We start from the raw sequence: 123,848 nt of genomic DNA on the forward strand, positions 1-123,848 counted from the left end.
ATTTCTTTATCTGGTTAATAAGGACTTCAAAGCAGTTTTATAATGCAAAATTATGGAATTTTAAACCTGCAATTAGAAAGTGTGATTAGTCGTGATTAAATGTTGAAATTCAGCAATTAATAGCGATTTTAAAAAATCAATCATTTGACAGCCCTAGTTTCAACTATATGAACTGGTACTGAAGTCATTTACGCAATTGTTTTAACATCAGGACGCATTGATTTGATTGATTGTTTTAAGTGTGAAATGTAAAACACTCACAAGGCTCTGCTGCACTGCCTCTAGTACAACGAGGTATTGATTTGAATCCTTTCAAACAGATTGTACTTGTTTTACGGTTTCAACATATCTGCTACATAATAACGTATAAAAGTAATGTTTCCCTGATTTTCAGAAACATACAGTGCAAAAAAATTTCTACTGACTGGATTGAATGTACACTTCATTCGTTCACTTTAGGGCTGCAACTAACATTTATTTTCCATCATGATTAATCTGCTGATTATTTTCAGTTAATTGTTTGGCCTACAAAAGTCAGAAAAACAACAGAGAAACAATTACAATTTACCAAAGCCCAAAGTGACATCTTCATATCTTGCTCAAGTACAGAAACATAACATTCAGTTAAGTGTCGCATCAGTCAAACAAAAGCTACAAATCTTCACAATTGAGAAGCTGGAACAAGGGAATAATTGGCCTTTTTTTCTTAAAAGACTACTTAAATGATTAATCAGTTAGCAAAATTGCTGCTGATTATTTTCCTGTTGATTGACAAATCAATTAACCAACTAATTCTTTCAGCTCCACTTCACTGCCCCGTCTCACTCTCGAATTTCAATCTTATCCAGATACTCTACAAAAACAATGTCTTCAAGGCTGAAGATCTCTAACACATGGTTTATTACAGTGCTTTCATAAAATACTTTTATTCAAATTCTTGCTGGTAATATTAATAATTTAGATGCCACCTCTATGATTTAATTTCCAGTCTCTTTGTAACAACACTCAGAGAGCATCTCAATGATACTGGAGAACTGGGATTTCATGATTTTCAGGTGAAAATATGGGGACTTGGCAGCATGAGCCGAGCCTGCTGAAAGTAAAGTAGGCTGCACTGTATTTCAAGCCACATTATGCCACTGCCTAGCTGTCAGGCGGGGGGGGGGGGGGGATGTCTTTGGTTACTTCGGTGCTGTCCCTGTCCCTGTCAGGGGCTTCATCTCATACTGTATATCATCCTCACATCTCATTTCATGGCACCTGAAAAACTGAAGTCAACTCAGAGGAGCAGGAGCTCAACCCTCAAGTGTGCAGAGAAATTCTCCAATGTAGATTCAGTCATATGACGTTGTCACATCAAATTTAGCAGTGGAAACGCACAACACAGCTAACAGTAGTCAGATTAGCTTCTGTAGGAAGGCCACAGTCTATCAAAATTAGTTCTACCTTATACAGTGTAAGGCGTCTGAGGAATTTGACACTAAAATCTAAATTTAGAGCAAAACAATGCTAAGCTAAGATGTGAGGATGGAGTCTTTTTTTTAATAATCAAATAAAACACCTTCATTGGTAAGGGTTAAATAGTGAAATGTTGTGTTAGATCTAATTCATAGATATTACATTTTGAATATTCTCTTATTGAATTGCAGACATTTTGCTATCCTGCACATGATGCTGTTCAAACAGAGCAGCACATTCAGTGACAGACTCATGCCCCCAGGATGCACCACAGAGCACCACAGGAAGTCATTCCTGCCTGTAGCCGTCAACCTGTACAGCTCCTCCCTCAGACTGCAGCCGCTCTGCAGCAGTAGACTGGCATTTGGACTGTGTTCACCTTGTGCATTTATAATTCATAATTACCTATTGGGTGCAACACTTCAACTGCCGCAATATTACATGTAATATTTTTCAGGAAGCAACTTTATTCTCACCTCTTGAATGTATATATTTATTCAACATACAATGCACATAGCTGTACATATTTCTTATATTTACTCTTATTCTATTCTTGTTTTATTCTTTTGATGTATACTGTACTTTTCATACTTTTCATTTTATTGCTATATACACTCACCAGCCAGTTTATAAGGTACACTTGTTCATCTGCTCGTTAACACAAATAGCTGATCAGTTAATCACGTGGCAGCAAATCAATGCATTTAGGCATGTAGACATGGTCAAGGACGGCCTGCTGAAGTTCAAACTGAGCATCAGAATGAGGAAGAAAGGTGATTAAAGTAACTTTGAATGTGGCATGGTTGTTAGTGCCAGATGAGCTGGGAGTATTTACTGGGATTTCACACACAACCATCTCTAGGGTTTACAGAGGATGGTCCCAAAAAGAGAAAATATCCAGTGAGCCAAAACGCCTTGTTGATGTCAGAGGAGAATGGCCAGAGTGGTTCAAGATGATAAAAAGGCAACAGTAACTCAAATAACCACTGGTTCCAACCAAGGTCTGCAGAAGACCATCTCTGAAGCAACAACACGTCCAACCTTGAAGCAGATGGGCTACAGCAGCAGAAGACCACACCAGGTGCCACTCCTGTCAGCTAACAACAGGAAACTGAGGCTACAATTCACACAGCTTCACCAAAACTGGACAATAGAAGATTGGAAAAAGGTTGCTTGTAGGGATGGACAAACGATCAAAATTCATTATTCGATCATCAAAAAAATTAATGATCAATTATCGATTAATTGATAAGCGAGTATTTCAAAAGAGAGCAAACAAAAGAGTGCAGTGCAGACTGTCGCCGCAAGAGAGCGCAGCTGCCCCAGTTTTGCGCATGTGCAGTTCACCCCTGGGTGTTTACAACAGGCTTCGGTTTTCAGCAAAACCTCCATCTTTCAATGGCGTAGTGTTTTCAGAGGCCTCAAGGGAAGCCGCCGAGACTTTGGAGAGCGATGAGAGCCTCCGTCTGTTTCTGATTTTTTGCCTGGCATAGGTCCGGCGGCGGTCTCGTAGGCCCGTTGAGCTGCCGTGCTCGCCAGGCGGAAGGGTCTCGTTGGCCCGGGGACTCGCCGGGCGGGGGGTCTCATTGGCACAGCCGCTCGCCGGACGGAAGGGTCTCGTTGGCATGGCGGTCTCGTTGGCACGGCGGCTCGCCGGACCTGTGCCAGGCATTGTAAGGGGAAACACTGCGACTATCGATCAAAATTATTTGTGATCGATCAAAAGCCTTAACAATCAATCATCAATAATTGAAAATTGATGCCCATCCCTAGTTGCTTGGTCTGATGAGTCTGGATTTCTGCTGCAACATTCAGATGGTAGCATCAGAATTTGGTGTAAACGGGGCATCGGTGGCTTAGTGGTAGAGCAGGCACCCCATGTACAAGGCTGTTGCCGCAGCGGCCCAGGTTTGAATCCAGTTCGTGGCCCTTTGCTGCATGTCACTCCCCCTCTCTCTCCCCCTTTCATACTTATCTGTCCTGTGCATTAAAGGCAAAAACGCCCAGAAAAATATCTTAACAAAAAAAAAAAAAAAAAAGAATTTGGTGTATGAAAGCATAGATCCATCCTGCCTTGTGCCAATGGTTCAGGCTGGTGGTGGTGTATGTAGTGCTGCACTATTAATCTAATCGCAATCTCGATGTTTGGCTGTGCGATTACATAACGGCATAAAAGGCTGCGATTTGCGATTAATGTAAATAAATGTTAACGTGTGTGCTTGTGAACGTGACTGCCTCTCCTGTAGTGTGTGGAGTTTGTTGACATCACGCCCACAAGCTATCCTGGTGCGTGCAGCCGGCGTGCAGCAGTGACCAACACAGACGCTGAAGAAGAGCATGAGCTCGACCATGAACAGGCTGAGTTGGTGTCGAAAAAAAATGCAACGTCTATTACATGGCGATACTTTGGATTCAGGTACGGCGACGTTGAACAGAAAGACGTGCTGTGTAAAAGTTTAAAAGTTAAAGTCACCATGTCCCGCGGCAACACGACCAATCTATATCAACACTTGAGACAGCACAGCACAGGGAAAAGCAGGAAGAGTGCATGTGAGAGAAAGCCGAGCCGTGTAACGTTAAAGACAAAGAGACAACTGAAAGCTGCCAGAGCTTCATAAAACAACATCCAAGCACAGTTCAGGAAACAATTGTAAGTGTCACAGGGAAATCGTGGACTCCATAACAAATGAAAAATTGAGCAATTTTGCTTGGTTTCGGCCCACTTGACATGCTGCTGTGTTGTGCTATGGCGTGCTGGAATTTGTCATTTATGTGACAACGCCTGAACGCAACATAGGCTCGCTCCGCTGTGTGTACAGTTCTGTGCTGCGCTGCTGTGCGAGCAGCGTGTTTGACTGTGCTCAGTCTGTTGCTGGTCATTGACACACTGTCTGTCCATAACGATAACTATGTCAGGTCAGTGCCCCCCTAATATAATGTAGGGGAAACACTGAATCAAGGAAAAAGACTCATGATACCATTTATTTATTATATTGTATGTTGTAAGTATATTGTAATCCCAATCGCAAATCGCGATATTGTCCACCATAATCGCAATCGCACATTTTTATCAAATCATGCAGCACTAGTGTAATGGTGTGGGCGAGATTTTCTTAGTACCAACTGAGCATGGTTTAAACACCACAGCCTACCTGAGTATTGTTGCTGACCGTGTCCATCCCTTTATGACCACAGTGTACCCATCTTCTGATGGCTACTTCCTGCAGGATAACGCACCATGTCACAAAGCTCACATCATCTCAAACATGACAATGAGTTCACTGTACTCCAGTGGCCTCCATAGTCACCAGATCTCAATCCAACAGAGCACCTTTGGGATGTGGTGGAATGGGAGATTCTCATCATGTATGTGCAGCTGACAAATCGGCAGCAACTGTTTGGTGTCATCATGTCAATATGGACCAAAATCTGATGACAGAATGTGCTTAAACTGTAAAGAATTCAGAAAAATCAAAACATGGAATCTGGGAAAAAATAAAATGGATTTAGTGAATGCACTGCCATGGTCAATTTTTACAAAAGGCAGGAGATTTTTTTTTTTCTTCCCAAAAACATGATTCCTTTTAGTTTATTCATACTCATATCCATGCCTGTCAGTTATGAAATCTTGCTTATCAAATTCAGTTAGGGAACCAAAAACACTGCTGGCTGGTTTTTCTTTGTGGTTAAACCAAACAAGTAACTTCACAATCATGAGTCCCTTCACTCTTTTGAAAATACATTTAGGCTATTGGATGTGTGTGTCACTAAAGTATTCTTCTAACAGAATATTTGATATGGAGATTAGGCAAGACACGGACATCAAAAATAGTTCTAGCCTCAAGTAAACACACTGTCTCCTTCAAAAATGATGCAAAAACAGCATTTTCTATTATGCAGAACAATCTCAATATCTGGACTGCTAGTATTATGTCAGAGAAAGAGACAGAGCTGCTCAAGTGAGAGGACGTAATGTGTTAACACCCCATAGCAAAGTGAGCTCAATCAGTCAATCAATCGATAAAGCATGCACAATTCACCCATGTCTGTTTGCATGCAGTCTTGATTGCTGTAATAACGGCAGTGATTAACTGCCAATTTGTTTTACTGAAACCTCTCAGACACAGACAGCAGGCAAGTCAACAAAGCATGCTATATGTTTAGATACACAGCTGCTGGCCACTGCACAAAGCAGACACTCAGCCAGACGCTCAGCCCACTCAAACCAGCAGAAACAACTAACTTCTGATTCAGCTGAACTTATAAACCCTAATAAAAACACAGTACACTAGTTTTAAGGTATACAGTGATATAAAAAATGATGGTTATCGTATCGTGTACATTTGCTTATTGACAGGGAAATTAGTCGCCAGGAACATCCCTAATTAGATATAGATCTAAATGAGGATTCATTAATATGTTTTAGCACAAGGTGGCTCCTCTGCAGTCGGCTATTTTTGATTATTTGGTACTTTATCTTTGTAGCATTGCCGATGAAAGCAAACAAATGTGTCCATGGTACGCACTATCAAATTCTCTATTTTGCCCTGAGACTTTTCCCGTTTTGGATTTGGATTCCACAGCTAGCCTAGAAGACTCAAGACTACTGTAGCCATCACTAGTAGGGATGCCCTGATCCGATCCCTAAACTGTAACAAAAGATCGGAGGAATCAAAATAACAAAAATGGCCAGGTTTTTCATCTATGCTGTTCATTGTTGCCTCCGCTTTCCAATGTATTGTAACCGAGCGTCCTGGGTTCGCCTAACTGAGTGCAGCTAATGAGCAATAAACCGTCAGGAGTCGAGACAACAGGTTCAATGTTAAAACATTTTTTCAAATCGGTATATAAGCTATGCATTTTTACAGGTGAAAAACGTAAGAATCACTTCAGGCCTACAACGATAAATGGAAATTAAAATGTTAAAAATAAAAGAACGGTTTTTCATTTCCATATAATATTCTGTCAAAGCCAGTTTTCGTTATCTTCACTGCCATCTTATCTGTAAGGGAGTGAGGAGGGGCGATACCATCGGGCGCAGCTGCACAACGTTAAGGCTGCCATGGCTGCATCCTGGCTTTGTTCCATTCTTCTCCGCATCAGACCATTTCAGAGGCGTAGTGTTTTGCAAGCCCTGTTTTGTAGATTTGCACATTTTGTTGATTTGGTCATTTTTGTTTGATATTTATGTTTCTACCCTAAGTAGGTTAGTTCGTAGGCTACGTAGTAGTTAAATGGTTTCTTTTTTTGTCTGTTTTAACTGTGTTCGTTACTGTTACTTCCTACTTTGTGGTGCTGTAGTCTACAGGCAAAGTTAATACAATTTAAGTCCAGTTATGAATGACACAGATCAAAGATTTGTGGCTGTGTTGCAGTTATTAAAAATACATTTATCTTCATAATTACATCTATGTTTCACATACAGTGCCTATTAGCAGGAGAAGCAAATCTGCTTTGTGCAAAGAGCTGCAGCTCTGTCAAAATTAGATGGGGCACATATTTATCTGGGACATTTCTGAAATGCACCGCAGGGCATCTGCTGGAATTGTCTAGAGTGGGCACGATCAGCTTGGGCAACCACCTGGTGAAGAGCGGCACTCTACTGAGTGCACTTTTATTCAGAATTTTTCTCAGGAGGTGCTCATTTCAAGACAGTATCAAGACTGTTTTTGCCAATTAGCCTAGGTTTACACATACAAGGAATATGTTTTTATTATGTAATAATGATCCAACACATCTGACCAATTCCAGACTTAGAGCAATTCGGGTTTTTTTTTTTTTTTTTTTTTTTTCACAAGAAACTAAAAAATTGCAGCCCTAATTATTCCATATACTTAATGACCCCATCTGTGAGGCCAGTAGAGTTTGTCTTGCTGACTCATAACACTTTATTTTAAAAAATATTATGAACATTTTATGCTGGTTAATACATTACTATCCCTTTAAACTCATCATCATAACGTGAAGACATTTTTTTCTGAGCATCTAACTGCAGTAATTAAAAGTGTGAGTGAAAATCATTTCTAGAAGTTTGAACACTGCTCAACATTCACAGCCTCCACTAACCACCAACTTTTCTGGGGGGAAACTCTGAGTGGCCGTAACTTCAGCATTAGTTTAGTCAGCCAACTCACAGAACGGATTTGTTGTGTGAATGCAAAATAAGTAGAGCTGATGTTTGGCATCTGGTGTGACGCTGTCACTACCCACAAGCAAACAACAACTCGGCAGCACAGCAGAGACTGGGAAAGGACAATAATAAACAAACCACGTCCAGCCATAGCTGGGAAAATATACTATCTAGTGAAGTGAGACAGATAAATCTACGGCCTGAAATCCACCTGATATGCAGCAGCAGGCTGAAACACACCAGATCTGCTGCAGATAATTATTCACTTAAGCATATCAAAATCACAACAAGTCGTGGATTAGAGCAGACAGCCTCTTCGTATGAAGCGTTATGGAGTGTTGATAAGCAGCAGATGACCATCAGTACATGGATATAAGCTGCAGGTTGACAAAGGGTGCAGCTGAGCGAAGAGCAGGAGCTCAGCAGTGTAGATGTAATTATGATACCAAGAACAGTAAAGCAAGCTGTCACATAAACATATTGCTTCTAGTTGATAGATTGCTCTAAAATGAAGCTGAATAAGAAGTTTGTGGATGAAATGTGAATTACGGTGCTATCTGGGGTGTTTGTGACTAAAGACAACATTACACCAAAATATTCGGGCTATGGAAGTACTCAGATCTGTACTTAAATTATTATTCTGAATATGTAAATCAGTGTCAGAAATTAGCAAGGGCCACGGGCCATTTGGCCCACAATTTATCCAAGAATGCCCCCAAAAAGCCATGTTCCGGGGGCCAAAATTGCCCCCAAGTTTTCGAAACAACTATATGTATTTATATTTTTAACAATATTACAATCTGACATTAAAGTATAATTTTATTTTCATTAAATTAATTTACCATCACGTCTACAACTCATTTTCCAGACATAATCAACGAGACTGCACTGATTACGTGAGAGTAATCTGACAGAGAAGGGGAGGGGGCTTTGCTGTACCATAAGTATAAATTAACCATTTCTTGGGTGATCTGTGTCTACACAATGAAAAATTAAGGTAGAATGAATGTTAAATTTTAAATTAACTTACTTCCAGGATGGCATCTAAGGAATTTATAGTAATTTGGCCTTTTTAACAGTAAAAGTAACTGTAACGTGGTGAAACATTAGTACTGCTATCAGTAGATTAATGGTTGAATCATCACATTTAAACTGGTTGAATTATAGGAAATCTGAGTGATATTTTGCAACCATAACTTTATGTAACCCATACTATCTTAGTTGGTTTTGCTTTTCATGTGCTTATTGTTAGAACATAATTACAAATTTTTGATGGCCCCCAAACATTTTGAAAATGCCCCCATTTTTTAGACCATAGGGGCCAAAATTGCCCCCCAAAATATTTTGTTAATTTCATACCCTGACGTAAATAATCATTTAATTAAATAATATCAAAATACTATGGGTGGGAATCACCTGTGGCTCCACAATATGACATTATCATGATACTTACGTCACGATACAAGAGAATTGCAATCTTAAATATGCTGCGATACGCTGAGTATTGCCATAAGATACACTGCAATACATTACCTTTCTTTAACTGTAAATTATGTCTTAAAAGGAAAACATCTGTTTTGTTTAATAAGATAAAGTTCTCAGTTTGCTCATGTCACCTCAGCCATTTTGTTAGAGCAGCAAAATGCATCTAGTGGACTGTAAAGCATTTTTATATTATTCTAGTTGGCTACCTAAAGTTTAAGTTGTGATATTAATAATTCATATAATTAAAAAAAAAAAAAATCAATTACTAAAACTCGAAATAGCAATACAACGCCACCTAGTGTACATACATAGTAAGTACAATTAGTATCTGCTAAGAGGAATGACACAACGCCCCTGGATACAGAAAAGTACCCCAACGGTCGCTTACAGTACTTGAGTAAATGTTTAATACTTAACGTTAGTTACATTAAACCACTGGAGGAAAACAATCATTTTTATATCCCTAAGACCAATATTTTCCCACAGCATGAATAAAAACAATGAAAGCATCAAATGCCACACCACAAAACAGCATGAATTCCCATTGCTGAGCTAGCTTAACAGCAGCAATTAGCAGCTAGCATTAGCATCGTGAGCCAGCATTAAAACAGCAGGTAGCCTCAGTGGCATTATAACCACACAAAGCCAAGACATCCACTTACAATACACGTTAGCATCAAGCACCAAACAGCCGTCTTACCTTGGTCCAGTGAAGCAGGCACCCCAGCGTCTCCGGAATAACGGTCAGCAAGTCAGCGCCGACCAAACCGCCAACGGCTGGAACACCTCACTTGTAGATGGACATTTTATTTTTAAGGCCGAAAATGAAACAGAAGTCCGGCGATAGAAGCTGTAAAAAGCCGTCTCCTCCACATTTTTTCTGAAACTTCATGGCTTGTTTGGGAAACTCTTCATCAACAGCAGGTGTTGTGTTGGCTAACTCCACCTGTGCTGACCTTTGTGGGAGCAGCCAATCACTGCTGACCGCCGGGTCAACCCCGCGTTCACGTGTTCTCGGAATAATCGGAAAAATGAGTTTCAAATTAGGACGATTTACGTGAACGCCGCCTGAACTGAAACGCGGTGAAGATTTTGCATAAAATCTATACAGTGAATTCTATTATTTTTATTTTTATTTTGTATTATTTCCAGATCTGTGGATTTGTTCTTTTTGTGGACATCCTGATGAAACATTGATTTATTTATTTTTTCAGTGTAGAATATTAATGAAATTTTGGTATGATTTAAGTTCTCAGGCTTTCAGTACTACGAATATCACCAATTGGTTTACCCTGGTGAAAGATATAATCTGTTACTATGATGATATGATATGGTATTAACTTCTGTATTTTATTAAGGAAATTCTTTATTCATAAACAGAAGTCCTTCGGGTTACAACCCTCCTTCCATCTTTTGTTTTGATTGAATTTAACTCAGTATTGGACAGTTTTGCTCATATGAGCAACAAAAAAAGTAACAGATTTTTATAATATTACAAAAAAAATATTTGATGAAACCCCTGAAGTGAAATGAACTGGTTGTTTTTTGTCTGTTTGTTTTTTATTGTTGTTATTTTCTAATCTCCATTCTTACGAAACATATATGTATTGATAATATGATTATTTACTTTCAGTTTTTTGTACATCTTTCATTGCATTATATTTTCAGCTCTCAGCATTGATGTGTTCTTTTATACCTGGTGTTTTTTGTACATTGTATTGTTGAATAAAGTTTTAAAAAAGTAAATGTTTGGTTGATGTAACTCATGTTGCATATTAACTTGTGCTCACATGTCATTGGTAGTGTGGTATTGGCTGTAACCGTTGATATCCATGTGACTTAGATTAGTAAAAACAGTTATTTATTAGCATTAGCCCTGATAACAACGGTAGAGCAATATTTCAGTGGTTTTAGGGGATGTAGCCTACTGGTGCAACAACAAGTCAAGGACAGAATTACTTTGCAATATAAAACTTTAAACTGAATCAAACATGAATCTTCACTGGGCCGTTGAATGCTCTGAGAAATAAAATACAGCACATCTTTTTAGTAGCATCCATGCAGTGTCTAAGTTACGATTTAAAAGTACATTAACACTTTCAAACTCAAGATAAAGGATCGTCCGAGGAGCACCTGAATGCACCAGAAGAACTAATGACTGTAATGTGGTTTCTGAAAAAGTCTGATGAATATAAACAAAATTAACTGTTTATTAGGTTTCCAAAACTGCTGCCATACAACAGCCCTGCAATTAATCGTAACTTCATTGAGGTTATAGTTAAGTTTAATTTAACTCAATTTCATGATAATTATTTTAGTGTGCAGGTTGTAGTACGAATTGATTTTATGATTTCAGTAATGAGGAAGTACTCTAACTCTGTTAAGACAAAACTGCAAATGGAACAGTAATATTTTTCCATCCTATCTTTATGAATGGGGGTAGATATCCCTCTTAATAGGCTATAACACAATACAATTTAAAAGCACTGTAAATTAAGCCTCTAAAATTACCATAAATGTAAGGGTATGCTCTGTAGGATTTTCCTGAAATAGCAATGTAAAGACTCATCCAAAAGTAATCCCTCTCAATAGTCACCCCCTATAAGTGTGTACATGTATTTCTCTGCAGAGACTCTACCCTCTGTCTGTATTTTATTTCTCCTTATTCTTCTGTATTCGGGATGTTCCTGGTCACAGCGCACAGGTAAGGTCGGGACCTTACCAAAAGGCAGCAACCAGGTGCCAGAGGAAGCTACGCAAAACTGCAGACACAGCACAGAAAAAATACAAGTATAGTGAACGACTCTGAGTCTGGGGTTGGTTTTCACTTTCGCTGGTAACTAACAGTAACTGGCAGTTCCTGCATAGTATACCTTGAACTGAAACCACTCTAAACAGTTAAATAAAATAGATAAATTATTTTTTTTATCTAAGTGTACCTTGGTGTATTCTCATGAGGAAGAATTCAGACAGAGACTATATATATCCCGCTGGTATAATAAGCTGGCCAAAGAAGGAGACAGTGGCCACTGATATAAAGACAAGAAAGCTCGTCACAATGCATAGAGGGTTTCACCCCAAGTCCAGCACCCTGAGACTGTACACAAAGCAGAACGAGGGGGGCCAAGGACTGGTGAGCATCAGAGCCACTGTCCAGGAGGAAACAACCAGCATCCAGGAAATACATCAGGAAGATGGCCCCTAAAGATGAGCTGCTAAGTGAATATGTCAGGCAGCTGAAACACAAGAATGCAGAAGAGGAGGATGAACCATCATGGAAGGACAAGCCCCTGCACGGCATGTACCACAGACAGATTGAAAAAGTGTCCGACATCAAGAAATCCTACCAGTGGCTGGAAAAGGCTAGACAGCACAGAAGGACTAATCATGGCAGCACAGGAACAAGCACTTAGTACAAGATCAATAGAAGCAGGGGTCAACCACAGCAGACAGGACCCCAGGTGCAGGCTGTGCAGAAATGCTCCTGAGACAGTTCAGCACACAATAGCAGGGTGTAAGATGCAGGCAGGAGGAGCATACATGGAACGCCATAACCAAGTGGCTGGCATAGTGTACAGGAACATCTGCACTGAGTATGGGCCAGGTCACAATGAAAGACACCTCCTAAGGTGGTTGAGAATGACTAAGCTAAGATCCTGGGACTTCCAGATCCAGACTGACAAACTGGTACTCAGGTAGGCTGTGGTGTTTAACCATGCTCAGTTGGTACTAAGGGGCCCAAAGTGTGCCAAGCAAATCTCCCCCACACCATTACACCACCACCACCAGCCTGAAGCGTTGATACAAAGCAGGATGGATCCATGCTTTCATGTTGTTGACGCCAAATTCTGACCCTACCATCTGAATGTGGCAGCAGAAATCCAGACTCATCAGACCAGGCAACTTTTTTCCAATCTTCTATTGTCCAGTTTTGGTGAGCCTGTGTGAACTGTAGCCTCAGTTTCCTGCTGTTAGCTGACAGGAGTGGCACCTGGTGTGGTCTTCTGCTGCTGTAGCCCATCTGCTTCAGGGTTGGATGTGATGTTGCTTCTGAGTTGGTCTTCTGCACACCTTGGTTGTAAGGCATTTTCACCCAGACAACTGCCGCTCACTGGATATTTTCCCTTTTTGGGACCATCCTCTGTAAAATCTAGAGATGGTTGTGTATGAAAATCCCAGCAGATCAGCAGTTTCTGAAAGAATCAGACCAGCCCATCAACCATGCCACATTCAAAGTCACTTAAATCACCTTTCTTCCTCATTCTGATGATGGTCAACTTCAGCGGGTCTCGACCATGTCTACATGCCTAAATGCATTGAAGTACTTCCGTGTGATTGACTGATTAGCTATTAATGAGCAGTTGAATAGGTGTACCTAATAAAGTGGCCAGTGAGTGTGTATGTATATATATTTATACTTCCATAGTACAAATACAAAGTAATTTTCCAAGTTGTTAAACTCATCCAACTTAATTTTTATTGCTTCATACTTGTCCTTTCTTTAGTCTTTTCAAACCCATTAAGTGTTTAAATGATGAGAAGCCTCAAATCTTAATGTATTCAAAGGCAATATATTTGTCTGACTCCACCGTTCATGATGCATGACAGTCACTCTAAAACAAAATTTGTCTCCTATATTGTAAGTAGAAGAATAATGTCGATCTCCTAATAGCTTCTAGATGACAGACGAGAAAATGTGAAAGAACAGGAACACAGCTTTGGTGGTAAAAAGCATAGCCGAACCATTTCGCTTGATTATATCGCTATTTCTTGTTGTTCTTTTGATTTATTTTTGTACTGATTTATGGACAAAATGAGTACACATTAACATCACAGGAAGTCTCCTCTTGGTAAGACTTGTTTTATCACATAATACAGTCACAGAGAGGACAGAACGAATGGAAATTATAAGCCTTTCCCCACACAAATATTAGCACAAATTTTAATTTACATTGACTGACCTTTTCCACTCTGAGGCAAGTCACTTCCACAAGAAACAGTGAATAGTTTTTTAAATAGCCAGTGACAGCTGACAAAAGAATGACTGCCTTTAATCCTCACCAAAATCCTGTGTAGTGGGTTTTGTAAATGTTAACTCGTGACCCTTTATTATGTGGACATAATCGCATATTTTTTAAGGGCACTGCAAAGTCTGCAAATTGGGAACATGTTATGTAGTCAGTGGGGCAGAGTAGTTTCAAATACAGATTCACCAAAGAGCATTTGGGGCTGTGCAAGAGCCAGTTAAGCATTTAATTGCAGAGGTGGGACCAAGTCATTGTTTTGCAATTCACAAGTCTTTACACTCAAGTCCCAAGTCAACAAATGTAATGCCAACATACAATTTACAAAAATCCTCAAATTTGTTTTTATTTGTTAAAACAAGTTTGTTAAAAACTTCCTCAGCTCTTAAGCTAACATTAGCTAAGCATTAGCATGCTAACTATAACTCATCTTACACACAGATTGTGCTGTAAGGCTGCTATGAAGTATATTCTTTATGCCGCCCTTGCATTTCTCCACAGAACAGAACAACAGCAGCATCATGTCGCTCCAGTGTGTGACTTTATATGGCATGCTGGCATGCTGGGAACAGATGAGGCGTAATGGGCGTGACGCATAACACAACAGTGTCGGCTTCAAGTGTGACATATCACACACCTTGGGCGTACAACGTGGCAGTCAATCAATCATTTATTTGTAACATGGAATTACACAGGTATACCTCCTGTGGTATGTGATCCCATCAGCTCTTTTAACTTGTGCACTGTTTAGTCCTTTTTACTCTTCTTACATTGTAGCTGCTTTGTATTTTTCTACATTTCTGGGTGGTACTGATAATCCATGGCTTCTGGCTGTGAAATAATTTAACTTTCCCGACCTCAGCAATCAGTTACTGTTGCTGTTTTATAGCAGTGTATCTCATCCTCTGCTCAGAGGGTGAGGAGCTCCTCATTGTTTTCCCAATTTTCTGATATTTTCAGCTGCTGTTCTTCCTCTTTGAGTTAGCTGCTAACTCTTTCTGTCTGCTTTTAAAATCTCCCACAGTGCGTCACACGCATAACATGTTGTCAAAATGTCACACCTGGGGGGCCCATTAGCTCACCTGCTAGAGCAGGCTGCCCATGTACAAAGGCTTTTTCCTTGCCACAGCAGCCATGGTTTTAATTCCATCCTATGACCCTTTGCTGCACGTCATCCCCCTCCTCTCTCTCCCTTTCATGCTAAAACAACTGTCCTATCAATTAAAGGCAAAAGAACCCTGAAAATATCTTTTAAAAAAACAAAACGTCATACAGAGGTCATTTTGGCGCTGTTACTACTACCTCCAATGCTGGTCCCCCCATTCCATGTTTATACAGGTCATACAGAGAAGGTATTAAGTGTATCCAAGTTAAAAGGCTTGAGGCCACATTAAGCCTCATGTCATTGGTGGTAAAATTGTTGTTTGTAACGTCAAGCCTAAAGTCATGAAATTTTTGACTCACGTCTGACTCAACTCCAAGTCATGTGACTTGAATCCACACCTCTGCATCATTGACCAAATCACCATGACGTTGCGCTAACACCAGCAATCACTCCCGGAAAGACAACTGGCAACTGTTTGAATTGCAGAGATATGTCAAATCAGCAAACTAAAATAAATAAAATAAAATAATAACAAGATATATAGTTAAACACAGTGGTCCGACCTCAGCTCTCTGAAGTTTCTGTAGTCCTTATTTTGTGGTGTGTTGCCTTGCTGACATATTTGATAAACCAAATCTACCGACATGGAAAGTAAGTAATGGACTGCTGTGGGCAGCTACCACAGCATAACATATTTTGGAGACCTAAAAAAAAAGACCCACCTAATAAATTAGTATCAGTGTAAGTGTATGCTGTATTTGTTAGGATTGCACCTGGTTTTTCCTTTCCCTCTTCCCTCCCCCCCTCCTTTCTGTGTGAGTGTGAGCAGGTGAGGCAGGCTGCAGCAATCATCTCCACACCGGGAACTGCCCATTGGTCCGACATCAGATTATTCCGACCATATTAAACCCATTGTTCCGAAGTCCATTCCAAAATCATCATGATGCCCTGTGGTTAAGGTCTGGTTAGGTTTAGGCACAAAAACCACTTGGTTAGGGTCAGGAAAAGATCATGGTGTGGGTTAAAATCAAAAAGAAAGTGGCAAACACATAAGCTGTGAGCCTGCTTCGCCTCAAGCCTTTCCCAGCTGACCTGCAATCTGCACACCTGCAATCATTCAGCAATCAACCTGGAGTATTTGAGACCGGCTCTTCTCTGCAGTCGTCGCCAGTTCGTTGTGAACCTTTGTATGGTACAGTTCTTGGCTCCTGTCTTGCACCAGGTTTGGTGCATATATGTTTTTGTGGCCGTTTACCTTGCTCCTGACTCTGATCTCCTCTGTTTCCAGTTTACATCTCTGGAACTTCAGCTGCTGACCTGCCTCGCCTGCTGCTGCCTTTGCCCGCTGCAGTCCAGCCTCAAGCTCAGTCCTCCTCAGCCTGCTCCACCCCTCTGACACCCAGTCCTGGATTTCCCCAACCCTGCCTCAGTCCAGTTTCATCCTCTCCCTGGTCCTCCTTATCTGTGGTACCTGCCAGTGAATACTTCCTGTCCACGTGGTCTAACAGCAGTGTACTCACCTTGCATGCAGAAGACCCCGGTTCTAATCCCACACTGGACTTCTAGTGTTATTCTTTTGGTGGAGCAAATAAACCTTTTTGAACTGAGCTCTGTGGTTGTCTGCATTTTTGAGTCCACCTGTCATTCTTATATCTAACAGTATTTGTAATATTTAAATGATTGAGGAAGTGGTAGACCAGCAACTTGGTTTTATCTGGCTGCTTTGAGACAACGGCTTCAGTTCCCTATCAAAAAGGCTGTCTGACAGAATTTGATACCCTAGTTAATGCTACTTACTTACCACCTTCATACCATCGGTTTTGTCTTACTTTGGGCAGGTACACACAGCATAGGGCTATCTCTGACATCCTTTAGACATGTTTTAAAGGATAACGGACTGTTTTTGTTGTAAATACTTGATACAGTAGGTGTCATCCATTTTATATAAACTCAGCTTCAGGGTTGTGGAGCACTTCATAAATGTCTTCTTTGCCTTATCCCCCCTGCAAGAGGGCATGAGGCAACGTATACATTATGTAATATGACATTCACCCCCTGTGTATGCATCTATATCGGCAAGTTCCCCAGTTCTGGAGCCTCAGATAACTGCGCTGACTCTAAGCCTCAGCTGAACCTCCTCAGCCATATTTCCCCTTTGCTTATCCTCACTTGCCATGTGCTTGGCTTCAATAAGTAAAAGGTACACAAGACTACTTTCAAAATATAAATATAGACCTCTCACTTCTCTGACACCCATTAAAACCGAGTCAAATTAGCCTGTAACATCCCTCCCCACATCCTTAGCAGCTCTTTATTTGATTCTATCACATCGTCAAAATTCTTCTTGGGCAGTGGTGCCCCCTTTGGTGCCTTTGGACCTCATGACTGACTTTTGTTTCAGGTTGTCGGTCACATTTGCGGGCAAAACCACAAACTGGTATGAGGAATGAATGATGCAGGCATTGAGCGTTTTGGATTTCCAGAGGCTTGAAAATATTCAAGACAGTACAGCAGCACCTCGGATTATCGGAGATTTCGTCAAGGTTTGGCTTGTGATCCACTTATAGACTTGATCCAATTAGTTTAGCAGTTTGGAATAAAAGGATCTCGATGAAAATACAATGAGTCATTTCAGTCAGTCCCTTGTTTTGTTACTGTCATAACAGCTCCTTCTAGTTATTCTGCACATTTTTGCTCGTTCCCCTGTTCTTTTCAGTCATTAATACCTCCTGTCATTTCAGATATCTGCCATTTCCACCTGCAGAGTTGCAGGTGGGAAATTCCCTCATTATCTCCCCTGCTTATATACCAGCCCTCTCTCCTCATACTGTCTAATGTACTACTAGTGTTCAATTTCCAGCCTTCATTCTTGTTTCCTGCCTGACCACAGCCTCTTTCCAGTTTTGCCTACCTGCCTCTTGCCTGCTAAGTTCGCCCTCGCTGACTGATTACCTGTTGCCTCTCTGCTTTGAACTCACACCAAGTAAACGATTGATTGCTTTCAACTGCTCTACCTCTGCGTCCTGCTTTAGAGTCCACATCTCTCTGTTCACTGTGTTACAGTTACTGCAATTTCTCCCTGTAGCTATCTCATACAAACAATCGGCGCTCTGGCCCTCTCCCTGTCGTCTCCCTTTAAAGAGTTCCCGGTTCATTTTTGTGTTCTATTTTACACTATTCATTATACATCACTCCCCCATTTCTTTGTTGTCATCCTGCTCCTCTTCTCGCTGGCTCTCACTTTCCTTCCCGCAGTTGCTCATCTCCCATCCCAGACAGGACAATGCTGTGTGATGTCAGAATAGGAAGGGACTACTTCTGCTCCATAGCACAAGACAAGACAAAAACCCACACAATGCACATCTCAGAGTGCTGGGCATGTTGACGGGGCTTACACAGAGCTGAAGCCCAGAGTCTTACAAATTTCTCTGCCAAGCAATTGAGGCATTGTTTCCCTCATTTTCTGTCCTGCAAACGGCCCAGTGAAATGAAATCTACATCACACTGAGAGTGGACATGATGCCTGAGAACACGTTTTTAAGAAAGATATCTTAACTCTCATGGCATGTCATGCATCTCTCACATCCAGAGAATATTGATTTGATATCCTTGTTGACCTCAGTCTTCTGAGCAAGCAAATTCAAGTGGAAACTCAGTGCATCATTGCCGGGAAATTGCATATAATTGCAAGCCAAAAGTGTGCTATCTTATTCCCTCTAACCACTGACAAGTGCTGGAAACTCAGGTGATGTTTCCACAAACCGAGCTCATTGTGGGATTGCTCCGCTTGTTGAACTCAGCAGACAACACTCCACTCAATTGACTGAGTAAGTTGCTGTATCTTTGGGATTGTCTGGGCCAACTCCCATGTTTCAGTCACTGTTGCTTTTTCTTCTGCTTGTCTGGCCAGGCAAATGTGAATTAAGGCCGAATGAAAATTTGATATTATTACATAATTGCTAAGCTGATGCAACTGCTTCTCAACTCATCTTCATTCAAGAGCAATTCAACACCAGCTAAAAATCTTGTCTTGACTGACTTGCAGTACTTCTCACTAAGCTGCAGTGATTTAGAAGTGCACTTCAGGGTGTGTCAGTACACATTTTTGGGTGTGGTCACAGTGGCAACACACACTTGAACATTTCAAATTGTTTGGCTGGAGATATATGTGTTTTTTAAACATGGGTACATGTAGACAACCAGCTGCATTGTGAGCGAAACTGTTCACATACTTAGACCATACCATTTCAGGGTGTCTTTTGGTTGGTAGGAAATGACACTGTTGTTCCACTACTTCCAGTCCAGCCTCTAATGCACAAAAAGAGCATATTAAATGCTGAACTTTATGTTCGCCTGAACTGAAATACAAACTGTAGGAAAAGGCAAAATTAGTTTTAGGACCTTGCTGCTCAGTGGTAGGTTGTTCACTCCAACAAGGTGCAAACTTGATGTCAGAAATAAAACTCTACCTCATCCCCGAAGGAACGAACCAGCGCAAAGCAGTGATTGCAATGTTCAAACGCACAAACTTAACATTTCTGGGAAACTCCAAGGCCTGTAGTGCTCATTTGATTACTGGTAAATTTTGCAACTTTTGGAGATTGAAAATGACAGAACAGACACAGCGTACAAAAATATAACGCTCCTCTCTCCCTCTATGGACTGTTTGAACTAGCTAACTTATGAACAAGCTAACTTAACAGTCATGAATCGAGCTCCACAGATATCTGGTGGTGTCCAATTCTTCATTTTACCGCTGCAATCCTGGTTTGTTTCTTTAAGGGAAGTGGCAGACTTTAATTTCTGACATCAACTTTGAACCTGGTCGAAGAAAACAACTTATCATTGATCAGCAAGGTCAATCAATCAATTTTATTTATAAAGCCCAATATCACAAATAACAATTTGCCTCAGAGGGCTTTAGAGCATATGATATCCCTCTGTCCTTAGGATCCTCACAGCGGTTAAGGAAAAACCTCAGGAAGAGCAACTGAGGAGGGATCCCTCTTCCAGGACGGACAGACGTGCAATAGATGTCGTACAGAACAGATCAACATGATAAATTAACAGTAATCCGTATGACAAAATGATACAGAAAGAGAGACAGCCTATGTTGCCATTACCCACAGTGTGTATTTCAGTTCAGACGGACCACAGTTCAGTGTTTCATATGCTGTTTATGTGCAGTAGTGGCTGGACCAGAAGTCTGTGTGGAACAACAATGTTGTTTCCTTATGTCCAAAAGACACCTCGGTCTATAGAACTTAAGGATTTGCATGATGTGAACAATCAACCCTTGAAAGTGTTACTGTATCAAAGACTTTAAATTGTTTGACTTTACCATTAAAGGGAAATTTCGGTTCATTTCAACCTGTCTCCTATCGTCCTAAATTTGTTTCAAGTGACTAGTGACATAAAAATAATAGTTAGCATGTTAGCCGTTAGCCTAGATACAGCCGGGGCGCATAGTAGCGTCAGACCTGTTAAAACGTAAGTGAACGGTCACACTTCAAGTGCAAAGTTAGTCCACTAAACAAGCTTTTTTCCACAAAGACCGCCTCATATCGTTAGGATAAATGTCAGAGAACATATAGAAAACGACATGTAAACGTGTTGTCTTACCTTACCGGTGTGCTGCCATGTTTGTTGTTTACCATTTAGCTCTGCTTTCCAAAGTGCGGCCGAAATATATCTCGCCAGCTCTAGATAAAGCCCAGCTGGATACTAACGTTACTCCAGGTGGAGGTGTCTCGTCCTCGGTCACATCCAGACCTTGAAAATAAGGCTGCAACCGGTCCCATTCCTTGCAACAGAGGCATTCCTCTTCTGTGGGCACTGGGGCACAGCATTCACAGGTACACCACCAATCTCCAGAGCTACGCAGCCTTGTGGCAGCCATTCCTCCTCTCTCGCCCTCTACCTGTTGTGCCTCTCTCTCTCCTCCTCCTCCGTTCTTCAATTTCACGAAGCTCTTCGTCAGTGTATTCTGGCTCAAATAAATAAGGGCGGCCATCAAACTCTGCAAAATCAAAGTCGAAGTCTGGCAAAAAGTCAGCCATTATTCTATAAATCTTTCATAAAATAAATGAATGAACTTTTCAGGCTACTGTCCGGTTCTGCCTTCCAGCTGTTGCTGCTTGTTCTCGCGAGATTTCAGGCACGGTATGAGGTCGCTGCTTGTTCTCGCGATATTCCGCGTTTTGGAAAGCAGAGCTAAATGGTAAACAAACATGGCAGCACACCGGTAGGGTAAGACAACACGTTTACATGTCGTTTTCTATATGTTCTCTGACATTTATCCTAACGATATGAGGCGGTCTTTGTGGAAAAAAAGCTTGTTTAGTGGACTAACTTTGCACTTGAAGGTTGCCCGTTCACTTATGTTTTAACAGGTCTGATGCTACTATGCACCCCGGCTGTATCTAGGCTAACGGCTAACATGCTAACCATTATTTTTATGTCATTAGTCATTTGAAACAAATTTAGGGCGATAGGAGACAGGTTAAAATAAACCAAAATTTCCCTTTAATTCTGAGATCATGGTGAAAAAGGGACCGTGGAGCCACATTACAGATGGTGTGTAAAAAGCTCTGCTGTTTATGTACGCATTGTATCTTGTGTAGATGAACCGTTTATCCCTGAATGCATACACAACCAAGGCTCTTGGAGAAAGTAAGATTAGTGAAGCAGCCATCATGCATATGCAAACAGTTAAAAACAAGTCTATCTCTGGCCTTACTGTCCCACATAGACTAACCGCAATAACTACAATTTTGGTCAAAACTGAGTTATGACTGACATTGAATAATATCTGTTCTATCCTGGGACAAAATGTCCTGGTTCGTCTTGTCTTGTTCTAGAGAAAAATGGGTGCAGAAGTTGCAGTAACCACAAAATCTACCTAAAACCCAAGCCAAACCACAGGAAATGTAGTTACTGCATTCTGCCTTGAGTTCCCAGAGATGTGGGATTCTATCAGGCCAAGGAAAGCCACGGTAAGCGCATTAAAACAAACATTAAACATAAAAACCCGACAATGTCCATTAGAAGCTCACTGATAAAGATAATGATGATGTCAAGTACACTTCATTTATTATTTATCATTGATCATGGTTTTTTTAGGCCTAGACATTACTTTATGAATACCTAATTGATAAGTGTGTTACCACTTTTCTACCTGCAACACATTTGTTTTCAGCCTGATATTTAGTCACTCTGTCAGCTGCTTTTTAGTGCCTCTGCTCCAGGGATGCAGTGTTGAGCGATTGCTCTGTCCATGTCTTGGTCCTTCAGTTCAGGATCCTCATCCAGAATGATACCTTCACGACTATTAACATGAAATCTGGTACAGGCAGTTGTGGTCAGCAGAGGATGCACATTTATGATCTTGCGAAGCACAAAAAGCACAACTTCTGCATCCCTTGAAACGTGTTCTTCACTCAGGCCAAAAGACTAAACTATGTTGAGAGTTTGAATCCAATGTGGTTCTCTGCAGAGCAGCAAGTTGAAAATGTCACCATCTCTAGTAGAGGGTGACATCTTTTCTATCCCCCAAACTTTAATGATGCTGCAGTAGCACAGCCCATGTTCTGTGTGCATATCGCAGCGTTCTGTTTCAGCTTCACATTTCACCCCTTCCAAGCCTCCGTGCTGCACTTGTTCATGTTGAAGCTTTGGCCAACACACTGAAAGGCTGATTCAGACGCAGATCCTTCAGTCATCCTGGAAAACTGGCAATAATTAGGTTAGCTGTGTCTTTTAAAGGCACAGACTAATGCTTTATGTCATTTTGATCCGATTAATCTTGACTGCTCCACAGTAAGTAGGTAATGCGACACTGGTAATATTACTGATAATAACTGCTTGTTAGCTTTAGATTTGATTTTAATATCTGACTGATCACTTCTAATGCTTGAGCCGATGTGGCTCCTCTATATCTTCCATACAGCTTTCCTTTTGTCTTGATAAAGAGCCTGTGCACTGCCTGAACTCCCCAGACAGTTGTCTTTAATTGGCTCAGTCGCATAGCACAGTGTTGATCAGGCATTGTGATATTGCATAAGTGCTTGCTTTGTTTGTTATCTTGATTAACACAATAGGCACAAATACAGCACAGTGGCTCTAGATGGTAGGATAGTCAGATGGACAGGCTCCTATGGCTGACAAGAATGAAACCAAGCAGTAAATGGGGCCTTTTTCCTCCTGTAGATTGGATAACTACAGTATACATAATGCACCATTATGTAAACAGATACAGCTAAGAGCAAACCCTTTGTGCCCCATGTTTCCTTATACAACATTTCTATGGTATTCAGATTGCATAAAACTGTATTTTAGAACACAAGGCTAAATATAGAACTTGTTAGGAAAAAAAGGCCACGACAGTATTTTCTCTGCTGCAGCTGTGTGCTATCATCATTACCACAGGGTGCCAGTTTTACAATACAGTCGATCAATGATGACAGAAGACAAATTCTCACGCTCTATGGCTAGTTGGCTTATCAGAGTTTCAAGTTCCCCTCCAGACACGTTTTAAAGTTTGCAGAAATACTCTGCTGTGATTAATAATTTGTTCAACTTGGTTTTACCACACAAAAAAAAAGTAAAATGAAAACTCTGAAAAGGGGACTGGAGGCACGTCTACTCTTTCTGCCTCATTAAGAAATTCTGGATCTGGCCTCCTGCCCCACCCACCACCGCTGCTCTCACTAGGTTGAGCTGTGAAAGAGAAGTGCGCATCAAGATGGCTAGCAGCAACATTAGAGGAAACATCAGAGAGATTTAGCTGTACCTTTTTAAGCCATTTCTCATAGTCAGCTCATTTATATCATATTCAATATACAATTTATACACTGGGCGCTCAGTGCTATGTTGCGTCCTGTGTGAACAGCCCAATCAATCAACAAAGGTACCGAAAGTGAGCAAGTAGCACTCCATGGAATATCAGCGTGCTTCACAGCACTTCCACGCCCAGGGTGAACCTGGCATTAGAGACAGATGTAGAGTCTGTTGTGCACCCAAACTTGCCAACACTTTCTCACTCCAACCTCGTCAGATATCGACATTTGGTCATGGACCTTCCATGTTCGGATACGCCCTGCAAGGTGCGTTGGTTGTTGATGTTCTGGGCCTTTGTGTCATGTTCTTCCTGTTACATGCATTGTCTTCTTTCAAACTATACTTCTGTTTTCACAGGAAATATACCGTTTACATACAGTCTCTTTCAAAATAAATGCACCGTGACTTGACATTTTTTTCCTTCAACAACTAACGCACATGGTTGGGTTTAGGCAACAAAAACACATGATTAGTTTTAGTGAAAAAGAACAGGGTTTGGCTTTATAATCTTAATGGGGAGAACAACGCTCTCCTGGGTGAAGGTCAGTGTTTATTGGACTCATCCCCCACCGTACTTGGACTTTAACATGTCAGATTGATAAGAGTAGTTAGCACATTTTGTTTATGTTGTTTTGCTAGCTTGTTAGTTTGTAGAATAACTGGCACAGGCTGACACAGCGTTAGTGCCTGTGAAACAAAACATGGGCCACAATGTTACAATGTGTTCCCATGTCTCATTGATAATATTATTTATATGGGCCTATGTATGGGTGTAATCAGAGTTTGCAGAAAAACATATTCTATCTTGCTGAGATTTTTCTATTACATGTACAGTAATAATTCTGCTCTCCACTGGAGGTTTCAGATTTCTTTGCCAGTACTTCCGTATTAGACAGTGACTGGATTTCAAATGAGAAGTCAATTGTGAGGTAATGCAACTTAACCTCATGAAATAGTTCATATGATATATTGCAAATTAGCGCCCCACAATGTTCATTCATTCACTTTCTGTCACCACTCATCCTGTTGGGGGTCGCGGGGGGGCTGGGTTGACCCTGGACAGGTTGTCAGACTATCACAGGACTGACACATGACAGACAGCCATTAATGCTCACATTCACAAGTACGGCCAATTTTGAGTCATCAGTTAACCTAACTTTCACACAAGATTCCACACAAAAGGGCTCCCCCACCCAAGGTTCAAACCAGGAACCCTCTTGCTGTGAGGTGACAGTGCTAACTACTGCAACCTCTGATTAGAGGTATGCCAAACAATGCTACAGATGATTCAGGATCTATTGTTTTCTTGCAAATAAATGAGTATACCTCAAATATAGAGGTCCGGAAGTTACATAATGAGTCACATGACCAGAACATGTGGCTCATTGTCACAGGAGATTGTTTGCATTTAGGGCAACTGTCATCAGAGATGGAGGACATTTTTGATAGTTTAGCTTAGACAGTGAAAGAGCTTGAACAAATCCACTCCACACTGAAACATGTACAAGAGGTACTTCCACGGGTGCAAGCTTGTTGTCATGGAGACTTTCTGTTGCATTTAGAGAAGCAATATTATTACTTCCAATAAAGAATTACTTTTTATTATGTTCATTAATCATTATTATTGTTATGTTCATGCTCATGTTAGATGTTCTGGAGATAAAGTCAGAGAGGCCAGACTGAGATGGTTCGGGCATGTTCAGAGGAGGGATAGTGAATATGTCTGTAGAAGGATGCTGAGGTTGGAACTGCCAGGCAAGAGGCTTAGAGGAAGACCAAGGAGGAGATTTATGGATGTAGTGAAAGAGGACATGAAGTTGGTGTGAGGGAAGAGGATACAGAGGATAGGGTCAGATGGAGGCAGATGATTTGCTGTGGCAACCCCCAAAGGAAACAGCTGAAAGAAGAAGTATGTTCATTAAACTCTGAAATTATAACTATATTTTTCTCAGTCAAGACCAAAACCAACGATGTATATTAAGACTCTTGCACTCAACTCTAAGCTCCTTTGTTCCTACTTGAGATGTGCATCCTAAAAAACGGGTAACCAATAGTTTCACATGTTGAAAAGGCTGAATAATTTCCTAAAAGCTGGGTACTGAAGTGTTTTCTAGATGCTAATTAGACAGGAGTAAATAGTGCATTTGTTGGGGACTATTTTCAGCTGTGGATTAATTCACATTTGACGCTCTAGTGGGTATTTACAGCAGCAGGATGGTGAATGTGAGACTGAGTCAAAATAAACTAAAGCACTCATGTTTATCATAATCAAGGAACATGGCACCCAGTGCAATGGTGTGGCTCATTTATGTGTTTTTCATAGTTTTTATGGAGACGGAGAATTAAGCTAGAACAGGCTCTTGTTATACAGCCAGTGCTTTAGTTAAACTGATTTATTGTTAGTTTGTTTTTTCTCACAGATAATTAGAAAAACACAGAATATGTGCAGCATTATCCTTTGAGCTGACCCAAATTGTGACTGCCTGGCAACCATAGGTGTCAAGTTCAATTGTACCTGCAGTCCTACACAACATCAAATCGGCTTTAATGATATGCTCCCTCAGCCTCTATCTCTCTGTGGATGGTATCATAAATGCAGGCTGCCCTCGCTGCTTCTCTCCAGGCCACACAGCAACGGGCGTCATGGGGAGCACAAGCACCCCGAGGACACAACAGCAGCAATTACACTTAACTCCTGGCATTTGAGTGACAAGGAAACTGATTCAGAAATAACCTGTAGCACAGAGCAGTGTTAAGTGCTAAAATCTTTGCCTGAGGGGGCTTTCGGGGAGCTGGGCAAACACAACAAGCAAGTTGAGTTACTATTTTGAACAGAAACTGCTCCCCTTTGTGCATTTCACTGAAGAAGAAATGCGGTAATCTGCTTCCCGAGACACAGCATGCTAACTAGATGAGACAATATATCAGCGTGGACTATGGGTTTACCACTACCAAGTCTCCAGCTGTGGGATAGATACAGGCTGTTCTTCAGGTTGGATTTCAAGGGCAGAATGTTTAAATCATCCTTTTTGGATTTCTCCAGCTAAATCAGACGCATAGATGGGCTCTGGGTAGCATTGTGGTTGCATGGATGGTTGTGTTCATTGACACGTTAACTGCTTATACATTTTCAGTCCCTTAAAGGTACAGTTAAGGGAAACAAAGGTATCATTAGTTTCTCAAATGGCTATTTGGGAACTGAAAATATGCGTATAATGGGCTAGAAGGCCAGTAAATCAGTATTTATTGTTCCTGTGCTGCAAATTCCTGCCCTTAAAAATATTCAATTGTTTTTTAAGTCAGAGAAAAGTACAGTATATGTGCTGTGCATCCTATTCTACAAATGCTTAGCACTTTGCAGCCGTATGTGGTTTGAATTAATGACCAAACAAGATGCAAACAAACTACTGAGAGTAAGTAGTAACTTTTAAAAGCCTTTTTCCTCCACAGGGACAGTCTGGGAGTCTTTAGAGACTAAAATCTACTTTGTGGCTGAAATGGCTGTACACTTAAAATTTACATATGCAAAACATGCAAAAGTGCTGCACAAGAAAGTGATGCAATAAAAAACATACTGCCTGAAGCCATAAACAAGTGCTGCATTTGCCTTATTCAGAGTTTTACATGTTTAAAACAGCTTTAAATTGGAAATCACTTGAAGGTCCAGTACATAGGAGTTAGGGGGATGTATTGTCTTTAATGTATAATCACCTGTAAATATGAACTGTCCTTTTTTTCCTTACCTTAGAATGAGCCGTTTCTATCTACAGAGGGAGCAGGTCTTCATTTTTGGAGATTGCCATGTTGCACTGCCATGTTTTTACGGCAGCTCAGACTGGATAAACCAAACACTGGCTCTAGATATGGCCATCTGTTTTTCCAACACATTCTCACTCCAGACCTGTTACAGTACATATCAGCTCTTGGTCAGTGGAGTTTCACGTCTACATGACGCACTAGGTATCCTGTGTGCTTCTGTTGTTTATGCTCTGAGATGCCTTGTCAGTATATGCCTGTTACATGCATTGTGTCTCTTCAAAACACACTTATGTCAGTAAAACACCACATATTTATATTTATTTTATTGTGCAACAAATGTGTGGTTAGATATAAGAAATAAAAACATCATTTGGCTCTACAGTCATACTGGAGGCAAACATTGGCCTCGTGGGTGAAAGTCCAGTGTTGTTTGACCCTTCCACCACCCCTCTTGCCCACCCTAAAGGGGCTTTCCAGGTCTTCAAATTACATTTTTGTGTGGTGGTGTTTCAAACTGACACTGTCCGGTTGCATTATTAACTGCCACCCGACAGCGTAACATACCACCGTGAAAGGAGGCCTATTTTTCATCAGTGTCTGACACGGAAAATCAAAGACCAAGCAGCAGTATTTGAGAACATCCGAATGAGAACGGGTTGCGTTTTCATGTCTTGGCGTTGAACTCCGTAGTCAGCAGCCCATGTGTATTGTAAAAAAACGTTGATTTTGTAACACGAAACTGCTTTATTCTGTGTCTTTGCCACTTTAATTTACAATGTCAATTTGTTTTTGGACAGGAAGAGACCTCTTAAGTTATCAGAGAAGAAATAGAGAGCCTATTTGCATGTGGTGGGCAAACCACCCCTCTCTGACATGCCAAACAGCATCGTAGAAACACTAATGTGTAACTGGTTTTTATCACCAGGTCCATTTGTTTTGGAGAGAGAGAGACCTCTGCGGATAATTTGGCTCCCTGTGAAAACCTCCTGAGCAATCAACACTGAAGGAATTCTAGCTGGGAGAAGTTTCAGCTGGCTGCAGTCTGCAATCATCCCCGCTAGATACCACTAAATCCCCCTGAAGCTTACACACTGAACCTTTAAAGAAATTCAATCTGTAATTTCAAAGTCTTACAGTAACGTAAAAGGCCTCTGTATGAATCAAAGCGTTGGCATAAAGAAAACAAGTGTCAAATCGGCCCACAATTCATGTAGACATGCCAAATATTTATCTGTACACATAATGCCTGTGGTTGCAATAATCCCTTTAGTTCCCACAATGCAGTTACAAGTTGTGTGTTTGTCACAGCTGCTCCTGCGTCAGTCTCGTCCCCTGCCTCCCTTTGTGTGTGTGTTTATGTCTCTTTTTCAGATGCTGACATTTCCCACCTGTCCACCAGCCACCCTCGGTGTGTTTTCCCTTGAGCCTGACTTCCTGCACAGCTGGTGCACCTCTCCTCCGCTGTGTCTCAATCGCTTATTATACACTAATTCTATACGTGTTTAGAGTATGTAGTGTTTTGTACTGGTTGAAAACACGGGTACATATAGCTGTCACAAACAAGTGTTTTCATTCTTTCTGTTACACAACATTAAACTGTGGTGTCTGTTTGTGCTTTCCAAGCCTGAATGTGATCTTTGATTCAGAGAGGGCTCGGGCCAGATGAGACGATAATCTACAAATTAATCTTGACTGATGATAGCAAACATTTTTTGGCGCTGTCAGTGCTGCATGTCCTGAATACAACAGCATAACTTAGCATTGCTGCTAACCAGGAGCTTCCCCTCGTGCATTCAGTTTACCCTTTTCCAAATGAATACTTCTGTGAGGAAAATGTTGCACGACAGTGACTTACGTTTACTCCAGTGGCCTCCCCAGTCACTGGATTTCAACTCAACAGAGAGCCTTAGGGCTGAGTTACAGCAGATTGAAAAATCTGCAGGGAACATGTGATGCTATCAAGTCAGGATGGACCAAGATTATTGTGCAGTAGTCACAGCTCTTTGTTGATACTGTTCCTTGAAGTATCTGCCATAAATCAAGGGGTGATAAATAATAGTGTTTCTCATTAACATAAAGGACAAATGGCAGGCCGCAGCAATGATAAATATTTAATATTTGTTTAAATTCATTCATTCAGCCTGACATCCTGTTCATATTAGCTCATTTTTTGTTGGAAGGGAGGGGTGTTTTGTTTTGTTTCATCCCTTCAAATAAAGTGAGTAATGTAGCTGTTCTGTCACAGAGCTGCAGTGTTACAAAGTTATGGTAGAAGTTGTTGGAGGAAGTTAAAGCTTCAATATGTGATTCTGGAGAATTCACACAGTTGATTGTTAAGTCTCATCCCCAGGGTCATCAGATACTGATGGGTTGGTAGCTGGACCAAAACCACCAACCCAAAGCATCCGGATTTAATGTAAAAGTGAAATTCAGGCTGGGCTGGACAGACTCAGGAAGTGGCCACACTCAGCAGTCAGACAGGAGTCATATTGCAAACCAATCACAGCCGACAGATATCTTTCCCTTCTTCTGTATATATTCAGTCTGATAAACATGGAAAGGTTGATCATGTTAGTGCAGGGCTACCCAGAGCTTTACATCTGTCCCACAGACGATAGGCCTACACACTTAGAAACAGCTCCTGGAAGAAGATCAGCTCTGCACCCAGGATTTCAGATAAATAGGCTATACAATGCTTGTTAAGGTTGCATAGCAACCTCAGACACCTGCACCCGCCCCCACGTTTTCCAGGTGGCTAAAGACGCGGCATGTGTACAGCCCCTAATTTCCAGGGCTGGTACCTGCGGTTATTCCACAGGCTAGTTAATAACATGTCGGGCAGGAAATCCAAAGTGTGGGATCATTTTGAGAAGGTGAAGGACGAACCCAAGGTGATATGTAAACTCATCTTCATTGGTCGACTACAAACATGACGTATCATCTGCCCATTAGCCCACAGTGTCATTAACAGGCGGCTCGCTCAGTGTGTGACGTGCATTTGTAGATAAAATATAGGCCTATATTAATGAAGGTTCATTAGTACGGTTTTGTATTTCTAGTCTACTAATGGCCCTAAGTGACAACTACTGGAAGACTAGGAAAATTCTTAGTTGGGGGAAGCCCTAAATTTAGGAGATTTATTTCTGTAAACCGACTTAAGCAGGAGATAAATTTGCTCATAACTATGCGTTCACTTGCCTCGTACATACTGCGTCCCTCTGGAGTCTTCAGAAATCAGCAGAAGTCAGTGACAACAACAGCAGAAAGTCTAACAAATGGAGTTCGCAATTACCAACATCTGCACAGTGACTAATATGCTTGTCAAAATAACTGGTGGCAGATCAGTCCCATTTTAGAAGTTGACGCGAAAACCTGCAAAAATAAAATGAACAAGTCCAAGACTATAAATCATATAAATCGAGAAGTCCAAAAGTGGGTCCTGATTCCATTCTGAATGGACCACAAGTGACTCGGGAACCTTTCAAGTTTGTAATAAACACACTTTATTTTGAAGTACAGTGAATTTCTGGCACAGAGCCTTTACTTTGATGTGCCACTTCCTGCTGTACAGTGACTAACAGATATGACAGAGACAGCAAACTAGCCCAGTGACATTGCAAAATGCTAGTATGAGGCAGAATGTATTAAACTGTGTAGACCACTGACAAATGATGAAAGACAGATTTGGAGCCTGTGGCTTGACCAGTTGGGAATCACTGTTCTATGTGGTATGAGTTCTCTGGTGTGCCCTCCAGTGGAATCTTCCAGTAACATGCGTAGTACATTAGCAAATATGTGAGTAATTCAGAATGTGACCGAATGCAACATTACAGCAGCAAAGTATGATAAGTAAACTGTACAAAACAAAGAGCAATATAAGAGCAAACAGTATATAAAAACAAAGCAATGTAATTAGTAAGCAGAAAAAAAGAGCACATTATAATAAAGAGACAGGCTGAATGGCTGATTTCACATTACTGACGGATGGAAATAGGCATTGCACAGTTTATTATATAGGCTACTGATATTGAGTGATGACTTTGAGCAGTTAAAACTAAAAGCAAGATATACAAAACATACAGTCTGAATAGCAGAATTTACATTATTGTAGTTATTGTTTTCATTTGTAGCTTGTTCACAGTTGGTATCAGTATCTACTGGCTGTGGTCACATGATTCATCCCAACTTCAGGAACTGACCAGGACCTCCAGATAGTACAAGTGACCGGTATGTAACGGATCAAAGCAACCTGTGCAGACATTTGCATTTAAAAACAGCGGTCTTGTTTCAAAGTGTGCTGTGACAGGCTCGTCATATGACCGCAACATCACACAGAAGAAAGAAATAGGACACAGTTCTGTTTTCCAGCCAACAAAAGTCAAAGCAAGACAAAGTCGTGCACCAAGAGTGTTTAAAACTGGGAGTCGATGACAGTTGACTCTTTGTTTTGCAGTCTGCAGAGTGTTTTAGCCTCAAGTGTCTGCACGTAGAATGCAGGTCACAAAGGATACACCAATTGTGTCCTTCACATTCAGGCGAAAGCGGGACCCATTTCTCAGGCTGCATTCAGAGGAGCCTTTGGAAGGGGACAGCCTTGTCATATTCGGTCTAGAAATGCAGACTTCAAAGGATGCAGCTCCTGAATTGGGCCACCGTGAATATGTGTACAACAGCCTCAACTCAGTGACGCACATGCAGGAGACTCTTCATCATTATTAATTGGGTTATATCACAAAATGCAAAAACACTCAGCCATCTTTACACATTATATGCTGTGGTTTGATTAGCCATGTCTTTACATGAATAGGCTTAGTCACTGATAATTTGTTTACACGGCCATCGAGGGATAGCTTCCCTTCCCTTTATGTGTTTATATTACTCATAAATATGGAGGACAATACAGTCTGAGATCCCATGACTAATTTCTACTGACTGCCCTGAACGCTTGGACAGAGCCTGTTTGGAGAGGCTGTCTGCAGAGTACCCTGCAGAAACGTTTCAACCTTATGTAACTGCCTGTGAGTTCAAAGCATTTATGACAAGGAAAGTGTGGAAACTGTTGATATTCCAGTTGTAATTCTTAGCATGCTATCTCCGTATCTTCTCTCTGTTTCTTTTTCTCCTGGCTGCCATTTTCCTTTATTTGAGATCATCAATTAATTACTACAGAACGTTATTATTTGCTTCCCCTTGCAAACTAGATTAGGCATTACTGCTGTGTCAGCTGGGGCTCGGGAAAAAAGAATCTCTTAATCTCATCTGGATCAGACTGGGTAAATACCAGTTAATAAAAACCTGCTTGATTCATATGGCCTCATGGAGGGAGATGAGATTCTCCATTTCTACAACCTTATTGCAATGAATGACACCAGACTCCAATAGCTTTCTGGCTGCCCTCTGGTGTCAATTTCAGCAAGAGGCGTTTTCTTCTTTGGGTGAAGTGGGTCTTACAAATTACTTGTTGGACATGGGTTCAAATGTGTAATATTATTCGCTCGTGGGAGAATGAGTAAAGGATGATGCAACATGAATGTTATACAGAGGGCGAAGCGTGGAGTGGTGTGAGGAATGATCAAATAGACATACAATACCTGCCCTGACTGGTGGAAAAAAAAAAATAGTAGAAGTCCATCTGTGGTTTGATGGACATTTGAGAAATCTTACCAAAGCAGTTTCTTCCTTTGAGCAACATCAAGAAACATACAGGTGGGTTCTACTTTTTTTCTCCATCAAATACTTTTCCATAGTGATCCCCGTTTTGCCAGTAAACCTATGTAATCTATGTGTGTAACATCAACAGGGCTGCGATTATCACAATAATATGCATTCTCTATTGATTTGATAATTATTTTCTTAATGACTCCATTCATCATTTTGGCTACAGTATGTCAGAAATTCTTTTTTATCAATGAACCTACCATTCCTACTTCTTAAAGGTGCTGTACACAACATTCACAGCATTTATAAAGCAGCAAAACACAATGCTATGTAAAGATAGTCACATCGTCACATATTGACATTTGGTTATGGACTTTTGATGTCGAGATATGATGTGCAAGGTACCCTGGGTGCTTTGATTGTTGACATTTCGGGACGCCGTGTTAACCTGTCAGTCTGTTACATGCATTGTCTGTTTTCAAAATACACTATCATTTTCACAGGAAATGTAATGTTTATTCCCTTCAGCAACAAACGAACATGGTTAAGTTTTGCCAACACATGCATGTGGTTGGGTGTTGACAAAAAGAACAGGCTTTGGCTTCACAGTCACAGGGGAAGCAAACACCAGCCTCCCAGATGAAAGTTTGTGGTTGTTAGATCTATCCTTTTGCTGCCTTAAGGTTCGTTATTGTTCCGGCACGTTTCCACCTGACACCTTTAAAGGGAAATTTGGTTTATTTCAACCTGTCTCCTATCGTCCTAAATTTGTTTCAAGTGACTAGTATCATAAAAATAATGGTTAGCATGTTAGCCGTTAGCCTAGATACAGCTGGGGTGCATAGTAGTGTCAGACCTGTTAAAACGTAAGTGAACGGGCAACCTTCAAGTGCAAAGTTAGTCCACTAAACAAGCTTTTTTCCCCACAAATACCGCCTCATATTGTTAGGATAAATGTCAGAGAACATATAGAAAACGACATGTAAATGTGTTGTCTTACCTTACCGGTGTGCTGCCATGTTTGTTTACCATTTAGCTTTGCTTTCCAAAGCGTGGCCCAAATATCGCGAGAACAAGCAACAACAGCTGGAAGGCAGAACCGGACAGTAGCCTGAAAAGTTCATTCATTTATTTTATGAAAGATTTATAGAATAATGGCTGACTTTTTGCCAGACTTTGACTTTGTGGAGGAGGAATTTGATTTTGCAGAGTTTGATGGCCGCCCTTATTTATTTGAGCCAGAATACACTGACGAAGAGCTTTGTGAAACTGAAGAACGGAGGAGGAGGAGAGAGAGAGGCACAACAGGTAGAGGACGAGAGAGGAGGAATGGATGCTGCAAAGCTGCGTAGCTCTGGAGATTGGTGGTGTACCTGTGAATGCTGTGCCCCAGTGCCCACAGAAGAGGAATGCCTCTGTTGCAAGGAATGGGACCGGTTGCAGCCTTATTTTCAAGGTCTGGATGTGACCGAGGACGAGACACCTCCACCTGGAGTAGTATCCAGCTGGGCTTTATCTAGAGCTCGCTAGATATATTTCGACAGCACACCGGTAAGGTAAGACAACACGTTTACATGTCGTTTTCTATATGTTCTCTGACATTTATCCTAACAATATGAGGCAGTATTTGTGGGAAAAAAGCTTGTTTAGTGGACTAACTTTGCACTTGAAGGTTGCCCGTTCACTTACGTTTTAACAGGTCTGACGCTACTATGCACCCCAGCTGTATCTAGGCTAACGGCTAACATGCTAACTATTATTTTTATGTCACTAGTCACTTGAAACAAATTTAGGACGATAGGAGACAGGTTGAAATTAACCGAAATTTCCCTTTAACGGCACCCAACTGAGTGAAAGGACAGCTCTTTTTGTAGGCGTCTAATGCCGGAAGTCACTGACAAAGCGCCAGTTTTCAGCGACTTCAGAGTGAGACCAGGTTGGTGTGTTGTAATCTGAGAGTCTCTGTTCTTTGTTGCGGTAGACAGTCCACGTGCATGTGCATGTTAGTGCATATGAGTCCCTGTGTGCGTGTCCGACAAGGCAGCTAATCACTGCCGCTCTGCACTGCAACTGATAACTGCAATAACGCCGTCCTGCAGGGTTGAGACATCATCATTGCAGAAGCAACCTGCCCACTTTCTGCCCCCCAACCCCCCTTGTTAACACCTTTAGCTCTGTGACAGTGTTGCTGTTGTTAGCATTTTTCTCACTGTTAGCACTGCTGTTAGCCATGTTGAGTGCCATGTGCAGACAATCCCGGAACAGACTCTGAGGGTGAAAAATGAAGCCAACACAAAAGTGCCACAAACTGCAGTTCATCGAATGGCCTCTTGAGGCTGGCTCCAAAAGTCCCAGCAGATCCCTGTGTTAAAATGCCCAACTTGACAGCAGAAATAAACATGTTACAACAACAAAAAAATGTTTTGATCTCTATGGCTAATTTCAACATTCATGACAACTGTATGGGGGTTACGTTTTTTATAACTCATTTGTTCACATTTTATTAAGGCCCAAAGTTACAAATATTTAAGGGCAGGAGTGTTTGAGTGACAGGCTGCCTGTGAGGCGTTGCTTCTGTACAGTCTGTGAGTCATATCCACCTCTTGCTCATCCACAGCTCCATTATGTTGTCCAAATATGGTCACTCTGGCTCTGGCGAGGGCTGAAATGCCACGAACCAATGGGTGACATAACGGTAGCTGCATCCATCATTTTATACAATCTATAACCATGAATCTTAGTTATGCTCTAAATGTCATCGTATGTTTCTGCAAACAGGGGCTATGTTACCGCTGTATGCTTTAGATACACCAGATAGGTTGAAACTTTGCATTTAAATATCCAATTTTATGTTGTGACAACTGTGTTTTTAATGTGTGGTTATGTTTAAGCAGAAAAAAACACTTCGAGTTTGGGAAACATTGTTTGGGCTAAAAATACCGGCCTCTGTCGTCACACACACAGCTGGATATGTTCTCAAATCTCTTTTAAAAACAACTAGTTATGTCGGTCTCAAACAGTTTCTACTGCTGTCTCGCCTGGGTGTCACGTTGTCAACCATCTCCTCCTTCTCCGGATGAGAAACTCAGCTCATTTACATGTAATGACATCACACACACGAAACGCACAAATGTATCATATCTGTGGTTTGCATAAACATACAGTCCCAACATTTATTCTGGTGATTAGGCTGAATCATTTCATCTGTAAACATCACTGTGTGTGTGTGAATATGCCCTAAGAAATTAAATATTTAATTTCCTTCACACAATCAAATATGGGAGCACGGGTGACCTTCAAGATAAGTGCCCTTTCTGTGTTAAGAACAAAAACTCACACGTGGTGGGAGGCATCTAACCGCACAGACAGTTAGTGTTTAATGTCTACCTGGCAACAGATCCTGTCATCACATACATGCCACTCGACTCCTATTAAAGTCGGCTGCAGCGAGCTTGTTTCCTCCTCCTTGGACTAGCATGGCCAAGGTCACTGCAAAGAAAAATCCAAAGGGTAACCTTGTCAAACTAAGCTGCATGCGTCCCCAGAGTTTCCTTGGATTAAACCAACACCAGGGTTGATGAAGTTACTTTCAGACTGTAATAAATCACACATGAGTCAGGCATGTTTTTCAAGCTGTTACATGTTGTACGACTCCAGCTCAGTTATGCAATAATGACAATATGATCTATATTTTATCATCTGTGCATAGGTGTTCCTCTCCCTTCTTATTTTGAGCGGTGGTGGAAAGTAAGGGATACGGTAGGAAACATTTTTAGGGGAAAAACTGAATGGAAAGTTAAAACCTATATGCACACAATGCAGAGCTGCTCCGTCTCACAGTTACACATCTGAGCACTGGTGGTGACAAGTATGCAGAGGAGAGGAGGGTATAGCTTCCAAACATGCCACAGACTTTCTCACAATGAGTGTCACTTCTAACTTATACTTCCAACTGACAGTTTAATGAGGGAAACGACTCACAGTCTCTATGTCATCTCTAACAATGGGAGGCCATTCTGTACGCTTCTGCACAAGATGAATTAGCAGTCAACACTTATTCTTTAGAGATTCATCTTATGCTAAATAAATACATTAATTCACATACAACAATGTGCATGCATGTGCAATAATGCTGCTGAGGACCTTGAACCAACCTTGAATGTATCTCCCGTTAGTTGGTTTTACGCTCATTATCTATACACATCACTGTATTTAAAATGCTGTCTTTATAGAACTTACTGTAAAAAATGTCTGTACACAAGTTACTCTCTATATGGAAAAATACATTCAGATTGCACATTAAAGGTGCTGTATAGGACATTCAATATATTAATGCAGCAGCAAACCACTGATTGCTGTAGTGGAATAATGGCATCCTGAGCAGAGAATTAAGTCACACAACCTCTGTGTGTGCAACTTGTTCTCGTCCCAAGTCACTTTGTTGGTGGACTGTCACATCTACATATTATGTGCTGGGTATCCTCCTGCATCTGCTTTAGACATTCCAGGACACCACAACCAACACTGTGACATCAACAAAAGCATGTGGTTGGAAAACACATCATAGTTTAGCTCTACATTGATACAGGAAACAAACCCTTGGCTCCTGTGTGAACAACCCAGTCTCACTCTGAAGTCGTCAATATCCGGCACTTGGGCAATGACTTGCGGTGTCAGACACTGATAATAAAAAGCCGTCTGGTTGCTGTTATAGTTTAACGACGCTCGGTTTAACGCTGTTATAGTTGTTGGTGTCCCAGAACGTCAACAACCAACACACTCAGAGTACCTTTCACATCGTACCTGGATGTGGAAAGTCCATGACCAAACCTAGATATGTGACGAAGTCGGAGTGAGAATGTGTTGGTGTGAAAGTCCAGGGTTTGTTAGACCCATCCATCCCCCTCCTTGAATTTGTGAAGAAAAGTTTTTTTTTCCTGGCACACCTCCATAATGAACAGAAAATTTAAGTGAAGTAAATGGAGAATGTGTTTTCAGTAAAACTATATCAAAACATGTGTTTAAAAACTTTCACACAACTTGTGCAGTATAAATTAAGTCTCATTTACTCATTTGTATGCTCAGTACTTCACAAGCTAAATCCAACATGTCAGTACGAACCCTCTACCCACGTGTGTTCTACTTTGCCGGCCACTTGAAGGCAGAATTGTTTTAAATAGTAATGTTTTAGCAAAAGCGCATGTGCTTTGGACGTACTGAGCATAAGACTGAGTAAACGAGACTTGAATTATACTGCACGAGTTGTGTGAAAGTTTGCAAACAGATGTTTTGATACAGTTTTGCTGTTGTTAAATGTAGTTTTTGGTTCTCTGTTCACTATGGAGGCATGTGAGAAAAGTTAACTAAGTTTGCCTCACAAATTCAAGGTAACACATCTGAAGTAACTGACACACAAATGGTCACTTTGGGGTGTAGTATTCCTTTAATGGGAACTACACCCATTTTCAAAATTCAGACACTATTCCTATGGAGTCCAAAAAAATCTGTAAAAATGAATAACTCTTTCCCAAATCCAAAAGGCAGGGTGCTAAAACTCAAATTTGTGATGTCATAGGGTATAAAGACTGGCGCTGCTCCATAGACAGTTAATGGTGAAAGATGTTATAGAAGACACTGAGAGCAGCCAGGAGAATGTTCTGATTATAGACCAAATCACAGTGTTTATTTACAACAACTTCAGGGTAGAAAATCCTCACATCATGTACATAAAATTTGATGGCGCTGAGCAAACGCTGTCACAGTTAGTTAGCCTTTACCCACCTAAAAAGACCCACCAAAAAACAGACAAACTTCAGTTTAAGTGTACGCTACAGTATATTTAGAGTATTTTCACTGCTTGTAGTCAGACAGCCTTTTTCAACAGGGAATTGAAGACTTTATCTCAAAGTCACCAGACTCATTTTACTTTGCAGAACACTGAGCTGCTGATCTACCGTGGCATGGATTGTTTAGTGTGTAAGGTAAAACGGAGTAAATATTCAAATATTGCGTACACTTACACCAACATTAATTTTGTTTTAGGAGGCTCAAGTACATTCTGCTTCTGTCCCGTCCACAGCGGTTCATTGTTTAGCTCCTCTGCCAGTAGAATTGGTTTATCAAAGATGATAGCAGAGCAACAAAATGCATAAAATAAGCAAACGCAGTCTCATTCCAAAGTCATCAAGATCCAGCGCTTGGGCAGTGACTTGTGGCGTCAGAAGAAAGGAAAAAGCCGTCCTTTAACGTTGGCATGATACACGGCCGATCACGATCATTGTCATAGTTTAATGGTGCTTGGCGACACGAATGAGAGTTAAGGCAACCAAAGTCTGAGTAGGGTGGGTGGGATTGGTGGCAGATGGGTCCAACAAACACAGTGTTCACGTCTCTTAAGATTCTGAAGCCAAACCCAGTTCAAGGTGTTTTACCGATGTACATAGTGCGTTTATTTTGAAAGAGACTGTATGTAAGAGGCAGAACTTGACACAGCGAACGTCAACAACAAATGCACCCAGGGTACCTTTCATGTCGTATCTTGACATGATGAGGTCGGAGTGAGAATGTGTTGCAACTTGAATAAGCACAGCAGAAACGTCAGATAAGTCGGACCGCAGTTTTTAACTAAGTATCTGTAAATGTTACAGTCATGGCTGAAAATGACAACAGAAATCAACAAGTTTGCTGATTTTACACATCTCCATAATCAACTGCCAGTTTTCTACCCAGAAGTGATCGCTGTCGTTAGTGCGATATCACAGTGATTCAGTCTATATGGCTGCATTTTCTGCTTCAGAACTGAGAACATTACACTAGAATAAGACCCACAAACATCCCGTGGGTCCATAAAATCAGGCTCCCATTCATTGTCTATGGAGCTCCAGACCTTATACCCTATGACATCACAAGTCTGAGATTTATTTGTTTGGTTTTTGGCTTTGAGAGAGAGATGCTCATATTCACAAAAACTGACTGGACTTTCCTCAGCCATGGAAATAACATATTGGAATTCTTAATTTAGATGGTGTTCCCATTTAAAGCATTTTTACCATAAACATATAAAGACTGTAGAACTTGACTCACTTGACATGCAAAACAGTTTGTGTTGCGAAGTGATCGTGATTGAAGTTCCATATTATTTTGTTGTTTTCTATTGATAGACATATTAAAAACACCTGTTTATCAATCTGTGATCGCAGGTTTTAATCTTGTGTTTTGACTTTTGTTGGTGGAGTCACCCTTTCTCTTACAGACGGGTTAGGCCTGAACCTTTATTACTTTATGTTTATGAATACTGGAGTATAATGCAGGAGCTTTTTACAGCATTGGAACTCAAGTCACTGGTAACCTTCAGTTGTATAATTGCTTCGTTTGCTACTCATTTGTGCATCTATATATTCATACATGCATGCCTGTGAGAGTGGCAGCATTTCACTAACATCAGTACATCACCAAATTATTCATAGGCTATATTTATATATATGTATAGGCCCATAAAAGGTGAACCACATGCCATTTGTATTTACAGTTCTCTTCTCTACAGTTTGCATTTTGTGTGAAAAGTCATCATTTTGGGGGGAAAGATAATGTGGTGTATTTTTCACACAGATCCGAGGATGGAGTTCATCAGCTGCAGATTGCTTTGGAGCAGTTTTGCAAAACAGTAAAATGTCTGAACAGCTGGCGACTCATAGCGCACCGCCTGGCGCCCACAGCTCTCCAGGCTGATAAGTGTTCTGAAAGAGGTAGGGGACATTCATTCAGGACTGAGACTCGCCATAACCTCAACAACCCAGAGAGCCGTAAAGTTAAATTAAAGAAACACCGTCCTGGTGATCTAGAGCATTAATAACGCAGTTTATGTTGCAGTTTTATGCGCCCTGGTGAGATCAGGCGCACAACAGAAGGTAACCGCACATGGGCGAGCACTTTGTCTGTGTGAGTCAGTGACCGAGAAATAACTGTGAAAAAGTTAAAAAGAATAACGGGAACCTGCAATGTCTAATTCCGCCCCCTGTCAGGGGAACTCACGGAGGTCTTCTGGGCTGGCACGTGGAAACAGACCACCGGATTTGGAGCTGTCGGAAACCACATTTAGCGCGCCTGATCCAGGGACACCTGTGGGCAACGACACGTTTTCAGAAAGAGACAAAATGCCAGGGGATGGTAACACTCCGACAGTCATACCAACTGTTCACGTCCACCCGTACTTATCCCATCCCCGGATGTCTGTGCGGATGTCGGTGTACAGCATCGGGGTCCGTCCAGTCCTCACCCGCGCCTACATCCAAGGACGCGTGTATAACTTTCTGGAAAGGCCGTCTGGCTGGAAATGCTTCGTGTATCACTTCACAGTGTGAGTGTTTTTTATTTCCATAATCATCCTGATCCATGGGGTATTCAAGGGTATAATTGCAACTCTAAGATCCTAATTAAACAGGGAGTTAATTGCGCATGTAGAGCCTTGGAAGCCTCCACTACAAAGAACTGTTAATCCTGTGAATTTTAGAAAGATGCTGCACAGATAACACTGCACAACTGAAGGTTCCTCTAGGAATATTATAAGGATATTTAAGTCTAGCCATAGTGGATTAAAAAACACCATATAATTCATCACAGAGTAGAGAAACTCAGACAAAATTCGTCCTCATAGGAGTACTAAAGGGATATTATACAGATATTTCATTTGGGAGGCTATTTTCCTCAGCGCCATTGAGCATTTAATTTTGCAGAACAGTTTGAGTACAACAACACAGAGAGGTTTGCATTCAGTGAGTCTGAAGCAGCAAAACTTTTAAACCAATCCAACCTGACAGGGGATGCTTTAGTATTTTTCCCTTCCTGACAGGTGTGACAGGTGTGTGAAACTACCTGGTTTACTGGAAATGAAATATAAATAATACAGCTAGTAATGAACATAAAACTTGGAGTAATCCAGTGTGGGATGGATTTTATCTGCTAAAGCTCTGAAATCATGAATATGTCACATTACGGTTCACCACCCAAAATTGATGTGACAGTTTTGTCAGGTTGCCTGGAAATCTGTCTTTTTGTTGAATAATGGAATGTAACTCATGATAAACACCACTATACACCACTGATGTAATGCCAAAGGATACATTTCACTGTTTTTATTTTTTCCTGGGATGAACACACATCCAGGAAACTGACAGTCCAGTAGATCCAGACTGGAGTGTTCAGACACAGCTTTAGGAATGTGGGATATGATCTTCCAGCTCCCCCCCCCCCCATGTGTGCTGTCTGTCCACGCTTGCTGGCACTGATAGCAGGCAGCTAAACTTGGCAGTGTGTGTGCGTGCTCGTTGTGGAGGAGGTAGCGGGCCCCGTCTGGCGCTGCCACCCTGTGACCCTTCAGTGTCGGAGGGGACGCAGGGGAACGCAGCCTGTCGGAGCAGGTTAGAGTCTCAGTGACTCAAAGGGAGCACGAGCCAACACGGTGCAACTCAAACACATTAGAACATTACTAAGGATAACTGCACAGTAATGGGGACGGTAGTGGCTGTTGTGTTTACGGGAAGCTCTTTGTTTAAGCATGTGTCTCGGGCTGGGCAGTAGTTCAATAATCAATATCTTAATATGATATCTTAGATTTTGGATATCCTAATATCACAAGTGCTGTCTTTTCCTGGTTTAAAAGGCTCTATTACAGTAAAATTATGTCATTTTCTGAACTTACCAGACTGTTCCAGCTCTTCTATTATTCACCTTTGCTCACTAAGTCATTAAATCTGCATTACTGATAATTCTTTATCAAAAATTTCAATGTGTAAATACGTTGTGAAAGCACCAATGATAAACCCTACAATAATGATATCAAGGTATTTGTCAAAAATATTATTATATTTGATTTTCTCCATATTGCCAAGCCCTAATTATATTATTAGACTGTACATGAGGTGTTAATCAGCAAGATAAGCTGCATTCACCTTCCTGTAATGGCCACTGCATGCTGATTCAAAGAATGCTCAGACTGCATAAACGACAGGGAGCACCACAAAGTGTTTCTTAATGGTGCAGTGTGCAGCCCTGGAGCAATACAGCTGATTGTTGAGTCTCATTACCAGGATGTGAAATGCCAACATGTTCTCTCTCCCAACTCCTCATGTCACAGCTTTGTCAGTGGATTTTTGACATCTACATTCGATGCAAAAGGTTTTCTGGGTGTGTCTGTTGTCGATGTTGCAGGTTGGCATGTCAATTTACACCTGTTGCATGCATTGTGTCTTTGCAAAATACCCTTCGGTTTTTACAGGAAATGTACAGTTTCTGTTGGAGGATGAATTTAATCTTTTTCAAAATAAACTTACACCTCCTATTTACATTTATTTCCTTGTGCAACAAATGCACGTGGTTAGATTTTGTACAAAACATCACGATTTGGCTCAACATGCATACAGGAAGCAAACACGGGGCTCCTGGGTGAAAGTCCAGTGTTGTTTATCCACCTCACCTCCCACCTGGCCAATAGACACTTTCCAGCTCTTTACATTACATTGCTGTCTGGTGGCACTATAAATGCCTGATGGCGTATCACACCACCAGCAAAAGGATGCAATTTGTCAGTGCCTGAAGCAGAAATCACTGTCCAAGCAGCGCTATTTGATTTAATTTTATTTCTTTATTTATTTTATTTATTTAACAGGGACAGTGCACAGATACTTAGCTGCACAGGAGTTAGCTATATACTAAGTTTCATCTGTAGTCCCTGGCAGGAAATAGAGAATAATTTCTCTGCTAAAAGTCACTATTATATAAGAAAAACAGTAACAAAATAGGACATATTCATGACACAATGGCCTCAGCAATAACAATAGCAAGACAACACAACAAGTCATTGCAACAGTAACAACAACAACAATAAAACTACAACATGACTTTGTAATGAGAACAGGTTGTAAATACCAAAGCAGTCTCGTTCCCAGGTTGTCAAACACCAAAGTTTTGGGCTGGTGGTTTGGTCCGACTACCAACCTAAGATTGTTGCTGACAACCAGGGAATGACACGAAACAATCAACTGTAGCCCCTTTAACACAGCTTGTTCAAGGTGGGAATTCTACATCATTATTTTGCCTCACTGTTCTTTATAAGCGGTATGATCGTAGAATGCGGGGATCAAGTTGTCTCACGTTTAAGCTGGCAGTAGAGGAAGTAACACCGCCAAATCAACATTTGTGTAAAAGGGATAGCCGGCAGGATGGGACCATGGGTAGGACGGTTGTGACGTTTTGACAACATGTTATGCTTGCAACCCACCAAAACGACAGCTAAAAGCAGTTAGCAGCAATTCAAAGAAGAAGAACTACAGCTGAAAATATCTGCAAATTAGGAAAACAGTGAGGTCAGGAAGCTCCTTACCCTCTGAGCAGAGGACGAGATCAACCGCCATATAACAGAGATGGTAAATGATTGTTATGCTATTATTATTGTTCATAAAACGCTGCCAATGCATATGTTTTTTATCACACCAGAGGCCGATGCTGTCGTGTTACATGTCACAACCGTCACACTTCTTTTGTTTGGGATGGCACCGTGCTAAATAAAATCACACCAAATTTCGCCACCATTCTTTGGTTCTGTATAAAACCCCAAAGACGACCTATAGGAGGGACTTTGTAGCGGTCCTATTGCGTGATCTATGTGTAAAACGGGCTCATATTTCTCCAGACTTGCATACCACACCTTAAAAATACAATATCCGACCCAGTTTCCAGAATAAATGTTGGCATTTTACATTTCTGCAAACCACGGATATGTTTCATTTGTACGTTTTATATGTAGCCGAAATGCTGAAACTTTACATTTCAATTTTCAATCTTCTGTTTGGGTTTGAAAAACATCATGTTTGGCTTAAAACACCTGGTTTGGTTGCAACAAACACAACTGTCATGTCCCGTGAAGTTGTTGAAAGTACCGGCCTATGTTGTTTGTTGGTCTTGAACAGCGTTCTGCTGCTGTCTGCTTCCTGGCAGCTGTCTCGCCTTGGCTGCAGAATCAATACGTTTTTCATAACCAAAGGTGTCAGTAGTCAATTTCACTTCTTCGGGTGTGTATGTTGGTGATAATATGGACACAATGTTGTTTTATGAAGATGTTAAGGATGAAACAAGTGTGTTTCACGGCCGACAAGTTTTTCACTCTGTCCAACTCGGCACTGTTTGTTGTTTGCTTGCTGCAACTCAGCTCCACCAGACGCCAAACCTGTTGGTCCAAATTTGAATTTTCTTTCTCATTAGCCTAGCTTTGAAGGAAACTGCTTCATGCTCTCTGCCCCTAAAAAGGGATAGGATGTCTGCGGTTCCTACGGTTGAAATAAACATTGAACAAAGTGAACACAAACTGTGAACAGTGTGAGAGCGATGCTGCACTTTGTAGTCTGATATTGCAAAATTGCACAAAACATAGAGCTGGTATGCTAGAATAATGACTTCTACATGTCCAGCTGTGTTTCTGCTGGCTCACCATACACATGGTAAAAGTTATCTAAGGTAATCATCGAAGATCAAGTGCACTGGTGCTAGCCCGGAAATTGCACCAAATAAGGAAGCACATCCTTGAATTTCTGCATTGTGTGTCTGCCTCAGTTTAACAATAATTGCAGGACAGAGGTGTAATGTGATCACACCTCTACTGACAAAGATGACAGGAAGCTGCACACTGAAAGACTTCAAAAAACACACCTTTAGAAACCTAAAACCACATCTCTGAAGTGTCACCATTGCAGTTTTGTTACATTCCATTAGGTAGGTTTAATTTGATTGTGTATCATAGACAAAAGCTCTCTCATTCCTTTAGTACAAGCAGGTGTTTGTTGTACGAGCATGTTGTTAGGATGTCTAACCATCCAGCAGGTTTCTGGGGTCAGTTCAGTACCTTGTTTTGCAAGTGTTTTGAGTGGAAGAAAAGCAGTTAAGAACAAGCATGGCCTTATCACTGACCCAGAACCTCGAACGTCAGAGTGACCCGAGTCCTTATCAGAGGTCCCCTTGTGTGTGCGAGTGTTTGCACATGCATATATTTGTCAGTTTGTGTGTGTGTGGTGATACAGTATGCTTGCAGGGACTCAGCTCTGTTATACTGAGGTAAAAAGAAAGCAACACCATGTATCTCTAGAAAGGAACATGGTATATTTTTAGCTTTATGCAATTAATACACTATATGCCATGCTCTCGCTGGGTGTCTGTCTGCAGTGTGCTACAGTCTCACAGTAAATGCAGTGTTTTGGTTTAGAGCAGCATGGATCCATCCCACATGCCGGTTGTAGATGAGTCGATCAGGAGAGTTAAGAGAAGAGCCAAATCAGAAAGTGTTTTTCAGACTCCATTAAACTGAAACAGATATTCTGTCAAACAGTATCAAGCTGGAGGAAGTCAATTCTGACACAATTTTTAATGACTTAACAAACTAAGCTGAGGGTTCATGCATTGTTATTCCTTTCAATCTGAGAAACGTTTTTGAATTGAGCTGTTTGTATTCAATCCAATATTTTAGTAGCTGGGGAAAAGGCTTCCCTGCTTTTATCTTTTCTTCTCCTTTTACAAAACACAGGAGCTCAGATTCTTAATGGAGCACACAGACAAGGTCACTGGTGACTACCTTATATCTCCGAGCTATTAACCCCATACTAGCCAAACCCTTTACTTGCCTGAAAAAGGCTTCTGTGCAAATGACACACAAGGCTTTAAAGGTCCAGTGTGTAAGATTTAGGGAGATTTAGTGGCATATGGTGGTGAGGACTGCAGATTAAACCAGCTGAAACTTCCCTCGGTTAGATATCCTTCAGTGTTCATTGTTCAGGAGAATTCACTGGGAGCGGTATTAAACATATTAACACATTAAATACACTGAATAAAGCAGCTTCACAGTACAAATCAATAGCCCCTTGTACACTGCCTCTTCAAGGTGGGAATTACCACCTTGCCATTCTGTAGAAAAGGTACGCTCGGAATAGAAGGACAGAGTTGTCTCACCTTTAAGCTGGCAGTCTAGGTAGTTACAGCTCCGAATCAACGTTAGTGTGAAAGGAACAGCCGGCAGGATGGGATGGGTGTGATATTTTGACAACATGTTAGGTGTGTGATCCACTGCTGAAAGATTTAAAAAGGGGAGCGCACCTATGTTCCCTGGGTTCTATGTTCCCCGGTCCTATGTTCCCCGCTTTGTATGGACTTTTCCCCAAAAGGACCCGGGGACAATAGGTCCTTTTTTTTTTTAAAAAAAAAAAAGGGTCCTAACCCCTAACTCTAACCCTAACCCCTTTTTCTCAAAAGGGTCCTATGTTCCCCGGCAACAGCGGGGAACATAGGACAGTTTTCTTAAAAAGGGTTCTATGTTCCCTGGTCCCATACAAAGCGGGGAACATATTTCCTTTTGGGGAAAGCTGGGAACATAGGACCCTTTTTTTTTAAAGGGTCCTATGTTCCCCGATCGGGGAACATAGGAGCTCCTTTGCCTCTGAGCAGAGGAAGAGACAGCCATCATATAAGAGGGCTGGTAAATGATTACTATTGCCATGATAATGCCATAAAACGCTGCTGATGTGTATGTTATATGTCACACTAGGCTGACACTGTTGCATTACATCTCATGCCCGTTACGCCTCTTAGATTCCACGATGTTGGCATGCTGCCTAAAATCACACACCGGAGCTGCATGATGCTCCCGTTGTTTGGTCCTGTGTCAAAATGCAAAGGCAGCATACAGGAGGGACTTCTTAGCGGCCCTACAGCACAATCTCTGTGTAAAAGGGCCAGTGTTTCTCCGACCCTATTTGGCTGGTCACAGCACCTGCCAATGTGTGCTCACCTTTTTTCTATGATAACTTAAAGGATAACTTCGGTATTTTTCAACCTGGGCCCTATTTCCCCATGTGTATGTGTGCATATGATTCATAGGTACAACTCGTTTTAAAATCGGTTCAGTATTGAGGGAGGCAGATGCAACCGGGAGCCGCGAAACGAGCTAAAACGGTAATGGGGGCAAATGTGTCCCGTATAAGTTTGTGCAATAAAAGTGCTTTTTTCGCCACTGACCGGTTCAGATCACCAGTGCTATCTCTGTAAATAGCATACTAAGCGTTTCCCTTACCTCTGGGCTGTGTGTGACGTCATCTCGCAAGAGCTTTGCTCCACTGTGTCTGTAGCTCTCTCTACTCGTGGGGCAGCTGTTTTCTTGAGGAAGAGGTGTTTCAGGATTGGATGTCTTCTTCGGCTGACAGTAGTCATCTTGGGAGAAGTGAGCACTGCAGACCCGATGGTCTGCAAGGCGCAGTGTCTGGACAGGAGTGTCAGCATCCATTTGTAGCACAACTAGCCACAACTTCAGCATCTCGCCGTCCGACAAAGGCAGCCTGTGAAAGCTGTATGGGGTGTTGCGCAACATCCTGTTCTCGCAATTCGGATAAGCACAAACACGAACCATTGTTTTCAATCGATGCAGTAAAACTCTCAACTGTACTCCGAGACAACCAGCGCCACTCTGAGCGGCGCTCAGCATGGCTCCTCTGTTTTCTTCCGGCAACAAGCAAAGCTCTCGCGAGATGACGTCACAGCCCAGAGGTAAGGGAAACACTTAGTATGCTATTTACAGAGATAATACTGGCGATCTGAACCGGTCAGTGGTGAAAAAAAGCACTTTTAATGCGCCCGTTACCGTTTTAGCTTGTTTCGCGGCTGCCGGCTGCATCTGCCTCCCTCAATACTGAACCAATTTTAAAACGAGTTGTACCTATGAATCACACGCACACATACACATGGGGAAATAGGGCCCAGGTTGAAAAATACCGAAGTTATCCTTTATTAGTTATCCAGACATTCAGGGGGGAGTTTTTATCGGGAGCCAAACTATCCGCAGAGGTCTCATTCTTCTCAAAAACTGACCTGGTGATATTTAAACTAGTAAAAACACTGAATAAAGCAGTGTCACTGTAAAAGATAATTGTTTTCTGATGCTCTTGTCGTGGAGGGGTCACTTACTATGGTGGCACAGCCAAAAATGCATATGGCCCTATCTAGAGCCAGCTTTTGGTTCGTCTGTTCTGGACTACAGTAGAAACATTGCTATGCAACATGGCAATCTTGATAACGAAAACACAGCAAGTCTTATTTTGAGGTGATTATGTGCCAACGAAAAAATACTTATTATTTTAAATTCCATTTTTGCCAATACACCCCTCTAAATCCTACACACTGGACCTTTAAAGCTCCACTTTAATACACATCTCCTCTCACAGTGTAATCATCTAAATCTCAGTTTTGTGGTGCATACTTCTGCTTTATTTATCTTCTTTCTTTTATCACTCTAGAGCACAGCGATAAAAATAACAAATGATTGTTGTTCCCGACAGGATATTTGATGGTAACAGCTAGTGACATGGTCAGCAGCGTCACTACTAACTCTTATCCTGTCCCCTGCTTTGTCTCTACACTCACTGCACAGCAGACTGCAAGTGAATCTGTCCATCAATAATAGATAGGAGCAATGCTTTGAGCTTTTGTTTAGAGTTCAGTGGTGCCTATGTAGCTGAGCCAATGTATTGTTTTGTCTGTTTGCTACACTGAGCCCACTGGAGGTAAAGGAAGTGAAATATGATGGTGCAGTTAGTAGAGAAGGACTGACGAGTCAGATCGTCTCAGATGAATTCAAAGTGAAGCACTCGTGTATGCTCAGCATACTGAGCGTGTATGTTTACTGGCATTTCAAATGCTCTGAAATAATTTAAGCAGAGCTCCGCTGACAAATTACACCCATTAGCATACCGGAGTGTTTGGCTTGGAAAGTTTGATGTTCATTTGTATTTCTTTTGATCCTCTTTTCAACTGCGTCTGTCACATTTGAACATAAGATTTTATAAATTACACTGCGTCCTAACTCGTGAGCATTTTTTGTCTGTGCCCAATGTGCCCTGATCTTAATAGACTGTAGATGTCACTTTGCAGATGACACATACATCGAGCCACGAATTCACTTTGCTTTGTTGTATTGTCTACGTGTTCTCTTCTCTCAGACAGAACCAGCTGCTTTGTTAGCTTTGTTACACACCAGTCCATCTTCCCTGAGCAGGTCTCTCCTCAGTCTTTTATCTGTGTTGACGTGTGGCGTGCACGTTCAAGCCTGTGTCTGTGTGTGTATGTGTGTTAGCTTAAAAGGGGGTGTTCAGATTCCTGGCCAGTCTTCAATAAACTCAGGCTGTAGCATGTGGTGATAAGAGCCTCCATGGTGCAAACACTGGCTGGAAACTATAACTCCCTCTACACATAGTTTCCATCAAGTGTGCTCATATAGTAACAAGACACTGGTCCTTTTGGGCTGTTTTCTTAAGTCAATATCAACCAGATGACAGTGGAGCAGATACTTCCACCAACACTGTGCAGTGTAGTCAAGATATGCCAGACCCATACTGGTTTTCATTCAGTCCCCAGTACCACTTACACCAGTTACACATTGTGACTGCAAGGTTTTTGGTCTCTCCTTGTCCTCATTTCCTGTTACCTATGTTGACCGAATCCCAAAGTTTGTTTACTAGAATGCTGTAGAAAACCCTTGCGTCATGTTCAGCAAGTCAAACAGTGGTGAGCAAACATTGCCTCAATTGGTTAGTTTTTAGCAACCTAAAAAAGTGCCCACCTACAAAACTCTATATCATTTCACTTGAACACTATATTTAGAATATTTTCACAGCTTTACCTTGCTGTAAAACAGCTGTTTCCACCGGGGAACTGAGGCTATTATCTCAAAGCCACCAGACTCAATTGACAAAAACTATAATTTTACCTTTGCAGAAAGAGTTTATGGTTTACAAGTGCCTTGATTGGTTAGTGTTTAAGGTAAAGTGGAGAAAATATTCAAAATATGGCTTACACTTAAACTGATATTGCTCTTTTAGGTAGGACTTTTGAGGGGTTAAAATATGTTTTGCTGCGGCCGTCATAGTAGCTAGCAAAGCAACACAGTACATAGAATTTTGCCTCATGGTTGTATGCTTCCATGAAACTGTTGCACTTACAGTTACATTCATGTCTATGAAAACATGGATGCTTCACACACACCCTCTATAGATCTATACAGTCAGAACAGTTGAAAGGTGGATACCGAAGGTGAGTGTCACCAATTCAGTATCTGACCAAATGTCTTCTCCTCTGTTTCTGAGTCATGATGTTGAGTAATGGCCAGAAAAATGTTTTTGCAGAACACTGTGATGTCAGTGAATTTGACCTTTGACCTTTTGGATATAAAATGTCATCATTCTATGCTGTTAGACATTTGTGTGAAATTTCGTAATAATTAGCAAAACAATTCTGGAGTTATGGCCAAAAACATGTTTTGTGAGGTCACAGTGACCTTGACTTTTGACTGTCAACCACCACATTCTCATCAGTCCATTCTTGAGTCCAAGTGGACATTTGTGCCAAATTTGAAGAAATTCCCTTGAGGCATTCTTGAGTTATCATGTTATGAGAATGGGATGTATGTACATACGGATGGACGGATGGACAGATGGACAACCTGAAAATCGCCAGTGTGGAAGTATAATAAGCAAAGCAGAAACAAGGTCGGACCACCATGTGTAGCATGGCACCAGTTGACAATGACAACAGAAATAAATAAGTTTGACATATCTCCACAATTCAAGTCAGTTGCCAGTCGTCTACCTGAAAGTGATTGTTGTTGTCAGCACAATGTCACTGTGAATCGGTGTATTCTGTCTCCTACTTACTAAAAAAGTAGAGCATTCAAGCCCACACATCAGGCACTTGTGTCCAGATGTTTTTGTCTCTGGCCATCAACAGCCATTGGTTGTAACATCTTGAGGGAATTTCTTCAAATTTGGCACAAACATCCACTTGGACTCTACAATGAGCTGATTAGATTTTGGTTATCGAAGGTCACATTTTTCTGGCCATAACTCAAGAATTCATATGCTAATTTTGTAAAATTTCACATAAATGTCTACTAGAATAAAATTAAAAAAAAAAGTGATGACATTTTATATCCAAAAGGTCAAACGTCAGCTTCACTTCATGACATCATAATGTTTTGTAAAACACATCTCTGGCCATTCAATGTCATAACTCAGGACCAGAAGAAGAAACATTTGGTCAAATACTGAATTGGTGACACTAATCTCAGGTGTCCATCTTGAAACTGTGCAGATTGTGTGGATTTTCTCTGCTGTAGGGACGAAGATCCAGTCCACAAACCAAAAGATGACGTCACGGTGGCTACGTCCATTATTTTTACAGTCTATGATGTAAACTGTAACTTGAGTGGTTCACAGAGGCAACAACAGCCAGACAGTAATAAGTTTTCTCATTGATCTTTGCCTCACATGTAAACAAATACAAATACAATACAAATAATCCAAATAATGCTATTTTGGGATCTGGGAACCTTTCCCAGGTATACATACACATACAGTATGCTATTTACAGTATATGAATGAAAAGTACATCCTATTTCATAATACAGTAGTCAAATTTTATTAAGTCAGCTTGATTTCTGTTCAGCAGGCATTAGAACTGCTCGTCTGTCAGTGTACCAAGTTTTGCAATAAATACTGGCGATGCAATATCTAATCAGAAAGCCAAATGTCCAGAGCCTCCATGGTGTTTGACTGGGCCAATAATGGAAGTTTGTTCAGTCAGCTGATTGACAAATGAACTCGGATGGTGTCATGTGAATCCAGTTTAGAGTTTCACCACCACATCTCTCGCCAACGGAAATGAAAAGTTAATCAGTTTGTCCTTGCCACGATGCCAAGTGTTTCACAAAGTCTAATGCGCATTCATTATTAATTTTCCAAGATATCCTGCTAACAGACAAACATAATGAAATGTGGTGAAACGTAACCCCAACTTCAACTCTGATAGCGGAGGCAATACTGCATTAAAAAAAAAAAATGAAAACAGGAACTGAGGCTCAGAGGGCTGAAACATGTGTGAACAGGTTAATGAGTTTGGGAATGGCTCATCACTTATATTGCAGTCCGCCCTGCTTTCCTCCTCCACTACCATCAAATTAAACAGGATCTCTTCTTGTGACTTTTATCAACGGCTGTAAAAACTGACCACTACAATTTAATTGGTGTTGCAGTGTGTGTAGGCTTGTGTTATATAAGCTGCTTTTTTATCCAAGTAACCAAAAAAAGATTTCTGAAAAGTGTCTGCTATGAGAGCTATGTGTTTGATACAGTGTCGCAGCTCGGAGCCCGGTCTCAGAGAAATAACATATCTTTATAATAAGTAGGTTGAGGAGTTACAGACGTCTTACTGTTGCTGTAGTTGAAACAATTGTGACCTTGAGGGGGAATAAGGGGAATGTTAAGGAGCAATTTAGTGTTTGTTGATACTGTGTGTATGTGTGTGTGTGTGTGTGTGTGCATACAAACCTGTGCGCTCATTATTTGACAAGTTTATCATACGCTTTGCATTCATATGGTGGAGTTCAAAAGGTTCACAGTATTTCCTCCAGAGGGCTGTCCTTGAATGTTTTCTCAAATCCAGTCAGACACTTTTCATGACAAAAATATAAAGTAATGTTATGCTGTCTTGAAACTTTTTTTTTTTAAGAAGCTCAGAAGCTCAGACTTGAACCAGACACCAAAGCTGACTGAAGTTTTGCTGTTTAAATCAAAGTGTGAAATGTTGACATGAATATGAGGTGGAAAGTAATTCGAGGAGTTTCGTGCTTTCTCGACTGATGACGAGTTCAGTGAAAATGAAGTTTTTTAAGTAAACAAGAGCTGGTTGGACACCATTATCCAATTAGATGATGTAAGAATACAAAGAAGAAAGGAATTACATAAAACTTGTAATAACTGCTTTATTCCCTGCAGGTTTCTCATAGTTCTGGCCTGTCTCATCCTCAGCGTTCTGTCCACCATCGACCAGTACCAGGCCCTGGCTCACACAACACTCTTCTGGGTGGTGAGTGTTGAATTTAATTAAATTGGGAAGTAACACTTGAGTTTAACGATTAAAACATTGTTTTGTCTCTAATTTGTCTCCTTGTCAGAGTGGATCTTCCTCTAAGAGAGTTTTTAGACTAACAACTTCAGATCACACAAGAAGATTTTAGGATGCTCTTGTTGTCTTGCTTTGGTCTGAACCAGGGACTAATTTTGTTGCGAAGTTGTATAATTGCCTAGAGTTGATTCGTGTTCTCATGGCAGCATTTACAAGCGGACCAGATCAAATGCCTTGTGTGAGAAAGCTGCTCTTGATTGGTCAGAATTTCCATGTGGGAAAAATCCAGGAAGTAAAGCAAACGTTGAAGAAGAGTACACTTGCAAGATAAATGTGACACTTTCTAATGTCACAATGGAGGGACAACTACGCAGGTTGATTTTAGCGCTGCTCATCGTGGACTATATTGCTGTCATTGTTCATTTTAGTCAAACCATACAGTTTGAAAACGAGGCGTGGCTCCAACTAGAAAACAGTGTTTTGATGCATTAGATGTGCTGAATGTGCATATTAAGGCAGTACAGGAGGAGGTGCACATTAACAGGGCAGGTGTGAAAGCACTCTTGTGAAATCCCATTTTTACCATCTTAACCCACAGAGCTGAGAGGAGGGTTTGGGTTGAGATGAGTCAAGATTATGCTGTAGGGAATGTGGACTTTAGTTTTTTTTGTTTTTTTTTTTTCTTTACCTGGGCCCTATTTTCTCACGTTTTGTATCTAAGTGACCACTGGGAACAACACTTTTTTTAAATTGGTCCAATATTGATGGAGAAGGCTGCAATGAAACCACTCGGAGCATGTTTTCACCATCAATGTACATCCACTCACACTCCTTTTTTAACCAACATGGAACTGGTTCTGTTCTCGTTTCTGTGCTTAATTTTTTCAAAGCATGTGGACCAAAAAAAATTAGGTCAGACTCTGAAAAATTAGTTGCAGCTGGAACAAAAAATTAGCAGATCTTTCTCAACCTGAACCATGTCATATTCTACAGATTTGTGATGGTCTAGTACAAAATTGGGACTCAGTTGCAGCGGAAAACACAAAACAAGAACAGTTATCAACTCCAAATCTTTACGTAGACAGTCAGGGGTCAAACATATTAAGGCAGTCAATGAAAACAGAAAAGTCCATTCAGGGAAATCACACAAAAAGCAAAGTCCATAAATCCAACCAGAGTCAAAGGCAGGAAAACTCAGGAAGTAAAAGAAACACTGAACACAATGAGAACATATTTCAAAATAAAACAGGAAGTAGACACACACATATGAGCATAAACTTGACAGGATATCACCAGATTGCAAAGAGAGGACGAGGGAGGCAACAATGGAAAAGTCAAGTGAGAAATTGTTGGGATAAAAAAGGCATGCAGTGCTTTCGTCAGTAGCTGGTTGATGCTTTGATGCTTGTGTTTTTCAGATAAAAACAAATATCTGTTATAACAGAAGAAAAGCTTGTTTATTTCTGTTGTGCATTGTGCAATGTCCATGACACATCCTTACAGTGGTTCCAGTCAGAACTGGTTGCAACATGAGTTGGGCCACTAGATAATGCCAAGTTTCCAAAAATCCTGAATGAAACCGGTTCAAGAGCCACAGTTTTTTAGGGGAAAATGGGTAGGAAAATGCTTGTTTCTGCCACTAATAAGCTCGGAGTGATAAATGCATATGGATACTGATATGGAAAGATTCCCTAAAGAAATAAAGCCTTTTGTTGAAGAGTGAGATTCTTTTCTTTAACCAGAAACAGCTCTAAATTTGCCATCGTCAAACCCACCAGACTCCATTTAAATAAACAGCATTTTTAGGGTGTGTAGAGGCAGCATAGTTTCAAATCTAACTGCATGAATTAAAGGTTGATTCAACCAAAACAGAGTCGGTGATTGTTTGAACAGAGGAAAGACACACCAATATGTTTTTTCCGATATATATTTGGTTTCTGTCAACGTAAAATAAAGTGTGTTTTCCTATGATAAATGACGTTTTATTCAAATGGAGTCTGGTCGGTTTGGCGATAGCAATTTCGGACTGTTTTAGGATCTTATTCTTTAATCTCTGTAGGGATCCTTTTCGTAATGTTGTCAAACACTTAGATTAACAATCTAAGCCTGCCATTGGCAAAAACAAACACTTTTAGTTGATGTAAATTGACGGTGCGAGCATACCTCCAGTGGTTACGTTGCAGCACTCTCGCTCAGTACCGGACCAATTTCGGAAATTGTTGTTCCCATTAGTCACTTAGACAGAAAAAAGTGGAAAAATAGGGTCTAGATTGAAATATACCAGTTTCACTTTGAAACCCTGGTCAGACCACAAAGTGGCTTTGTGAAATGAATGAGTTGGTGCTGAAAACTTGTTGGTGGTTTACAGGGTTAACTACCTCAGCCACTGACAGGGTAATAAGTTAACTTAGTTCATTCAGGAGACGTATTTGTATGCTGCTCTCTCACAGCTGCAGTCTGCAGATCCATTCCGCATATCTGTTGTGGGCCAGTTTATACTCCAGCGGATCAGGGTTATATAAAGTTGGAAGGAATGACACAATATGATAACTTTCTCCTGCTTAAACTCTCCGGATCTCGTTTTTCCCTAAAAGATCAGCACGACCAGAATGATATCCAATAAGTCTGCAGTGTGAACTCTCAAGTCATGAAGTGTCATGAAGAGTGAAGCAATCAGTGACTGAAAGACTGAAATCTGAAAGTAATCCTAGCAACAGCTAAGGAGAACTAAGAAAAAGAAGAAGAGAAGAATTGCTTTAACAGCAGCTCCAAGACTTGTATTCCCATAAAGATTATATGGATTAGTGTAGCTCTTATACGGACAAAACAACTGGTGTTCCTGCATGTTAAACTGCCTCATGTTGTGTTGCATAATGAGCCAAATCTGCTCATATCTACCAAATGAAAGACATGATGACAGGTTTAAACCTCAGTTTTATGCAATTCCACACACAGTATGTGTTCTAAGGTGGTAGCGGTGGTAGCAATCTCCCGTGGAAGGTATCAGTGTGCCAGTATACCATAAGAAGAGAAAAGGAAGGCAGCCAGCGCCGTAAATAATGCAGGTTTCAAAACATCAAAAAAAAAAAATCAAACAATCATAGATGTTTTATAAGGTGGCATGCATCCCACTTATCTTTTTAGGCCTTAAGGATGTGCAGAATGTCTTTGGGCAAGAAAAATTGGATGCAAACAAAAACACTGTGTTTGTTTACAAGAAAACACCATGGTGTATCTTTAATGATCCTGATCAGTGGTCCATGAACCACATGTGTCTGACAGATACGAGGAGGGTGATTAAGAAGGGAAAAGAAAGAATCTAAATCCCCATCTTATCTAAACGTTTTCTTGTAACAGCACTATTTACATTGTAGATACAGCCTGTGGCATTTTCTTCCTCCGCGGTCTCCTGATCTGATCTTCCCTTTGACTTTCACCATCTGCTCAGCACTTCTGCTTTGTCTGTTTGTTGGCTGGCATATGCAAACAGGCCTGATTCTGATCTTCTGATAGTTTTGTCCCCATTCCACGTCAAACAACTCATTTAAATACATCAAAAATGATGACAGTGCTCATAAAACAAGGCCATTAAAGATGATTACACAATATGGAACATTTTCCACATTAAAATGTCTAAAATGACCGGACCTATGTCGTATATTTTGTTGAGTTGTGTGCTTACATTATCCCAAATGTGCACAACAATGTTCAAGCCTGATGAAATCTATAATTTTATTCACGAAGTATGCATTTCATTTGGTTGGTGTCATGTCCCCTTTAACCCTTTCAGATGATCTAACTACTGGACAAACATGGAAAACAACCTATAATATGGTACTGTAAATCATAAGATATCACAGCATCTTACTCAGTACCAGTAATACACTATTTTTTTCTGCCACACAGCATCCTTTTTCATAATTGCATGCCATTTTGAGACTCAGTAATCCAGTTGAGGTAAGGTAAGGTAAACCGAGGGGCAGTGGACAGTGGTCATGAGTACAACAAAACAGACAGTACAATACTAGGGGCGATTGCTCTGAGACAACAAGGGAGGCTGAACTTCCCCTAAAATTTCATAGAAGAAATGGTCAAATATGCACTATTGAATTTACATTAAAATAAGAATTTACATTGCATTAAACGTGCGCTAGGATTCGTCATTAATCACAACTATGAGGTTCAAATGTCAGCTGTTTATCACCAGTTTTCAAACGCAACCTCCCTGTCATACATTCTCGTGTCAGCATGGTGGACGCGGAGCCTCCAAGCATTCCTATGAGACAGCACTGAGTAGGTTTTTTTCATGCAGCAAAGTGAGACGGTCATTGGATAAATGCGACAAAATGGTCACTTCCAGGGAGGCTCAGCTTCCCTGGGAACTAATGGAGCGGTTGGCGGGAGAGGACGCTCGGTGTATGCAGGATGATTGGAGGAATTGTCTAAAAGAGTGCTGTCCGGAGTTCCTTATTTCCATAAGCCATACAGCTCATTTTCACCGTTTGTACAGCACAGTTCAGGTGTTTAAACCCATCTGAAAATCTTTGAGGTGTGTGTTGCTGTGGTTCTATGGCATGAGTGTGGTTGAAAAACAGCTTCAATTAAATGTTCCTTTTATAAGTTACTGCCTCGCTGCAATATGACAAATTTTATGATGTAAACTCAAAGCGAGCTTCACCCTGTTTGAAAGACCAGCAGCCGCCACTGTACAATACATAACACACAGTATCCAGCGTCATGCACTGAAAGGGGTAAATCATGGATCAAAATCATGGCAAAACCTCCGCCCTGATGGAAGCATCTGAAACTCAACATGGAGGGGATGTTGAGAGCCTGGGACCAAGTTAATGATGCATTTCTATATTGATCCATTTTAATACAGTGTGCTACCATGACAAGAGGCTCATGCCAGACACCAAGCTAATGCGTACGGTAATGTTATAATGTTACATCAGTATTATTGTTATTGTGTGACTATGTGTTTCAAAGAGTTAGTTTGGATTCAACAAAGTCACACAATAGCAGAAACAAACTAACCGAACGAGGTAGCAAGAGGCAAGAGGGTTCCTAATTTGAGCCTATTGTCCGTAGGTGTGAATGTGAGTGTGAATGGTTGTCTGTCTCTATGCGTCGCCCTGTGATAGTCTGGTGACCTGTCCAGGGTGTATCTTGCTTCTCGCCCAATGTCAGCTGGGATAGGCTCCAGCCTCCACGTGACCCCTAACAGGATAAATGGTTACAGACAATGAATGAATGAATATCGCAGATTGTTAAACAAAAGCAATCTACATGCACAGGAAGTTATGTGTAAACATGTATTGATTTTCTGCCGTCTCCTCTCTCGTTCTGTCCATGGACTTTGAAACAACATCTCTTGTTTACTACAGTGGATGTTGCCAAGCCACTACTCCGATCAAGACTGGCCAGAAGACATGTCCTACATCTTTCAGAGTAGCCCAGGTACCACAAGAATCAGTTCAACAGCAAGCAAGACTTTTGGATTTGAAAACAAACCTTTTAGATGTGCAAACAAAACTTATGGATGGCCAAAATGCTTTTGGGAATTGCAAGCAAAATTTATATTAATACATTTTTAATCACAAGTTTATTTCACTTGCACTATAAAGGCTCACCACTTTTTGATTGCAGTGTCAATAGTTGTGCACTCGAATCTGTTTTTTTGATTGCAGCATTGATAGTTTTGCTCTTGAGTCTATTCTTTGATTGCAACATCAATATTTGTGCTCTCGAATCTATTTTTGATTGCAGCATCAATAGTTTCTATAGTTAGAAATTGTGCTCTTGACCCTTTTCTATTTGATTGCATTATAAAGAAACAAAAGTAAAATGACATACTGTGCACTGAATAGACACTGAGTCATCATTAAGTTCTAACATTGTTTAGAAGAGATGAGAAGAGATTAATTTCTATCACAGTTTTTTGACTGGTTGTGTATTTTCAAAGATGAAGCTGCAACAATCAATACTGTGATTGTGAAGATGTTACTAAAACAACAAATATCATCCCTCAGCTTCTGTTGTTTGAAAAGCAATTTCATGGGTTGATTGACCTAACCGCCATCTCACAAAGAAACAAAACAATTAAGGGTCACTTTAGTTGGCTTTCTTTCCTACAAACAATTTCAGGGCGTCCGTTAAAGGCTGGAGGGCGAAGGCTCCTCCTCTAAAGTCAATAGCAAATGGGATAAACTTAACCCTGAGACACCAGCTGCTGAGCGCAGGAACTGTTTGGGTGATGGGTGAGTCACTCAAGCTCAGACAAAAGAAAACCCTAAGAAAGGATAAAAAGGACTTTAGGATTTTCTTTGAGGAGGCCTGGAGCGTGCCACATGTGACAAGTTCACCTTGGCCTGAGGATAATGGGATGAAATGGTCATGGTGTTTCACGAGCCTGCACATCACACTCTCAAATCCTACAGGTTCATCGTTGAATTCGTAGAGATTCAGGCTCCTGTGTGTGAATCAGACCTGTAATTATGAAGAAAAGTGTGAAATTTGTTAATAAATACCACAATATCATGAAATATACATAAATGTTTGTCCGCCTTAAGTTCACCCTGGAGATATTTAATCTTCTTATTCTTCTCTTCTACACAGATAATGAATAATTAATATTTGCCATGCTACTAAACCTACCAAAATCTCAAACATTCATCTTTTCCGTCCTCCCTCCCAAAGGGACGGTTGTGTACTTTGTGCTTTCTAGTTTAGAGATTTGCTCTGACCCTGCCACTCTTTCATTCTCTCCTCCCCCACCACAGAAGCGTCCTCTTTGTCTTGTCTCTTTCTTCCTGCACACTCAAGGTTAAGAGAGACCACTGTGTTCTTTACTTGGAGATGCAGCGCTGGCTGACAGTGTTTGTAGTAGCGTGTTTGGCCAGATGCTTGGCAGTTTGCCCAAAGGCTGCGCATTCCCAAAAGGCCTTGTTTGTTTGGTCTTTTTTTGAGGATCCAAAAATGAGTGTAAACTTCCCAAAAAAAGTATTGCTACATTTTATTTCATTGTGCAAACAAAGCCTGGCAACGTGTTTTATTTACAGTTTTAAGTCGCTTATGAATGCAAATTGCTTCACTGGGACGGGAGGATGAACAAAGGTTGAGGACAGAAGGATGATGAGGGTCAAAATTGGAGAGTGAGATGAAATAAGGTTCGGGCAGAGCCGGGGGTTGAATGAGGATTGATGATGGGTTTAGGTCGAAAGATGTTGTGAAGCAGAACTCAGGGAGTGAGACTCAGTGTGGAGGCAATGACTAGAAGAGGTATCCTAGTTTTATTGTCCCCCTTGTGGCTCCTGTAATGAGACAGAAGGAGGCGAGGAAGCAGAGAAGGGGGGATTTGAGGGGTGAGGGATGTGAGAGCTGAGATACGGCAGAGAAAGCTGTTAGGCACAGGTATATGGATAATAACGAGGATTGGTCTTTGTTCCGAAACACACGATGATTTATAATTAACTTGTAAATTTCTAACCAGGTGTGACATATCTGGAAACCGTTAATGAGAGCAGAGCCTAATAGACAGAGAACACCTGCAGCAGCATGATGCAATATCAATAAACAAGAAGCCACGATGAAGAGCAGCATTATAATAACGTCCAAAGAACAAATCTAAAGGCACAGAAACAACTTCCTAAAGTAATGGGATTTTATGCTTCAAAGACTAATTTATAGAAATCATCGAAAGTCCTGTTTTCACCTCCTGCACCGACAATAAAACATTGTGAAGCTAAGCAGGTGATGAATAATAATCTTGATATAACCCTAATATCTGTTTGTCAAAGTCCAAAAAAATGGGAATTTATAATAGACATCTTTTAAACAGGCTACTCATTTCCCTAAAATATTTTATCCTGCAGTAACTATCACATATCATCTGGTCAAACTGAGCTCAGCCCATTTAAGTCTGCTCAGGCATTAGGCACAAGAGCAAGACCCCATCTGACCTGTGTAGAAGAGCACATTGGGACCTGGTCTCACTTCGGTACCAAATCAGGTCTCATTTCCTCAGAACTGAGTGGACCCATAATGGCGTGCTCTTCATTAGCAGATTGAATTTTCTCAAGTCATGCTTTAGCTGTTTAAAGGGGACCTATTGTGCTTTTTCTTATTTCCTGTTATATATGTGATGTGACAGTGTCGAATGCTCATATTAATCAAGGGCAAAGTTTGAGCAGAAACGTCTGTCAGACCGTTCTGGACTCTGTTCCCAGTGTTATTTTCTACTTTCAAGACAGGCTAATGTCTTTATATGGTCATCCAGACCGTTCTCATTCTGAACTCATCCAATACCGCTGCCTGGTGATGCAAAATGGCACCTTTTGTGGCAGTATGATATGCCGCCACACGTCGTTATAAACTGATGCCGCCCAGCAGCATGTTATACTGCCATGAGAGAGTGCATCAGTGTATATCGCTGCTGGAGGGCATCAGCTTGTAACAATGTCGTGTGAGGGGCTGGGAAGTCCCAAGAGTGGGCCAGAGGGGTGGGTTCAACAAACCCCAGACTTTCATGTTGGAGACCACTGTTCGCTGAATGTTGAGCCACACCATGGTGGTTTTTTTTCCCCCGAAACCTAACCACCTGCATTTGTCACACAAGGAAATAAACATAAAAACACGGGCTTTTACTGACGTTGTATGTTTGTTTTGAAAAAGACTGTATGCATCTAACAAGCAGAAATCGTACATTTCCTATGAAAAATAAAGTGTGTAACAAGCATGTAACAAGTGTGAATTGACACAAGATCTCGGTGTGTCAACAACAGACTCAGAGGATACCAATTGCATTAGAGGTGAAAGTCCACTGACAAAACAGTGACATTTGATGAGTTGGGATGAGAACATGTTGGGTCATGTACTCCAGGCATGCTGCTATAAGTGTTTACATTATGTAGCACACACTGCTACATGTAGCCACATGCTAACGTCAGGGAAACTTGTAATCTTTTTTTAAAAATGTCTCCTTGATTTTGGATAATTCCTGTTGAACATGTCTGGTTGTTAAGATTGTGGGTTTCCTAACTTTTATAGGGGATTTCTCACAGTAGAAAATGCCACTGTAATATGCAGTGATTCTCTGGCTGCAAGTACACTACTATATATACATGCTAAGAGCTTGGGAAATGTATCTTTGTTGCCAGTACTGTTTATTCCTCCTCAGTTTTGGTTCATATTCCAACTTGAACATGTCAGGTTTGGCAGATTTTGGCGTAAAAGCTTTTGTGTGTGATTTTTCACTGTATAGATTGGGGCTATACTCAGTTAAAGCCATTCCCTCGGCTGCAACTATGGTGACACCGAGAGTGCAGATGTGGAAGACCTTGAAATGCTGAAACCAATCAGAGTTAAAACGAAGCATCTCCGACACGGGGTGAATATAAGTATATTCATGCAGACAATATGAGGAAAATTAAGTGTGTTTTGAACATTAAAGCATGCAAACTTGTTCTAATAGAAACCCAAAATACAAGTATGAGCCTGGAAATGACCATAATAGGTCCCCTTTAAACTTTTAATATCGATCAGGAGAGAATATTTATTTACATGTGCACATAAGTATGAGAAATGTGAAAAGTCTTTGGCGATTAGACCCCATTGTGATGTCATCTATTCCAGGACGCTGGTAAAGACGTAGTAGATAAAGGAACTACCCCCTAATCTGATGAGGAATGAGTTTTTCCATAAGCTTGTCTGGGGCTCTGGATAAGGTGACTGGAGGTGAATGGGGTGGAGGAGGACGCAACAATTCTGCCTTAAATGACAGCTGACAGGAGCAGAGAGGAGAACAGATTTGAAGATTGGCAGCAGCAGCATGGATGGCTGAAGGAGACTGTGGCAAAGTTTGATTGGCTAACCAGAGGAGGGAGCACCAGTAGTCATCTGATTGATGGAAGTGGTGAAAGTGAGACTGAGAGAGAATTGTAAATGGATGTAGCATAAAGAAAGTCCTTCTGATTGAACTTGTGCTGAGCTTCATTACTCTGAGCACTTTAAAGATTTCTCTTCCACGTTGTCTTAAAAGCTGAGCTCGACGGATCATCCTTGATTGTGGAAAAAGCAGTTGACAACCCTGTAAACTGAAGTTTCACTTTCTGGACTTTTAACAGTCTTTTTTCAAGGTCAAAAATGAATCGTCACAAATTTTAAGGCAACATCCACAGTCTGGTGACAACTGTGAAAATTTGTGTTATACAGTCAGAGTAAGTGGACACCAAAGTCAGAGCAAAGTGTCCAGCTCAACTAAAAACAACTGTTTGATTCTCCTCTATGCCCTCTTTCTCTCCCGTCCTGCTTGCAAATGTGTTGCTTTTTGGATAGACCATTTGTTTTTCAACCTTGAAGTAGAAATCCTCAGTGAATAAATTAAGAAATACAACATTTTACATACTCGCTTCCAAGAACACAGTTTAACATATTATTAATCCAATTTTTGTTTTACAAGACGTGCTGTTTTATATTCACTGACGTTTTAATCTTTGGCTCTCGTGAAGGAAAAACACCTCCAGTGATTCAGAGCTGAAAACATCTCCTGCTGTACAACACGAAAACACATCCTCTGCCCGAATCCCCCAGTTTGTTCCCTCCCGTCATTCACTCCAAAAATGATTGTGTCACCATTAAAAATCTATGAAAGGGCATTGATTCACTCTCAGACAGCTTCATTTCAGAATGCTTGTCAGTGATTAAGAGACGTGTGGAGGTAATTGCATTCCCATTCACATCAGTTCATTAATTTCCACGTGTTGTTGTAATTGTGCGCTGTAATTGATTTTTTTGTAATCCATTTGTCCTCCAGGAGCAGAGGAGGAAACTTGTGAGGAATTGAAATGGAGCAGCTTTAATTGAGAAGCTTTAATTGTGTGGGCCTCATGTTAGACACATGCTGTTGTGACTTGTTTCAGTTAATGTCATGCGAATTAAGAAATAATAAAGAGAATAGGAAAGAGAAGAAAAGGGACAAAGCAATCCAGATGTGACTGGAAATACGTATGCTGGCAGCAGATGGGTAGCTTAGCTTAGCATAAAATCTGAAAAAGGAAACTCCTTGCATGGCTCTGCCTAAAGGGGACAAAATCAGCCTACCAGCACCTCTAAAAATCACTAATTGACAATCCATACAAAACCTGAAGTGTAAAAATGACATGCTTTCATGGGGGTTATGCGTGCGATTATTCCCTGTCGTCACTGTGAGGTTGCCAGACAATGAGCAGAGACTCCAGGAAGTTATGGCGCCAGGCCTTGAAATAGTCTGGCACAAAACACATTGTTAAACCACCACAGCGTGCCCTTTTTTTTGTTTTTTTTTTTACATTACAGGTTTTGTACGGATTAAACAAATTAGATATGACTAAATTAGTGAGGTTTAGAGATGCTGGTAGGCAGATTTTGCTGCTGTTGGATGGAGCCAGGCTAATTGTGTCCCCCTGTCTACAGATATGAAAGTGGTGTATATGTTGTCATCTAATTCTTAGTGGGAGAGCAAATTAGTGCATTTCCTAACATTTTAAATGTCGGGATAAAGTAAAATCTTATAAACACTGCCTCCCTCCTTGAAGGGAAAGACAGCCCAAGCAGGACTGGAGCCATCCTTATCATAACTCCCCTACTATAAGGCTGCTTTCAGACCTAGAGTTGTCTTGCTTTGGTCTGAGTCAGGGACTCATTTTGTTCCAAAGTTGTATAATTGCCTAGAGCTGGTTCGTGTTCTCACGGCAGCATTTACAAGCAGACCAGACCAAATGCCTTGAGTGAGAAAGCTGCTCTTGATTGGTCAGAATTTCCATGTGGGAAAAATCCAGGAAGTGAACCAAACGAAGAAGAGTACACTTGCAAGATAAATGTGACACTTTCTAATGTCACAACGGAGGGACAACTACGCAGGTTGATTTTAGCGCTGCTCATCGTGGACTATATTGCTGTCATTGTTCATTTTAGTCAAACCAATGTGTCATGTGACTGCAGTTGGTTCGATTTGACTGAGACCACCTCTTCAAGAAGGTCTTGGTCTGGTTGTTTTGGTGCGCACCCGAATGTGATTGCTGTGTTCACACTTGTCCAAACGAACCGCACTTAGGGGGCAAATGAACTTGAATTTGATTGAACATAGGTGCTATATCGTAGGCAACTGGACTTGCTTGCGTTTCCAGAAGATCAATCAATCAATCAATCAATCAATTTTATTTATAAAGCCCAATATCACAAATCACAATTTGCCTCACAGGGCTTTACAGCATACGACATCCCTCTGTCCTTAAGACCCTCACAGCGGATCAGGAAAAACTCCCCAAAAAACCCTTTAACAGGGAAAAAAAACGGTAGAAACCTCAGGAAGAGCAACTGAGGAGGGATCCCTCTTCCAGGACGGACAGACGTGCAATAGATGTCGTACAGAACAGATCAGCATAATAAATTAACAGTAATCCATATGACACAGAGAGAGAGAGAGAGAGAGAGAGAGAGAGAGAGAGAGAGAGAGAGATATGCAGGTAATGACAGTAGCTTACAACAACATTAATGAAAGTAATAATATTATAGTTATAGTTCTGGCTACTGTGGTACAATATGTTGAAAGTATGTATTAATATCTGGCAGTATACATGTGTGACAATAGTCATATGTGTATAATAACAGAAGAAGTATGACTAATGACTAATGATGGCAGCAGCAGCAGGAGGCATCTGGCAGGACCACGGCAGCAGCACAACCACACACATCACGCTGTCCAGGCACCACTGTGATATGAGTTAATCTGAGAGACAGTGGAGCACAAAGGCTCCGGAGAAGAAGCCGAGTTAGTGACATCCAGAATGGCCGGGTTAGCAAGATGCAGTAATAGGATACGAGAGAGAGAGAGAGAGAGAGAGAGAGAGAGAGAAGGAGAGAAGGTGCCCGGTGTATTATAGGGGGGTCCTCCGGCAGACTAGGCCTAAGTCAGCCTAACTAGGGGCTGGTACAGGGCAAGCCTGAGCCAGCCCTAACTATAAGCTTTATCAAAGAGGAAAGTCTTAAGTCTAGTCTTAAATGTGGAGACAGTGTCTGCCTCCCGGACCATAACAGGAAGATGATTCCACAGGAGAGGAGCCTGATAGCTGAAGGCTCTGGCTCCTGATCTACTTTTGGAGACTTCAGGGACCACGAGTCTCGCCTTTCATCCAAGAAGCTTCTTCTTCAGTTTCTTGGATGAAAGGCGAAACATAAACATAAACACAACATAAAGAAACACAAGCAGGTCCAGTTGCCTGCGATATAGCACCTATTATTACAATGACCTGGATGACTGAGAATCTTCACGATCTCCTCGATTGAACCGAACCAATCAGGGCAGGTGTGAAAGCACCCTTAGAAAAACTAACATCAGAGTAAATTGCGTCATCTTGGTCACGCCCTGTGAGTCGGCCACCCAGCCTGCCAGCCGTTACTGCTCACTGCTGCTGGTGTGTGCTTTGTGCTAATAGTAGCTGCTGTTCTTTGCTAGATGAGAGGCTTTCTCTGTGCAGCGGCTCGTTCTTCGTTTCAGGGAATGGGTGTGCTTTGTGCTACTTGGTTAGCTCCTAACCAGAGTCTGACGCTTGGCAGTGGTTATCATGTTCTTATGCTGATGGTGTGCGCTATGTGGTAATTGCTAACAAAAGTCCGTTGCCATGCAGCAGATTGTTCTTTGACTTTTGCTTTACCCAGACTTTTTTCCTTTAAGACAATGAAATTAACAAAAATTAATACTAATACTAAATTAATAAACTATTTGTTTAGGTTACAGAATCAGGTTTTCCATCTCTCAGGTGTAGCAGCTGTAATAAAGAATGAATCAATGGTGTGGTACAAATTAAACAGTGACGAATGGTGCGGCTGCTGATTGAGAATCAATAATCCTTAATGAATTACCGTGACAGGTTTGTGTGAGAAGCTGCACTTAACAAAAAAAAGAGGAAGTTGTTAGAATAGTTGTGCAACCCATCACATCTATAATTTAACAGTATCTGTTTTAAAGCATACTTTTCTGTGTGAGCTGCTGTTCAGGTGTTGTTGCACTGAATCACCTGCAGCATCTGATGTTATGTTTTTTTCCCCACATGTCCTTCTCCCTCATTTGTCTGCTCCGTTTTCCTCATTTCTCTGACAGGAGATCGTCCTTGTGGTGTTCTTCGGTGTGGAATATTTTGTCCGCCTCTGGTCAGCAGGCTGCCGCAGTAAATATGTTGGCATCTGTGGCCGACTACGCTTTGCCAGGAAGCCAATATCTATTATAGGTGGGAACACAACCCCCATACACACGCGTATCTCTACACATGCACACAAACAGACATATCACTTGCCACCCACACACAGCATTTAAACAATATCTGTAATATATCCTGAGCTTCATCCCAGAATGAGATATCGCAGACAAATTCAGCATGAAATTAAAACTGTCAGTGCAAATGCTTTTTCTGCCTTCAGGTTTTTATTCTTAATATTGGCACCTCCAGGTGATTTTTTAAATATGCAGCAATGCATATTAACGTTAATATTATTTGTAACCTGTCTCACCTCAATCGATTTATACAATCATTTTGTCATGGAAACCAGTGATAATTTCTTAATAGTGCACTTTCTTCTTTGGCTTTCCCAAACCTCATATGGAGGACATTGCTTTCTCTTGTTAAGCTGCACATCCTCATATTGAACATGTTCTTGTGCCATATTTATACTTAAAGCCTCTCTTTCTCTATCAATACAGATCTGATTGTAGTTGTTGCCTCAATAGTTGTGTTGTCAGTGGGCTCCAAAGGTCAAGTCTTTGCCACCTCTGCTGTAAGGTAAGAGACAGTGTATGTGAAGGAGGAAACAATATAGTCTAAAGTATGTGGGCACCTTGTGTAATCCTGGTTTAGCGGCTGGTAAAGGAAAATTGAACACTAGAGCATGTGATGTCGGGCAAACACGCCACAATGGCACAAAACAATTACATTAAGAGGAAATAAACTAGCAAGGACCATGGGCTCTAGTTTTGGAGACTGGGTCGCCAGCTGGGTGTGGCCAGGCAGATTTTGCAAGTTTGGCACACCGCGTGTGCTGGCGCAGCTACTCCTCTTTCCCACCTCCGTCCCTCCTACCTGCGCAAGTCGGAAAGAGGGAGGAGAGAAGGCGTGGAATGGGTTTTACACACATCACACCAATCAAATGAGCCCCTGTCCTCGCACTTAAATGCGCCGCGCGAAGGCGTAATGAGAGTTTACTCAATTCGCCATGGCAGAAGAGAGCAGTAGCATCAGACGGCCAAACTTCTCCCAGGAGGAAACTGATGTTTTGGTCCGGGAGGTCCAAGCTCGCAGTGTCCGAATATACGGAACTGCGAGCAGACCTCCACGGGCTGATGATGCAAAGGTAGCCTGGGAGGAAATCAATGTTGCGTTTCTCTCGTGCGTGCACGCTCTCTCTTTCTCTCTCGCAGTCTCACTCTGTTTCTTTTCTTTTGGCTTTTCTAAGATGACAGATGCTGAATATATACTCCCTATCTGATGCTGTGGCTGTTTGTGGTTGGCTGAGAGGGATGTGAACTCACTAGTTTTGTTAATCAAATCAGGTTGGGTTTCCATTAGGCGTGCCAAACATGCCAAACGGTGCCAATCCCCTTTGATCTGACATCAGATGTGATGGGACAGTTGATATAGAGATACATTTATGTGCTGATTGCAGATAGTTGCATTGAATAGTGTTTTCTTGGGTATTTATTGCATCGTTAATGTGCCTGATATTCTGGAAACTTGCCTGTGAGGTTTTGGTGACGTGTGCTTTGGCCTACACTGGCTGCGCGCCGCCTGCGCTGACAGTAGACCTGGTTTCAGCTGGCGAGCTTTTAGCGCACCTTTGGCAAAGCCTTTTGGCACGAAACTGTCACTGCGCCAAGCTGGATCTGTCGACACCTCCCCCTGCTGCGCCGCCACACCCATCTCAGTGCACCTCGGTCTGCCAAACTATCAAACTGAGCGCGCCTCGGGTTCACTGCTCGAAACTAGCTCTGCGCGGGGTTCGCCACCCTGCGCCACCTTGCGGTGCGCCGGGACTCTAGAGCCCCACGCCACAACAATATTTCGTTTAAATGTTTAAGTGTAATTCAGGAGGTGTTAGTTGTTGAGGACTGGTGAATTGATGTAAGTAGGGGTGGAGGTTGGAGGAGGGATGTCTTCTGTTAGGTTGATCTGGGAGGATGTACTGGAGATCGGGCAGAGGGAGACACAGTGTGAGGGCTCCGTGTCAGGCTATCTGAGCTGATGATGGTACCTAGAGTGAGACATGGGAGACGTATGCACCAGATTGAATAAGATAAGATGAGGGGAGATGGGAAGACAGGATGAAGGAATGTCGGCAGAGGTAGGGAGGATGATGGATGAAGGAAAGGGAAAGGGTGGGTGGGTTGAGAAATCTGAGACAAACAGAGCAAGATGGGTTGACCAGGTATGAGTAGGCTTGGCAGGTAATCAGAGGTGTGGTTGACATACAGCCCTGCTCCTGAACCAAAGGTAACAAGTTAACATCATGTGCTGCAGCCTCAGAAACAATGCCAATTCAAAAAGTAATGTAAAAATTCCAAAAACAAATACGAAAACAGTAAATGATAAAATATAGGAGCAATATAAAGAGAACACAAACCCCAGAAACAAATGCAACAGAAAAATGCATCACAATCAAAGCTCTACAGGCCTGTAGCGGGGGATATGTAAATCTGTTGCTCTTTTCTAATATTGTCAAAGACTAAGGTCAAATGTAAAAAGATACGTACCTTTTTATGTAGACTCTTTTCTTCTCCTTCAAAAGCAAACTCTCATCTGCTTTCTTTCTCTCCAGAAGTGCAAAATCAAGCTGTTCTACTTAGCACTCCCCCTTTAAAAGAGAACCTCTGTTGTGTTTCCATTTTTCTGTTGCATTTCCTTCAGGGGTTTGTGTGTTTTTGAATTGTTTCTGAGGCTGCAGCTCGTTTCTCCCAAAGGAAAAGTTGTGGGCCATTATAGCACATTTTCTCTTGTTGGCCACCGTAGGGAAGCCCCTGCCTTATTTCAGCACGACACTACTCCACTGTGCAAAGCCAGGTCCCATAAAGAAATGTTTTTCCCACTTTGGTGTGAGAGGGCTTGCCCGACCTGCACAGGTCCCCGACCTCAACCTTATCTAACACCTCTGGGAGGAAGTGGCCAACTGTGACCTCACTAATGGAGCACATCCTGCAGGCTCCATGTAAAGAGTTTTCCCAGAAGAGTAAAGATTATTACAAGAGCAGATAAATGGTCATGGTTTTTAAGCCACATAGAGGAATAATATTTGGGTGTCTACATGTTTTTGTCCTTACTTAAACTATATGCATTTGGTCTGAATATCAGCATTTGAAAACTTTTTGTTATTCTCCAGAGGGATTCGCTTCCTGCAGATCCTGCGAATGCTCCACGTGGATCGACAGGGAGGAACCTGGCGTCTTCTCGGCTCTGTCGTCTTCATCCATCGGCAGGTACCCAATCACGACCCTGTCTCCTAGAAACTATATTTGTTTATCACGAAATTGCTTTCATAATTATGTTGTGGTGACAACGTAATTGCTGCCTGTATTATGTTTAGAGACAAGGTTTCTTTGAGCAGATAACACTCCTGTCTGTGGTTACATTTACGCAACAAAAGTACTCTGGTTAAGGCTCGGGAAAGATCATGATTTCAGTGATAATAGAAATAAAAGGCTGTATGGATGGTGTGTTACACGATTGCCTATTTCTACAGAAAAAACAAGATATGTTGTTAGCGAACATTTCGCTGATATGTTCAGTATCAACATTTTTACGTCTTGCTGTGTACGTTAATTAGCAACATTTCCTCATCCCGTAAATAGAAAAAGTAACTTATGCATTACATTTACCTCAGAAACATATTTGTGGTTTGAAATTAGTTGTATATAAATATAATTTGTAGAAGACAGAGCTGTTTTGAGATCACATCACATTTTCAATTCCAGAGCCGTGGGGCTTCTGATTGTTATTAGTAAGCTGGAGGCTTTCTGTCAGGGGATTTATTGCCTCTTCTTGTCATGTATTTTTTTTTCACTACTACACGGTGCAGAGCTTCCAGGTGGGAATGCATATTACAGCCAAATGAATATTCAGCAGGGCCGGAAGAAAAGAGCCACTGTGCAGTAGGTTATGGCCATAAGCTCTTCTGCTGTAGATGACTGTAACCCCTCCAGAGTGTCATTCAGCTGAGAGACAGAGATGGCTGTGATTATCCCCACTGGTTACTGCCGTTGTCTTTGAGGTGTGTGTGAGAACACACAGTGACGAAGGTGTGCAGAGTGTCAGGGATGTTGCTCATCCAGTACCACATGCTGTGCTTTGGTGTATTGGCTTTGGCTGATGACCATATTGCTTCTTGCTGAGGCCCATCGTTAACAGCCATTGACCTCAGCTGGGAAGAAAGAGTGTGTTGGTACAGGGAGATACTGGGCCCCTTTTCTGTGCAGATTCCCAACAGCTACATTGGGTGTCACACTGCATGAAATAGCAGCCATAGAGGGCACTTATGAGTGAGGATGTCACATAAAAATGTGACCTTTTTTTTGCCATTACCAGGAAAGACACTAATTGATCGCGATAGCTAATTAAGCTGTTGTTATGAACTGTTTTCCTGCAAATGCATGACATCTCTAGCCTGACATCATCAGACCAAATCGTGTTAGTCTTGAACCTCTCAGTTCATTTTCAATTTCCAAGAAGTGTTTTCAGCGGCAGTAGATCAAAATGCCTCTGGACCTACGACCAGTCAGAGCAGCAAAACATGTGTGAAGGAGAAATGTAAAAGATAGACAGAAAGCTTTATTGTCACTGTATATTAAATATAATCACATTACATGTGCCATTCCATTAGCATTAAAAAAAGCAAAAGCAAATGATAAAATAAATAAAAACAATAAAAGACAGTGGTTAACAATATCGCACAGTGTAGATACTGCACATGATAATTGTTTGTTTAGTGTTCTTACAGCCCAGGGAAAGAAACTGTTTGTTTGCCTGAAGGTGCGGGAAATGTAATCAGACTACAACGTGCAGAAATATCCTGTGATAGGGTCGCCTCAAAATATATGTGAAAGTGTGTTCCCTTTATTGCTATCTGAATTTGAAAATAGTACTTCAACAGAAAGTTCCCTCTGTGTTGTTTGAAAACACCTCAGCGGTGCTCCTGTTTACTAAGCTAGGTTTTTGCTGTGGTGTTCAGCAACACAAGGATGAATGTATTTCATGTCAAGTACAAAGGCTGCACAAGTTGTCAGTCATCGCCTGTAACAAGCCCTTTATTAGATAAATGGTTGTGATTGACCCAACGGGGCCAAGTTGGGTAAAAATCTGTCTAAAAGGCAGGGGGCAGGCGCATCTGCTCGAGCAAACAAAACATGAGCTCACAGATTCATCTGGTTCCCTGGCTGTAACATCCCACAAGCAATCACCGTGTACAATGAAACAGATGGTGTATTCTTTATTAAATGAATAAAAGATGCAAATGGGTGAAAGATATATCAAATAAATTCAGATAAAGACAGTAACGGTTACTTTTATTTCACAGCTATCTTACTACACATCTTGTGCTACTGAACCCACCATTAAAAAACAGTGTAGGGAATGTGTGGCAAAGGTATGGGCCATCGGTTCCCAGCCTTTAAAGCAGGTGAAAACAAAGTGACCGCCTTGATGGGTTAAGGCCTTGGGAGTGTGTGTTCCCTTCTTAGACTGCTTCATTTAAAGTACTTTATAGAGCCCTAAAGAGGTGAAATCATCCAAAATTTCAGGGGAAACTGGCAAGAAATTAAAGAAAATCAGAAGAAATTATAGCTGCTGCACAGCAATGGTCGGGGACGGGCAATTTTGTGGTTCAAGTGGTTGAAGTGATCAGACTCATAATATACAAAGGAAAGAAAAAACTCAAGAACAAGAAAGTAAGAATAACATTAACTGCTAGCAATTATGAACAAACTGGCCTGATCTAGCTTAACCTTAGTAGTCTCTAATCCACATAGCATGATGCCTGAACACAGGACTTTCACATTAGAATGTCCGTTCCGCCTTAGCTGAGGCTTGAACTCACAACTTCTGAGACTGAGGTCTGTCTTCTATCTCACTGAGCTAATTGGCAAGTGACAGTTCATGTTCAAAGCAAATTTCAAAGTGAAAGCTCCAAAGCTGTAGAACATATGGTTGATTTGTTATGAAGTTTTGAAATTTAGAGGCTTGCTGTAGCGCCACCATCAGGACTATTGTCTTGTGTTTCCAGTTGAGGACATCTGGCATGGGACTGGACCTTTATGAAAAGGTTGGGTAGATTTCTCATATGGAAATGTTGCACGAGCTGAGGCTTGAACTCACAATCTTCAACACCAAGAACCATCCTCTATCTCACTGAGCTAACTGGCAAACAGAAATGTCACATGTAGCTTCACAAATTGACTAAGCCAGTCACCTGTGTGCAAGACAGCAGCTGTTAGTGTGTAAAGGCAGATTTCAAACGGCTGTCAAAAATTCAGTTATTAAGACAAAAATCTGAAAATACACAAATTGCATCTAGACAGCATGGAGATGTTGGTAATTGATTTTTAACAATGATTTATTGGCTCAATAAGTGAAAAACTGATGTTTAAAAATGCCATTTTTGCATTGACTCCAATTGTTCACATGAGAGCAAAATTCAAAATGCTGTCAAAAAATCAGTTCATTCATTATTCATCTTCTAACCGCTTCATCCTCTTGAGGGTCGCAGGGGGGCTGGAGCCTATCCCAGCCGACATCGGGCGAGAGGCAGGGTACACCCTGGACAGGTCACCAGACTATCGCAGGGCTGACACATAGAAACAAACAACCATTCACACTCACATTCACACCTACGGACAATTTAGAGTTACCAATTAACCTAGTCCCCAATCTGCATGTCTTTGGACTGTGGGAGGAAGCCGGAGTGCCCGGAGAGAACCCACGCTGACACGGGGAGAACATGCAAACTCCGCACAGAAGGGCTCCCACGCCCGGGATCGAACCAGCAATCCTCTTGCTGTGAGGCAAGAGTGCTAACCACCACACCACCATGCCGCCCCCAAAAAATCAGTTTTTGAGATAAAATTCTGATATTTTCCAAACATCATCTACCATGACTCCAAAATTTTGTCATTTTTTTTTAATGAACATTGAAAATGTATTTAGCAAGAATTTGCAAGTATATGTTTACACTACTGTTTACAGCCAAACATTTTGATGCACTGTAGGCTCAATTTTCGATAAATCAAAAATCTGTGTGGATCGTTTGTGTAGTCTGAAGATGCTCTGTAGCAAGTTTGGTGTCAATTGAGCAAAAATTGTGGGAGGAGATAGGTTTAATAAGTTTTACAGTTTTTGAAAAAAACAGTGATGGACTTTATAATTTGCAATAGGTTTAAATGTACAAAAGTTTCTTCAGTATTGGGGCTACATTGTAGTGAAAGTTGCAAATCTGTAGCACGTATGGTTGATTTGTTGTGAATTTTCAAAATTTTGAACTTTAGAGGCTTGCTGTAGTGCCACCATCAGGACTATTGGCCTGTTTTTGCAGCTGAGGCAATCTGGCATGGGACTGGACCTTTGTGCAAAGTTTTGTGATTTTTCACGCATGGGAAGTAGGTTTTCCTCTGGTTTTTCCTCCCCTGGCAGCTTAGGCTGCCCGGCCCCTAATTAACAAAATCTGTGTAGCGGAGTATTACTCCATGAATTCATCTTCTGAACCCCTCATATTAAATACTCTGCCTTGGAAACCTGCAGTTTAGACTATTTAAAGTAGCAAGATGGAATTAAAATTCATATTATGTTTCCTCCATTACCCTACACCTACATTTACCATGCATAAAGGGTAGTAGAGAATAACAAGTCAGCACTGGAGTGGACTATTTTAGGGTTTAAGTTCAGACTAGCTAGTTTTGGGATAGGCCTTACAGCAATATTATGCAAAAAATATATTTTGTTACTTGCCGCCCCTACAGTTTCAGAGTGGTACACAACTGTTATGTAAAGATTGCAACACAGGCTGTAACCTTATTATTGTCAACCCTATCCCATGGAGTTTTATAGACAGCTGTACCAACACATTCTCACTCTGACCTTGTCACATATCGACATTTGGTCATGGACTTTCCATGTTGAGATACGACTGGGATTGTTGGTTGGGACACCATGTCAAGTTCAGCCTGTTACATGCATTGTCTTTTTTCAAAATATACTGCGGTTTTCACAGAAAATGCACAGTTTACATGCAGTCTTTTTCAAAATAAAAGCACTTTGTCGCTATATGTGTTTTGGAGACTGGCCATGTATCACACCAACATGAAACAACAGCTTTTTCGTCACCGTCTGAAGCTAGAAGTCACAGCCCAAGTGCTGTAATTTGGAACCAGCAAATATGACGTCAGAAGCCAGAAAATACATACAAACGTTTTCAGTACATATACTCAGTTTGCTACATGTTTGAATGTGAATTTTGGCATCCTGCAAACCTTCAAAACTCCGTGAGGCAGAGATGACACATGATGCTATTCCAGCCTAAGTCAGAATCTTTCATGGCTGACATTGGCAGGGATGTGCACTCTGCTGTCATTGTTTTTTCATTAGCTGTGAGGCCCATCACCACACCTAACGACAGGACAGTAACGTTATAAACTGTTTGCAGCCCTGCATTATTTTACTCTTGCCCGGCCTCTTGCTCAGTCACTGTCTTTTACTCTTATTTGCTTCCTCTGTGAACATCCTCTTCAGTCTCTATGCCTCACACTGAGAGTACCTTTTTAAAAGTCTTTATTTGAAGTTGTCAGCGTACATAGTATCAGGAGAAAACCTCAGACACATACAGATGAAGCACTGAGAAAACAAAACGGAAAGCACTGCCAAACAGCCGAGCTGTAAATCGTTACGCTTTGGTGATCTGACCTGTTTGCCAAAGTTACACAGCGCAGGAACAGGCGTTCAGGCGGAGGCGGCATTCCTCCTATTACAAGTCAGTGTACCATCACAGTGATGTTGAGGCTGATATTTAAAGGTAAAAAAAAATTAGATAATTTGCTTTAATATGATTCATACAAATTTACAAATGGAGGCAGAGGGGAGATGATGAGTGTGTAAAGGCCAGAACAAGACTGACCTTCAGATAGGCCTGGTTATAATTAGTGTAATTAGCTTTAAAGGTATCTGAGAGAGCTTTTTATTATTATTATTATTACTATTACTATCAGACTGTTTCCAGGACATGGCGGCACTATGGGTCCATTTGGCTACTTTGTTTTTATCTTAACACTCATCTCAGTCTATATTTACATATTTATTTACTTTTAATATTTCAATACTTTTATGGTGTGTTGTATTGTGTGCTTTCTTTTATTGTTTTTTTTTATGTGTACAGGGACCTGAGCACCGAATTTCACTCCTAATGTATACATGTTCTGGAATGACAATAAATTATCTTTATTCTTTGTTCCTTTTTCCACTTCGGACTGCTTTTTGATATGTTACACATCCCCCGAAGAGCCCACAAGGAAAATTTAGTGTGCTATTATACAAGCAGCAATACAGTAGAGGTCAAATTGCCTTAAACCAGCTGGATGCGACTGTGCAGCGCCTCCAATGTTTGTTCCTTGGTGATTTCCTGACTGTCGCCGTTAAGTCAACACGAGACCTGAATATTTTTTTTAGCCGTTCTCTCGCCTCGACACATATGAAACTGTAGCCCTTCTGTGTTAACAGCTGGAGTTTTGAAAGTCAATGGAGTTTCAGTCACTTCAATCAGCATCCATTCTTGGTGTTATTACACCATTTAAATACACACTGAGAAGCATTCTAGTGCTCATGGCTTGTAAACACAATTTGCACAGTTGCTCCACGTTTGCTCGCTGGCAGATTGGAAGCACATGTTTCCTGAATGTGTTTGCCAGGTCACAGCAGCTACTAAACCTCTGGTAGTGACTCAGGGAAGATGTACCTGAATGCTTTACAAGCTGTTACTTCCAAGAAGCACGCACCTCTGAGTTGCAAGCAGAGATGTTAGTTGAGAGTGTTACAGGCTCTCATGTTTACTGCCAAAGGTTTGATGCCCAGAAATGTACCAAACATTCAGGAAAAAAAGTGTAGGCATATGAAGAGATACAGACGCAGATGCTGAGTACCAAAGGAGCATAAGCACTGTTTATGTAGGGTAATATAAGGGTAGGTTCGGTTATTTCGAGGGAGGCAAACAGCCATCTCTCGGGTCGTTTTCTCAATAATCTGCTGCTGCTCCTCCGCGGAGCTCTGAAAAATCTGGGAGTGACACTTTTGGGCCGAGACACAAATAAAAATTTCACTCGTCAGGAATTCAGTTGGATTCAGTGCAGTGAGTGCACTCCGAGTGGTTAAACACAGTTTGAATTACGTAGTAGGTGAGTGCACATTCACTTAAAGAGCTCTTTCAAAAAGCAGTAGTCCAATTACAGTCAGACAGGATAAGAGCCAGGCCCAATTAGACCTCCTGAGCAAATCACAGACAGCTCCTTATTGGATCTGCAATGAGATGCCTCATAGTTATTTTAAATACACCGGGAGAGAGCAGCTGTCTGGGTTTCAAACTCATTTCTAATGATTTAGTGCCTGAATTCAATCAACACCCTTCTATTGATTGGTTATTGTTACTGAATATATTTTAAGTTAAAACTCAGTTGCACTTTTGCCCCCTGCATACAGCATCATGGTACAGATACTTTTATGCCTCTATGCCAGAGACAGCTAGAAGCATTATGATTTTCAGGTTGTCCTCTGCATGGGCGAAGAATTTGGTACTGATGGTAGGGATGTTCTTAACAATATTCAGAGACTACTGAATTGTCCTCACCAATTATTTTGATCAAAATTTGAAATATAACCACAACTGTCAATCAGTGTGCAGGCAGTGGTACATGAATGTTTAACAGATCTTGTTCTCTACTTGTTTTCCAAGTTAAAGTTTTTCCTTATCTGCTGTGAAGGTCCAAGGGCAGAGGCATGTAATATGCTGTAAAGCCCTCCGAGGCAAATTGTGATCCGTGATACTGGGCTTTATAAAAAAAAAAACTGAATTGAACTGAACTGAACTGAAATTGAATTCGAGTCACGCTCCCTAACCCAATGTCACTATACTAGGATTGGCTTTGCAGTTTCTTGCTAACCAAGGTTATCATAGTTAATTTAAAACATTTCAGTTTGCCGAAATAAAAATAAAATCTAGACTTTAGAAAAAATGAAAACTAACCGAACAATATTGTAAACTTGCAAAATGTTAAAATAAAATACAGTCTTTGTCAGTTTGGTCAAATTTGTCAACACAACAAGCATGAGGAGGGTGTTGTGTTCAAGTTCATTGAGACTGGGACATCATGACTGTGAGTCAGTTGCCTTCAGTGCTGTGTTTTTGTTGTAATAGCTTTTCTAAACTTTTTAAATTTTGTCCCTGACAAATGCCCCCTATATTATATTAAAAAACTACAACTAAACTACTGCTGAAAATGGTCAGGAATCAGTTCAGGAGGGACCCGAATGCAGAGCAGCAGGCAGGATTGAGGTTTAACAAAAAGCGAGCTTTAATAACGCTGATAAAAAACATCCAGAACAGGCAGGTAACAGAAAGTCTAAACTGAAAACTAACCAGGATAATGTGATAAACTCAGGTTAAAACCAAACAGAACACAAGACACCAGGCAGGAAACAGAGCAGGGAACAACACCAAGAACGTCGGGGTGAGCACATGAATAACACAGGACACTGGCAAAAGGAGGGAAATGGGGATTGGCTTACAACAAGGGTGTGGTGGGGAACACTAGGGTGGAGCAAACAAGACTGATGCAGAACAGGTGTGATGGGAAGGACTAACGAGACTGGTGTGACAGAAAACAGGTGGGAAAACACACAAAGACAGGAAGTAAAATCAGACATGACACATGAGGAGAGAATCTACAAAATAAAACAGGAAACAGATTAAACATGAATGAATAACATGAAACAAGGAACACAAATAGAAAACTCTAAAACAAAGTCCACAGGATACCAGAATATAAAACAAAAACCCTGGATCATGACAAAACTAATAAAATCTAAACTAAAATGAAACTTTTTTGAGCAATAAAAACTAAACTGAAACGAGCAAACCCACAGTGAAAACTAACCAAAACTGTTCCGTGTTGATGTGCGTGCTTCCCACTGACAAGCTTGGCAAAGCAGCCATGAGCTGCACTTTATCAGAGGTGGTGAAGTTAGTGTGGACAATAAGCCGCACCAAGAGATTCATGCCTTATCCGGAGTGTTTTCAGTTAGTGTTTGGTTTTCTATCTCCGATGAAGAGCAGCGCACAGCAGCTTCCCTAAACTTTGTCTGATCCAGAAAGTTCTGTGACTTTCTGGAAAGTTTTAATGTATCCTCTACATCGTTGGTTCCCAACTGGCCCAGCCACAGGGTCCAGATTTCTTCTTCGGCCATGTCGTCAAGCTAGTTTGACATCTCTGTTAAGTTGCTGTCTCTTACTCATTCACAGCAGCAAACAGCACTTCAAAATAAAAGCTTGATGCCAGAAATTCAGTGTGAGGCAGTAATTACGGGCCGAGCACCATGCCGTGCAAGGACCCTTTGGAAATGCAAGGACTTTTTATTATTCGTCTTTGTCCTCCAAATGAATTACCTTTTGGGGGGACTTAACATACTCAAAAACTCCCACATCTTTGCACCTCTATCAGAACTGGTGAAAAATGTGAATTTTTAGGGGGTCTAATGGTCAGCTGCAAAAAATGGCTCAGTAGCACCCCCTACAACATTTCGAAGGAACAGCCCCCGAAGCTGGTTTTACCTACATATAGGAAACTTGGTGGGCACATGTAACACCCCAAGACGTACAAAAAAGTCTCTTAGAGCCATATCCTAAACCCAACAGGAAGTCGGCCATTTTGAATTTACCGTGCCACTTTTGTGCATTTTTCCTCCTAGAAATTTAATCTGATCGACTTCAAAATTGATGTGTCTGATCTTAAGACCTTAATGATAAAAAGTATGACGCACTTTCACATATAACTCATGAAGTAGTGTTCATTTTGTCATCTTATATATTAAGTTTTAGTTCTGAGATCAAATGTCTGTTGGTTTATGAGTGGAGGTGTGTCTGTGTCCGGAATGGTGTGTGTGATTAGCCAAAATATGATAACCTCCTGTAGCACTGATAGCAGATTGCTACAATTTTAGTCAAGACCAAGAATGAACATCTTGAGCATCAAACTCAAGACTCAGGACTCAAACTTTCAAATACGATTTCATCCAATCCATCCAATTTTTGGCTAAAAGAACTGGCACTGAAAATTAGCCTCAAAATGAGCTGCTTGGGTGAATGATTAAGAATGCAGCTTTGCAGAGAGGGTGTCTGGTTTGATGTCGTTAATGTAAGCAATACATCCAGACATGAAACATGTCCTGATTTACATATTAATTCTGAACAAGCACAATTAACAAATGAGGCCCCGGGTGAATGGAACATATGGTCTTTATGATATATTATGAAGCCAGTCAACAACAGCAGCTGACAGTGTATACTGCAGTTTGTACATGACCATATATACAGCACCGAATACATACTATGGAGCCATTCAAAATCAATAAGATGAGACCTGACTATTAAATTTGTGCTTGAGTTATTTTATGCAGCTTTAGCGTGGTAGCATGTCAACAAACCCCATGAAACGACCAAAATCAATGATGAATTGATCCCACTTCTGTGGAGCCAAAGCCTGATATAAGTTATTCCCTGAGCGCCATCGAGCTCCATTGTTGTCCGAAACTTAAAAACACTTTAAGGAGCCTAACTGGTGCACTGGGTGACATGTTTGTTCATTACAATGAACACAGCCTCTGTTTATTTTGAGCCAATCCCACATGCACCGTCCTGCTGACATATATACCGGCACAATAGATGTGTACTAACCTGTGGCTCAGAATAGTTAATAAAGCTAATGAATGCACTATTTACTCCCGTTTGAGTAACAATGCCCAGCTGTTAAGCAAATTTCCGAGCCATGAAAACAAATGAAACAAAATATTTGTGACCCATTTTTAAAGATTTATGTCTTCAGTAGGAGAGTATTGGCTCGGGGGCTGAGTGCCACAGTATTGAGAAATGGACTCACACATTGTTGGTTTCAGTCTTGGTCTCAGAATAATGCCAGCCTCATCCTTTATGTACAACATCATTCCAGCGAACTGATAAGAAGCCACTGAGCTTCAAGTGTGAATCCACTTTTAGTTCATTATCAAGCCCACAGAGACGGCGGGATGCTCAGAAATGTATTTTAATCATCATATTCACAGCACATTTACATGAATATTCACATCCATATGTCATATTATTAGCAAAGACAGCCACTAGCCTCCAGGCTGTTAACCGCTGAAGTGATATAACTGATACGTTGTGGCAATCAGGACGGATTGTGTAAGAGAGCACATATAGATTCAAATCATATAATCTTGTTGTGTTCTTTGAAATGATCCCTTTGTTGTTAATGAAATATGTCGTGCGTGTGTATTTCAGGAGCTGATCACTACGTTATACATTGGCTTTCTGAGCCTGATCTTCTCCTCGTACTTTGTCTACCTGGCAGAGAAAGATGCAGTCGACAGCAGCGGCTCCAACGAGTTTGGAAACTACGCTGATGCCCTGTGGTGGGGAGTGGTAAGAATCTGTGTCTGTGTGTCTGGGTGCATCATACCTGGTGAAGTCAATATTGTGCATGTCTCAGTGGTGTATGGTAGTTACAATGGGTCCCGGTGGACACCATGAATATTTGAAGAAACCTGAATACAGCGCCGAAGGTGGGACTCTGCTCATTCCTGTGAAAGTTGCTCAGTGGCGCATGAAGCCAAAAAAAAAAGCTCTATTTCTGTGGTATGAAATTACCGAGATGATCGGCACTGCTTCCACATCATTAGGCCCATAGAGCGAGCGCACTAGAGACTTCCTTGGCTGAGCCGGTTACTTTGGGTTTAGCTCTCTGCTAATTTGAAAGGGGATGAAATAATTAAATCGTGCGGCTGTTCTAGACTTGCCAAATGTTATCGGACTGAATGGATATCCTGATCCTGATAGTGGAGCAAGTCTTTCTTGAGGGTTGTGATGTTTCTTTTACGCTTCACACTGCTACAACTCTTTTAAAATCTTACTTGATTTTATGATTTATAGTTTAACAAGTCTATGATTTGTCTGTTTCATGTCCATTATGTCTATTTTTTAAGCACATACAGACACTAGAGTGCTATCTTTCATCTCTTTAACTCTCAGCAAGTTGATAAATAAACATATTCCCCAAAATGTGAAACTGTTCCTTTGATTACCATTTAATTAAGTCAGCTTTGGTGATTTAATACATTTGTTTTAGTTCAATTATTTATTAAAGTCCTGTAATTAATTTTGCATTCACCATCACGATTTGATCAGACTCCACAGAACAATTATCACACTAACATTAACAATGGCATTAACTGTGCTATGTTTCAGAGAAGGTGTTATTGACTCATCCTCTAAATATTGTTTTAGTCACTCTTCAGTCTTGGCAAAAGTAAGAGTTTGCAGAAAACGCTGACTTGTTTCAAACAGTATTTGGCAAGTGAAAGGTCAAACATGAACTGTTTTATCTGTACTACTGTTGTTACAGTAGGAGTTGTGTGAAAACCCTTGGGCACATCTAGTGGGCCGCTAATACAAGCAGCAAAACAAGTAGTGCAGAGAATACAGGATGAAAATTTATTTTCAGACAATAAGTCACCACCCACTCTGCCTCTTGGAAACTTCAGGGATTCTGATATTAAAAAACGTACACACACACACACACACACACACACACACACAGCAGTCATAACCACTTCTCTCATATAAATGAAGGTTTATTTGCAATATTTACACACTATATTCCGTGAGTGTTATCAGGTTTGAGTCTGCTCTCACACACTCACAGTCTGTATTTTGAGTGCATGAAGATGTGGGTTAGAGTCCGAGAGGTGAAAAGGTCAGAGTTGTTTTTGGAGGGTCATGGAAAACATGCACCACAGCAAACACTCAAAGTGGATTCATCACAAACAACCAGAGCTGTTTTTTGGGTCAAGTCACAAATCATTTACATGTAGAGCACGCTGACGAATAAAATGACACAGCGTTTGAACATTTTCCTCATGAAGCTATGTTAGAAGTGTTAGTTAAAATGATTTCTGTTATGCTAGCAACATGGCTCGAGGGATGGAAATGTCTATCACTTTGGCCCACACTGAAATATCTGCATGACTGATTAACTGTTGTACAAACATTTTTTATTTAACCTTTACTCAACCAGGATAGGTCCCAGTAAGATTGAAAATCTATTTTTGGTCAAGATAAGCAGCAGCACAAAAAACAAGTGACTATGAAAGATACAAAACAGACAACACTACAATATAAAACATCCCAAGGAGGTGCAGAAAGCGCCACATATAGAAAGTAGTACACATGTATTAGTTTAGGCACAGACATCCCAGAGACTCATAATAGATTTAAAGGTCTAATGCAGGGGTGTCAAACATACAGCCCGGGGCCCAGAAGTGGCCCGCCAAAGGGTCCAATCCGGCCCACTAGATGACTTTGCACACCCAATATTGATGCACTTGAGAAGGCTAAGAGGTGTCAGTTTTCTTAGGATGTCACGGGCTGTTCATCATTTGTTTTGTAAATGAATGAACATTTTCAGAATGTACTGCTTCACACTAAAATAGGGGAGAAATTTGAAGGGGTTGTTATTTAAATTTTTATACTGGTCAAGCCCACTTGAGATCAAATTGGGCTGTATGTGGCCCATGAACTAAAATGAGTTTGACACCCCTGGTCTTGTTTGTAGAATCTAGTGGTTGTGAGGTTGCAAAAACATCCCTGTTTGTCAAGCATGCAGGAGAATTACAGTGGCCAACACATAAACACAAATGGCCCTTTCTAGAGCTTGGTTTTTCCGTTCTGGTCCACTGTTGAGCAACAGGGTGGATTCTGTGGAAGACCTGCTTCATATGCAGATATTAACGGTTCATTCCAAGGTAGGAAAAACAACAATTCTCATTTTCAGGTGATTATAAACTAATGAAAACACAGTTCTGAATAGTGTAGCCTGTACCATTTCTGCCAGTAGACCCTTTTAGGGCCGAAGTGACAATGAAGTCATTTTATTAGCTGGAGGCAAAACACAGCTCTCCACCACAGGGCTGTAGGCTACATGGGAATCTTAAATGTCATCTTGTTGTGTTATTGGGAGCCAGAATAGAAGGAGTCATGACTCAAAACTTAAATTTTTTGTTTGGGTTAGATCATCACATGATTCCTGAGCGCGGCACCACTGCTGCAAATTTCACACACTCAGGTGTGTGACAATCAGTGGAACTTTAAACTATGGTTACATGCGATAAGACAAAAGGACTGGACGGAGGCCATCATCAAAAATGCTCACATGTGCAGCGCACACTTCATATCAGGTTGGGAAAAAGTATTTCCTGTTGTAGGGATGAGTAACGTTATGTGTATTAAGGGTTATCATGTCCACCTCATCAGAAACTGGGGAGGTATGAAGAATAATACTGGATTTCTCATTAAAGCTTAACAGTTCAAGTGTTGTCCTCCTTTGTAAGATTGACATAGTAATCAACCACAAATCCGGCCATCCCACCTTCAGCAATCCTGTCAAGTCATCTATCCACTGAGTGAGAACACACAGGTCAGCCAGCCTGGTCCCGTTGGTCATTGTTTACTTATTCAAGTAACATTTGCCGTCCCGGAGAGTGATCAACCTGACATGGTGCGTTCATAAATTCAGTCTGACACTCTGCACTAAAATGACAGTTGGTTGAAGAAATTGAACGTTACATTTCTATATAAATTTAAGAACAGGTAACTTAATCACACATTCACTTACTGTGCCATCACTGCTAAGTGCTCTGCCACCTCGAGAGTGCAGTGCTCTTTATAACTGAACGATACATTCATAAAGCGCTCCAAATTTACAAACAGTCCAGTTTGTGCCAGAGTGCACTCCAACGCTCCACCTGCATCATCTTCTTCCATTCAACAAACCAAGAGAACTTTCTAGGTAGCGCTTGCTAATATCTGGACAGGTTGTTGGAACATCCCTAACAGCAGTGATATTTTTTTTTTTACAAATTAAAACTACCAGAATAAAGCATATTATATTCATTTCCCTGTTGTGTTTGTTTTTTCTAAGGTGACCGTGACCACCATTGGATATGGAGACAAAGTGCCGCAAACCTGGATTGGAAAGACCATTGCGTCCTGTTTCTCAGTCTTTGCCATTTCCTTCTTTGCTCTGCCTGCAGTAAGTGGAAAGAGAAATTGCTGAACCAGGACATCTTTCAGACTAAACCACACTGTTTCCTTCAGATAAATTCCAACTGAACTACATATACAGGCTAATTAGTTTGGTCTTTTAAGTATGTATTAAGAAACACAGAGTGCCTACTTTAGGCTCTACTGTGGCTGTGATTCATGTGTAAACCACAAAACCATAGAATAAAGCTGGTTTGCATGTTCCACCAGCCACTACCAAGATTTGGGAGGATTACAGTTTAAGAGCTTCATACATATGTTCATGATATTGTGCCTTAAGTGTTGTGAGGACCTTGACAAGCCCTACAACGCCTTACATTGTATCAACATTCTCCTGCTGCAGCTCACAGGGTTACATTAGATTTATATCATTTTTGTCCCAAGGTACCTGTTAGTTTAAATTTGATTTAAAAAAAAATTCCATTAGCTGTTGATGCTGCAGGTCCCAGGACCTCAAAGTTGAGATCAGGGAGGCACCGTCAAGAAAAGCAAACCAAGCAAATGTTTGTGCCACCCCTTAAAAAAAATGTTGGGAAAAGGGGACCCCATGGCATGATAATGACAACAATAAACTAGGCTTACTAGTGCCTACTCTGTACCATCTCTCAAGGGCGCAGAGGCAGGTTGCGTCTGAGGTTCCTAAGCAACCATAAACAGCACCATATCATAGCCTACTGACCAGAAATCCAGAGTGCAGAGCTGATCTTCTTCCAGGCGAGGCTAAGTGTAGCTTCTTACCGGAGGCTATAAGGCTTATGAACTCTCTCCCGCAATTTCAACATACTCTGTTTGCGCTGCGCTATGCAACAGATGGCGCTTACCCTCGCCTACTGGATGCATTTCTGGAGCGCCGCGCCGCGTAGCAGAGCCGCAAGCTCACATGGGAACTGCGAAATCACGCGATAAAAAGCAATTGATAAAGTGTGAGCCAGACCAAAACAATAGTTCATTCAGAATGAGAAAGAGAAAAAACAACTTGTGCGACAGGATGTGACATGATTTTTAAAAAATTGAGAGTTTACAATCTGTAGTCCGTGCATTGTGTTGTATTTTGAAATTTACCAGATGCTGTGTGCATTCTGTTTCCAGTCTGGTGCGATCTGAGCTATGTGGCTTGACGTGCTATAGATGGGCAGTCGCTGAAAAATAGACCTGGCATGTATCTCCAATACAGCAGAGCGCTGTGGCACTTCTGGGACGCTCCAGAGACACTGCGCAGTGTGCGATGTGGAAATGAAGCTATTCACTAGAATGGGAGCATATCTGCAGCGCAGACGGAGTATGTGGAAATTATGGGTCTGGCTCAAGTCTTTCCTCTGCACTTTATACTGCTGCGACTGTGTGCGGCTGTTGATGCACTATTACACACTCAAACATGCCGCTTGGTTTTTAACTATGTGTTCTATTTATTATAGGCTCTATAGACTGAAGGGAAAGGTATTTGCTGGCTGCGATTGGTTGTTCCTCCTCATGTGACGCGCTGCTGTGTTCCAAAAGTTGAGCTCTGTTCATTTTAGGGCGCAGCAGTCGTGCCCTGGAAAAAAAGGCGCTCAGGAACGCATGTGCACCGCAACAGTTTTCCTGTAGCATTTCATCACGCCTGCTGCATGTCTACATTGACAATGAATTTGAGGGCACAAAAATGCGGCATGTGTACGGCCCGTAACGCAGCAGTAGCAGCAGCACAGAGCAGTAGGAGTTAGATTTCACAAATCATGTGACAAGAGTAAGGACAACTGAACAACAAGTCGATGATGATTTGGTAGTCTCGCCACCAGACAATCAGAGATCTCCGCCTTCTGATAGTCTGGGGACACTCCTTTCTAAAGTGTGTTTAACACACCAGCGAAAACGGCCGGCAACAAAGCAACGCCTCTTGCATTTTTGAAAAGGACACGCCTTCTCGGAAATGTGCGCTCCCCCTTTTCTCGTCCGCAAGGAAACAAACACACAGAGAGCTTGAAAATGGATGCCGAGAGATTTAACTCCGTTTTATCAAACGTGTGCTCATCCGTGAAGAAAATATTTTTTCCAGCGGATGTCTTAATTACAACATTATTGAGCTAACTGGAGTAGTTTCATGTCGTATCCGACAACGGGAGGCTTTTAACAAATGACGTCCTGATGTTAGCTTAGCTGCTAGTGTTAGCTGTCCCTGTCAGCTGCAGCCACTGATGCTTTCTAGACATTGTGATTTCCCAAAACTGAATAAATACCACACATAGCAACACAAAACTGCTTTGCTAGCTCAATCATGTTGTAACTAAGATATCCGCTGGAAAAGATATTTTTTTCACTGACCGTTTAATGAGTTATTACCCATTACAGACACCGCTAACGGCTAACAGGGCCCAGCTAAACGTTCACACAGAAATAGTAATGTTTGTTCAATCATTGTGTTTATAGACTTTACAAACAAGCTCTGCTGGTTTTCTACCCGGAAGTATTTGTAAACAACAAGGCGATTCCCTCTATAGTCCGGCCGGACGGATGAGTCATGGCCTTGTAAAAGATTATGTTTGTTTCTTTTAGTTGGCAAGAATGTGTCACTGCAAACGCGACAAACATCCGCTAACTTTGATGGCGTTTTCTGCGAGTGCGGCTGAGCCATTTTGTACCGCTACACGTGTTTCTAGTGGGACCATGTTTACAAGCACAAGAGTTCAGCGAGCCACCAAAGGACCGCCCTGCAGATTTACTATTGGTTCTGCAACGTAGGGAGTTTTTTAAACTCTGAAATTGTATCCGCCCATCTAAACACAAAATCAGGGAGAAAGTCATCAGTCTTTAGTTAATTAAAGCGTCTAAAGACTGACTTGTGAGTCTAACGATTTGGTGTCAAAGTGAAAAGCAGGGGGCCTGAATGGGCAGTCTAGGATCGCCTCTGGTTGAAACGTGGCATAAAAAGCAACATTAACAGTGTCTTTGGTTTAAAGGTTCTGTGCTTTAAGAATTATGATTAGGCATCTACAGTTAGTTTCCATCATGAATAACTGGATTATCTGTGGTTCAATATTTATAGAATAGTGTATGAAACATGTGACAGTTAGAGCTCAAATGCTTTGCAAATTTGCAGTGACATAAAATTTAAAAATGGAAGAAACCACTTACACTTAAGAGAGCGTAACCAATAGATAATACAGTGTTTGATTGAGAAAAGACATAAGTGATTAACATAATCTATTAATTTCAGTTGATGAGCAAAGTGAATAATAGACTTAAATGTTTCAGTATTAAACAGCCCATTATTCCTAATTTTTGTTTAACTTTGTGTTTATTTCTGTCTTTTGAGTCATGCTGCTGCCTGTAAGTGTGTCGTTAAAACAGAATTAATGAGCAGTAACTCTGCTGTGCTGTTGTTCACAGGGAATCTTAGGCTCAGGCTTCGCCCTGAAGGTGCAGCAGAAGCAAAGACAAAAACACTTCAACAGACAGATCCCCGCAGCTGCCTGTCTCATTCAGGTATTTGACCAAAAAAATACAGAAACAGAACACAGCCGGGGGAGTGAACTGTCTCTGAGCCCCAGTCTTATTATTGAGACCATCCTTTCATGTAACCCTTGCTTTCTCTCTTGCATGGCATGAAATTAGTCCTGTCCAACCAATATATTGCTATTTTCATGCCCCTCCAGACATCGTGGAGATGTTTTGCAGTGGAGAACTTTGATTCTGCCACATTCAAGATGTTTTTGAGAAAGAAATCCAACATGCCCGCCTCCTCTCTGTCCACCCCCAAGCCCAAGAAATCGGTTAGTAATCATTTTATAGATTTCACTGTAACTGCTTCCTATTTTCAGTTTCCAGGTTGGTAGGCACACCAAGGCAAAACTTATGCAATATGAAACAACAGTTCTGCAATACTGTAAATCCTCCTGTCAAGAAGGTTTTAATGTTCAGTAGTTTGGAAACTGTTTTTGAGAGGTGTTGATTCAACTTAATGAAAGCTGTAGTTTGTGGTGTGTTGCCTGGATTCAGACCTTGGAATCTACCGACTTCACCTAATTAAGTGATTTGCCTCAGAGGGCTTTACGACATAAGACAACCCTGTGTCCTTGGACCCTCACAGCAGATAAGGAAAGACCCCAAAAAAACCCTTTAACAGGGATAAAAAATGGAAGAAACCTCAGGAGGAGCAGCTAAGGAGGGATCTGTCTCTCAGGATGGACAGATGTGCAATAGATGTCAAGTTTACAGAACAGACTGACATAATAAATGTGCAATAATCCATATGACAAAATGACACATAGAGGGAGAGGAGGAAGAAAGATGTACGGCAACAACATTAAAAACAATAACAACTACAACAATAATAATAGAAATATGAATAATGTAGTATATGATAGTATGTATGTTGTGTATATTAATATGTGACAGTGAATGTCACTTAATTGATCCCTGAGGGAAAATTGCGATTCGTTTCAGTTGCTCAGTGTAAAAAATAGAGAATTATTAGAAGTAAGAAGAGTATGAAATATAAATACATAATAAAATAAAATATATAAAAAACAATAAATAAAATAAAATGAAATAGAATAAAATAAAATAAATTATATAAGATGCAATAATAGCAACAAAAATAAATAAAAGTAAATAAAAGTAAATTAAATAAATAGCAATGAAAATGTGCATTTTAAATAAAAATTAAATGCGCATTATGCAACAGTGTTTAACACTAGTAATTAAGATTAAAAAAAATATTCAAAATAAAATATATATCGGCACTGTGCTGAGGCTGTAAGTATGAAAATGTATCTACAATATATACATCAATAGAATAAAACAAGAATAGAATAAGAGTAAACTTAAAAAAAAAGTATTAGTTAACAAGTTATGTGCCATATATGTGACAATAATAATGAGTATAGTAATAGTAGAAGTGTGACTAATAGTAACAGCAGGAGTAGTTGACACCAGGCAGGACCACGGCAACAGCACCTGTGAGACAAGGGAGCACAAAGGCTCTGGGGAAGAAGCCGAGTTAATGACATCCAATTTTGTCATATAATTGTTTGCAAATTGAGAATTAGAGGAGAGAGGAGCTCAGTGTACAACGACAACTTCAAAACAGTTGGGACGCTGCGTAAAACTTCAATACGAACAGAGGGCAATCATTTGTAAATCCTTTTTGACCTACGTTCAATTCAACACAGCACAGAGACAAGAGATTAAATGTTCAAACTTATGAATTGTATTGTTGTTTTTGTAATAATACACTCATTCTGAATTTGATGCCGGCAACATGTTCCAAAAAAAGTTGGACTATCCCAGCTGACATTGGGCGAGAGGCAGGGTACACCCTGGACAGGTCACCGACTATCACAGGGCTGACACATAGAGACAGACAACCATTCACACTCACATTCACACCTACGGACAATTTAGAGTCACCAATAAACCAAACTCTTGATGTGAGCGACATTGCTAAACACTGCACCACATGAGACATGTTGTTCTTAGACTGAATGTTTCAAGCAGTCCACAACTTTCCTAGTCTTTTGTTGGCTCTGTCCCAACTTTTTAGAAACGTGTTGCAGGATCAAATTCAGATTGAGAGTATACAGTATCTCACATAAGTGAGTACACCCCTCTCATTTTTGCAAATATTTCACTATATCTTGTCATGGGACAACACTATAGAAATGACACTTTGATATAACTTAAAGTAGTCAGTGTACAGCTTGTATAGTAGCATAGATTTACCTTCCTCTGAAAATTACTCAAAACACAGCCATCAACATCTAAACAGCTGGCAACATAAGTGAGTACACCCCACAGTGAACATGTCCAAATTGTGCCTCAAGTGTCAATATTTTGTGTGCCAACCATTATTATCTAGCACTGCCTTAACCCTTTGGGCATGGAATTCACCAGAGCTCACAGGTTGCTTCAGGAATCCTCTCCCACTCCTCCATGATGACATCATGGAGCAGATGGATGTGAAGACACCTTGTGCTCCTCCACCTTCAGCTTGAGGATGCCCCACAGGTGCACAGGTGAGTTTAGGGCTGGATACATACTTGGCCAGTCCATCACCTTCAGCTTCCTCAGCAAGGCAGTTGTCATTTACTAGGTGTGTTTTGGGTCATTATCATGTTGGAAAACTGCATTGCGGCTCAGTTTCTGAAGAGGGGCGATCATGCTCTGCTTGGAATTCATGTTTCTCTAAATGAACCGAGCTCCCCAGTGCTGGCAACACTCATGCAGCCCCAAACCATGATGCTGCCACCACTATACTTGACTGTAGGCAAGGGACAGTTGTCTTGGTGCTCTTTCAGCATGTGTGGCACCTTGGTGATCAAGTTTTCCAACATGATAATGACCCAAAACACACCTAGTAGATGACAACTGCCTTGCTGAGGAAGCTGAAGGTGAAGGCGATGGACTGGCCAAGTATGTATCCAGCCCTAAACTCACCTGTGCACCTGTGGGCCATCCTCAAGCTGAAGGTGGAGGAGCACAAGGTGTCTTCACATCCATCTGCTCCATGATGTCATCATGGAGGAGTGGGAGAGGATTCCTGAAGCAACCTGTGAGCTCTGGTGAATTCCATGCCCAAAGGGTTAAGGCAGTGCTAGATAATAATGGTTGGCACACAAAATATTGACACTGGACATGTTCACTGTGGGGTGTACTCACTTATGTTGCCAGCTGTTTAGATGTTGATGTCTGTGTTTTGAGTAATTTTCAGAGGAAGGTAAATCTATGCTACTATACAAGCTGTACACTGACTACTTTAAGTTATATCAAAGTGTCATTTCTATAGTGTTGTCCCATGTCAAGATATAGTGAAATATTTGCAAAAATGGGAGGGGTGTACTCACTTATGTGAGATACTGTATTTACAAAAAACAAGTATATCAGTATGAACATTGTTGTCTTAGAGCTGTATTCAATTGAATATAGGTCGAAAAAAGACTTGCATATCATTGCATTCTGTTTTTATTAACATTTTACACAGCGTCACAACTTTTTTGGAATCAATATTGTATCATATGAGGTCCCCCAGCAGGGGTTGGTTCAAAACTAGGGGCTGGTCCAAAGCAAGCCTGAGCCAGCCCTAACTACAAGCATTACCAAAGAGGAAAGTCTTACATCCACTCTTAAATGCAGAGACAGTGTCTGCCTCTCTGACCGAAACAGGAAGATGGTTCCACAGAAAAGGAGGCTGGCAGCTGAAGGCTCTGGCTCCCAATCTACTTTTGGAGACTCTGGGAATGACAAGTAACCCTATATTCTGGTAACGCAGTGTTCTGATGAGATAATAGAGCTCTATGAGCTCTCTAAGATTTGGCAGAGCTTGAACATTTGTAAATGAGGAGAAGGATTTTAAATTCACTTATGGATTTTACCAGGAAACAGTGCAGAGAGGCTTAAACAGGAGGAAATATGATCCTTTTTATTAGTTCTTAGTAGATTTTAACGATTAAAATTCAAACTAGTTGATGAGATCTGAAATTTAAGTTTTAAAGAATTGATTATTCAATATGACTACTTGTGTATCAGACCATGCCCACAGTAATGCGTACATTTTAAAAGGTTGTTCATGTGTCAAAACCTTTCCCTGTAGACTTTGTAGGGTCTGACCTAAAAGTTGTGAAATGTCACAATAACAGTATGTATAAAATATGCTAAATATAAAATCGTAATTTTTTGACCTGAAAATGCAACAGTAATTTCTATGCTGCTGCACTTAGACCCTGAAATCATTACTTAACGCTCACACATCCTTTCAGCAAAAATAGAAAACTACATCATTGATGACTGCCTCATTGTGTGATTGTGCTCTTTTAACAGACAGTCAGATTCTTAACATTGCTGCACAGCAGAAACATTTCAACACGTTGAGGTTGAAGTATATGTATGCCTGCTTTTTCAAACATAGTTTTGCAACCCACAGGAACACTCTGTTGAGCTGAGATGTTTGCATTTCTTGGGCAGGTGAAGATAAGGAGGAAGCCGAAGAGCACTGACAAGGACAACGGTCCAACTTCTCCCACAGTTCCCAGCATCACCTTCGACTCTGTGTTTGACAGTGGGAGGGAGCTGAGTTCAGATGTTTACAGCACTGTGGGCACAGGTACCAACAATGGGACAAACAGTACAATAGGCGTATCTCTGATGCACCAAACTGTGTTCCAGTTCACTTTAATCAGCACAAAAAACTCAGAACAGAGAACATATTTAGAAATACAGTTACCTCGGATTTTACAGTAAATAGACCTTTGACAAGGCCTAAAGAGTCTCTGCATGTGTTGCAGAGTTTTTAACCCAGCTAATGAGGTTCTGAGTCATGTACATGGTTTCAGTAAAATCAAAATAAACAATCACAATGTCACTCAAGACGCACATAAGCATAAAAGGAAATGACTAATGCTGCACTGGCTGCAAAACACACATTTGCTGACAATACACAGTGGTGTTGTGGTAGTTGATGAGCAGTGTTGGGGTCATTACTCAAAGGAATTTTTTTTTTTAAGATATTTTTTTGGGCATTTTGCCTTTATAGATAGGATAGTCAAGCGTGAAAGGGGGAGAGAGAGAGGGAGGATGACATGCAGCAAAGGGCCACAGGCTGGATTCGAACCCGGGCCGCTGCGGCAACAGCCTTGTACATGGGGCACCTGCTCTGCCACTAAGCCACCAAGCCACCAATGCCCCATTACTCAAAGGAATTTGATTTATTACTCATTTCTTGAAACACTTTTGAAAAGTAATATTACTTTTCTGCTGCCAAGAGGAATTAGTTACACTACTTGTTATATTACTTTACTGTTAACATCCCATAATATTGGTAATTGTGTCTTTTCTCCTCAAAATTCAAACACACGCACCTCTGTGTGAATGTCAGGGTAAAAGCGCAGCTGAGGCTTGGTAGCTTGCAAATGATATTTTACCTGGGGTTCTTTTGTTGCCTGTGAATAGTATTTTACAGGGTCTGTTTGAAAGACAAAAGCCCTTTTTCCACAAAGATCATACTACAAAGTCTTTTCTCTATACCATCTTTGCATTGTTACACAGAACCACATGACGGCGGCATCATGCTGCTCCAGTATGTGATTTTAGACAGCATGCTGGCGTTGTGGAATCAAAACAGGAATGATGGCCGTGACATGCAGTACAACAGCGTCGGCCCCTAGCGTGACATATTACACACCTGCAGTGCTTCATAAACAATAACAATGACATGGCAATAACAATAATTTACCGTCTCCGTCCTCTGCTCAGAGGGTAAGAACCTCCTGGACCTCATAGTTTTCCAAATTTGCGGACCTTTTGGCCACTGTTCTTCTTCTTTGAGTTAGCTACTAACTGCTATCAGCTACAATTTAAATCTCCCGTAGTGGGTTGCACACATAACATTGTAAAAACGTATACCTGTGCCACCCATGATCCCATCCTGCCTGCCCTCCCGTTTGTACAGACAATGTTTGGCGCTGTTACTACCTCAGTAGGGGTGTAGAATGTACAGTCACAGAATGGGGAGGCAGGGTTGGCTCACCTTTGTAAACATCTCATCCAAGAAGCTAGCATTGCAAGTTATTTATTTTGGGGGGAACTATAATGTTAGAATTTTATTAGTAATTTATTACGCTTACAGTAATAATAATGCATCACTGCCCAGTGCTGTTCATGAGGCAGGTGTACTACTAGGTAAATGGGTAGGTTACAGAGGAGGAGGTGGATGTACTCTCCTATATACTGCGATGGCTTTTTGGCTGATGTACTTAAAACGGCCAGAACAAGAGGTCGGTGTGTACCATCCACTACATCACTGATGATACAGTAAAAAGAGAATGATTGATTTGAGTTTCAGTTGTAGGGCTATCGCCACAGCAGGGGGTGAGGACAAAGCCCAGACATAAAAGATAAACGAGCACATTGCAGCATTAAAATGTGAGGTTGCATTGATGAGTATGAACTTCAGTGTTGCACTTTTGAACTCACAGAACTCCACACAACGTACTGTACTGCTGGATCAATAGTGGAGAGCTGAGAAAGAGATAAAGAAGCAATTCAAATGGTAGCCCCGTGTGTTGGGTCTCCGTCAATACATTATCAGTTTTTTGCGGTTTTTAGAGAAGCTGAATTAGTGTTGAATTAGTGATGAAGCAGCGGTTGACGGAACAAATTTAGCAGAATCTCAGTTTACTTTCATTTAACAAATGTCTCTGCCTTCAGTGTGGTAACGGTTCTGCACACAGAGATGTGGACTCAAAAGCAGGACTCACAGGCAGAGCAGTTCAAAGCGATCAATCATTGGTTAGAAGTTCAAGGCAGAGTTCGGCAACAGGCAATCAGTCAGAGAGGCCAAGCTAAGCAGGCGAGGAGCAGGCAGGCGTAACCGGGAACAGGCTGGCAAGAAACAGAAACTAGGGCTGGACCGCTAAGACTGTGGCAAATGACTGGGGAGAGACAGGGCGGGTGTGTATGCAGGGGAGATAATGAAGGAATGGGGAACAGCAGTGCTGGTGAGAGTAATGATTTTTAGAGCTGGGAGAAAATATAGATACACTTGAGTACTGCAATATTATGTTTTGTGACACTGAATCAATTCTCACAAATAATAGTGTTGACATTTTAATGAATTGTTTACATGCAATGATTTGTGGCGGTGGTTTGTTTTGTGCTGTGTTTAAACTCCACAAGATCCTTTAATGTTTCTGTCCTCTTTCACTCCACCGTGACATCCCTAAGAACACAGGCCTATGAAACACCTTATGACAGGTGAAGTCATAAGGGGCGCACTGCCAGCATTGGCAGTTTTCCTAAAATTAGTTTAAAAAAAACAGTAATAGGGATGCACTGATTTATCGGCTGAATATTCACCTTCCTTACTGCCATCGGCCTATAAAATAAAAGAACATTCACAGATGTTTGCCAGTGACTGATGACCACAAACTCAAACTAATGAGCATGTACAAGAACAACACAATGACTGTTTACTATATGGGCTCTGTGATCCTCACTGTTGTGGGACAAGATGGCAAGTAGCAACCGGTGTCTGTCATGCCCAGGACAATAGAAGAATGTGTTTTGGAAAGCACAGATCTTTCTGGGGAGCCGAAAAGATGCAGTAAACTCACTATTGTCGCGTCAGAGGACGTACCCGCCTGCCTGCTCCTCACCTGCAATGAGTTACATTATGAAACGTTCAAGCTCAAGTCCGTAAAAATGAGTATTGGGTAAAGGTGACTTATAATGTTCTCATGACGTGTTCAGTATCCATCCATCCATCTATTTTCATCCACTTATCCGGGGCCAGGTCGTGGGGGCAGCAGGCCGAGCAAAGCACCCCAGATGTCCCTCTCCCCAGCAACGCTTTCCAGCTCCTCCTGGGGGACCCCAAGGTGTTCCCAGGCCAGCCAAGATATGTAATCCCTCCAGCATGTTCTGGGTCTGCCCTGGGGCCTCCTACCAGTGGGATGTGCCTGGAACACCTCCAGTGGGAGGCGCCCAGGAGGCATCCTAGATAAATGCCCGAACCACCTCAACTGGCCCCTTTCGACGCGAAGGAGCAGCGGCTCTACTCCGAGCTCCCTCCAGATGTACAAGCTCCTCACCCTATCTCTAAGGCTGAGCCCAGCCACCCCATGGAGGAAACTCACTTCCATCGCTTGTATCCGTGACCTCATTCTTTCGGTCACTACCCAGAGTTCATGACCATAGGTGAGGGTTGGGACATAGATGGACCAGTAATTCGAAAGCTTTGCTTTCCAGCTCAGCTCTCTCTTCACCACGTCGCCCTGTGGGCCCACCACCCGCAGGGACAGAAATCAGGGTCGGGTGCATTGTGTGCTGGGCGGCAGGCAGGGGCAGGGCGGGGCAGGGCAGGGCCCCTGGTGTGCCGATCCCTGGCATCGCAGACTGGCTTTTGGAACATGTTCAGTATAATCTTGTAAAATGTTTTTGGCGAGAAACTTGAACACATACAGTTGTGTTAAGGAGACATCTTTTGATATTGGCCACATTGTGTCATTGTATCAGCCCAGAATTTCAAAATCGATGCATCCTTATATCACAGTATATTGCCTTATCTTGCCAAAACACAGCCCTTATGACTTTGATGATTTCCTGAGTTTTTCTCCAGCACCATCATCAGGTATACATTTTAGTTCATCCGACCCACTGATATAGATTTAACTATCCATCCATCCATCCATTTTTGTAACCGCTTCATCCTCTTGAGGGTCGCAGGGGGGCTAGAGCCTATCCCAGCTGATATTGGGCAAGAGGCAGGGTACACCCTGGACAGGTCACCAGACTATCACAGGGCTGACACATAGAGACAGACAACCATTCACACTCACATTCACACCTACGGACAATTTAGAGTCACCAATTAACCTGCATGTCTTTGGACTGTGGGAGGAAGCTGGAGTACCTGGAGGAAACCCACGCTGACACAGAGAGAACATGCAAACTCCACACAGAAGGGCTCCCTCCTGGGATTGAACCAGGAACCCACCATTTAACTACCCAACATGCAACATACGCATTAATGTAGCAGTAATATTAATCCAAAAACATCAGATATAATAGGAAAACACTGACAGGGATTATTTTGCTGCACAGTGAATACTTTTACTTTCAGTACATTTTACTGATACATACCTTGAATGCAGGGCCTGTACATGTAATGGAGTATTTTCACAGTGTGTATTAGTACTTATACTTAATCTGAATACTTCCTGCAACCGCTGCAATTAACATGTCATATAGACAGAGAGAAAGACAGACAGACAGACAGACAGACAGAGAGACAGACAGTGTGTTACAAATGTGATTTAGAGCAGCCATCCTCAGCCAGCGACCTTCCCACAGTCTTCCTCACAGACTTGGAACAAAAGTAACTGCGATGTTTTCATCAAACCCTAAACACTTTCCGGAGAGCACCAAACACTCACTAATTAAAAATCATCTTTGAAATTACCTCATTCAGTTCCTTCACTCATTTCATTTTTCATGTTTATTCATTTGATCCTTGATTGTTTCCCTTAATGTTCTCTCCTCATTTAGTATTTTGCGTATATTCGTCAGTCCTTTCTTTTCAAAGGATTTATATGAATAAAATTAATTATCATCATTATAATTATCAGTGCAGCATGGAGGCCATTAATGGTCAATCTGTTGAAAGTAGATAACATAATGAATAGTGGGAAGGACAGTCTGTCTACTGTCAATGGGAGACAATTATGGATACTCTTAGCATGCCTGTAATATGTAAACATCTGATTGGATCACACTCTTTGTTGTGCTTAGTTACATAACCTTTTTATTTTACACCAGCTGGTAACCTGAAAAGCTCCCTGGATGCAGGACTGCAGTTCTGCCACCGACATGAAGCTGTGCAAATGGTTTTGCCTTGCACTCATTTCTCACTGCAACAGAAGAATTTAATGTGCCCCGTAGTTGGGAAGATGTATGCATGTCTGTTCGCCTCGTGTTCAATGAAAATCAGTGTCTTTGATTTGAAGCTAAATAGATTCTACAGGTCGTGCTGCACATCTAACATCGACAGCACGCTGCTTTTAACTATGAATCATTTAACTAAACTGCCACATTGCCATCTGGTGTGCGGTTATATTGACTGGACACACAAGTGCTGAGCTGCTTACGGAGTCAGACGGTGTTATTGTCCCGAATGGATTTCGGAATAATATAGACAGAGTCATAAATAGTCAATCACATGCTGGTTTTCATCAGGGATAAAAATTAACTATTACTTACACCCAGCTGCTAATTTATCAGGAACACATATCTAAAACTAATGCAGTGTAATACAGCAGTGACACCTCCCTTTCTTCATCAAGGCTGAAATGTTCCTTTTTGGTTGAAACTATTTTAGAGAGATGTTGATTCAGCTTGATGATCATTTTGGAGGATGTAGTTTGTGTCATACTGACAGGTGCATTTGGTCCATCCTCCTTTATATTAGTGAGGGCAGGATAACTGAAACATCTTTGTGTATATGTACTGTACTGTACTGTACTGTGTGTGTGTGTGTGTGTGTGTGTGTGTGGATATATCCTCATACAATTGTTCGTATGATATCTAACAAATTAGCACCCCATGAATGACATTACAAGTTAGGTACATAAAGCTATTGTAAAACCATTTGCTAAGTCCCGCCCCCAGACACAGACTGGACAATTATTACATAGCATCGTGCCAACTCAGACCAGGGTCCGACAGCAACACAGCTGTGCTCCATTGACTCCAATGCAGTCCTTTCAGATTTCCTTCATTTTCAGGCTGATGTTGTGGATTTGGAGCTAAATGTTGTGCCTGGGGCACGTCATGTATTAATGATACTCGTTACCTGGAGAGGTTGGAAAAAGATATACGTTTCTTCCCTGTTCCAAAACCAAAATCAAACCCTGAAAAGTGTAGGGTTAGCTAGCTAGCTACTGAAGATATAGCCTACTGAATGTATACACATGCTGCTTTTGCTTTTTAATGATTATAACAGTGAAACAAAGAGCGACCCTGCTGTACAGGAACCAGTGAAGGGAAGCAGGGAAACTTTGCTGATACTCAACCAGCTGTGTGTCATTGCAGTGTGTACAGATGAATGTTGTTTAGAGATCCTTGCCTGTCCAGTGGTGGAGGTCCAGGTGCTGGCAGCAGCACAGGGGTGAAGCCAAACACTGTTCATCTGCACACTGTGATGCCACACAGCTGGTTCAATATCAGCAAAGTTTCTCTTTATATTCATTGTCTTGTGTGGTGATCAGCAGTGATGTGGTGGTTCACTTTTACACTGTGATCTGTAGCCTATAGTTCGGCTTTAGCTTCTAACTATCTTTGTCTTTTCTGTTGTTGCTGCTGAGTCAGTTTGACATCCTGGATATATCTTTCAAACACAGACTGTAGACCCCTCTGTCTGCTTCTCTCTGGAATCAACGTTTCTTTTTTCCAAAAATGTGATAATATTTCTTCAGGGAGTGCAGTTAGTGACAGCGTGGGTTCCATGCCTATACCGACAGCTTGTCAGACTATCACAAAGGGGCGGGGCTTAGCGAAAGGTCAGTTGTCGATCACTGAACGTAAAAGCCAACCCCAGATTCACTCTAATTTAGCGTTTCACCTTGCTATATTTGTGTTCATTTAGCGACATGTCTCCTGGATGCTGGCACCTAGTCTCTACCTTTTTGTAAAACCATGACCACACCTGAGCGTTGTGGGGGTACACTCTCATAAGTGTCCTGAACACCGAAAATAAGAAGACAGTAAGAAAATATAGACACGGGATAGAGTCGCTGCGGAAAAATTCACCTTCACACTTTAAGGAAAATTCCACAAGTATATCTTTAATGTAAAGTTACATAGCTTAGGTTTGGGGAAAGAAACATGGTGATGACTTACCTTAAAATAACTCAAAGTTCATTTGGTTTCACCTGGTGTCGTGGAGGAAAGTCTTGGGGGAAAGCGTTTTATTTTGTGACCCATCCTTCTTTATATATATATATATAGAGAGAGAGAGAGATATAGATATATATAGATATATATATATATAGATAAATAGTTAATCCGTCCAGTTAATCCGTGGTAACTGCCTATTGTCTTGCTTGTGTTTTTTTCCTCTCTTGATTTTCTGTCTCTGTAGCGGGTTTAACAGGATCCCACACTTTGGGAGGATGTGGTGGTGAGCTGCTGTTAGTGTCCACATCCTGCACACGTCCTCAGTACACTCACTGTCCTCTCCTACTGTCCTTTTTAACAGCCTCCTCTTCATCGTCTCAGCTGCTCTAACAGCATCTTTTTTCATCACTGCATGATCCTGTTGTGATATGTTCAGTTGGTTGCTTAATTGTGTGAGTGATGAAAAGAAAATTGCATGCTTAGCACCATAGTTTGTGTCTGTGCTTTTTTTTTTACCCAGCAGCAAACACTGATTATGTTTGTTTATCTCATCATGTGTGCTACAGAGTGCCAGCAGTCCTGGACGTCTTTGTCTTCACTTCAGTTCAGCTCACCGCCTCCAGGTAACAACACGTGTAGATACAACAGTTTTTATGTTGCTTTGTTACTCCAGAAGTAAATAGTTATATCAAAGGGGTCAGATGGAAAGTCAAGTACAGTTTGAAGTGTAGATATTACACAGACTTGAACAATGCGGAAGTCTGCGTTTGTTTGAAAAAGAGTTTAACCAAAGTCTGTGGAGTCAAATAACAATTTCATGTTTGAGTTTAAAGCACTTTTTTAAACAGCAAATCATTCTTAGATCCATATGCGTGCTGGAGTACCCCATAAACCCACCAAGTGGTTAAAGCACTTCTCTGCAATCTGTTATTCAAAAAAATCAGTCAGCTGGTCATGGCTTGTCGAGTCACATCTGTGTGTCGTGGTTGACAGCACCAATTAAGTCCATTTCATTCAAAGTCCATTTGAAGCTGACACATTTTCACACCACGTTTTATTTTCAGACCAGTTGTATCACACTTATCTAGCTGGTGCAGTTTCAAAACCCTGCATATGCAGATTCAAATAATTAACAAGTTCCCACACAGTCTTCCACAACAACTCTGCCATCTTTGCTGGCGACCTTTCAGTGCTAGGGACTGCGGCAACATGCACAAAGTTATGGATTCTTCCTGGTTCTCTGTCTCTGGGGTTTAAAATAGCCCTTTTTGTATACATAGTTTTTGTTTATTAACTTATTTTGTATTCCTATTTTCCATAAAATGAACACCAACCCCCTGACCAGTCCTCATTTTTAGCATCCAGCTGAGCCTGACTTGTATTGCCAAAACTGAGAACTAAATCCAAACCAACCTTATATGTTACTTCATTTACAAAAATAGATATCTCTGTTTTTATTAATCATGTTTTATTTATTTATTCTGTGTTTGTGCTCCAGGGAATATCAATCAAACTTGTACTGGGTTGTTTTGAATAAATATCTCTTTTTTTTTTAATTTTCATAAATAGCATTTTTTATTGTGCACTCAAGGGAATATCAATCAAACTGCCGTACACACATTAAGGTCTCTCACAAGAACAAACTAATTTTTAAAATTGCCACATTATACATGGAGTAAGACAAGACAGCCCAGCAGCAAAAAAAACCACCAGTATCCAATAAACACGTCTTCTTAGGTTGTGTGTTTTGTGGAAATAAAACAAGTTGTCAGGAGCTCTTCACACTCAGCTTCACCTTTTCCCCTCAGTATTAACCAGATGAATGTGTCTGTAAACTCAGATTATTTCTCCCATTTGAAGATGGCATCTCTGTCATAATCTAAAACTGAACTATGCACAGACAGATTCACTTGACACTCTGGGTCATAATGTTGAAGCTTCCCCAGAGAAGCAGCTTTGGCATATTTATTTTCTTTATTTCAGCCACTTACTTTGGCTGTGACTTTTAGCAAAGTAATGCAACATAGCAGCTCATCACTTTCTCTTTCCCCATTGGGCCTTGTGAGACACCATTGTTGCAGCATTGTAATGTTATGCTGACTATATGTTGATAATGTTGATGAACTTCTGAACACTTTTGTCAAGGAGTGCAAGCCCTGTTTTTTATTAGGTGGGTTAAATATTAAAGGAGCAGTATATACGGTTTAGGGAGATTCAGTGGCATCTAGTGGTGAGGATTACACATTGCAACCAGCTGAAACTTTATTTAAATTCCTTTAGTTTTCATTGTTTAAGAGGTATTTACTAGGAGCTGAATTATCTACAGAGGTCTCCTCCTCTCCAAAATAAACAGACCAGGTGATTAAAATCAGTAGAAACACTGAATAAAGCAGGTTTGCATTCAAATCTGTGTTTCTCCTATACTGTTTGCCATGTCCCTAGACCAGCATTGAACCATATTTCTATCTGGTTTCTTACAATCTAGACGTCCCGGAGGTTTTTACCAGGAGCCACATTGTTTGCAGAGGTCTCTTCCTCTCCAAAACAAACACAACCTGTGATTTAAACTGGTTAAAACACTGAATAAATCAAATAATGCGAAAAAGCAAATGGCCCATAGAGCTAGTGTTTGGTCTGTCTCTGTGTTCTATACTGTAGAAACATGGCGATGCAACGGACCCACTGCTTATGTAAATGGTTTATTCCAAGGTAACAAAAACACACAGTTATTCCTACTTGCACATGATCATAAAGAAAACATACTTTTTGTATTCCATTTCTGCCAATATGAACCCCTAAACTGTACAAACTGGATCTTTGATTCACTGCAGCAAAACTCAGAAATATTCAGGAATCAGTTATTTGCAAATGCCTTCTATCAATTTATATCACGAGCAGCTGGATTAATTTCATTTCATGAGTAAGTCATTGATTGAAAGACAGTTGAGACACTATTATTAAAAGTTGTATCAAATAAACATCAAGTGTCTGCCTTGCTCGTTACTTGTCTGTCAGGCCACAGATGTCCACTGTGAAAAGCTTTGTTGATACACTTTCTGGTATTATATTGGATAAAATTGTGACAACAAGTGATGCATCTGGAGCGTAAAAACTTTGCACTTTTAATCATTTCCATGTGAATATTATAGCAGCAGACCTAAAGCTTGTAAATCTTGGAGTGCGTTTGTAATCCAATCTGATGCTCCACGCTTCGAGCGTTCTGTTACTATGTTAATTAATAAACAGTCATGTTAACCACAGGTTTTTGCGTCAGCCGGCAGGATTTTATCTAGCTCTACAGCTGTTGCTGAGCTGAGAGATGTGCAGGGAGATCTGGGAGTGCCCTTTTGGATGCCCTTCCATCCAGTGGAGCAAACATAATGAGGGTGGCCATAAAAGAGAAAAGCCGTGATCCAGTGTCAAATATGCTGCCCATAACTGCTAGAAAACTTTCTGCACACTAGTGCCCCACAGCATACATCTGGGGCCCTTTTCATTATCCCGCCCCTGCCCTTCAGACCTCTTGAGTGTGCCACTGCTCTGTGTCTGTGTGTAAACATACAGTGAAAAGAAACCCTGGCCTTTTGGATGTCCAAACCCCGAGCCCCATCCGGAGGAACTGTAGCTTTGCAGACGACCTGGACCTGGAGTCAGAGCGAGACAGCGGGCTGGCTCCTGTCACCTCAGTGTTACAGTGAGTTTACCTCCATTGCGTTGCAGTGCAATCGCATTGACACTGTGTTTATGTGTGAGTGTTTTTTAATGAGCATGTTGAAGAACGTTTGCGTGTATTTTTTGCTCTCTGTAATTAACCTTTGTAGTGTGCCAAACCCCAGAGCACTCCTGTCTCTGCTGTGTAATGATTCTCTATTAGGCAAAAAGCTCTTGTGGCTGCAGAGGCACTTGCACACTGAGAGATGGAGACTGATATGAGGAAATGAGTGTTAAGTAACTGTAGTGTAATGTAAGTGCACAGTAAGTGAAACAAATGGCGCGACAGTTTTGACCCATGGGACTTCTTTTCTAAACGGTGGGGTAATGATGCAGAGTGGGAATTGCACGCAGCAGCGTTGTTGGCAAAGATCACTCTGTGCTCTGCTGACTCCAAAATATGTAACCAGCTGTTCTCATAGAGCAGTGCCACATCAAATCCCATGCTAAATTGAACCATTATGAGGTACTACTGCTTGTTATCCATGACAAGAGAACACCTTAAGCTTGAAAAATGTGTCTCTTTTTACCAGGTTTTATCAAATTTCTGTGAAAAGCCTTAGATTTTAAGCTGACTTGCAGATTGAATTCCAAATTGTCCATGTTGTCCACAGCAGCCGAGAGCTCAGTGAAGTCATTGTTACAAGATGCAGCATTGATTCTTGATGTGGAATAGTTCACAGAAGTGATATTTCTGCAGCCACCTTGGTATCGACATTTCAGTGCAGTATGTTTTGGTAAATTGAAGATGATGGAGGTATTGAGTGTTTTAACAAAACTACCACACGTTTGTCACAAACAAACGCAAATTACACCTCTGGTACCACAGCAGACACATTCTTTAAAGTGAAAGTGAAAAAGTGGGGATTGTAGAAGAGAGGTTGGTGGGAGGTAACAGTTTACAGCCTCCTTAAAACATTTTTCATGTTCCTCACGTCGGATTGTTTGTTTCTCTCTCATGAAGCAGTTAAACCAATCACAAGAGGAAACAAAAGGTGCAAAAGCTGTTCTATTCATGCACTGAGGGGGTTGAGCCAAGGCAAAATACCTTTCCTCGATCGTTACAGAGGTTTTAATTTCATACATTGAAGCACAATTTTGTTGAAATATGAATAATGCAGTTTTCATCAAGCCTGAAATTATTCAGTAATTTCTGAAAATGCTAGAGATTGCTATTTTCTTTACTGAGAAAAGTGATTTGATAACAGTATAGTGCTCCTTCAAAAAGAAATCATAAATTTAACCACTTTAAGAATTGTCAAACATGGCAGGAAACATGAGCAAAGAAAGAACACCAAGTTGAGTGATAGTAAGAGAGAAGGTATCACATAACACCTGTAAACATGTCAACACAGATCAATCTGTGTGTATGGGGGGGCATAAGCAAATACAGCAAGCAGCAGCAGTGACCCACCGTCCAAGACCGGCACATCATGAGGATGGAAACACAGGGCATGGCAGAGACAGAGCACCTGCTGCAGCAAGCGAGCACGCCTGCTGTTGAACTAGGCAACATGTATTACATTCTAAAACCAGCTACCAGCAATGTGACCGGTGGAGCTGCAGGTGACACCATCAGCTGGCTTAAGTTGAGCTCAGACCGGTTTCAACTCGTCCCGAATCTTTGGTCTGAACTGGGCTTTAGTCTTTGTGCTTAGCTAAGCTAGTGGTCTCCATATGTGTTGCTTGTCTAACTCTCTACACGAGAGCGAATAAACTTGTATCCCAAAATGTCCAACGATTTCTTTAAAGGGGAAGTCCAATATTTTCCACTTTGAGCCCCATTTCTGGGTTGTTTATGATGGTTGTTTAGTGGCTAAGAACAAAATGGTGATGACTGCTCATTTTCAGAGAATTTGACTTTCCCCTGCCTGGCTTAACACTGCTGCCTATGGCCATGTGTGAACCTGTCCTAAAACCTCCCTAAACGTTTGTTTTCAAAGTCATGAAACTCACCGAGTGGTCAGTGGTGTTCGTTGATGTTCTGACATAAAAATCGTAGCAAACTGTGGTTTCTGTGATGATTTATTTGACATTTTGTCTAATCCATTGGTTTTCTATAGAAGCCTCATTATCTGTTGGTAGTAATCCGCCACCGGAAACGGAAAGGGGGTTGTTTATGACAAGGTTGTAGTCATTGTAGTCTTTTAGCTCAGTGAAAGTGCCAGCTCGACAGTGCTATGTGCGCTCCTGGAGGAGAACGGATGAAAAAGTTTTGTAATAAGTTTAAACAACTGCACAATGGATTACTCCCTTATAAACAACCTTCCCAGTACGATGCCTTTGAACACGACGCCAGCCTTCTTCTTCTGCTTCTTCTCTGTGTCCCATTACATTGCAATGGTTTCTTCCCGGTTGGCGACACCCACGTAAAGGAGCATTATCGCCATCAAGTGGGCTGGAGTGTATAATGCTTCAGGGTCAAACGAACGATCAAGTGGAAGTTTACACACAGGTGTGAGGCAGCTGAAAAAATAGTTACACAATCGAGATGAAGAGCGAAAACATGGATGGAAACCACAGTTTGCTGCGATTTTTATGTCAGAACATCAACGAACACCACTGACCACTCGGTGAGTTTCATGGCTTTGAAAACGAACGTTTAGGGTGGTTTTAGGACAGGTTCACACATGGCCATAGGCAGCAGTGTTAAGCCAGGCAGGGGAAAGCCAAATTCTCCCAAAATGAGCAATCGTCACTATTTTGTTCTTAGCCACTCTATTTCATCATAAACAATCCAGAAATGGGGCTCAAAGTGCAAAATACCGGAACCTTTAAGTTCTCTTAAGATAACAGGTACAGGTCCCTATATACTCATTGATGTTGGGGTAAAGATCAGAAACACTCACCATTCAAACTGCACTTTTAGTAGAATCCGCCATCTGCCATTAGAGTCGAGAGAAGTTGTGTCCACCTTTTTGCCTCGCTGTCTGTGTTTCTGGTTACATCACTGCCATTTGTGGTGGAAAATGGAGTTTTATAACAGGTCACAGAGCACTTTATTTACATCTCATGATATGGTGCTAATTTGACAAAATGTTGTGAAGGCTGCAGTTGAAAAGCAGCCCATTGCATCGCCTATGAAAAGTCCATTATGAGACCCTGGCAGACCTTGTTCCTGTAGTCTTTTACCTAACTGGGCTTAACAAAGAGCTGCTCTCTCCCTCTCACACAGGGCCTACTCATTTACTGCTTTTTCAGGGTAATGAACCCAGATGAGTAATAGCTCCTTAATAATTCCCACAACATAATAATAGAGGCTAAATGCACTACAATTACGCTATTATTTATGATTTTTGGAGGAACACAAAAATCACCCGTTCTTTGTTGTTACTGTAGCTCACCTTGATCACATTCAAAGGAAGACAAGTCAGAAGGGAAAGGCTTTTGATGTAGACTTATCAGTCATCGTGAAGCTGTGATGCCCTGAATATTTCCCCCTAAATTGGTAGAGCTTGAGTATGAAGGCCATGTCAACCATCTTTTCACAGTTATATTTGTTTCATGCGGGGAAGATAAAGCAGGAGCTGAAGTCATGTTTTGAGAAGACTAACCTAGATGTTAAAGTTTTACAGGGTTACTCTTTGTTTTGCTGTGCTTTCTCTGCACGTTCTTTAAAAAGCAATTTCCAACAGTAATTTCTGCCTCACTCTCAGCCTCATTACATTTTCTATGCAGAGATTTCAAAGTAACACCAGGTGATTCATATGAAACTCCTTTCATGCAGATTGACTGAGTCACACCGAAAAGCCATACGGGTGATCCAGAGAATGCGTTATTTTGTGGCCAAGAGAAATTTTCAGGTAAGTAGGACATAATTTACTAGAATATTTTGGAACCCACTGGCTATTGATGACTGATGACGATTTAGCAATAATCAATATTTCAGGGGTTCGGTGTAGCCAACAGACATCTGGAAAATGGATATCCGGCATAGATGTTTTAAGAGAACTAGATACAGTGTTGAATGTGAGGCCCCGTTCATTCCTATGAGAGTTGCTCAGTGGTGCATGGAGCCAAAATGGTTCAACTGCCTTGTATAAAATTACCAGGATGATCTGGGGTTGATTGGCTCTACTTTGCACTGTGCAGCCCATAGAGCAAACACAATAAAGACTTAGCCAAGCACCGCTGAGTGCAGCAGAGCGACTCACTTTCGCCGGCAGAATGGTTGACTTCTGGTTTAGTGCTCCGTAAGGCTGCCCCCTCATAGTCGACCAAATATTAGTCGACCATAAAGGTCTTTAGTCGGCAAGATTTTATTGGTCGCTTAGTTGCAGACAAACAAACAAACGTGAAACTTTATTAGGAGCTGCACCTTGTCAAAATAGATCAAAACCTATAGGACTGGATCATGTGGGAATTTAATTTGAAAGGACAGACACAGGAAGTGTCCACGCTCAGCAGTCAGACAGGAGTCAGGTTAATCTCCAGGGCTGGTACCTGGGTTAGGGTTAGGGTTAGTAGCTACATGCCCATTAGCCCACAGCGTCATTAACAGGCGGCTCGCTCAGTGTGTGACGTGCACTTGTAGATAAAATATAGGCCTATATTAATGAAGGTTCATTAGTACGGTTTTGTATTTCTCTGTAATGTAGCACAGTGTTAACAATGTTACTGATACTACTCTTTCTCACACCTTCAACTCAAACCATTGTGTTGCCCCGCCCTAAATATATAATTTAGGGCCGTTTAATGGCCCTTAATGATGACTATTGATCGACTAGGAAAATTCTCAGTTGGGAGCAGCCCTAGTGCTCCATAAACTTGAATGGGGATAAATTTATTTAACAGTGCTGCTCTTCTGGACTTCCAAAATGTTATCAGACCAAATGGATCAAATTCCGATTGGGAAATGAGTCATTTTATGGGGAATGTGATGCTAAAAAAACGTATCCACTGATTTACAGACATCTCTTTCATCATGTAATTCATTGGGAAAAAGTCATTTTGGGCTGCAGTGCATCACGTGACGGTGTAATTACACTGTTTGGCCACTGCAAAATTTGTCTGGGGCCCTGATACCCAAGACTTCCTCTGCCACGATCATGGCAGCAGCATCGCTAACATTGTTAGCAGTAGTGTTATAGCAGACTTTGCAAATGAGCAGTTCAGCAGCAGCGTAACAGAAAAGACATCTTGGCAGAGCTTCGACAGCCTCGATTGATTGCCTCATTTCAAAGGGTTTGTTCCAACAAGTGGTCTACTTAAACCTAATTAAAGGGTTTGTTCCTTTTCAATAAGTCCACTAAGATAAAAGTGATATATTAGTGAGTGAATACAAAGTGACTGTGTGTATGCAATAATATTTGATGTCTGGGTTCTCAGTTTCACCACCCCTGCAAACATACACCAGGCTCAGCAGCAGAGATTAGGGAGTCACAACACCACAACCAACATGAAACATTACTGTGCAACACCTTTAAAAATGTATATATCTGACAGAAAGTGAAAAACAAATGTTTACAAGACGTTCTTGAGGAAAATAAATGTTTGATGTAACAGTTCCAGACATTTTCTTTCTTGTTATAGCAAGCTCGTAAGCCTTATGATGTGCGGGACGTGATTGAGCAATACTCCCAGGGTCACCTCAACCTAATGGTGCGAATTAAGGAGCTGCAGAGAAGGTAAACTGCTCAACCAAGGAGAGTTTCATATGAATTAGATTACCTGAGAAATGCAATTGTGGATGATGGCTTTTTACAAGCATGAAAAAAAAAACAGCCTGTGAAAACAAGAGGCCGGGGGAATGAGAGAGGAAACAGAGAGAGTATGTATTCTGACTCTGTTCTCCTATTGTGTCCCTCAGACTGGACCAGTCTTTAGGGAAGACAACTTTGTTCCAGTCAGGCTCTGGTAATGAATCACTCCAATGCGCTCTCAAAATATATTACACTAACTACATAACAAACTGCACTTCTAATCCTCCTGTCTTATTATTTACTTCCCTCTGAAGACCGAGCTAAAGACAAAGGCACAAACTCTATCGGATCCAGACTCAACAGGATGGAGGACAAGGTGGGATTTATGCAACTTCAGTGGAAAAACTGGAGCAATATTCCCTCGCCATTTACGGTTTCAGATCATTTCTTTTGTTTGTATAAGAGCAAAGTCAAACATTTGCATGGCCGCCTTTGTCTTGTTTTCATATTTTGAATTTTTATGAAAATGTAACAAATACGCTTCCCTGTTGACCGTACACTGGCAGTTTCACTTATCAAAAGTAACTCAAGTAGGGAATAGTTTTGGATAATGCAACAAAAGTTTAACTGGCTTTGTAATATGAAATATCTGCGCAAAGACATGTGGCCCTGTTATTGTTGATTCAGATATAAAACTTTCAGCAGCGTGTGCCAGTTCTGCAGCAAAAAAGAGAAACCTTGATGTTGCTTTTCTTTCATTTCTTGTGTCAAACAAAGAAAAACAAACATGTTGAATCACAGTGTCCCTTAGTTCCTTCCCCAAGTGGGCATTACATCCTTGCCTTTAAAACCACGGATTAAATTACCTAGCAAACTTCATTTTTTGTTGAGAAATGAATATTGGGAATAACAATCTCCTCTGAACTTAAAAATGGCTCTTAGAAGTACCTCGCTCAATTTAAATAAGTCAAAAGCATCATAAGTTGTGAATCCAAATCTGAGCCAGTGTGTTATTTTGCTTTTACACTGTCATAGATAACACACATGGACCAGACGCTAAATCGCATCGCAGAGTCGCTCACCTTCCTGCTGGACCAAAGAGACGCCGCTGAGGGTGAAGGCGGAGGCAGGCCGAGGCCACGGCTTGGAAGGACCTGTAATGTCCTCCCCAGCCAGGACAGTCTGCCAAGCTACGACCAGCTGTCTTCATCACCTTCATCCTTCTCATCCAACGTCGCCAGCGCCGCAGCCATCCCCAACCGTCCCCTCAGCAGCACCGCCAGTCAGGATGAGAGCTGCTGAAACCTGGAACCAAACTGCCTCAAAGTGTTTTCTTTTTCTTTTTGTATAATTCATGAAATGTATTCAGATCAAGTGCCGTTTTTACTCTGCATATCTATTCATCTGCTCATTTGCCTGCCTGGCCGCCGGTCAAATTTCAGTTAAAAGATAGTCTGTTAGACCTAATTCAGACGCTTTACTGAATTTATTACTGTATTACAAAATCATATTATAACGTAGCCTATAAGCTCTGTGAAAACTCCTTTTTTTAAATTCACTGTAACTATAAAAATAGAGCTAAAATAAAAATGGAGCTTAACTGCGGCAAATAAACTCTTTAATTCCTGAGCTCCAACTGCACTTATTACACTACTATAAAGCCAAAAAATAAAGGCAACAGAGCCATAACAAGCACAAACTGGACTGTCCGTAAACCTGTTGAAAGATACCCTTTTGGTGTCAGAACACCACAGTTTCAGATCAGCAGAGCGAACTCATGGCGCTCTGTCTGGAGAGATGGAGCAGCAGAGCGCCAAGCAGAGTGAATGTGTGATTATCTGAGCCCATCGTTAAATCATGAAGCAACAGAGCCTTCCGTTTCTTTGAACAACAGGACTAATCCCGTTACTAAGTTTAGCTAATCACGGGAATTCTACTAACCTTACAAGAGAGAATAGTTAGTATGTATTTACCCTTTGACACCTGGCTAAATTGGCTGGATTTCTTTTAAAAACATGGGAAGAAGGCAATGAGCAATGAAAAGAGAAATTAGCCCCAAAAAATAACAAGAAATTAGTGAAAAGAGAAAATTAAAAACAAGAAAATAGTTTTAAAAAAAAAGAAAGAAAAAAGTTAAAAACAAACAAGGAAACGATCTGGAAAAAGTGCTTAAAAATTTTAATAATTCTGTAGCAATTTCAAAATGTCATAATAATTATAAATAGTTTTGCCTTTTCTGCTTTTTTTTTTTTTTTTTTTGCAATTTGTGGGACATTTCTTACCAAGTTACTCACTGCCTTTTTCTCCCTGTTTTTGAAAGAAATCGCACCAACTTTCTGGAGGGTTCAAAGGGTTAAATACTTGTTAAAGGCATCTGAAAGCAGCACAAGAAAAGTGAGGTCACTCCAGGTTTAAAGGGTTAAGCAAGTTACTTTGGCTTTAGCACGAGTTTAGACCGCTAATCACATGAATTAGTTCAGCAAATCACTAATGTTAAGCCCAGTTCAGCCCAAAAATTCCCGATAACAGTTCAAAACGTGCAGCTACTTGCAATGCTACTTGCGTTCTGCAACATTCTGAAAACCATCCGGTGCACACCAATGCAACTACACGTGACGGTGTATCATCTCTATGCAACAACTCTCTGTACTTCATTCTGATTTGCAGCTTTTCAGGCTTATTTTGTGGCTGAATAAAATTTGTAGCTTCTTAAAATAGGAGTAAGGATAGTGATAGTGAGATACTGGCTACAGCTGCATTTGTTGTAGCGATAAACCGGCAAAAAAAACTTAACAAAACAAGTATCAGGTGGACTGGATTCATAGTAAATACGCCACAATAATATAAATAACCAGCATCAATTAATCAGTCAATAAGAATGTGTGTGTGGGGGCATAAGCATGTAGCCTACAGCGAGCAGCAGCAGTGACCCACCATCCAACACTGGGGCGGCCATGGTTGAAGGGAAAGTGGGTCGTCAACCCCCTGCTCCTCCAGCCTGCTTGTTGAAGTATCCTTGGGCAAGACATTGAACCCCAAATTGTTCCCGATGGCTGTTCCATCTGTGTGTGAGTGCGAGTGAATGGTCACTGAGTACCAGGTGGCACCTTGTATGGTAGCCTCAGCCTCCAGTGTGTGAATGGGTGAATGTGGCATGTAGTGTTGAACTGCTTTGAGTGTCAGAAGACCAGAAAAGCACTATACAAGTGCAGTCCATTTACCATTCACCATTCACACAGCAGCACCTGCTGCAGCAAGCGAACACGCCGTCTGCGGTCACTTCACTACAAGCCGACTGGCTGTAGAAACAAGTGACATGCTTGTCGCCAGCGATTTGACCAGTAGAGTTGCAGGTGAGATCATCAGACGGCTTCAGTCGAGCTCTGACCGGCCAGTTCACACCGCTGCAACGTTTCTCTAAAACAGTTTCCATCGTCGCAAATCTTTGGTCTGAACTGGACTTCACAGTCAAAAGTTGGGACAGTTACTGAAGTCTTTTAGGCTAGTTACGTTAGCTTTAGCACAGGTTTAGCTGGGGAGACTAATCTAAAATAATGAAGAATGTACACCTGTTTTTATATTAACTTCCCCGCCTCCGTCATTACTCTCTAGCAGCTGAGACATCTCATCAGATCCATGTGTGAAAGAGAAATAATATTATTATCAACATTTCAATGGTGATTTTTCAGCATTAGTTTTTGCAAAGTCTCTGAAAGGATCAGTTGCCTTTTATTTATTACTTGAAATCTCTTCAGGTTATTGCCAAAGATATTGCCACAGCCACGGCATCATACTGTGATTCACTAAGCTGTATTCTTAAATCCATTTCTAACAGGACATCCATTTCCATTTAATCAAATGGTGTTTTCGCTGTTTTAATTTTATCTCACTCTCTTGTTTGTAATGTTTAGAAATATTCTGCTGTAGCAATAAAAGATATTGGTAATTACTACCAAGTGTCTACTATGTTTTGTGTCTGGTGCCTTACGGGGAAACTGTGACTAAAACAAATGAGCTAAGTGTTTCTGTTAATGTTGAGTTTTTTCGTTTGCCAGAGGTGGATAGATGGAAAGAAAAAATGATTTCACATTAAAATGAAATGGTTTTTTTGTTTCTCCTTGATCAGTCAGATGTCTGCCTTATTTTTGAGTTTAAGAGATTCATTTACTTTCCTTAATAACAGGATCACTTGTGCTGGCAGCAGAATTTCCTTTGTTGTGAGGTGGGGGTTGGCTGTGTCGTGTCCTCGCTGACTTATGGAAATAGCCAAAACCATTTTTTCTTTTACACGGGTGACCTTTGGGTAGCAGATGGTGACCTTTTCCCCGCTGGCCATCCATGGGGTGTCCAGGCATTCCTTCACACAAGTGGCCATGTGGAGAAAAGGCCCAAATGACCATCTGCCTCTGGTGTCCATAACAATGGGCCCCACCCTCCTAAAGTGTGCTGGGGGTGGTTGGCCTTTGTGCTGACCAGGAGGTGGGGAAGGGAAGAGTTATATTACAGGGTGGGTGTGGAGGTTTAATAGTTTTATTTGGGGTAGTGGGAGAGGAAATCTAAAGTACAACAGCCGTAAACACAAGCAACATAGAGGATCAATACATCCAAATAAACAGCAGAACTAAAATGCCTTATATGTGAATGAGTGCTTTGGTTGAATAATTATTACTGTTTGCATCTAAAGAAACAGTGCGTCAGATTTAGGGGGATTTAGTGACATCTAGTCGTGACGATTGCAGGTCGCAACCAGCTGAAACTTCTCCTGATTAGAATTCCTTCAGTGTTCATTGTTCAGCAGGTTTTTTAACAGGAGCCAAATTATCTGCAGAGGTTTCCTCCTCTCCAGAACAACCAGACCCAGTGATTAAAACCAGTAAAGACACTGAATTAAGCAGTTTCATGTTATAAATGAGTGTTCCTCCGATGCTGTTCATTACGTCAGAGACATGCAGCACCTGCTAATGTGCAGCCAGATGTTCAGGAGGTTTTTACCAGTTGCTGAATTTTCCACAGAGGTCTCCTTTTCTCCAAACCAAACCGACCAGGTGATTAAAACCAGTAAAAACACTTATTAAAGCAGTTTCATGTTATAAATCAGTGTTTCTCCGATGCTGTTCATTATGTCGGAGACATGCAGTACCTGCTAATGTGCATTTTTTTCTCTGATAACCTAAGATCCAGATGTTCAGGAGGTTTTTACCAGTTGCTGAATTTTCTACAGAGGTTTCTTCCTCTCCAAATCAAACAGACCCAGTGATTTATACTGGTAAAAACACAGAATAAAACAGTTTCACATTATAAAACCTGGATCTTTCCAACACATTTTCACCCCGACCTCGATATTTGCTTTAGCTCGACTTGGACTTTCCAAGTGCATTGTCTATTTTCAAAATACACTTCCATTTTTGCAGGAAATGCACAGTTTGCTTAAAGTACGGTACAATACCGATTTTTCTTCAACGTCAAACGCATGTTGTTAGGTTTAGGAAAAAGAACAGGGTTTGGCTTTACAATTTTATGGGAGGCAAACATCGGCCTCCCAGGTGAAAGTCAGTGGTTGTTGGACCCATCCACAACCCCTCCGGCCCGCCCTCCTCCAACTTCTGCCCCTTTAACTTCCGGTATTGTCCCACTGTGTTTTCCCCTGACACCACTGGGCTCTTTTAATCAACCATGGCAGCCGGTCGCGTATCATGCCAACGTGAAAGGGTGGCTTTTTTGGTAAGTGTTTAATGTCAAAGGCCACTGACCAAGCACCAGTATTCAATGACTTTGGAGTGAGACCGGGTTGCTTTTTCCGATGCTGTCATTGCAGAGGGCCCGCTACCTACCGTGGCCAATATGAAAATGCAATAATGCAATGACCCTATCTGGAGCCAGTGTTTGGTTTGTCCATTCTGGGCTACAGTAGAAAAATGGTCCTGCTCCCTATGTATCTACAAATGCCTTATTCTAAGGTAGTGAGAACACTTTTTTCCCCCCGGTGATTACACACTAAAGAAACATACTTATTATATTAGCGTTATTATATTCCATTGCTACCAGTATATCCCCTTACATCCAACACATTGAACCTTTAAGGCTACAGCTTACTAAGACACCATTTGTGTAAATAATCAGCATGAATAAAATGCTCAAACCTACAAATTTAGATAAATTCTTAATGATTTTTGGTGTAATATTCCACTTTAAACTTTTAGACCTGTGTTTCTCTCAGACTATATGCACCCCAAGTATCAAATTAATGAAACTTAATTAAGCTCAGTTTTGGATTTGCAAGTCCTAATGTCAGCCTCCCCCCTGCAGTTTTTCCATTCAGCGTCTTCTAATTTGAACAGCGTGATAAAGGCCTGATCAAGAAGCCACAATCATGCAGATTGATATCATTCCATTCCTAAGTAGCAACATTTACATCATAGATTTATTTCAGTGTGTGGTCATACACTGTATAGCTCTAATACATGCAGCAACATTAGTGTAACTGACACAATCACTGCACCGGTGAAAGCTTCATTCACTGATGATGCACTGAGCAGCTTGTAGTGTACATCTTTAGGAGAATTTAAGTGAGGTAATGGGTGGGGAAACTGTGATCCCATGGGATGCTTTGGACCCATGGGATACTTTGATTATTGATTTCTTGAGTGGCAATGTAGACATGAATTCACTGGAACATAATGTGAGATAATCTGTTCCAAATGCAAAACTAACACACTTAATATTGGTTGTCCTTGGCATTATTGAGGCGTTTAAAAATGTAAATGCGATGTTTGCTCTGTCTTCTGTGCTTGAACACAGTCCCTTCGCTGCTGTAGTATTACAAGCAAACATTAGCCCAAAGTGGGAGTAAACATTAGTAGGATTTGGTTTGGGCGCATGTCAGTGATAATGGCTGCTTTGACTATGAAAAGAGACACAGTGAAAAGAGAAAAGTCGAGTAAAAGTCCTGGGGGGGGGTCGAGGATCTCCAAAGGCTGATTTGCAGGTGAAATAGATGGCACACTCTGCTTTGTGGCCATTGTCCTGCTCTGCGGCCAGATGGCCTCTTGAAATTCTTTAGAGATGAAACCCCAACACTGTGGGAGTGAGCACGCCTCTGTGGGATTTGGCCTCTCTAATGGGCTAATTTGGCAGTTAGAGCTCATATTAACGGATATAATTTCAAGCCTGACAGCACAGTCCTTATGATTTCGATTATGAAACATCTCATAATACAAGCCAGAAAATGCAATTACTGTAAAACGTTTTTTCTTCTTTCGATTGCCAAACTTGCAACTTGGATTGATTTTTTCTACAACTTTAGAGGCGCACGTTATAAGCTTACTCATCTGAGGCTGACTCAAGCTCAGCATCAAACCACAGATGCACTTTTTCACAAAACTGCAGTCATACTAAAAATCTAATCATTTGAAATTCTGGTCACAAATCGCTATAATTACAGAACTCCGGGGTCAGTTTTCTAATGTTATTACAGCAGCTCTTAGATGAAGTGTTTGTCACTCTCATTTGTTTGTGCTTTTAATACCTGAAACTGTAATTAAAACTAACAAACAGTTGAAGTGTTTAGCAAATCAAGACAAGGCTGACGAGGTGTTTGTGACTTCGGGCAAACTGTCACAACACAAACAAGAGATGGTACTACATAAACACATTATTTTGCATATTACAAAACAGTGTATTTACAGTTTTTGCTGCTGCAGGGTGTTGTCCACTTGAAAGCTGGTGATAAAATAAATAACCCCTGGACTATGCCATTGTTTGGAGAACTGTTTCCTGAGCTATGTGGTCACATTTTAGCCGAGACAGGGAACACAATTAAGATGCTATGAATCTAAATTAACCAGTTTAATGTGATGGATGCAAAATCATTAAACCAGCATTTATCAGCAAATTAATTTAGACCACGGATTATTGTGTTTTTGTCTGAATATAAAAAGTATTAATGTGCTATATCTCAAAAAGGAACGCTTCCCCAAGGAGACAGCATAGAAATTACAATAATCACTCAATCAGAGGATACTGATAAAACAGTTTATTAAAACTGCAATATTTGCAGGCAGTCAGTTAATTTAGGCAAACTTAACGAGGACAAAACAGTGCTTTTCTCTTTAATTAACAGATGTTACAGAAATCCACCAACAAGACAGGAAAAAAGAAACATACAGACATAAAAAATCATCAGTTATTTCAGGGGTTGGCAACCTTTACTATCAAAAGAGACACTTTGAACTAAAAAAAGTTTAAAAATCCATCTGGAGTTGCAAACTTGTGCCTTAAAGTGATGTCAACACCGCCTATTTAATGTACATTAGCCCATAACCATTTGTAATAGGTCTAAATGAGCATTCATTACAACAAAGTAGCTATACTTTCTGATTATTTGGTGCTTAAACTTTGCAGCGTTAGCAGTGAAAGCAACCAAATCTGTCCACTCACTGTGAGGATTTGGAATTGATTAGCTAGCCTCACTGAGGAGACTCAAGCGTAGCCATTGCTATTGAGATTTGGCAAATTTAAGGAAAAGGCACCAGGCCGTAGACATATAACGCACATATGACGAGATGTTAAAATATTTTTTTATTCAGCATTTAGCCTACACATTTATATAACCGGAAAATGTAAGAATCACTTCAGGGCCACAACACTGATAAATGCAAATTGCAATGAAATGTTAAAAAAGTAACTGTTATTCGTTTAAATGTAATTTTTTGTCAAAGCCACAGGAAGCCACAGTAGAAGGGCCAAAGAGCGTAGTGTGGCCCCTGAGCCGTAGGTTGCCTACCCCTGAGTTATTGAAATGTTCTTGCTCACATAACAAACACAAAACTGATGGAAAAAGGTGTCCAAACAAACATAACTGTGACATTATAAATGAAAAAAACAAATGCAAAGTCATTAAATTAAAGTCCATAAATAGAATAAATAACAGAGAATGGTGAAGTTTGACCCCAGTTCACAAATCCTGAAATTGGCAATGAAATAAAATAGAACAAAATAAAATAAGATAAAACAATACAAAACAGGACACAATAAAATAAAATGAAATAGAATAGAACAAGATAAAATAAAATAAAATCCTTTGGTGCAGTCAGTAGGCCTTGGTCCAGTCCATAAAAACATGTATGTATAGGCCTTGATATAAATAGTCCATTCTCAGCAGCATGTTCATCGTAATGTTTTGCACAGAGCTGCTTCACTGGAACTTGTGTGAAAAGGATTCAGGATACTTTTGGTTTCTGTCGACCTCCTCCTCTTCGCGAAAAAATCTGCCAAGAAAAGCAACACGAAAGAAGATGTTTACTCACTTAATATATTCACTATCACAAGCACGGGTTACATGATGGACTAATAGAGTTATTATGGATGTGTGAGACTTGCTCCTCACCTGTGATCCGTGCGTTGTTGCTGGGCTTGGCAGCCGGTTTGGAGCGCGTCCTCTTCCTCCGCACGGGCGTCACTTCAGCGGGACGCTTGCGTGTGTTGGAGATGCTGGAGCAGTTCTCCTGGTCGGTCCCTGCGCCTTCCTCACGCTCGCTCAGCCTGTCCTCTTCCTCAGTGTGTGAAGGACACACATCGCCCTTGATCTGTGCGGACTCCTGGTACACAGCAGCAGCGCGGTCTGCGGGCATCTCCTCCCACTCCCACTGAAACCTGCCCGGCAGCGGCGTCTCTGCCTGGAAGTTGAAGTTCCAGCGGCGGCTGTCCTGCTCGGTGATCTCCTTCATCTTCAGCTTCAAGTCCCGGCGCAGTTGCTCGTGGTCCACCGGGCCAAACAGACTCCTGCACACCGACTCTTTGCGCCTGATGGGGTTCATCCTTCTGATGGTTGTGGTGGAGTCTGCTTCTGGTCTGAGTGGTCATCACATTGCTGCAGGACGATTTAAAGGCTGCAGGGCGCACGATGCTTTGTTTGTACACAATGAGCAGAGGCTGCTGATTGGCTGCAGCTCTCTGAATTGGCGGATTGGGGGGGGGGATCCATTCATTGTGTGGTGGAGACCAGTGAGACCATCAGTAAAAGGCTCCGGTTCCATTTGGGACACTTTGTGTGATATTACTATAAAGTCCGTCTGTCCTACTTCTTTATTTGTGTGACTGCAAATATTCAGCAAGAGAAAAACAATCCCTAACAGCCTCAGTGTTGTTGTGATAACACTGCTGTTTGTGTACATTGTGTTTGTCTGAATGAGAGGACACTGAGACGCAGCAGCGCCATTTGGCCTCAGGGAGCAGTGATTAGTGGCCGTTACTGCCTGAAGGCCACAGAGACCACAGCCTGTGCCAAAATGAGATGGGAAGTAAATAGGCTAAGTGTCTGGTCTGAGGAGAAAAGCAGTTCAAATCAGGAGATGAGATTTAGTTTAAGTTAGATATAGGTCAGGTCTACAGTAATTAAAAAGTCGTTGCTTTAATTGCTTTTTTACCAATTGAAAGAAGAGTTTTCCCCACAGATCACAGTGGTAAAAAGGCTCTTGTCACTGCAGTTGCTTCAGAAACCCAAATCAATTATGCTACTATATGTTAATTACATTATAATTTCTACTTGATTAAAGTGATTTTGTAAACTTGTGCTGAGAATCTTGAGGAGGAGCAGCTTGTGTCATGTGTTGCAGTAAAATGCTCATGATGCAAAGTGCTACAGATTTCAGCAGTATTTAAAATACAGTTTGGTTATTTAAAAATGCATTCAATGATTTTAAATGTTTCATATGATGTCATACTTTTTGGTCAGTGTTTAAAGGGATAGTTCAGATTTTTTGAAATGGGTTTGTATGGCGTTCTTGTCCATAGACTCTATATACCCCCTGCAAACTGGAGTCCCATAGGCTGGGCAGTCTACTGCTGTGGAGGGGTCAGCAACAGCAACACATTTTAGCCACCTATATTTTTATCTATGAGCCAATACTGGGCAAACTTCCGGCCTACCGTTGCACCCTTCTGTGTGTCAGCTCTGGTAGTTACCGGCTACACTCCCCCAGGTGGTTGCTTTCTAATGTACCCTAGGTTTTAACACATCTGGGGACAACTGCATTTTCCTACGCTGCCTGCACCTTGGACATGGAATAATCTTCAAAAAGATATAAAATTAGAAACACTTATATCCATTGATGAATTTAAGGGCACCATAAAGAATGTGGTGACAGAGATGTGCTTGTTTTTCTTGAGAGGCCACTGTGTTTGAATAGTTGTTGTTTTGTGGCAGATTTTTGTATTATATGTTGTATTTGTTGCATTTTAAATGTGTTCTGATTGGCTGCTACCTTGGCTAGGTCTCTCTTGTAAAAGAGATAATGGAACTTCCTGGTTAAATAAAGGTTAAATAAACAAAAAAATACAAAACACCCAACTAAAAATAAGAAAAAAGTAGGAAAAATTATTATCAGTTTAAGTATATACTTATACGTGTTTTCACTGCTTTACCTTAATGTCAGAGAGTGATATTCAGTGGGAAATTAAGCTGTTATATTGCTCACCTCAAAGCCAGACCCCACTGAGAAAAAAATGTAATTTAACATTGCTGAACACAGGAGCTGATGGTCTACCGCTGCCTCAGACAGTTAGTTCGTGTTATTGTGTGACTTTGGTTAATTTGGATTCACCAAAGTCACACAACAACACAAACTAAGTGATGGAGGCAGCGGTAAAGCAGCAGCTCCTGTGTTCAGCAAGCTAAAGTGATTTTTGTCAATGACGTCTGGTGGCTCTGACGAGACTCTTCAGGACGGCCCTGTTCTCCCTCACACATTTAAAGGAAAACCATGATGACGGTTGATGAATTAAAGTCATAGGTGTTTTAAATCAGTAGTTATCAACCTAGGGGCCCCGACCCCCATTTGGGGGAGCCAAAGCTTAATCGGGGGTTGTGAGGCCTTATTGATTTAATGGGGTGTTAGAAAACGTAAAATATATATATATATTTAATAGGTTTAAGGTATAGGTTTATAAGCTGTCTGTTTAATTTCACTCAACAACTTATGGAGAAGGGGCGGGATTTAATAAGTTTATACTTCCTCCCACTATATGTAAATCAAAGTTACTATTGACAACTGCTTTACATTATACTTTTCATTATTTGTAAATACTACTGTCTTTCTGTTTGCTTGTTTTATTTGTGAATGAATCCCATAGATTTGTGTTTTAAAGATGTCTTATGTGGTTATCTTGGCTGGAGTTCTGTTTGTCCCATAGGGCCGCCCCAGGGTGGGGTGTAACAGGCCCTCAAAGGAAAAAGGTCAGGAACCGATTTTTTAAAGGGTTAATTCAGTGCATCCTTGTAG

General features: G+C 41.2%; 2 protein-coding genes across 2 annotated transcripts; one reads left to right on the plus strand and one right to left on the minus strand.

The window, feature by feature from the left end:
* Nucleotides 1-41,229: 41,229 nt before the first annotated feature.
* On the plus strand, nt 41,230-115,403 carry kcnq1.1 (potassium voltage-gated channel, KQT-like subfamily, member 1.1). Its single transcript, XM_049562457.1, has 17 exons — nt 41,230-41,813; nt 54,310-54,400; nt 68,577-68,703; nt 69,174-69,252; nt 71,840-71,936; nt 83,039-83,179; nt 86,733-86,843; nt 90,221-90,316; nt 90,487-90,603; nt 94,793-94,931; nt 102,784-102,840; nt 105,782-105,911; nt 109,656-109,731; nt 111,461-111,555; nt 111,738-111,784; nt 111,885-111,946; nt 112,606-115,403. Exons 1-17 carry the CDS (start codon nt 41,455-41,457, stop codon nt 112,870-112,872), a joined length of 2,091 nt encoding a protein of 696 aa, XP_049418414.1. The 5' UTR covers nt 41,230-41,454; the 3' UTR covers nt 112,873-115,403.
* Nucleotides 115,404-119,662: 4,259 nt separating this feature from the next.
* cdkn1ca (cyclin-dependent kinase inhibitor 1Ca) lies at nt 119,663-121,399 on the minus strand. The gene is made up of 2 exons (XM_049600485.1): nt 120,956-121,399; nt 119,663-120,836 (listed from the first exon to the last, which is right to left on the minus strand). Exons 1-2 carry the CDS (start codon nt 121,383-121,385, stop codon nt 120,736-120,738), a joined length of 531 nt encoding a protein of 176 aa, XP_049456442.1. The 5' UTR covers nt 121,386-121,399; the 3' UTR covers nt 119,663-120,735.
* Between the last annotated feature and the right edge of the window lie 2,449 nt (nt 121,400-123,848).

The sequence above is a fragment of the Epinephelus fuscoguttatus genome, linkage group LG2 (genome assembly GCF_011397635.1).
Source record: "Epinephelus fuscoguttatus linkage group LG2, E.fuscoguttatus.final_Chr_v1".
NCBI classification, from domain to species: Eukaryota; Metazoa; Chordata; class Actinopteri; order Perciformes; family Serranidae; genus Epinephelus; species Epinephelus fuscoguttatus.

Excerpts from the sequence above, each read along its gene's own strand:
- kcnq1.1 (XM_049562457.1), top strand. The coding sequence starts at position 41,455 with ATGTCTAATTCCGCCCCCTGTCAGGGGAACTCACGGAGGTCTTCTGGG. Across the intron at positions 83,180-86,732 it reads ATGCCCTGTGGTGGGGAGTG|GTGACCGTGACCACCATTGG; the intron begins GTAAGAATCTGT and ends GTTTTTTCTAAG. Across the intron at positions 90,604-94,792 it reads CCCCCAAGCCCAAGAAATCG|GTGAAGATAAGGAGGAAGCC; the intron begins GTTAGTAATCAT and ends TTTCTTGGGCAG.
- cdkn1ca (XM_049600485.1), bottom strand. The coding sequence starts at position 121,385 with ATGAACCCCATCAGGCGCAAAGAGTCGGTGTGCAGGAGTCTGTTTGGC. Across the intron at positions 120,837-120,955 it reads CAACAACGCACGGATCACAG|ATTTTTTCGCGAAGAGGAGG; the intron begins GTGAGGAGCAAG and ends TTTTCTTGGCAG.